The following is a 135,332-nucleotide window of genomic DNA, read 5'->3' on the forward strand; positions in this document are numbered from 1 at the left end:
TTTTTTTGGACTGTAAATTTAGGTAGCTGTGCCTCACGGTCACCCCGACTGGCACAGTTAATTGCAGCTCAAAAACGGGCCGTTTTCGATGTTTTTAACGGGTGTGAAAGTGCGTGTTTTCCCATTCACTAACATGTACCGGAAGTGACGCATGTACTCCAGTTAAAATTTTCGGTCACGTGGGTGCGGATCTAAGCTCCAGTGACCTTTAGTGAAATCACCCTGTAAACTAGACTGAACTGAACTTCTTACATGTTAAATCATGCTGCGCAAATAGTTTTGTTTTAGAAATATTCCACAATGAAGCTTTCTGCTGACGGGTTAAAGCACAACAAAAGCATTTCACTGTACCTCGGTACATGTGCCAGTAAAATTTGAACATCTTACTGACTAGCTTTAGTATCTTGTATTGGATATACAGCGTGGAAACAGGACCTTCGACCCACCGAGTCCGCACCAACCTGCGATCCCTGTATCACTATTTGTTCTTGTTTATTTTATACCACAGTGGAGTTTCATCCTGACCATTTGCTTCATGGACCATACTTCTATTAAAACTGAACAGGAAGAAGAATGACAGCAGCAGTGATGAACTCAATAATTTTACATTATTTATTATATAATTAAATAAACAATAAATCAATCACCTCGGTACAGTTTGTGGAATCTTGTGTGCAAAATGGCTGCTGTATTTCCCATAGTGACTGTGCTCCAAATCTACTTGTGACTCTGGAGCATCTGGAGATGTTCGAATTTCAAGAAAGGCTCTATATAAACGAACACTCTTAACATTGTTCCAAAACGAATGAACTCGTATTACACATCTCAGACAGTAGAACAAGTCTGAACATTTACCTATAATTGCGCACTCTCAAACATGAAATGCTTTGTTCGTAATTACCAGTCACTTGATTGCCCACATCGATCGCCTCCCAGTCAGAAATAGATATGTTTCAAGAGCCAAAACACTGTCCATTCAAGAGAACAGAATAACAATGATGATGAAAGGGCGGCACAGCCGGTACAGCCGCTGTCTCTCGGAGCCAGAGACCTGGGTTCGATCCTGATCTCGGGTGCTGTCTGTGTGTGGGGTTTGTGCCTTCTCCCTGTGACCGTGTGTGTTTCCTCCGGATCCTCCAGTTTCCTCACATTTTCCAAAAATGTGGGGGTTTGTAGGTTAATTGGCTCCTGTAAATTGCCCACAGTGTGTTGGGAGTGGATGCAAAATTGTGATAACATAGAACTAATGTACGGGTAATCGATGGTCAGCATGGACTTGGTGGGCTGAAGGGCCTGTTTCCATGCTGTATATAAACTAAACTAAAAGACCAAAGACATGTGCTGCTCCCTTGTTGATTTGTGCCTTACATACAGACACACAAGTGGCTGTCATTGCAAACAAAATATCAGAGTCATTATTATGGATAGGAAGGAATTGCAGATGCTGGTTTACACCAAAGATAGTCACAAAATGCTGGAGTAACTCAGCAGGACAGGCAGCATCTCTGGATAGAAGGAATGGGTGACGTTTCGGGTCAAGACTCTTCTTCAGGCTGAGGATCAGGGGAGAAGGAGACAAAGGAAGGGTAATGTGTAAAAAGGAGGCATCAAAAGAGATAAAGTTCAAGGAAAATCTAGAATAGATTATTGTTAGCTAGGAAAAGGTGACAACAAAGCAAAATGATATCGGGGACATTCAGACTGGTTGGAGAACTGGGAAGGGGGAGGGATGGAGCGAGAGGGAAAGCAAGGGTTACTTGAAGTCAATGTTCATACCACTGTGGTGTAAGCTGGACAAGTGAAAATGAGGTGCTGTTCCTCCAATTTGCGCCTGGGCCTCACTATTTTGCAACCGGGAAATCAGGTTGGTTGAGGGGAACTGAACGGATGTGTTCAGCAAAACAATCACCGAGCCTGCGCTTGGTCTCGCCGATATATAGGAGTTCACATCTGGAACAGCGGATACAGTAGATGAGGATGGAGGAGGCGCAAGTGAACCTCTGCCTTACCTGAGTCAAGGGAGGCGGTAGAGGATGAATGTTATTGTGGATGATAGTCCACTATTATCTCAGGAATTTATATGAAAATGTGTGAACAGACTGCCAGCAAAAGCACAAAAGACAAGGAATGCCATCTGCTCAAACATTAAATATCACAATAAAACTAAGGAAATTATTTCACAGATATTTTTGAGATACAGCACGGAAACAGAGTGCATGTCGACCAACTCCCTGTACACTAACACTGTCCTACACACTAGAGACATTTTACAATTTACTAAGCCAATTAACCTACAAACCAGTACGTCTTTGGAGTGTGGGAGGAAACCAGAGCACCCGGAGAAATCCCACGCAGGTTACGGGGAGAATGTACAAACTCCATGCAGATAGCACCCGTAGATAGAACCCGGGGTCTCTGGCGCTGTCAGGCAGCAACTCTACCGCTGCACCACCCGATGGAAAGTGGGCCCCTGATGAAGTGATAGCAAGTGATGGCAAGTGAGCCCCTGTTAAATGATAGCATTGTAGTTGTGGGTGGGCCCCCTTTGTCTCCTGGCAACCAATATTTTTAGACCCAGTCCACCACTGGTGCCACCCAATTGTGATTATAATGAGATTTCAGTCAACCAGTTTTGACCAAGTGATTTTAGATGTTTGAGTGCATAGAATGGCTTGCTAAACGCAGACGATCAAACAATGAAAAAACATTTAAGTTTGGAAACTCTATGAAGACTTCAATCAAACATTAAACAAACACAAGCCACTGATTGGCAGTGAAATCAAAAATTTCCAAGACCAAGTGCAAAATTATTACAGTACATCCCATATGTGTATTCCAATGAACTTGAATCAGTGATCACTGGTAGGTTACTTCCAAATATACCGTTGGTCTATATGTTCCCCGGTATTCTCAGACGAATGAACTTCGTACAAAACTGACAAGGTTTGCCAAATGAACACTGGTAAAATCAGTGACAGAACCATTGGCATGGCAGGCATAAAATATCTTTACACCTTAGCCTCTGATTTCAGTAATGTTTTCAGATACTCCCTTATTTTAAATAGATTAGCTACAAACTCCATTTCCAAACAACTGTTTCTGTTTATTTTACCTGCGTAACACCTAGCTCTTCTCTTATCTCACCCTTGTTGCGACTGGAACAATGATCAAACCCCTGTATTCCACAAATCTTGCATTCGATGCCCTCGCTAACCGCCTTAAACTACATGAAGTAATCTTCATCCGAAAATCCTACATGTGTACATTCTGCATTGGGTCTCGTTCCTCCAACAGGAAAATGGCATTTACCAAATATCACCTTCAAAATCATGCAATTTCTTCGCAGATTAAACATAAATTTCCACTTTTGGTTTGCCTTTAGTTCTCTTCAGTTTTAATTCAAGAGTTTTATTTTCAAATTGGTTGTTTTAACGTTGAGGCTGCTATCCACCCTAAATTAAAACCCCTGCAAATCTAGTTAAGATATTAATGGAATAGGATTAATAATATTAGAATTCTTGATTAAATTATTGATTTATTAAAACCAATTATTAAAAATTCTTTGGGCGACTACTCACGACCATACAGACGTCACGTGTTGACATGTCCCAGGGTAACGCCTGCATGGTCGTGAGTAGTCGCTCAAAGAGATGTACCTTTTTCTGGTCGCCGCTGGATTTTCAACATGTTGAACATTTTCGGCCACCTACTGCGACTATGACGGGTGCCGGCAAGTCGCCGGAAAATAATTGCATAAGTGGGACAGGCCCCTAAAGGGCCTATCCCACTGTACGAGGTAATTCAAGAGTTCTCCCGACTTTCCCCTGATTCGAACTCGGAGAATTACGGTAATAACCGGTAATTACATGTTGAAAAATCTTCACGAGCTTACCACGTTTCCCGAGTACCTGCCGTTAGCGTTACGAGCCGCTAAGAGACGTCCCGAGCTCCGACGTACCCGCTACGTACATTCTAGGTACTTACCACGTGTTTGATTATTTTTTTTAAACTCGGGAGAGCTCTTGAATTACCTCGTACAAGTGGGACAGGCCCTTTAGTGTTTGAACATACAAAATAAGTGCATTAACGCACTATACAACCAGACCATCTAAATGCTAATTCCTGATCCTTGATCTTTGGCAATCAGAGAAATTACTGCATTAAGTTGCGCAGGGAAGGACAAGTATGCATTATTCTTGTTCTGATAGTTATCTACAACTTTGGCAGGGGACCTTTCTAATTTATTATAGCAATGACACTTGGAAGAAAGCTAGACTCGATGTCGAGCACTGAGATGGATTAGAAAACCAGACTTGAATTATAGTCAGGGCATGAAAGCTTAATTCCGATCCTGAATAACATATTGTAACTCAACTATCAAATTAGCTGTTTCTACCGCTACTTGTAAAGCGTTAAGTTTCACAGTGTAGGAGTCGAGTATTAATTGACCAGGGGAGTAATCACTAGGTTTCTCAGGAGGCATTTCCAGGTTTACGATTGTTCTCTTAGTACCTAGAATAGTCCAGTCCAGGTTTTGGTGTGCAGTGTATGATCCACAAACACATCTTGAAAATACCTCAGACCAGTGGCTATTGAGAGGCATATTGGCCAGGACAGACCAACGATGACCATACTTGGCATCAATGAAGTTCTCCCCACCGTCATGCTCCAGTGAAGATGCAGTTCGGTCCAGCGAGCGACAGAAATCATCAGCAACAATTTTATATTGTGCTCGGGAGCAGCACATCTCGGCTAGTTTATCGTCAGTCACACAGTGCACCTGCGGAGAAAGTTCAGCTTACAAAATATTCTACAGTTCTTTAGTCATCGTGCTCCTGATGCTATAAAGTACAACATTCATCAATATTTGCCAAAATTACAATTCATTAAAGATTTCTCCTCTCCCTTGTCTATCTCTTTCTCTGGGTCACACTCCCTCCCTCTCTTTCTTCCCCTTCCAATCATTCTATGTATCTCTTGTTGCACATCCCTGTTGGACAACATCCTTCCTATAACACGGTGCCCAGAACTGAACACAATACTCTAAATGCGGCATCACCAACGTCTTATACAACTGCAACATGATCTCCAAACTTCTATACTCAGCCTGTGTACTCTCCTGTGCCCCTCTCTCTCTGTGCCTCCCCTCACTATTAATTCCTCCCTCTTCCTCCCTCCTAATCACTTTATAACCTTATAATCACTTTCCTTGACTGCTTCAGCCCGTCCCCCTATAGAAACATAGAAAATAGGTGCAGGACTAGGCCATTCGGCCCTTCGAGCCTGCACCGCCATTCGATATGATCATGGCTGATCATCCAACTCAGTATCCTGTACCTGCCTTCTCTACATACCCCCTGATCCCTTTAGCCACAAGGGCCACATCTAACCCTCTTAAATATAGCCAATGAACTGGCCTCAACTACCTTCTGTGGCAGAGAATTCCAGAGATTCACCACTCTCTGTGTGAAAAATGTTTTTCTCATCTCGGTCCTAAAAGACTTCCCCCTTATCCTTAAACTGTGACCCCTTGTTCTGGACTTCCCCAACATCGGGAACAATCTTCCTGCATCTAGCCTGTCCAACCCCTTAAGAATTTTGTAAGTTTCTATAAGATCCCCCCTCAATCTTCTAAATTCTAGCGAGTACAAGCCGTGTCCATCCAGTCTTTCTTCATATGAAAGTCCTGCCATCCCAGGAATCAGTCTGGTGAATCTTCTCTGTACTCCCTTGTCCTCTACCAGTGCATCACTCCATTTCTTTGCCACTCTCACTCTCACTATCCCGTTTAATCTTTGTCCCCCTCTCTCCTTCTCTCTGCCTCATCCACACTCTTTCCCTCCTGTTCTTCCTTCCCTACTCTGTCCATCACTCTCCCTTCAATTCTCGCCTCCCATTTCTTCACCCCTCGTGCACTACTGACAATCTTCCTCTTTCTGTATCTCTCAATCTCACTCTCTATAGTCCTCTGTTAATCTGCCTCCCTCTCTCCTTGTGGCAGCCCCTCCCCATTCATACTCTCCCCATCTCTCTCCCTCACACTCATAAACATGAAGTATTAACTTGGTTCATACATCTCTCTCCATAGATCTTGCCTGATCTGCTGAGCACTTCCAGGACTTTGCTCCCCCCCCTAGATTTCCAGCATCTGCAGTATTTTAGTTGTTGAACAGCGCGGATAATCCTTGGAGTATTAGGCTCTCTTGCAGGGGTTGGGAGATACAGAGGGTGAGATGTTGCTGTCTAACCATTGACAAACAGGATGAAAATCTGACAGGTTTACATTGGCAGATTTCAATCTAAATGTAAATTTGAAAACTTATAATAGAGGAAATCTTGCCACAAGAACACATAACCTTCACAAGTCTTCTGATCTATTCATTACTTTAGTTATATTACTATTCAATACTATGAAAGAGGATATTTGCCTCTCTCTCTCTCTACCATATACAGGGTGGCAGAGCAGCTGCCTTACAGTGCTAGAGACCCGGGTTCGATCCTGACTATGGGCGCTGTCTGTGCGGGTTTTCTCCGGGTGCTCCGGTTTCCTCTCACACTCCTAAAGAAGTACTGGTTTGTAGGTTAATTGGCTTGTGTAAATGTCCCTAGTGTGTAGGATAAAACTAGTGTATGGGTGGTTGATGGTCATCATGGGCTCGTGGGCCGAAGGGCCTGAGTCTACGCTGTATCACTAAACTAAACAATTAACGGAAGGTTTTCAATAATGATCGTTCTGTGGAACAGGGTTAATTGAAAATAAAAGTTGCCTTTAATAAGTTACAAAGAACAAGTACGTACCTTATAGCCAATGTATGTCGCCAGATGACATTCAGTGCAACCTCCTCCAAGTAAAGCATATGGCTCTTTGAGTGCAAGGCGCAAGACACATTCTGCTGATTGACAAACAACCTACAGCAAAGTGGATAAGCAAATGTAAATGTATTACAGGAAATCATGATAGAACTGCCCATTGTAATGACTGCTCTTTATATTAACATTAAGGGTGGCACAGTGGTAGAGTTGCTGCCTTACAGCGTTGCACCCGGGTTCGATCCCGACTACGGGTGCTGTCTGTACGTAGTTTGTGCGTTCACCCCGTGACCAAGTGGGTTTTCTCCGAGATCTTCGGTTTCCTCCCACACTCCAAAGACATACAGGCTCGTCGGTTAATTGGTGTAAAATTGTCCCTAGTGTGTGTCGGATAGCGTTAGTGTGCGGGATGGTTGGTCGGTGCAGACTCGGAGGGCCGAAGGGCCTGTTTCCGCGCTGTATCTCTAAACTTACCTAAAAATTCCATTAAGTACATTTGAACACATAAAATTCCATTAAGTATACCATCTAAATGGCGTCAAGTTGGGAAAAGGGGAAGTACAACGGGATCTGGGGGTCCTTGTTCATCAGTCTATGAAAATAAGCATGCAGGTACAGCAGGTAGTGAAGAAAACGAATGGCATGTTGGCCTTTATAACAAGAGGAATCGAATATAGAAGCATAGAGGTCCTTCTGCAGTTGTACAGAGCCCTAGTGAGACCACACCTGGAGTATTGTGTGCAGTTTTGGTCCCCTAATTTGAGGAAGGACATTCTTGCTATTGAGGGAGTGCAGCGTAGGTTTACAAGGTTAATTCCCGGGATGGCGGAACTGTCATATGCTGAAAGAATGGAGCAGCTGGGCTTGTACACTCTGGAGTTTAGAAGGATGAGAGGTGAACTCATTGAGACATAAAAGATTGTTAAAGGTTTGGACACGCTAGGCAGGAAACATGTTCCCGATGTTGGGGGAGTCCAGAACCAGGGGCCACAGTTTAAGAATAAGGAGTAAGCCATTTAGAATGGAGACGACGAAACACTTTTTCTCACAGAGAGTGGTGAGTCTGTGGAATTCTCTGCCTCGGCGGTGGAGGCAGGTTTCTGGATGCTTTTAAGAGAGAGCTAAATAGGGCTTTTAAAAATAGCGGAGTCAGGGGATATGGGGAGAAGGCAGGAACGGGGTACTAATTGGGGATGATCAGCCATGATCACATTGAATGGCGGTGCTGGCTCGAAGGGCCGAATGGCCCACTCCTGCACCTATTGTCTATTGTCTAAACATTATATAAATTTCATGTTACAAATGTTTAATTCAAATAATGAGATCCAAGTTCCTGCCGAAATGATGTACCATAAAGCACTCTTGAATAGAAAGAGTTCACTGAAACGTCATGTAATTTTAAACTGAGTTTGCAATCTGCTTTGTCTGCAAATTTTTGTGTCAGATTTTATAGCACTGAAACTCTCATTCTAATGTCGGGGCGGGTATGAAGGGTGCTTCACATAGAAAATAAGTCAATATTGAATAGCAATCCATGTTTAATTTGCACATTGTAATGTTCTGAAGAAGCAATGTACACATTTAGTTTAGTTTAGTTTAGAGATACAGAGCGGAAACGGGCCCTTTCGGCCTAGCAAGTTCGCCCCAACCAGCAATCCCCGCACATTAACACATTCCTACACACACTAGGGACCATTTACACTTATACCAAGTATACAAACCCAAGCCAATTAACCTACCCTCCTGTACATCTTTGGAGTGTGGGAGGAAAACGAATATCTCGGAGAAAACCAACGAGGTCACGGGGAGAACATACAAACTCCATAAAGACAACACCCGTAGTCGGGATCAAACCCAGTTCTCCGGCGCTGCAAGCTCTGTTAGACAGCAACTCTACCGTTGCGCCACCCTGACGCCCTTTTTTCAACATTTATCTTCATGCCGCTACTATGAATTAAGCTTCAAGATTTTCAAGTGATTCAATGCAAGGCAAAAAGAAAAATGTGCTTAAGAAGTTGGTGGATTAGAAAATCCTCTCAGATGTTCTTGCATAGGTGCTGCATCATCTGTTACAATGTTTTTCCTTTCTGCAATGCCAACTGATAAATCTGAGATCACTATAAATAGCATGAAATATATTTTTCAATAAGGCTTTTCAAATAAGTACAACTTGGGGGCGGCACAGTGGTAGAGCCGCTGCCTCACAGCGCCAAAAGACCTGGGTTCGATCCTGACCTTGGGTGCAATCTCCTTACCAATGTTGCTGGTTCTCTAACGGTTTCATAGTATGAAAGCAACACACTTATCCTGCAAATAGACACAAAAAGCTGGAGCAACTCAGCGAGTCAGGCAGCATCTCTGGGGAAAAGGAATAGGTTTACGTTTCGGGTCGAAACCCTTCTTCTCAACCCCGAGTTACTCTAGCTTTTCGTGTCCATCTTCAGTATAACCAGTATCTGCAGTTCCTTCCTACACTCTTATTCTGCAACAAATGAAACAAAATTGTTAGTTTCCACTTCATCGGTTTATTGTATGCTAAAACGAACATCTATTATTTAATTTTGTGAAGAGGATCATTTTGTTCTCTTAACGTCTCATCACAATTCAAAATCTAAAATATGCCTGTGGCTTTCTGCTTCTGGTTGAGTGGCCTTTTGGAGAACTGTTGACTGACAATTGGATATAATATTCTCAGCCAGGTCAGGTCAGCATAATACACAGAATTCAACAGGCTTCCGAAAAATGTCACCATCCTTTTTGTTTAAACATCGCAGCTTCATCTCCCATTCGCCATATCAATCAACAATTTTTAAAAATGGTTCCTTTTCTCCTATATTTAACTCTATTATAATAAAAAATGCTTATTGTTAGTCTATATGAGGAGTGGCTCTAAATCCCATCAAACATCCAACTCAGCTAAGTATTCTGCATCCTACATTTTTTTTACATCATCTGCAAATTTTAAAACTCTCCTTTAATCCTCTAATCTAGCTCGTTTGTAGTCGGTGAAAAGTACAGATCTAATCACTAGGCTATGGCATTCTCCATTGTCCCAGCTCAAATAATACACGTTCATAAGTAGTGTGAGATTTCTATTGAATGGAAAAATATAGCACAGAAGCAGACCCTTCGGCACACCAACTTCTACACCGATCACTGATCGCCCGTTTACACTAGTTCTGAATTATCCTACTATCGTATCTACTCTCTACACTCTCGGGGTAATTTAGGGGCCGATTAACCTGCAAACCAACACGTCTTTTGAGATGTGGGAGAAAACCAGAGAACCCGGAGGAAAAGCACGTGGTCACATTGAGAACGTGCAAACTCCACACAGAGAGCACCCGAGGTCAGGATTGAACCCGGTCTCGGCGCTGTGAGGCAGCAGCTCTACCAGCTGAGCCACTGTGCCGCATAATCATTCTTTCATTCACAAATTTTATAAATACTCATTTTTATTAGGCCTCTTTATCAGACTCTAAAAGGGCCAAGTAAGTTTGCTGAAGAACTGAATATGAAGGCTGGAAAGGAATTATAATTACTAATTGCTCATTGATACCCTTTTCACACCTTACCCCTCCTTATCTCTGACTCCCTCTCCCCTGACCCTCACCTCCATCTGAAGAAAAGTCTCAATCTGAAACATCACCTATTCCTTCTATCCAGTGATGCTGCCTGTCCCACTGAGGTACACCTGCATTTTGTGTCTATCTTAGCTATAATATCTCCCTTTCAAAGCATGATAAAAGACATGGAGCTCATCTGGAAGTGATGCATCCTTGCCACTTAGGGAGCTATAGAGCATGGAAACAGGCCCTTCGGTCCAAGTTGCCCACGCCGACCAACATCTTATCCAGTTAACCACTTATGCTCCCTGGTTTCACCTTGTAGGTAGTGACAGCGTGCAAGCCCTGCTGCAGCTCTCGTGCCTGTCTGTGGGCTCCAGCTTGGCTCGAAATAGTTTAGTCCCACTCTTGGTGACCTTCATGAACTCCAACCGGGACTTCTGGTACAGTACCGGATCGCTAGCCTTAAACTTCACAGATCTAGCCCTCAGCAAGTTGCTTGTCCCTTGGTTCACCCAGGGCCTCCAGTTTGGGAAGTCTGAATGCTTTTTGTAAGCACACACCACGTTTGTCCACTCATTTCTTTATGCAGTGGGTGACGACTAAAGGGCCTGTCCCACGAGCATGGGACTCCATGCGGCAAGCACGACCTAAAGCCCGCAGCCTCCTCAACACCGTACGCACGGAGGTTGAGTGAGTGACGTGAAGTTCGAGCGAAGTCCGACGGGCGTACGGCGTCGAGGCGGTACGTATGGCGTCGAGGCGGCTGCAGGCCGGCAGGCCGTTGCCGCGCGGAATTTTTGAACCCGGTCAGTTTTTCGGAACCCCGCGCGATGTCGGGACCGCACAACTCCATATGGCTCCGGCGATCGAAGTGAGACCGGCCCCGCGAGGCCGTAAGGCTCAAGCGACCACGTTAGGTCGCGCTTGCCGCATGCTGGTGGGACCAGCCCTTTAGGTCGCGCTTGCCGCATGGAGTCGCATGCTCGTGGGACAGGCCCTTAAGACTATGCATTCAGGTCCCCTGCGATTCCTGTTAGACAATAGATAATAGGTGCAAGAGTAGGTGCAATCAGTTCCCCGTTTCTACCTTCTCCCCCATATCCCCCAACTCTGCTATCTTTAAGAGCCCTATCTAGCTCTCTCTTGAAAGTGTCCAGAGAACCGCCCTCTGAGGCAGAGAATTCCACAGACTCACAACTCTGTGTGAAAAAGTCTATTGTGTTGGGTCCTCTGGTATGGAAGGAATATGTTGGTATTAAAGAAGATACTTCAAGGTTCAACCTGGTTGACGAGCCCAGCGATGAGGTGGGAAGTGCCCGTTTCACGAGTGTTGATCATTTGCCTGCATTTGGCCCATGTCCCTCTAAAGCCTTCCTGAGCATATATCTGTCCAAATGGTCTTTTAAGAGACATAATTTCTATTTTGACAATTTGCCAACACATCCTTCAATGAATGTTTCACACAATTAATAACAATGCACCTGGAAAATAAAACCGCATTTTTTAGTTTCAAACAACTTGAGATGCTGGTTCACTTTTAGATTCAAAGTTTTGTAGAGAGTTTGCTTTGTTTTTCCTCGATAGTGGAGTCACAGGTAGGTAGGATGGTCAAGACGGCTTTTGGTACATTGGCCTTCATTACTCAGGGTACTGAGTATAGAAGTTGGGATGTGATGTTACAATTGTACAAGACTTTAATGAGTATTTGGAGTATTGTGTTCAGTTTTGGTCACCCTGCTATAAGAAGGACGTTGTTCAGATGGAAAGAGTGCAGAAAAGACTTACGAAGATGTTGCCAGGGATTGAGGGCCTGAGCTATAGGAAGACGCTGGGGAGGCTAGATCTTTATTCCTTGAAGGTCAGGAGGCCAAGGGGCGATCTTATAGAAGGGTATAAGGTCATGAAGGGAATAGATAGGGTAAATGCACAGAGGCTTTTACCCAGAATAGCAGAACCAAGAACCATAGGTTTACGGTGAGAGGGGCAAAATTTAATAGGAACTTGAGGGCAACTTTTTCACACAGAACATGATGCGTATATGGAATGAGCTACCAGAGGAGGTTGTTGAGGCAGGTACTATAATCACATTTCAAAGACTTTGGACAGGTACATTGATAATAAAGATTTAGATGGATAAGGACCAAATGTGGGACGGGTAGATATGGGGCATCTTTGGTTGGCATGGGTAAGCTGGGTCGAAGGGCCTGTTTCTGTGCTGTATGACGCTAAGACTGCTCTTACTGTCAACATTATTTGGGACTGGAAAAAAGCATACAGGTATGGAGAAGATGGATCCTACCTTTAGCTCATTCAGTCCAGCTTCACTTCGATTGCATAGTAACAAGGTACATATAGGCTTGTTTCCATTTGGAAGGAGGTGCAGGAATTGCCGAGAACCACACTTCACAAGTAACAGATTCTTAATGCTGCCGTAGCAGTTGGGGGAAACGGGATGATAGTATGAAGTAATGAGGCGTGCACCTGGTAAATTCAGAGGACAGAAATTATACATTTTAACATTACAAATGGATAGGCCACAAACTAAACAGCTGAGAAATATAACAACTTTTCAGAAAATGCACAATACTTAAAAATACAAGTGTGGAGTAAAATATCAACTACCGAAACACAGACAGTTAATGCTCATGATTAATGATGAACTTTGGTGGTATCAAAGAAAGTGATATTCCAGATTCTGCAATTCTGGATTTAACTGTTTTGATATAAATCAGAAAAACTTTTCTTAAAGATTATACACTATTTCATAACCAACTCAAAATGAATTGGGCTAAGTGCAACAGAGAATAACGGATAGGTTACAAATCATGGAAATCCCAGCGAGTGGTTTTGGGGAGGAAGAGTACAGATGTTGTTATATTCCTTTTGAATCAATAAAGATTTACCGGGTACATAATGGCCCTCACATTATACTGCTCCTTCGACTCCTCCCACTTCCTCCAATTCAAAGATGTAGCCATGTTTACTCGCATGGGCCCCAGCTATGTTAAGTCATTGGTGCAGGCTCTCCTTTGCTCTGTACCTTTAGTTTCTTCCTCCCTGACTCTCGGTCTGATGAAGGACTTCGACTCGAAACATCACCTATTCCTTTTCTCCAATCACTCATCACGCTCGCTCCACTCTTTTAAACCTCGACTCCAACAGCATCGTTGATTACTTTAACTATGCGCTTCTTAATCGCCTCTGATCCATTTACCTTGTATCTGTACACTGTGGATGGCTTGATTATAACCATATAGTCTTTCCACTGACTGAATAGCATGCAATAAAAAGCTTTTCACTTTACCTCGCTACATGTGACAATAAACTAAACTCATGAGATCATAAGGAATAAGAGTAGAATTAGACCATTCGGCCCATTAACCACCATTCAATCGTGGCTGGTCTATCCCTCCTAACCGCATTCTCCTGCCTTCTCCACATAATCTCTGACACATGTACTAATCAACCATCTGTCTCCTCAGATCCTGGTGAACTTCTACCGCTGCACCATCGAGAGCATCCTTACCAACTGTATCACAGTATGGTATGGCAACTGCTCTGTCTCCGACCGGAAGGCATTGCAGAGGGTGGTGAAAATTGCCCAACGCATCACCGGTTCCTCGCTCCCCTCCATTGAGTCTGTCCAAAGCAAGCGTTGTCTGCGGAGGGCGCTCAGCATCGCCAAGGACTGCTCTCACCCCAACCATGGACTGTTTACCCTCCTACCATCCGGGAGGCGCTACAGGTCTCTCCGTTGCCGGACCAGCAGGTCCAGGAACAGCTTCTTCCCGGCGGCTGTCACTCTACTCAACAACGTACCTCGGTGACTGCCAATCACCCCCCCCCCCCGGACACTCCTCCCACAGGAAAAACACTATGTCTGTATATATGCTAATGTAAATATTTATTCAAATCATATGCTATGTCGCTCTTCCGGGAGATGCTAAATGCATTTCGTTGTCTCTGTACTGTACACGGACAATGACAATTAAAGTTGAATCTGAATCTGAATCTATCTACAGTATCTATGCCTTAAAAATATCCATTGATTTGGCCTCCACAGCCTTCTGTGGCAAAGAATTCCACAGATTCACCACCCACATCCTAAATAACTTTCTCCTTATCTCTTTTCTAAAAGAACGTCCTTTAATTCTGAGGATATGACCTCTAATCCTAAACTCTCCCACTAGTGGAAACATCCTCTCCACATCCAATCTATCCAAGCCTTTCACTATTCTGTATGTATCAATGAGGTTCCCTCCTCATTCTTCTCAATTCCAGCGAGTACAGGCCCAGTGCTGACAAATGCTCATCATAGGTTAACCCACTCATTTTTAGGATCATTCTTGTAAACCTCCTCTGGACCCTCTCCAGAGCCAGAACATCCTTCTTCAGATATGGTGCCCAAAATTGCACACAATATTCCAAATGTGGCTTTACCAGTGCCTTATAGAACCTCAGCATTGCATCACTGTTTTTTTACACAAGCCCTCTTAAAATAAATGCTAGCATTGAGTTTGCTTTCTCTACTACTGATTCAACTTGCAGATTAACTTATTGGGAATCCTGCACCAGCACTCCCAAGTCCCTTTGCACCTACGGTTTCTGGATTCTCACCCCATTTAAAAAATAATCTGCCTTTATTCTTTCTACCAAAATGCATGACTCCACACTTTGCTACAGAGTAAAGAGTACAGAGAAGATTTATGAGGATGTTGCCAGGACTAGAGGTCTGAGCTATAGGGAGAGGTTGAGTAGACTGGGTCTCTATTCCTTGGGGTGCAGGATGGTGAGGGGTGATCTTATAGAGGTGTATAAAATCATGAAAGTAATAGATCGGGTAGGTAAGCAAAGTATCTTGCCCAGAATTCAGGAACAGAGGACATAGGTTTAAGGTGAGGGGGAAAAGATTTAATAGGAATCTAAATGAGGTGTAACTTTTACACAAAGGGTGGTCCGTGTATGGAACAAGCTGCCAGAGGACGTAGGTGAGGCTGGGGCAATCCCAACGTGTAAGAAACAGTTAGACAGGTACATGGCTGTTAGCAAAAAGTCGCCGCAATCTTAGTCGAGATCTTGGATAGGACAGGTTTGGAGGGATAAACCAAATGCAGGCAGGTGGGACTAATGTAGCTAGGACATGCTGGTCTGTATGGGCAAGTTGGGCCGAAGGACCTGGTTTTATATTTTGTACGTTTTCACTCGCAAAGAATGAATATGTGCATAACATAACATATTAGCATTGGAAACACTAGGACAACTTGTTACTTGTGGGCGGAGCACCAAGGCAAATTCCTTGTATGTGAATACTTGGCCAATAAACTTACTTACAACCATGCATAGCATTCTAACCTGCCATTTGAATCAGGGGCTCCATTACAGCAAGACCAAGGCGATCTTCCACGATTACATGGTGCTCCTGGAGATACTGTTTAAGAACTGGATGAATTACTTTCTGGCAGACGACGAGATGAACTTGATCACAAACGAGCTGCTTTCCCGTCTTCAGCAGCTGTACAAGTGATTCGTCTTCTGGGCAGAAACCTGACGTCACCTCCCAGTGCCCATCGCCGCTGTCCACGACATCTCCTGACATAGAGACACTGAATACTGCAATCTTAATGCAACCATAAGTCAACTTTGTGGCATCAACTCTCACCGAATGAGATGCAAATATTTCTATGAGGATTCCAGAAAGTATGCAGGAGTCACTAACACTCTGTCCCTCAATGGGAGTAATCAGCATCTTTCCCAAAGACAGGGTATCGCCAATTATTGATGGGATGGTATGAAAGAACGCTTGTAACACTAAGGAGCTGATGTAGTCCGCCTCTTTGATGGTCAACATGCAAGTAGGTTTATTTATCGCCGTGCGAACAAGTGAAAGCAAAGTCTTTATGTTGTTAAAGTCTATTTGTATTCTGCAGCCACAGTCCTCAGATCTTAGATAGTCAGTGCAAATATCCAGAAGATCTTTCTGGATCCTGACAATGTGACTGCTTGGTACATCAAGTTGCTTTGCACTCTCTGTTAAATTGCAGCACAGAATGGTTGCAAATAATCCAGAATCGGTAAATCGAGAAAGGTGATTCAACATTGAAGCTACGAGCAGCTTTAACACAGGATGGGACACAGAGAGGTTACCCAAAAGGACAGAAGAGTGTGATGTGGTTAGAACGTTGCCTCCAACAGCATTATGAATAAGTTTTAATCTACCGAATGGACCATAGCAGGACTCCACAATCCCTCTTAGAGTGGAAAGGGCTTGACAAAGCACATTGTTATTTAAGGGTCCAGAACTGCATGTAGATGATACTTTAGGTGCAATGTAGGCCATTTTTCATTCGGGCAAAAGGTTTAAAGACAGAAGCCTGTGTTGAAGAACAGCTGTTTTATTTCTTGGTGAAAACTAAAGGTTACATACAACATTTAAAATCTGACATAAGCAGAATCCTTGTAGGTCTGCTGCAGAGGCCAGCCATTTAATAAAATAAAATGAAAATTACTAGTCATTTCTCAAAGGAGATTTCATTGTAAACTGAAGTCGAGGAGCAAAATCTGGACAAGACTGTAGAAGATTTATCCCGCACGGCATTTCTGGGGTAATATTTATTCACCATTCTTCTTCTTCAGTTCTAAGCTGGATTGGGTCGATTTTTTCACAAACTTCTGCATCAAATATGTGACTGAATGAATCCCAAATAAAGTCAGTCCTGCCACGAGAAGCCAGTTTTGTCGGAGCCACCTTCTATTCTTCATTCCTCAACCGGGAGTTTGCAATGCAGCAGCTGCAATCCGATTTAACTCTGCCTGTAAATTGGAAAAATGCAGGCCGTCATAATCTGCTTTGTTGAAAAGTTTTCAATTATACAACAGAATCATGCAAGCAATCAGCATTTGGTTCAACACTCCTACACCAGCCTTTTGAACGCATTTCCCCATTTAGTCACACTTCTTTCCTGCCTTTGAAAAAGATCCCACTTTAAGTGAAGGTTTAAGTAGAACTCTGAATATGCCAATCGAGCACTCCAGTTCTGTGTGTGGGATTTCTTTATTTCCCTTCTAGCTCAAATCTCGTTGTACCTACCAAATGTATTGTACATCAGTGGAGCTGCACACTAAATCTCGTTGCACTGACGTGCAATGACAATAAAAGATATATTATTATTATTAAATCTCGTTGTACCTCTGTGCAATGACAATAAAATATATTATTATTATTATTCTGTCAATTAGTTTAAGCTCCAATATAAAGCTATGATATTGTATATTATATGTTAAACTCCCAGCTTTCCATGGTAAGAGTATAGTCCCTTTCTATTTATCAAAAACTTCTCACAATTCTGAATGTATGACCAACATATGCATTATCTAGAAACTTCAGCATTATATTAATCCTCATCCGTCCTAATATCTAGATATAACAAAAGCAATGGTTCATAATGCTGATCCCATCAGCATGACGGGGTGGGAGATTACAATCTTCACGTGGTCTGCCCTGTATCGACTTACGCAATCAACCCGACGTGCACAAACAAATAGATCAAATAGAACAAGTTGACCTACAACTTTAGGCTGCGCACACCACATGCAAGAAGATCAGCATGATTCTCCAATTAGAAAATTACATTCTTCTCAAGATACACCCTTAGAAAGGAGATGAATTCTTCTCAACTACATTCTGCCTCGTATTCCATAATCTGTTCTATAGTCAAATTGCAAAGTACTATATTAATGTATTTTGAAAATTCACGTGCAGTTGTACTAACATCAGCAGCATAAGTAAAATAAATGCGTTAACAAATTCTAGATTTGTGCCCATGGGTTTTCAATTGGAGTAAATCGCTAAAACCTTTTTCAAGCAATTTAACAATTTGTTTAAAGTTGTGAATGTCCAATTTTTTTCATCTCAGTTTTTCTTCTACTATGATGGGCCACATGATCACAGGTACATTTCCTTTCTCTCTCTCTCTCTCTCTCTCTCTCTCGTACTTTTCCTCTCTCACTCTCTCTCGTTCTAGAAGCAGAATAAGGCCACTTGGCCCATCAAGTCTACCCCGCCATTCAATCATGGCTGATCTGCCTTTACCTCTCAACCCCATTCTCTGCCTTCCCCGCATAACACCCGACACCCGTACTAATCAAGAATCTATCAATCTTTACCGTAAAAATATCCTTTGACTTGGTCTCCACAGCCGTCTATGGCAATGAATTCCACAGATTCACCACACTCTCACTAAAGACATTTCTGTTCATCTCCTTTCTAACGGTACATCGTTTTATGCTGAGGCTATGGCCTCACGTACACTCTGTGTGTGCATGGGTATATATGTGTGTCCACACACACACCTAAAGTTTCACTTGAGGCCGTTTAAGACTGAGGTGAGAAAAAACATTTTCACCCAGAGAATTGTGAATTTGTGGAATTCCCTGCCACAGAGGGCAGTGGAGGCCAAATCACTGGATGGATTTAAGAGAGAGTTAGATAGAGCTCTAGGGGCTAGTGGAATCTAGGGATATGGGGAGAAGGCAGGCACGGGTTATTGATTGGGGACGATAAGCCATGATCACAATGAATGGCGGTACTGGCTCGATGGGCCGAATGGCCTCCTCCTGCACCTATTTTCTATGTTTCTATCTGAAAAAGCAAGCAACAACTGGAAAATTAATCTCAGTTATTTCCAAATAAATTTTTCCTACTTCTGTATTATTTTCATCTGTCATAATGTTGGCCGACTGATGTTCATTGAAATATAAATCTTGTGTAACTAATGAAGCATGTTACCTCACAAAGGCAAGTCACTGCTTCCGATCAGGCTGGCTCTCCTGCTGAACGATATGCGTCACATTTCCGGGCTCTGCAACATAGTCTTGGTTTCTGGTCTTGAAAGTTTCACTAGACTTGATGTTGTACCATCCCCAATGAATCAATGCAAGACTTGTTCCCATAACAATTACAAATCTGTAATTCTTCCAAACTGTTTTAAGACTCATGTTGAATTTAAACAATCACCTAGAAATTTAAAAAAAATGGATGAAAATATAAATAGCACCATGCTTAAATCGCAGTAATAAAAATGAACTGCAGATGTTGGTTTGTACCAAAGATTAATGCAAAGTGCTGGAGTAACACAGCGGGTCAGGCAGCATCTCTGGAGAAAATGGATAGGTGGCGCCTTCTTCAGATTCACTTAAAAAGCTGTTAATTACTCAAAAAAATCTGTACTTTAACACAATTTATTTAATATTTTAAACCTACATAAAATGTACAGTATAGAAACAAACATGCTAGCTGAATTATTCCATGCTAATATTTGTACCCGTTAGCACGGTGGCACAGTGTTAAGAGTTGCTTCTTTACAACGCCAGAGACCCAGGTTCGATCCTGACCGCGGGTTCTTGTCTGTAGTGTTTGTATGGTCTCCCCGTGACCTGCATGTGCTTTCTCTGGTAGACACAAAATGCTGGAGTAACTCAGCAGGTCAGCCAGCATCTCTGGAGAAAATGGACAAGTAACGATTTGGGTCAGGAGCCTTCTTCAGATGTCACTTGTTCATTTTCTCCAGAGATGCTGCCTGACCTGCTGAGTTATTTCAGCACTTTGTGCCTATCTCTAGTATAAAGGAACTGCACTTCCTTGTTATTACATTCTTAAAAATTGAAATTTTCTCCTCCCAAACGTAATTGCCTTTTATACCTTTGAACATCCCTCTCATAAAGGTCTATCATTCAGTACACAGCAATATTACACATAGACTATTTTGATATTTCAGTTATCTAGTATAATCTACAGTTCAGACTGGCCTGGATGTTTCTGAACGATATAATTTGTATAGGTACATAAGATGGTCACAAAGGCATATAACCATATAACAATTACAGCATGGAAACAGGCCATCTCGACCCTTCTAGTCCGTGCCGAACGGACTAGAAGTTTTTGTGTCTACCAGAGAAAGCACATGCAGGTCACGGGGAGACCATACAAACACTACAGACAATAACCCGCGGTCAGGATCGAACCTGGGTCTCTGGATGATGTTATCATTAGAGTTAGATTTAGCTCTTAGGGATAAGGGAATCAAGGGATCTGGGGGAAAAGCCAGAACAGGGTACTGATTTTGGATGATCAGCCATGATCATATTGAATGGCGGTGCTTGCTCGAAGGGCCAAATGGCCTACCCCTGCACCGATTTTCTATGTTTCTATTAGTTTAGTTTTATGTGGCGACTATTGCATACCTTGGGAATGCAAGCAAAGAATTTCACTGTGACTTGTCACATGTGACAATAAAGTATTCAATTCAATTCAGTTTATTATTGTCACTTGTGAAACAGTGAAAGGTTTTTGTTGCGTGCTCTCCAGCTGGTGAAAAGACTATACGTGGTTGCAATCATGCCGTCCACAGTGTAGATACAGGAGAAAGGGAATACGTTTAGTGCATGATAAAGTTCAGTAAAGTCTGATTAAACATAGTCCAAGGGTCTCCAATTAGGTAGATAGTAGGCCAGGACTGCTCTCTAGTTGGTGATCGTTGCCTGCTAACAGCTGGGAAGAAACTGTCCCTGAATCTGGAGGTGTGTGTTTTCACACTTCTGTACCTCTTGCCTGATGGGAGAGGGGAGAAGAGGGTTTGACTGGGGTGAGACTCATCCGTGATTATGCTGCTGGCCTTGCCGAGGCAGCGTGAAGTGTAGTTGGGAGTCAATGAAAGGGAGGTTGGTTTGCATGGTGGTCTGGGTTAAGCCGAGCTGGAGCGCAGAATATAACAGCAGGGTGGTTATGACACATCTACATAAGACATTACTTATGCTCTCCCCAAGGCTGTGGCAGAAAGTCCTCCAGGAGACCCAACAGCTCAGGGGGAAGATAACTTTAGGGGTGAATAACATTTACCGGTTCAGGTGAAGCACCTTTCAGACCATTGTAGGTTTCTGTAACCTGCTCTTGACCTCTGAGTGACTCGTGAACACAGACACCAAACTACAAGTACTCCAAACTTCCCGACAGCACTCAGTGTCCCTACACGTCAGAAATGAAAGCAAAGCTGCACCTTAACTCTTCAGCTTGTGCTGTGGGGGTGGGTGCTCACATGCAGTCTTCTTCTTCTTCTTGGGTATGATATGCAAAGCCTAAACTTGTAGGTCAAGGGTAGACATACAGGTCAGGACAGCATCAGTTACTGGGTGGATGGCTTTGATGCCCCCAGGGGAAAGCCTCAGTGGGCAGTCATTCACGATGTGTGGGATGATCTGGTCTGGATGTGCGCAGTCGCATGCAGAGCTGTCTGTCATCCCCCACTTTTGCAGGTGACGGGCTGTTCTTGCATGGAGGGTGCGGATTCTGTTCAGGGTTAGTCATTGCTTGCGATGGAGGTCAAAACCCGGCGGTTTCACTGTGGGGTGACCTCTCCATTGTTAATGTTGGCATCTTTCCAGGCTCTGCGCCACTCAGTCTTGGAGTCAAAGTCTACCAGGGATTTGACTGAAGACCAGAAGGGTTTGCGGGACTTCGGGCGCATATTGGGCAGATTGTTCAAGTCAGCATGGATGGGAAGGTCAGGGTTAGCCTCGATGGTGCACCAATCTTTCAACATCCTCTCCCTTCTGCGTATGCTGGGAGGGGGCGATATGAGAGAGGACAGGGAGCCACTGCAAAGGTGTTGACTTAAGCTTCCCTGTGATGACCCGCACTGCAGAGTTAAGGACAGTGTCAACTCGTTTGGTGTGGCAGCTATTAGCCCAAGCTGTTGAGCAAGACTTAGGGCTAAGCTTGCTCACCAGCAGTGTGAGATCTCACATCGAATAATGAAAAGTACAGCACAGGAATACGCCAGTGGCCCACAAAATCTGTGCCAAACATGATGGCAAGATAAACTAATCTCCTCTGCCTGCACATGATAGATATCTCTCCATATCCATGTGCCAATCTGAAAGGTACTTGTTTGTGAGATGTGGTGACGAGACATTTTGCCAATTGACTTTGGGAACCAGCCCACTCCCTCTACTTCATCCTTCTCCCTCAGGGCCTCACCCCTCTCACCCTCCCATAACCTTCATTCTCACCCTCCCCTACACCCCTCCCTCACCTTCTCATCCTCGCCACTCTCAGTCTCACCCTCCCATAGCCTTCACTCTCCCCTCACCTCTTACTCGCCCCTCACTTCCAAGTCAAGTCAAGTTTATTCGTCACATACGCATACGAGATGTGGGCTGGAATGAAATGAAAAAGTGGCAATGCTTGCGGATTGTGCAAAAAGACTACAAAACAGAATGGAATTACTATATTTGTGGGAGAAGCTCACTACATGATAAGACATTACTTATGCTCTCCCCAAGGCTATGGCAGAAAGGCCCAACAGCTCAGGGGGAAGATAACTTCCTCATCACTCACCTCATAGAAACATAGGAAATAGGTGCAGGAGTAGGCCATTCCACCCTTCGAGCCATCCTTACCACTCTCCCCCTTCACTCTCCCCTCCCCTTCACTCTCCCCTCACTGGCCGGGGGTGGGGATCGAACTCACCCTCACACCCCTCCCTTGTGTCCGGGGGTGGGGATCGAACTCACCCTCACACCCCTCCCTTGTGTCCGGGGGTGGGGATCGAACTCACCTTCACCTTCACCTTCACCTCAAGTGGCGGCGGAGACAGTGACCGGTGACCATTGTGGGCCGGCGGGGTCCTCGCAGCTCCAGGGCCGCCCGCCCCACTGCCGTCACCCTCCTCCTCACTCACACCCCGCGCCCGCCGCCGCTGCAGCATCAGCGATGAGGAGGAGGAGGTGTGTGTGTGTGGACGGGGGACGGTGTGTGTGTGTGTGTCGGGGACGGGATCGCAGCGGGACGGGATCAGGCGGTGAACGGGGCGCCCGCCGTCGCCAGGACCCGGCCGGGCGACCGTTGGTGCGCGCCGCGGCCGTTGGGGATTTGAAAAGTGGAAGCGGGAACGTGGATAGGAACGCGCCGGGCGCTCAGGTGGGTGCGGGGGCGCGCACAGTGTACGGGGGCGCGCACAGTGTACGGGGGGCGCGCACAGTGTACGGGGGGCGCGCACAGTGTACGGGGGCGCGCACAGTGTACGGGGGCGCTCAGGTGGGTACGGGGGCGCGCATAGTGTACGAGGGCGCGCATAGTGTACGGGGACGCGCACAGTGTACGGGGGCGCGCACAGTGTACGAGGGCGCGCACAGTGTACGGGGACGCGCACAGTGTACGGGGACGCGCACAGTGTACGGGGACGCGCATAGTGTACGGGGGCGCGCACAGTGTACGGGGGCCGCTCAGGTGGGTGCGGGGGCGCGCAGAGTGTACGGGGACGCGCATAGTGTACGGGGACGCGCATAGTGTACGGGGACGCGCATAGTGTACGGGGACGCGCATAGTGTACGGGGACGCGCATAGTGTACGGGGGCGCGCACAGTGTACGGGGGGCGCTCAGGTGGGTGTGGGGGCGCGCAGAGTGTACGGGGACGCGCATAGTGTACGGGGACGCGCAGAGTAGGAGGGGGACGCGCATAGTGTACGGGGGCGCGCAGAGTAGGAGGGGGACGCGCATAGTGTACGGGGGCGCGCAGAGTGTACGGGGACGCGCATAGTGTACGGGGACGCGCAGAGTAGGAGGGGGCGCGCATAGTGTACGGGGACGCGCAGGTGGGAGCGGGGGCGCGCATTGGGGATAATAGCAGTGCATTTGACCCCCTGTTCACTTTGTCCCCTTTATTCCCCTTTAACCCCATTCCCCCCTTTCGCCTCCCCCATACTCCGCTTTCCCCTTTCATCCTGCCCCCCTTTTCCCCCCTTTTCACTTTCATTCCCCCTTTCACTCCCTCTTTCCCCTTTTGCCCCCTCCCCCCTTTCTTCTTTTGCTCCTTTTTAAAAATTATTCTGCACTGTGTAACCTCTCCTTCACTCTGTCTTTATATATGAATTTGACTTGATAGCAGTGTGAGGTCTTGGTGCTTTTTTGTGAATTCTGGTGCTGAGACATTTTAGTTTGATTTTGAGATCCAGCATGGAAATAGGCTCTCAGCCTACTGTTTCCATGCAGACCATTGATCACCCATTCATACTAGTTCTATGTTATCCCATTTTCTCATTCATTCCCTACACACTAGGAGAAATTTTACAAAGGCAATCTGGTTCCATCTGCTCATCATCTCCTTTCCATCCTGTTCCACCTATGCGGGCTGGAGCAGTAATACAGTTGCTGCCTTACAGCGCCAGAGACTAGGGTTCGATCTTGACGATAGGTGCTGTCTGTACGGAGTTTGTATGTTGTTCCCGGGACCGCGTGGGTTTCCTCCTGGTGCTCTGGTTTCCTCTCACATTTCAAAGACGTGCAGGTTTGTAAGTTAATTGGCTTCTCTAAAGATCATAAGAGTAAAATTAGGCCATTTGGCCCTTCAAGTCTATTCCACCATTCAATCAAGGCTGATCTATCTCTCCCTTAAAAATATTCCCCTGCCTTCTCACCATAACCTCTGACACCAGTAATAATCAAGACTTTATCTATCTCTGCCTTAAATATATCCCTTAACTTTGCTTCCACAGCGGTCTGTGGCGAAGAATTACACATTCACCACCCTCTGACTAAAAAAATTCCTCCTCATCGCTTTCCTTCCTAAAGAACGTCCTTTAATTCTGAGGCTATGACCTCTAGTCCTAGACTCTCCTACTAGTGGAAACATCCTCTCCACATCCACTCTATCCAAGCCTTTCACTATTCTGTACATTTCAATGAGGCCCTCCCACATTCTTCTAAACTCCCGCGAGTACAGGCCCAGTGGCATCAAACGTTTATCATATGTTAACCTACTCACTCCTGGGATCGTTCTAGTAAACCTCTGCACCCTCTCCAGAGCTAGCACATCCTTCCTCAGATATGGTACCCAATATTCCAAATGCGCCTTATAGAGCCTCAGTGTGTAGGCTGGGCATGTGGGATAATAGAGAACTAGTGTGTGCGGGTGATCGATGATTGATGCGGTCTCAGTGGGCCGAATGGCCTGTTTCTATGCTGTATCTCTAAACTAAATGAAACTAAACAATCACCCAATAGTCTTTATCCCAACTCCCTTGTAGTTCTTTATATCATAGCCAACTTTCCCAATAGGGTCTCAAGTTGTTTACTCCACTGAGTTCTCCCAGTATATCTTATTGTCATAGTTTTGAAATTGTGTGCAGTTTTATAAACAGTGTTTATTTTAATAACCACTCAACTTATTTAATAAGTTGATTTAACTATTCTGATTGCTTAATTCTATTTTGTCGGCATTCTTTGACAACATTACACTTTTTTTCAACCACAAGTTATATTTTTGATGGATGGCAGGCTATAGTTATAAAGTATAACTCTCGACAAGTTGAGACTTGATTGGCCTGATCAACCTGTTTTCAGCACATCATCATAAAAGTCACTGGATGTTCACTGAACCTGGAAATACCATTTCAATACAAACTTAATGTACGATAAGTATTCTTAAGTTTTGCAACATTCTGAGGTTTTCGGATGTCAATATAACAAAATAGTGCATTGCAGCACTCTCCAGGAAAATCTGTAAAGATGATAAAATAAAAAACATTCTGAAATCCAATTGTAAAACCAATTGTTGGTAATATGTTACGTTTTGAGTCAAGGAAAAAGGGGATTAGTGCAGCAATGATCTTTGTTTCATTCCTAATCTACCATGAAATAAGCGAGACCCGGGTTTGAGCCCGACCTCAGGATCTGTCTGTGCGGAGTTTGTGGGATAACGGAGAACTAGTGTGCACGGTTGATCGATGGTCGGTGCGGACTCAGTGGGCCGAAGGGCCTGTTTCTATGCTGTATCTCTAAACTAAACTGCGGCTGCAGGGGCTGTTTCAATAGACAATAGGTGCAGGAGTAGGCCATTTGGCCCTTCGAGCCAGCACCGCCATTCAATGTGATCATGGCTGATCATCCCCAATCAGTACCCCGTTCCTGCCTTCTCCCCAAATCCCCTGACACTGCTATGTTTATGCTGTATCTTTAACCTGAACTAAAGTTTGAGTACTGGTGTTGTATTTGGTTTCCCTGCCTCTAGAATTGGGGAGATGGAAATGCTCCGTATCTAATGTATCTAATTGGAAGTGCAGATATCTGGAAGTTGGTAGGGAATTCATTGCCATGGGCGTTATGATCTTGTAGTTGGCAAAATCCAAAGACAGTAATACTGGAACCTGAGAGAAGTGAGGGAGATTGCTCGATGCCTCTTGTACCTGAATGAACTGTCATTGATTTCAGAAAGGGAAACTGGGCGGAAGTAAAGAAAATGACAAAAGAATAATTAGGACAGAACTTGTAGATTGATGTTGGTTAAAGTTGTATCTTGCCAATGGGCTACTTGACTTTGTCAGTCAGGGAGTTGAGTATAAAAGTCAGGCAGACACAACATGCTGGAGTAACTCAGCGGGACAGGCAGCATCTCTCGAGAGAAGGAATGGATGACTTTTCGGGTCCCGAAACGTCACCCATTCCTTCTCTCCTGAGATGCTGCCTGTCCCGCTGAGTTACTCCAGCATTTTGTGTCTACCTTTGATTTAAAACCAGCATCTGCAGTTCTTTCCGATACATAAAAATCTGGCAGTCGTATTGTAGCTGTATAGAACTTTGGTTAAGTCTCATTTAGACTATGGTGTACTATTCTATTTATGACATTACAGGAAGGATGTGGTGGCATTGGAGAAGGTGCAGAGGAGGCTTACTAGATGTTGCCTGGATAAGAGGATATTAGCGAAAAGGAAAGTGGGACAAACATTTGATTGTGTAGTTTAATTTAGAGATACAGTGCAGAAACAGGCCCTTCGGCCCACCGAGTCCGTACCGACCAGTGATTTCCCCATATACCAGCTCTATCCTACACACTAGGAACAGTTTACAATTTTTACTGAAGCCGATTAAGCTACAATCCTGCACATCTTCGGAGTGTGGGAAGAAACCGGAGCTCCCGGAGAAATCCCACAAAATTATTGGAGAGAATGTACAAACTCTGTACAGACAGTACCTGTAGTCAGGATTGAACCTGGGTCTCTGGCGCTGTAAGACAGCAACTCTACCATGCCGCCCCTATAAGGAAAGGTTGATCAAGCTTTTGATGGTATTCTTCAGAGGGCCAACCTGATAGACGTATATAAACCGAATAGAGGCAGAGTCAGGGTAGATTATAATTTTTCTCCAGGGTGAAAATATCAAATACTTTAAGGTGAGTGGGACAAAATTTAACGGGTATGCGGGACAAGTTTTTTTTAAAATATAGAGTGGTGGGTGTTACTGGAATGTACTGCCAGGGGAAGGGATGGAAGCAGATACGATAGCATCATGCAAGAGGCATTTAGACAGACACATGAACAGGCAAGGATTGGAAGGGTTTCGACCATGTGCAGGCAGATGTGCAGTTTAAATTAGCATCATGGTCAGCAGAGACATGAAAGGTTGAAGGGCCTGTTCTTGAGCTATATTGATCTATGTTCCATTTCATTTTTCATTAATAGTTTTTATTTTTCATTAATAGTTTGCAGTGAATTTTATAGTAAAACATTTAATAAATTAATTGCAGCCCAATTTAATCACCTTTAAAAGAGCTTGGCAGATAATCACAGGCTTTGTGGATCAAAATGGAATGCCTGTTGGTTTTAGTTTGGAATTGTATCAGTCATGTTTGGCGAAGAGTGGGTAATCTGAGTTTATCAGACCTTTAGTGTTTAAGGGCTTTTGATGAACGAGCTGCCTGTCTGGCCATTGATAAGCTTTGAAGCTGGGAAGGGTTAGGATTCTTCACACTTGGCTTCAGATGACTCTGTAAGCCAATGACATTATTAATAGGTTGGTCTGATTCAAGCTGGACAAATGCCCTGTGCTGATGGATATCATGCATTCCAATGTACGGAAAAATAGTTACATGATCCATTAAATATGCATGTTTATAAGGGAATCATGAATACTGCACTAATTATTTAAACTGCTGGCCAAATTCTACCCATAACCTACACACGAGCAAACTTGCAGTTCAGATAGAAAAGATAAAGGCTTTAGATTTGAGTTCAATACTATTTAAGCTAATTATTTTCTTTATTTCCTAATTAAAAATCAGAACAAAAGGACGAGAGTCTTTGATATTCTGTAATTTTTGTGTCGTTTTTGTAATTGGATGTGTGATGTCTCCATTACATATAGCAACTTTTTTTAAAGGTTGACAATGAAGCCAATAATGGCACTGGTTACAAACAAGTCTCCCATGCAGCTTTGAAATAACACTCCAGAAAAGCAAAAAGCGCAGCAGACATTTCAGTTTCTAAATTTTCAAAGACCAGAAATCATTGAATTGATTGACATTTTAAAAGTTTTCAGGGAGAAACAACTTGCACATATATCGTGTCTTTCAAAACTTCTGAGTAACAATTTTTATATGTGTGCCTGTGTTCCACGAACAGAAAACAATGACCAATTTGATTTTTTTAAATTGACACTGTGCTGGAGTAACTCAGCGGGTCAGACGGCATCCCTGGAGAACGTGGTTAGATGATGTATCGGTTCGGGACCCTTCTTCAGACGTGTTAGGTCAGGGCCCTTCCTCAGTCCCGACTCAAAACATTGTCTATCCATGTTCTCCAGAGATGCTATCTTTGTGGGGGGGGTTTTTTGTAAACAGCATTTGCAGTTCCTTGTGTCTTGATTTTATTTTTTATGGTCTTGGTTGACTAATAGTCTCGATCTAGGACTCTGAGAACTCCTTGCTCAGTGAATAGTACCAACATTTTATTTTATATTCATTCACGCATGTTATGGTTTAACATCCCATTAAACAGAAATCGACTATCGGAGCATCCACCACAACTTTGAGCTATTGGCCAGGAACTTGTGCTATTAAAGAAGAAACCCATAATCTTTTTGACAACAGTTAAGTGTTGCCAGTGAGACAAATTATCGCTATGTATTTATGGTTAATTAGTATTTGCTCCATCACATGGGTTTTTATGCCTTTGCTTGGGGTGACTGATTCTGTGAATGAGATTATAGTATTGCCTTAAATTATCATTGCAGGTTAAGCAAGATAAATTCCTACTGCAGTAATGCCCTCAAACAAATTTGTCCTTAAGGTAAGTCTTCTGATGTTTTTTTCTTTTGTGATACTTTTAAATTTATCTTTATATAGCAATTATTATAGCATATATATAGAATTACTTGTTTGATTAAAACTAATGCACAACATACCTCATCCTTCTTTTCAAACACATTGTAGTTTTTTTACAAATACAATAAATAATAGTATTTTTAAATTGCTCAATAGAAGCATGATCGCACTTGTTAAACCCTTTGACCCGTGATTCTTCCAAGTACAATAGATCGCCTCAGATTCTAGTTTACATAGTCATAGAACCATATAGCGTGGAAACAGGCCCCTCGGCCCAACTTGTGCATGCGACCCAGATGCCCCATCTAAGCAAGTCACATTAGTCTGCATTTGGCCCATGTCCCTCGAACCTTCCCTAAGTATCTTCTCTAATACGGGAGGAGGAGGAGGAAGGGAGACACAAAATGCTAGAGTAACTCAGTGGGACAGACAGCATCTCTGGAGAAAAGGAATGGGTGGTGTTTCGAGCCCCTTCTTCAGACTAATGTCAGGGGATTGGGCGGTACAGAGATAAAATGTAGTCGAGGACAGTAAGACTGGTAGGAGAACTGGGAAGGGGGAGGGGATGGAGAGAGAAGGAAAAAAAGGGCTACTTGAAGTTAGAGAAATCAATGCTCATACCGCTGGGGTGCAAGCTACCCAAGCGAAATATGAGGTGTCAAGGGATTGGGTAGCAATGGAGAGGCATCTGTGCTAAAACTGCAGGATGAGATTCCTCTATGATAATAATTACTTGTTGGACTAAGAAAATAAATTCAGGAAGTGATCAAAGCCTCATGGAAATTTCCAGAAACTACTGGGAATTTCTGCTCATAACTATTTACATTGATGAAGGAACATGGAGATGTTATTGAGAACCTTGAGGCACAGAATGGTAGATGGAGTGGACCACCACACACATTGTCAATCCATCAGCCTAGTTGGCCCATTTGTGGGAGTCTGTGGTTCTCATGTTAGATTCATTTGCCGTGGCTTCAATGGAGCATCTTGCAGGAAGGAAGAGAATCAAAGAGTGTTGGGGTATTGCAGAGGTGAGGGCTTTAGCGGGTGAAGACACTTGCAATTAAATTTAGGGATGGTCTTCAGGGATGGTCGCCAGAATTGGAAGAGTGCACATCATTAGTGATAGGAGTAGAATTAGGCCATTCAGACCATTAAGTCTACTCTGCCATTCAATCATGGCTGATCAAACTCTCCCTCCTAACCCCATTCTCCTGCCTTCTCCCCATAACCTCTGACACCTGTACTAATCAAGAATCTATCTATCTCTGTCTTAAATATATCCACTGACTTTGCCTCCACAGCCTCCTGTGGCAAAGAATTCCAAAGATTCACCACCCTCTGACTAAAGAAATTCCTCCTCATCTCTTTCCTAAAAGAATGTCCTTTAATTCTGCGATATATTAGTGATATATGGAGATCACATATTCCAAAGCATTATAGGACTGGATGATATTGCAGAGATAGAAAAGGAAAACCATGATAGGATTTGAAAATAGGGATAAGAATTTTTAAAATAGTTCCTGCATAACTAGGAAAGAGTGCAAGTCAGAAAAGATAGGTGTTGAGTGTACACGATGAAACAAATTTGAAGATGTATGATCTCACGTTTGTGCAGAATAGATGAAGTGTGTCCAGCTAAGAGCCTGTGGAAGTAATGAAACCAAGAGACCACAAAGGTTTCAACAGTACATAAGCTTGGGTGTAGGCAGAATTAGGTGATGTTACAGAGGTGTAAATAAGCAGTCTTTGTGATTGTATGACCATGAGGTCAGAATGCAACTCCAGGTTATCAAGCATTAAAGCTGTGAACAGTTTGGATTACATTGGGACAGTTCGCAGGGAGAAGAATAAAGTCAGTGGATAGGGAACAGAGTTTATGACAGGATTGTGTCGGCCCTTAATATTTATGTTGGATAACCTCCTGCTTTGATCATGGATATTGGGCAAGGAATATGCAGTTTAGAGAGAGTGGTAGATTCAAGATGCTAAGAAAAACTGGATTACATCAGCATGCATGTCAAAACTGTAACTATATTTTCAGAGGAATGCATGTTCACAACATGTTAAACATTCATTTGTTGCTTAGTCAGCATCCTATACATGGGGACTCTTTGCATATTTTGTGTATGGTATGCAAAACAAAGAATTTCAATGTGACATGTCACATGTGATAATAAAGTGTAATTCATACATTAATTTATTCAACTACCTTTTTGAGCTCATTTTGACTCTTCATGGTAGGTCAATCCACTGCACTTGGTATTTGCGCTAGGTATAGTTGCCACTTCTGTTGCTTGATGAATGTTTTCCATATGTTATCGTGAGGGAGTCCCTGGCTGTCTGCACAACTCCAGCGTTACAAATTATTGATCGGCCAGCGTATCTGGCATCAAAGTATCAGGATTACATTTTGGCTCCATAATGATAGTTCTCCTGTTATTTAATGTAACAAGCTTCATTGTATCACAAATCAAGATTGATCACTTGGCCAAGGTACTGGAAGTCAGCAGTTATTTCTGGAACAAACTTGAACTTAAACTTGAGCAAAACCAAAATAATGTTATTTGGTAATTGCAGAACAAATACACAAGCAAATATAAAGATAAATGGGGTTGAAATTGAACGAGTTCATGAAAATAAATTTATTGGGGTTATAATGGATGATAGAATCAGCTGGAAATCACACATTAAACATGTACAATCCAAACTGTCAAAAAGCATTTCTGTATTACACAAAGTTAAGCAGGTTCTGGATCACAAATCACTCTGCATTCGCTACTGTTCACTAATCTTACCCTATTTAAATTACTGTGCAGAAGTCTGGGGCAATAACTATAAAAGTTCGCTACATTCATTAACTATTCTTCAAAAAAGAGCAATACGTATTATTCACAATGTCAGGTATCTGGGTCACACTAATCCATTATTCTTACAGTCAAAATTATTAAAATTAGAAGATTTGGTTGCATTTAAAACAGCACAGATAATGTTTAGGGCCAAAAATAAAAACTTACCTGGAAATATACAAAAATTATTCAATGAGCGAGTGGGGGGCTTATAATTTAAGAAGAATATTTAATTTTAAGGTACAAAGAGTCCGCACGACCAGAAAAACCTTTTGTATTTCGGTCTGTGGAGTAGGATTGTGGAACAGTTTGAATGTGGAGTTAAAGCAATGTCCAAACATGAACCAGTTCAAAATGACATACAAAAAACTTTTTTTCACAAGGTACAGGGATGAAGGGGATGGTTGACAAACGGGTTAATGTTTATTTATTATTTTATTTATTATTTATTTATGTTTTTTGGTTACTTCATACATATTACTTGTGTGTGTATATCAGTTGTATGTATATATATGTCTGTATGCATCTCTAAAAATTGTCTGGGGTATTATTATTATTAATTAATTAATTATTAAATATGGAAGAAGGGTTAAGGGAGAAGGGGTGAGATTAAATAAGTTATTCTTCTTCTCACTCCTTTTCGAGCTTGTAAAGAAAAGTGTGTGACATTTAAATTTTGCTTTATGCTTTTCATTGCTTTGCAAATATTGCCTGGAATGTCCAATTGTTTGACTATTTCGATTTTGTTGTTGTTATTTATTCCTATTTATGTCTTTACTTGTTCGGAACAAATAAACAAATAAATAAATAAATAAACAACAAAACCATATCAGCATTCTCCCTTCAGAGAAATGAAAGGAATTTCAGGGAATTTATTTTGTTACAGCATTCAATTTTAAAATTAACACTTCCTCCAGATTAAAAAAAAAAACCTTGTTTTTCTTAATCAAACTGTTGCATCGTGAAACTTATTTTTTTAATGGGATTTAATTGATCAACTGGGAAAATGGGCAAAGGAATTGTAAGTGGAATTTAGCTTGGACAAATGCAAAATGATGCATTTAGAGAAATTAAACCAAGATAAAGTACATACTGGGGAAATACAGTGAACAACAAAGCCCTGAGGAGTGTGCAGAACAGACCTTGGGGTACAAGTACATAGCCCCTTGAAAGTGGCATCACAGGAAGGTAGGATGGTGAAGAAGGTTTTTGGCACACTCGCCTTAATCACTGAGGGGACTGAGTATAGAAATCAGGAGGTTATGTTACAGTTGGACAAGTTGTTGGTGAGACTGCACTGGGTATATTCAATTCTGGTCACCCTGCTATGGGAAAGATGCCATTAAGCTGGAAAAGTGTGCAGAGAAGATGTACAAGGATGTTGCAGGACTCGAGGGCTTGAGCTATCGGGAGATGTGTAGGCTAGGAGTTTATTCCTTAGAGTACAGGAGGCTGAGGGGTGAAATAGAGGTGTTCAAAGTCATGATGGACATAGATAGGGTGAATGTGCATAATCTTTATTTCAGGGTAGGGGTATTCAAGAACTATAGGGCATAGGTTTAAGATGATAAGTGAAACATTTAATAGGAACCAGAAAGGTGACTTTCTCACAGAGGGGGGTGGTTGAGGTAAGATACAGTAACAACATTTAAAGGATATTTGGACAAGTACATGGATAGGAAAATTTAAAGCATATGGGCCAAATGCAGACAAAATGGATTGGCTTCAATGGGGCATCTTGGCCGCCATGGAAGGGCCAATTCCGTGTCTTGGAGGTGAAGATGGACAATGGCATCCTTGTCTTCCTTAGATGGAGCAGTGAGTCCAAGAGTTGGGACTTCATGTTACAGCTGTGGGCAGTTGTGGTCGCCATACAATTGGAAGAATGTGTTTAAGGTTGAGGGGGGCCAGAAATGATTCATAAGGATGTTGTTGGGACTGCGGAGCATTTTATAAGGGGAGACTGGATAAACGAACTGTTTTCCCCAGAGCAAAAGAGGTTGAGGGGTAGCCTGAGAGGATTATAAAGTCATGGGGATTATAGATAAGGTGGTAGATCACAGTCTTTTTTCCCCAGAGTAGTGGATCCGAAAATGAGACGGCTTGGTTTTAAGACGAGAAGAGAAAAATCTAAAGGCGCAACTGAGTGGTGACAATATGGAATGAGCTGCCAGAGGAAGTGGTAGACAAGGGTACAATTACAACATTTAATAGATATCGAGGCAGGTTTATAGATAGGAAAGGTTCAGAGGCATATGGGCCCTACTCAGGAATGCATCTTCATAGAAACATAGAAAATAGGTGCAGGAGTAGGCCATTTGGCCCTTCAAGCCTGCACTGCCATTCAATATGATCATGGCTGATCATCCAACTCAGTATCCTGTACCTGCCTTCTCTCCATACCCCATGATCCCTTTAGCCACAAGGGCCACATCTAACTCCCTCTTAAATATAGCCATTGAACTGGCCTCAACTACCTTCTGTGGCAGAGAATTCCACAGATTCACCACTCTGTGTGAAAAATGTTTTTCTCATCTCGGGCCTAAAAGATTTCCCCCTTATCCTTAAACTGTGACCCCTTGTTCTGGACATCCCCAACATCGGGAACAATCTTCCTGCATCTAGCCTGTCCAACCCCTTAAGAATTTTGTAAGTTTCTATAAGATCCCCCCTCAATCTTTTAAATTCTAGCGAGTACAAGCCGAGTCTATCCAGTCTTTCTTCATATGAAAGTCCTGACATCCCAGGAATCAGTCTGGTGTTCCTTCTCTGTACTACCTCTATGGCAAGAATGTCTTTTCGAAGAGTTCTTCGTCGAAGAGTTGGACCAAAAGGCTTGTTTCTGTGGTCTATGACTCTGCCTTTATATAATGTTTAATCGCTGGAACTGTAGGTAATGTAAACCAGAAGGGGGAGCTCTGGAGCTGCATATATTTATAATATTAAGCAGGTCATATTATTTTCCTAAATATGTAATGTAACTATTTTTAGAAACATTTTACACTTGTTTAACTACTCATTTTCAATGTGTTCGCTGTTTAGAATCACAAATAAATTCTGGCCAATGTATTTGAATTCAATGATACTTTATTGTCACGTGTAGGTAGGTGCAGTGGAATTCATAGCTTTGCATACAATCCAGAAAATCATGCCATTGGTAAGCACAATCATAGATAAGTATAAAAGTGGAACGATCGTAGTGAATTGATTCAAACTAGTGCTGTATGTGAACAATCAAGAAATAATGCATTTCCATACAGTTCTGTTCAATGGTCCCCAGTTCTAATTGACCATTGCTAACTTGGATCTGTCATAATTTATAGTTTCTGGTGCAACTACAGAGTATATTATTTTAACAGTTGTGTCCAGTTTATTTTATGTTTGATATTTCAGTCATTTTTTAACTGCATTTCTTCATTTATGAAGAAAATCAGAATAATGATTTCATTTGTCCATTCAGTCGTATCAAAGATGTGTTCCACTGTAACAATATTCAGCCGTCTATTCTGAGGTTTTGTACTTTTGGTCTGTCGTTGCTGCCAATTGTTTCTCACTTCTGCCAATCAGAAGTGAGTGATGATTGGCCAAACACAAGTGAAAACACCTCCAACAGTGCATCAAATGTTGATTGATAGGTTTTATGTTCACACTGTTTTTACACGTTCAAACTATTGCGCATTTGGTTCTGGCTCTGAAGTTCACGATCTGAAGACCTCTGCTGTAGACCTTGGTCCACTTAGCAGTGAACATTAGCTTGGTTTAGTTGACAGTCAGACGTCTGAAGTACAAAGGACACAATCTAGTTTGACAATTCCGTGCAGTGCAGACACTGCTGATTTGGCAGGGGTGCTGTGCTTTACCTGTGAAGTTAAATGTCTATTTAACTGCGCAGATGGATAGTAAAGATCTCATGGTTGTACTCGAAATAAATCTTGGAATTCTCTCCCAGCCAACATGAAGAAAATACTGGGTATTCATCTCGCTAACCGACACAGCATGATTGCAAAGTTTGCTTACATTAGACATTGAACTTAATGGAGGTAATTAATGTGGGAAGCACACGAGTGGAGCTTCAGTTATGTGCGGTGTAAATACAAGTATTTAACAGCAATTGGCATTTTACGAACATGGGATTGCTGTACAGTTATTGTTTAAAGCAGCTTTCTTTATTTTGCCATAACCTTTAAATTAATTCAAAACTATTGCACACATTTTTTTTCTTTGGTAGACCCTCGGTATTAAGGAAGACTTGCTCTAGCTCTGAGGAGACTGATTACTGCAATCACCAATAGTTATTATCTTGCCATCCCGTGCAGAACTATGTTAATAAGAGTAGGTTTCGGGTCCCCAGAGATTTCCCTTCCACCCTATTTTCTGGTATTTCCTCAGCCTTTGTCAAAGGTTGTTGAATGTCTTGGAAAAAGCATGTGTTAATATAAATGTGGTACTAACACCTATCTCAAGGCCCTCTTTACCTTCAAAGTATTGATTTTGCAGCAGTGTTTTCATCGTCATCTTTTAGTTTGCCCACATCTTCAATTACTGATGATCTGTAAAGTTATTTCAATATTTTGACATTTTGGGGTTTTTTGGTATGAATGTTTCCTGAGCAAAATCAGTTAAAAAAAATCACTTTAATTCTGATTAATGAATAATGCAGACCCATAGGTCTTCATTTTAAAATAATATTCAAGGTGCAAGTAATTTGGGTGTAGAGGAGGTATTAAATATGAAGAGAGGAAAAAATGTGGATTTTGACTTTGAAACTTTAGTATCTTGGTTTGAAGTGTGTGTGTCTGGATTTGTGTAACACACACACACTTCAAACCTTGGCACTGATGTCACTAAAAGTCACTCTGCTAATCCTTCCAAAAAAAACAGAATACAGGTCCACCACTGATTTGCCGGCAACTGATGGTATGGTATCTCCTTTAATCTGGACAAAATTGCAAAAACGCACTTGAAATCCCTTTCCGGAAGTACCTCCATAAATGCGGCGCCTAGCCCAGGTGAGGCGGCCGATCTCTACCTCATTTAGGACTTCCGCGATCGATTGACAGTTTGAATTTGCTCCCTGTGGCCAGGGCTCAGGACTCTGCCCCAGCCAGAGCTGGTGGATCCACTCCCATAGCCAACCTTTGCGGCCAGACTTCCGATCGGCGGGTCAAATTTGGCCCCTTGCAGCCGGGGCTCTGGAACTCCGGCCCGGCCGGAACCGTCGGATCCATTCCCATAACCGACTTCCGAGGCCAACATGACAGGCCAGCATATCGGGTCCCCGGCGGACTAGGCAGTCCATTCTGGTAATCTTCAACTCCTCTCAAAGGCCGTGACCTCTGTTGGTCCGGCAAAAAGGATATTCCAGAAATGGTCTCGAACCGAGGGTGCCGTAAAATCGGTGTATAACATATCATGTAGGTGTCTCGAACTTACTTTTACACAGCTCGGTCACTACATTCATAATGATATCTCTGAAAGTGTTTAAGAATAAGGAGTAAGCCATTTAGAACGGAGACGAGGAAACACTTTTTCTCACAGAGAGTGGTGAGTCTGTGGAATTCGCTGCCTCAGAAGGCGGTGGAGGCAGGTTCTCTGGATGCTTTCAAGAGAGAGCTAGATAGGGCTCTTAAAAATAGCGGAGTCAGGGGATATGGGGAGAAGGCAGGAACGGGGTACTGATTGTGGATGATCAGCCATGATCACATTGAATGGCGGTGCCGGGTCGAATGACCTACTCCTGCACCTATTGTCTATTGTCTATTGTTCAAAGGCTGTTTTCAGCTATGCCAGGTTGGTATATTTTGTTTTCTGTGCAAAAATATTAGTATATAATTATTGCACACTTCACACTAAAGTTGTCAAAAAATCAGAATTCAGAAGCAAATATTTTCTCTAGCTATGTTGTAGGTTTGAAACATAACTCTAAATCTCTCTGGCACATTCTATGGTGCCTTGGCTATCAGATTAGAAAAGACTCTCCAACGAGTTGCCATAGATCTTCATAGCTGGACGTTGGACAATTGTAAAAGTAAGTGAATTGTTATAAATTAAGTGTTGTTATCTGTAAACTGGGACTGCGCCCCTAGTTCTGTTTAGTTGAATCTGGTTTTGGTTACTGGCGCTGCACACAATATGCACTTTATACGCAATGGTTGTGGTTTCTGTAAGACTTTTGACAGTGTGGCAGCCAAAATCCTGTCGGTTGATAGCAGTGTCAAAGGGCTTAGAGGTGCTGAGCAATGCATTCATTAATGTTGTGGATTACAACACTACAAAAACAGCCTGGTAGTGGGAACCCAAGCAAGAGATAAGAGGTGGTGGAAAGATCTGTGTGAGTTGTGAGTGATATAGACCAGAAAGTAAGAGCATTTTTTAAGTTAATGTTATAAATTTGTTTTGACAATTAATAGCCGAAAATATAAAGACGGGAGAACATAGAGAGTGATGATTAAATATATTAGGCAGAATAGAGTCCTATTTAAATGGGAGCAAAGACATTTTTATTTTAATTATGATGAAAAGGATTCATGATAATAAAATTGAAATGAGTAAATCCTTAGAATTATTTTTTTAGGCATATTTAGCAACAGAGATGAGGGGGAGCCAGTGAATATAGTATTTCTGAAGGATTTTAGACAATAGACAGTAGGTGCAGGAGTAGGTCATTCTGCCCTTTGAGCCAGCACCGCCATTCAATGTGATCATGACTGATCATCCCCAATCAGTACCCCGTTCCTGCCTTCTCCCCATATCCCCTGACTCCCCCATCTTTAAGAGCCCTATCTAGCTCTCTCTTGAAGGTATCCAGAGAACCGGCCTCCACCGCCCTCTGAGGCAGAGAATTCCACAGACTCACAACTCTCTGCGTGAAAAAGATTTTGATAAGATGCTATAGAAAAGGTCACATCATGTCCCATGTGCTTGAGATAATTTGTTTGATTAGGCAAGGAGATGGTAGATGAAGTATTATGTCGGAAAATACAATCCACATTTTAGTTTAGTTTAGAGATACAGCATGGAAACGGGTGCTTTGGCCAATGTGTCGGTGCCGACCATCGATTGCCGTACGCTAGTTCTGCTATCATTGTGGGCGGCACAGTGACGGAGCTGGTAGAGCTGCTGTTTATTGCCAGAGACCCGGGATCAATCATAACCTTGGGTGTAATCTGTGTGGAGTTTGCACGTTCTCCCTGTGACCAGTGTGGGTTTGCTCTGGGTGCTCCAGTTTCCACATCCCAAAGACGTGTGGTTTGCAGATTAAATTTTCTGTGTAAATTGCTCCTAGTGTGTAGGGATGGATGTGAAAGTGGAATGACATAGAACTAGGGTGGATGGGTGATCCATGGTCAGCGTGGACCTGTTGGGCCGAAGAGCCTTTTTGCATGCTGTATGTTTTCAACAGTCGAATATCGCTTCTTTCATAAAAACACTCTTTTAATCCATGCAAACTCCAACATTACCTTCCACTCGGCTCTCCTCTACAAAGTCATTGAATGTGCTGTGTTTTATTTCATTGAAATATAGCAAACAAATTCCGTTAACTATTCCATCTTGCAAAGGATTTTGGTTTCCCCATTTGCAAGACCACAACCCATTCCTTGCCCTACACTGTTTCTCACTAATCCAGAAATGGACTGGTTTTGCATTTAGTGGGTTTTAATGACCTTGTCTTGGGTTGCAGTGCATAAATATAGCATTCTGTTACTTTAACAATGCAGCATGTTGTTTACAATTTCTTTTAATATGAAACACAAAAGGCCTGGAATTTCTATTGTGCTAATTTAAAAAACATCAGGCTAGGATCAGACCTCACCCACAACACTGGCCAAGGGTGCATTCATCAGTAACTCCTTAATTTGCAGATTTTTGTAAAAGCACCAGAAATAAGCTGGTCCCTTAGCATGTAAGGGTATAAATATACAGTGAACGCAATTAGAAAGATGTTGAATTTTGTTTATATTTCCAAAGGAACATTAATATAACCCAATCAATAAGTTTAAAAAAAGCAAAATTTTCTGTCACTTCCATGGTTTTAAAGTCGGGTTGTCTGCAGTAATGAATTGTCACTGTGACCTAAAATGCTTAAAAGGACTGGAGTAACTCTGTGGGTCAGGCAGCATTTCTGGAGAAAGTGGATGGGTGACATTTCTGGTTGGGATCCTTCCTCAGACTGATTGTAGTAGGGGGAGGGAGAAAACTAGAAAAACCCCCTCTCCAGCCCGTACTATCAGTCTGAAGAAGGGTCCTGACCTGAAAAAGCACCGATCCATGTTCATCAGAAATGCTGCCTGGCCTACTGAGTTACTCCAGCACTTCGTGCCCTTTTGTGTAAACCAGCATTTGCAGTTCCTTGTCTATACTTAAAACAGTTATTCCAGTTCAGCTCTATTAATCGAACTTTGCAAAGCTAAAATAAAGTATTCAAGAAATACTTTAAAAGTACAATTTTGAAATGGCTCTTAAAATGGGAGCAATCTTAGTGAGCAGTTTGTACCATAATAGCAAATTTCAAATTGTTTCCTGCACTAAAAAACTATGATTCCAGTAATTATTTCAGCAAAGTGTAGCTATCTGTTGGTTTATTGATTTAAAGTTGTATGAACCTGACTATATCACTTGACTATGTGTTTACATTATAGGTCTCCCAATAGACTGCAGGGGATAGAGAAAGATATATGTTCCTCTAACCTCTGCCTGTCCATGGTCATCAGAAATGCTGCTTGGCTCGCTGAGTTACTCCAGCACTTTATGGGGTTTTTTTGTAAACCAGCATCTGCAGTTCTTTGTGTGTACAGATTACGGAAATATGTAAAATCAACAGGTTGTCGTAGTGGGTAACATTAATTCCCCAATATTAACCAGGACTTAGTGCAAAAGGCTTAAATGAGACAGAATTTGTATCCTGGAAGGTTTCTTGAAACAGAAAATCAAGAGTGTTTTATTGTCATATGTCCCTAAACGGAACAATGAAATTCTTACTTGCAGCAGCACAACAGATATACTCAGTAAACACCATAATAGACAACAACAAAAGTTCTGTGTGTATGTATATAAAACAATAATAGTGCAAAGACAAAAACAAAGGGCTTGAGTAACTCAGTGGGTCAGGCAGCATTGCGGGGGAGAGCATGGATAGAAGATTCTTCGGGTCAGGACCCTTTGTCAGACTGCAAGCTTCAGTGTTTATTTATTTGCTTTAGACTTTAGAGATACAGTGTGGAAACAGACCTGTCGACCCACCGAGTCCGCTCTGATCAATGGTCACCTGTACACTATCCTACACACCAGGAATAATTTACAGAAGCCAATTAACCTACAAACCTGTATGTCCTTGGAGTGTAGGAGGAAAGCGGAGCACCCAGAGAAAAACCACGCGGTCATAGGGAGAACATATAAACTCTATACAGGCAGGATTAGTAGTCAAGCCCGCCATCCAGGCATCTGCCGCTGTAAGGCAGCAATTTTACCGCTGTGCCATTGTGCCACCCTCAGTCTGAAGAAGGGTCCTGACCTGAAAAGTCACTTATCTATGTTCTCCAGGGATGCTGCCCTACCAACTGAGTTACCCCAGTTCTTTGTTTTCTTTCTTGTAACCCAGCATCTGCAGTTCCTTGTTTCTACATAGCATATTTTCATCTAATTGAATGAACATCCTGCCAGGATGTCCTCCCCTGACACGAGAGTCTGGAGCATCTATAACTATGCAGTTGAGCAAGACTGTGATCTGCAAAGTAACCCCAAAGTTCCCAAACTTTGTGAAATGAGTGCAGGAATGGTTTTGTGAACCTCTCCTGTAATTCTCCCTCGTGTGGGTAACATGATCATGATCAAAGATAGACACAAAATGCTGGAGTAACTCAGCAGGGCAGGCAGCATCTCGGGAGAGAAGGAATGGGTGACGTTTCGGGTCGAGATCGACCCGAAACGTCACCCATTCCTTCTCTCCAGAGTTGCTGCCGCCTGTCCCGCTGAGTTACTCCAGCATTTTGTGTCTTATCTTCGGTTTAAACCAGCATCTGCAGCTCCTTCCTACACATGATCAAGTTCTCTGGCCATTGATTTAGCAAGCCCAGTGGAACTTATTCATCGAGGACCTACAAGAGAACCAAGCTGCTAATTGACTATTCATTGGCTATATTTAAGAGGGAGTTAGATGTGGCCCTTGTGGCTAAAGGGATCAGGTGGTATGGAGAGAAGGCAGGTACAGGATACTGAGTTGGATGATCAGCCATGATCATATTGAATGGCGGTGCAGGCTCGAAGGGCCGAATGGCCTACACCTGCACCTATTTTCTATGTTTCTATGACAGACTTCTCTGGGAGCTTTCCCCTCTATTCCAGAAGGCATTGTGCTCTTTCAGAGTCAGTGGATCGTCAATTGTTTGAAAGTAATGAAAATACTCAGCAGACCAGGCAGCATCTGTGCAAAAACAATTTATCTGACCAACTGAGTTCTATTGTACTTTTTGTTTTGAGTTTCAATATTTGCAATATTTAAATTTTGCGTTCATTCTGGCTGGTTTGCCAATGCACCATGCATTTTAGCTGGGAATATAGATGGGTCACTGCACTTTTTGTGTAAATCTGGAACCAAACAATTAATCTGCTCAAGTTCCTTGTTCTATTTTCATTAATAATCTGTAAAAGACTGAAACCAGCGTTCGTAAAGAACTAACGTGAGTATTGGATCTATTAACTAGTAGTTTGTGATACGACCACATACCAATGTGGCATATATATATTTATAGTTTCCTAATTTTTTTTTTCTGTCAAATACCAGGAAGTTAGAAATATTATCATTCTCCATGACCATTTATTAAAATGTAACCTGAAGCAGCATCTGTTTGTAATTTGTAACATTAATGATTATTTTCAAGATGTTGGATAAAATCTCCGGGAGAGAGAGAAGCAAACTGTTTCACATAATTCCATGTTGATTGCTAAACTATCTGTACAATTTAGATTAAAATACAACTGATCTAGTAATGGAGGGGATTAGCGGTAAACTAATCAAGGATTTTATTTGAGCTGCTGGATGAATTTACTGTTGTGAAATAACTGACTGAAACCGGAACACGATCACTTCAGGTTTATTGAGTTGTGTTTTTAAGTTATCAATGCATCATATTCTTAACAATTAACTTTTTTTTCAAAACTGATCTTTTGAATTGGTTGGGCTATCCCTTGTGATTTACTCAACTCTTGGGACTGCACAGTGGTGAAATGGTGGAGCTGCTGCCTCACAGGGTCAGAGACCAGGATTCAATCCTGACCTCAGGTGTTGTGTAGTGTGCACGTTCTCCCAAAGGATGCTCTGGGTTCCTCCCCATCCCCAAAGACATGCGGGTTTGTAGGGTTATAAGTCTCTATAAATTGCCCCTAATGTGCAGAGGGGAGTGGATGAGAAAGTGAGATAACATAAAACTAGTGTGAACAGGTGATTCATCAGTCTGAAGAAGGGTTTCGGCCCGAAACGTCACCTACTTCCTTCGCTCCATAGATGTTGCTGCACCCGCTGAGTTTCTCCAGCATTTTTGTGTACCTTCGATCTTCCAGCATCTGCAGTTCCTTCTTGAACACTGTGAACAGGTGATCGATGGTCGGCATGGAATTGGTGGCCTGTTTCCATGCTGTATCTCTAAACTTGACTAAACATGTACACAGCGAGGAAAAACCCCTGGCTCATTGTGCTTTTTCAGTGGACGTATCTGAAATCTCTCCACAGAAATTGTTGTTTAAAATAACCAAATACAAAATTCAATAATTCTGAGACATTTGTAAAATAACTCTCATTTGCTCTGTGGCTGGAACTCATGCTGAATCTTAGCCTCCATTATTGTGCCTATTCTACTCTGCTGCCTAACTGTCTGGCTGTTTCGCTCATAAATCTTTTACCACATTGTACAGGCACATCTTACTTGGAGTGTCAGACACATGAACTGGAACCAATCATTAATTGAGCACAATTTTTGCTGACAACTTTATCTCGTGCACATAGGGAAGACCCTTGGTGTCAGTATTGTACTAACTCAATGCTGTCACTCCTTGCGAGGGACTGTACTGAGCATTAATAGAAGGACACATGTTTTACTTTGCCACTGTGAAATCTTCATTACCTGCCACAATATAGATTGTGCAATATATAATCAAATGACAAATGATCAAATTAAGATGATCTACCTCATAACATCAATCGAGGGAGCTCCAGTCTCCACAAGTATTTGGGTAGTTTCTTTACACACGCATTATTCAGCATTGCCAAGGCCACCCACAGACTAAATACCCAAAGACCCACTCCTCTGAGGACGAAAAATGGAGATGGCACAGACATGAGTGCCTGCTTGATGCAACAGTTCCAAGATAAGTTCATAAGTCATTGGAGCAGAATTTGGCCATCCAGTCCATCTTGCCTACTCCGTCATTCAATCATGGCTGATCTCAGTTTCCCTCTCAACCCCATTCTCTTGCCTTGTCCTGTAACATTTGACACCCTCACTGATCAAGTACAGGTTGCTTTAAAAATACCCAAAGGCTAGGTCTCCACAGCCTGCTGTGGCAATAAATTCCACAGATTTCCCACCCTCTGGCTAAAGAAATTCCTCTTCATCTTCTTTCTAAAAAATTGTTCTTTTATTCTGAGCTCTTTTCAGCAGCGACTCTGCCCTTGGTATAATCGCCCTTGGCTTCATTCTGCACCAACCTATACCAGTCACTGCTTCCTCATAGATTTTTCTATCTTTTGGATACATGGCCAGGAAAGGTTTGGAGGGATATTGGTCAAAATGTGAGCAAATGGGGCTAGCCCAGATGGGGCATCTTGATTAGCATGGACAAGTTGAGCTGAAGGGCTGGTTTCCGCACTGTATAACTCCATGAGTCTTCAAGCATTGTGAAAAGCACTCCACTTTAAAATACTTCACTGTGAATTATCATGTGAACCTTTAATGATTTGAGGGAATACCCTATAATTTGGTCCAATATATTAAAAAAACATCTTCAAGGGAGGCCATCCCTCAAATAATTTCTCAGGATATAATCCGCGTCTGGCGTTATTCCAGCTGTGTGTGGAAAATATCTTCTAGCCAAATACACTCTACATGTTAGGCAATCTTTAAATGTTGCAAAGTTCATAACATGAAAGAAAAAAAAGGACCACCTAATATTTGGCTACACATTTGCCTAAGGATTTTTTGGAAATGTGCGCATTGGGAATATGGAGTATAAATTGAGATGTGAGCTGTAATCAGTCGACTCGCTTCCTGCTGCCTAATAGTTACATTCTGCGTACGCTTAACTGGGTCCAGTTCGTGCTCTGCCCTTGAGGTAGCTCCCAAGTTCGATTTTTCTGAAGGTTTTTTTTTTGAAACCATACTGGCTTGGTGCAAGGTAAATATCAGGAAATGAGGATTAAGGAAGGAAACCTGCCAGACACCATATAATAATGTTGGGGTTATACACACTTTATGCAAAAGGGTAGTATTTTTCTGGGAAATTGCTCCAGCAAAGGCTATTGGTGAAAAATATAAAACAGCCTGAGACATTCCTGAAAAGTCAATGATTTAAGAGATTTGATAAGAAGGAATATGGATGTATACAGTGCTCTCCATAATGTTTGGGACAAAGACCCATCGTTTATTTATTTGCCTCTGTACTCCATAATTTGAGATTTGTAATAGAAAAAATCACATGTGGTTAAAGTGCACATTGTCAGATTTAAATAAAACGCCATTTTTGTACATTTTGGTTTCACCATGTAGAAATTACAGCTGTGTTTATACATAGTCCCCCCATTTCAGGGCACCATAATGTTTGTAATTGCTCAAGTGTGATTAATTGCCTCCTTAATGCAGGTATAAGAGAGCTCTCAGCACCTAGTCTTTCCTCCAGTCTTTCCATCACCTTTGGAAACTTATTGCTGTTTATCAACATGAGGACCAAAGTTGTGCCAATGAAAGTCAAAGAAGCCATTACGAGACTGAGAACCAAGAATAAAACTGTTAGAGATATCAGCCAAACCTTAGCTTTACCAGAATCAACTGTTTGGAACATCATTAAGAAGAAAGAGAGCACTGGCGAGCTTACTAATCGCAAAGGGACTGGCAGGCCAAGGAAGACCTCCACAGCTGATGACAGAAGAATTCTCTCTATAATAAAGAGAAATCCCCAAACACCTGTCCGACAGATCAGAAACACTCTTCAGGAGTCAGGTGCGGATTTGTCAATGACCACTGTCCGCAGAAGACTTCATGAACAGAAATACAGAATAGGATGGCCAGGTTACTATTTGCCAAGAAGTACTTAGAAGAGCAGCCTCAGTTCTCGAAAAAGGTCTTGTGGACAGATGAGACGAAGATTAACATATCAGAGAGATGGCAAGAGCAAAGTATGGAGGACCGAAGGAAATGACCAAGATCCAAAGCATACATCCTCATCTATGAAACACGGTGGTGGGGGTGTTATGGCCTGGGCATGTTTGGCTGCGGAAGGTACTGGCTCACTTATCTTCATTGATGATACAACAGCTGATGGTAGTAGCATAATGAATTCTGAAGTGTATAGACTCATCCTATCTGCTCAAGTTCAAACAAATGCCTCAAAGCCCATCGGCCGGCGGTTCATTCTACAGCAAGACAATGATCCCAAACATTCTGCTAAGGCAACAAAGGAGTTTTTCAAAGCTAAAAAATGGTCAATTCTTGAGTGGCCAAGTCAATCACCCGATATGAACCCAATTGAGCATGCCTTGTAATGGGGGGACAATGTATAAACACTGCTGTAATTTCTATGTGGTGAAACCAAAATGTATAAAAATGGCCTTAATTAAATCTGACAATGTGCACTTTAACCACATGTGATTTTTCTTCTATTACAAATCTCAAATTGTGGAGTACAGAGGCAAATAAATAAATGATGGGTCTTTGTCCCAAACATTATGGAGGGCACTGTGTTTGTTGGTGGCAAAATGTGCTTTTTCAAGCATTTCACTGTACCTCGGTACTCGTGACAATAATAAACCAAACCAAACTGTAATTGTTTTGCTTTAAATCTCATCATTCTGATCTGGCTTTGAGTTGATAGCAATTCTTACCTCCAACGAAATTAAAATTCTTCATAGAAAAAAGACTCGGGGCTTGACTTGATGAAACATTGCTGGGTGTTTACTTTATTCATTGTTTGGGGCTAATAATAGCAAATGTATCAAAAATATTCATTCACGTTCTTGCATTTTTTAAATTATTACATGGAATAATTAGTGTGTGGGTGCAAAAGATTGCACAAAAATGTTGTGGCTCAGGGGGAAGAACCAAATCGAACAGTACGTAATGGCACTGTGATCATTATGAACAAAAAGGTTTAAAGCAGCTTTGAAATATGAGCTACAACAATTTGGATTATATTTCAGTCAATGAAAGTAATTGAATCTAGCAGTTACGTATTATATTCTTGACTTAGAAGATGTTAAGACTTGTAGTTGCTTTGGTGCAAACCCTGATATGTAACTAATTGCATTATAAATAAATTAGAATTTAACATCTGTAGTGTTAATTGACTTTTATATTTGCACTTGTGTCTATTTTACGTAATGAAGAAAAATAAAAACTTTTGTCTTGCTGCAATTTTATGGGTGTAGCTGATGCTTCAAATCTACTCTTTGTGGAATTAAGTCTACTTTCAGTGTGTTATTGTAAACTTGCTCCACTTAAAACATACATCTTGATTTAATCCAAATGGTGACCATCCCAGACTAAATGTATATATTAAAAAATCAGCTGTGTCAGAAGTCTGATCGCAATTTCTTCCCTCTACAATGTAAGTGCCTTGCAACAATCAGTAACGTTTCCTTTTGTTTTGTAGTGTGGGAACTTTGCCGTTCTGGTGGATCCTTATATTTTGCCTCGGGGAACAAATAAAGACACCAGCTGGTTTACTGAACACCACAAGGAGGTACAACAAAAATCTACTTTTTAGATCAAAAAAGCAGATTGCTGCAAGGAAAGAACAGAACTACAATGAAGTATTTAAATCTTGAGCATTGTTCGAAAGCTAGTATTATGAGTTGCACTTGAATTCCCAACAATTCTTGTGATATTGAAACCTATGTGATATGGTTCATCACATAATACTTCTTTCTCTAATATATATTTGATATTTTGGCAAACTGTGGAATGAAATTTGGATAGCAAACATATCTAATTTGTCCACCACGGTTGTTAAATAAATTAAGGTTTATGTTTAAGTTTATTTTTATTATTGCCATGTGTACCGAGACACAGTGAAAAGCTTTCCACTGTCTGAAGAAGGGTTCCGACCCGAAATGTCACCTTTATCCAGAGATGCTAATGACTCTCTGAGTTACTCCAGCATTTTCGGTCTATCTTCGGTATAAACCAACATCTGCAGTTCCTTCCTGCAGAAAAAAGGATAATGGTTGGCAGACAAAAATGCTGGAGAAACTCAGCGGGTGCAGCAGCATCTATGGAGCGAAGGAAATAGGCAACGATTCGGGCCGAAACCCTTCTTCAGACTGATGTGAGGGTGGGGGGGGGGGGGGGGGCGGGAAGAAGACAGGAAGAGGAGGAGCCAGAGGGCTGAGGGAGAGCTGAGAAGGGGAGGAGAAAGTAAGAACTACCTCAAATTAGAGAAGTCAATGTTCATACCGCTTGGGGTACAAACTGCCCAAACTGAGGTACTGCTCCTCAAATTTCCGGTGATCCTCACTCTGGCCGTGGAGGAGGCCCAGGACAGAAAGGTCGAATTCGGAATGGGAGGAGGAATTGAAGTGCTGAGCCACCGGGAGATCAGGTTGGTTATTGCGAACTGAGCAGAGATGTTCGGCGAAGCGATCGCCATGCCTACGCTTGGTCTCACCGATGTAGTAGTGTTTGTGAATGGAAAACTGTTACCAGTGGAGCTTCTTAATGCTCCTTCCTTTTTTTCTAATATAGATTTGTGATTGAGTCCTAAATGTAGGAGGCACGGTGAAGTAGATTGTCGGAGGAAGTAGATTGTCGCAGTGGGAGGAAGAAAGCTTTAGACTGCAAGGTGGTCCAGGACAAAAGTGGCAAATGAAAATTAATCTAGAGAAATGTAATGCATTTGGGAGATGTAACCAGGCAAGGAACCAAAAGTAAATGGGAGAATATTGAATGATGTGGAGGAACAGAGGGAGCACTGTCAAAAAGCTAGATCCAAAGGATATAGGTTGCTTTCCTTTATTTGCCTTTATATCCAAGTCAGTCAAAAAAAAAAATGGTCTAACAAGCTGGGATTGGTAAAAGAGATCTTGAAATTGTCCGATTTATTTTAAATCCCTCATACGTAATATACTGGAATTATTTGTAGTGCCATCATACATTAAAATGTAATCCTCTAAAAAAAATTAGAGAAAAAAAGCCCCCTGTGGTGATGTCCCTTCATTGTTTGAAGGGTGTCTCCACCGGATTCTGCCCCACTTTGTTTCCTGCGACCATCTCCTCAAGACTGTCTGTCTGCATTTGGGCTTCTTTGCAGTATATAGGCCATAAACCAGGGTGCAAGGCTTTTCAAATCCCACAATGGCCAGTTAAACATCAGCAATTGTGGTTTATTCTTTCTTGTAAATAAAATGTCTAGTGGATGCTCCAGGCTGCAGCTCTGTAATTTTTAGCTAATCCTACTGTAAATGAGTCAAACTTCAATCACTGAAAAGTTATTTACTCACATTTTCCACATTTCACTATAGTTTAAACAATCACTGTGTATGAATTGTTCTGTTATAAAAGAGGTGGTCTTGGCATTATGTTTGGCACAGACATTGTGGGGGGCTGTTCATGCGCTGTACTAAGGCCATTAGGTCATGTGATGTTAGCAGAATTAGGCCATTTGGCCCATCAGGTCTACACAACCATTCAATCATGGCTTATCTATCTCTCCCTCCTAACCCCATTCTATCTGTAACCCTTGACACCCATGCTAATCATGAATCTATCTAGCTCTGCCTTAAAAATATCCATTGAGAATCTCCACAGCCTTCTGTGGCAAATAATTCTACAGATTCACCACCCTCTAACTAAAGAAGTAAGAAACTGGTTTATGTTCTACAAAAATATAAGTTTTATAAATCCAGATTATTTCGTTTTTCCCCTTTTTCTTAATGCCATTTCTTACTAGCTTCCTTTTACTTTGCCATAAGAACATTAAAACATTTTTAAAATGTGTAATTGCTGTAATTTACAGTGCCCTCCAGAATGTTTGGGGCAAAGACCCATCATTTATTTACTTGCCTCTGTACTCCACAATTTGAGATTTGTAATAGAAAAAAATACATGTGGTTAAAGTGCACATGAGGACCAAAGTTGTGCCAATGAAAGTCAAAGAAGCCATTATGACACTGAGAAACAAGGATAAAACTGTTAGTCTTCAGCCAAACCTTAGGCTTACCAAAATCAACTGTTTGGAACATCATTAAGAAAGAGAGCGCTGGTGAGTTTACTAATCGCAAGGGACTCGCAGGCCAAGGAAGACCTCCACAGCTGATGACAGAAAAATTCACTCTATAATAGAGAAAAACTACCAAACACCTGTCCGACAGATCAGAAACACTCTTCAGGAGTCAGGTGTGATAAGTCAATGACCACTGTCTGCAGAAGACTTCATGAACAGAAATACAGAGGCTACGCTGCAAGATGCAAACCACTGGTTAGCCGCAATAAATAGGATGTCCAGGTTACAGTTTGCCAAGAAGTACTTAAAAGAGCAACCACAGTTCTGGAAAAGGGTCTTATGTACAGATGAGACAAAGATTAACTTATATCAGAGTGATGGCAAGAACAAAGTATGGAGGAGAGAAGGAACTGCCCAAGATCCAAAGCATTCACATTAGGCAGGAAATGGTGTTGGATAGACTGATGGGACTGAAGGCTGATAAATCCCCAGGGCCTGATGGTCAGCATCTCAGGGTACTTAAGGAAGTGGCTCTAGAAATCGTGGACGCATTGGTGATCATTTTCTAATGTTCTATAGATTCAGGATTAGTTCCTGTGGATTGGAGCGTTGCTAATATTATCCAACCTTTTAAGAAAGGAGGGGGAGAGAAAATGGGGAATTATAGACCAGTTAGCCTGACATCGGTGGTGGGGAAGGTGCTGGAGCCAATTATAAAAGATGAAATAACGGCACATTTGGATAGCAGTAACAGGATCAGTCCGAGTCAGCATGGATTTACGAAGGGGAACTCATGCTTGACTAATCTTCTGGAATTTTTTGAGGATGTAACTAGGAAAATGGACAAGGGAGAGCCAGTGGATGTAGTGTACCTGGACTTTCAGAAAGCCTTTGATAAGGCCCCACATAGGAGATTAGTGGGCAAAACTAGAGCACATGGTATTGGGGGTAGGGTACTGACATGGATATAAAATTGGTTGGCAGACAGGAAACAAAGAGTAGGGATTAACGGGTCCCTTTCAGAATGGCAGGCAGTGACTTGTGGGGTACCGTAAGGCTCGGTGCTGGGACCGCAGCTATTTACAATATACATCAATGATTTGGATGAAGGGATTCAAAGTAACATTAGCAAATTTGCAGATGACACAAAGCTGGGTGGCAGTGTGAACTGTGAGGAGGATGCTATGAGAATGCAGGGCGACTTGGACAGGTTGGGGGAGTGGGCAGATGCGTGACAGATGCAGTCTTATGTGGATAAATCCTCTTTGGTGGCAAGAACCGGAAGGCAGATTATTATCTGAATGGTGTCAAGTTAGGAAAAGGGGAAGTACAACGAGATCTGGGTGTCTTTGTTCATCAGTCACTGAAAGTAAGCAGGCAGTGAAGAAAGCTAATGGCATGTTGGCCTTCATAACAAGAGGAGTTGAGTATAGGAGCAAAGAGGTTCTTCTGCAGTTTTACAGGGCCCTAGTGAGACCACACATGGAGTATTGTGTGCAGTTTTGGTCTCCAAATCTGAGGAAGGACATTCTTGCAATTGAGGGAGTGCAGCGTAGGTTCACAAGGTTAATTCCCGGGATGGCGGGACTGTCATATGTTGAACGAATGAAGCGACTGGGCTTGTATACACTGGAATTTAGAAGGATGAGAGTGGATCTTATTGAAACATATAAGATTATTAAGGGATTGGACATGCTAGAGGCAAGAAACATGTTCCCGATGTTGGGGGAGTCCAGAACCAGGGGCCACAGTTTAAAAGTAGGGGGTTGGCCATTTAGAACGGAGATGAGGATAATGTTCTCAGAGAGTTGTGAATCTGTGGAATTCTCTGCCTCAGAAGGCAGTGGAGGCCAATTCACTGGATGCTTTCAAGAGAGAGTCAGTTATAGCTCTTAAAGATAGCGGAGTCAAGGGATATGGGGAGAAGGCAGAAACGGGGTACTGATTGTGGGTGATCAGCCATGATCACGGAAATAAATTAGTAAAACAGTACTAAAATAAAATTAATCTTCAAATATTATTAACTGTATTTCTTTCTGTAATATTTTGATTGATGATACTTGCCCACGAGGACATAAGGAATTGCAGATGCTGGAACCATGCATAGAACACAGTGCTGTTGTAATTCAGTGGGTCAGGCACAATTCCCCTATACGCCACTTAGTCAAGAAAATGTTAACATGATATGTAAATAAAATATGCCAATGCAATTCTACAAAAAAAAAGACTAACTTGCAGGTACTTTTATTTGGGAAGTGTTTAAATAAACTATTTTTAGGTTTGTTTTTTCATCATTTCTACACAGTACTGGTTTAAAGTTATTTAAATTCCAGAAACACAGACAGCCCCTCCCTTGTTCCAAGATTGTTTCCAGATTGAGAAATCTATAGAAAGGACCAAGTTCCACAGTGCAAGACATTGCCAAATACTAGAAAACTAGATAAGACATAATCGAGAAAGCCATAATTGGGTTCCATTCAGCAAATGTTTGCATGTCTGTGGATTGTAAAAGGCAGAGAAGATAGAGGGAAGTGGTATCCCTGGGAAAGAATGCATTTGGAAGTGGGGAGGAGGGGGTTGGGTTATGGTTGACATTCCAGCGAGTTTCAATGCCAATGGGGGAAAGAAAGAAAGTGTTTGACGGCATGTTTGCAGTTTAGATGAGCACTGACCACACAGTATTGTCCGTACAATAAAAGTGATTATGGTAGCCGAGAGAGAAAGATTTTGTGACAGCATCTGTGGAGGGAATGGAAAGACAACGGACTCCAACTGTTTGAAGAAGGATCACAACTAAAATATCAGTTGTCCATTTTCCTTCAGAGATACTGCTTAACCTGTCTTGATTTTTGTTCAAGATTTCAGCATCTGCAGATTTGGGTAACTGATTTCCTGTGGCAGTTATTAACAGATATTTAACTATGAGTAAAATGCCCAATTTGCTGTGCTTTAAGTGTAACTGCATGAAATTCAGGTACTGCTGAGGCCTTGATGGCTTTCTCCCGTACACTCCAAAGCAGATTATCTCATTGGTTACCTCGGATTATCCTTGATTGGACTTTGCTGGCTTTACCTTGCATTAAACACTATTCCCTTATCATGTATCCATACACTGTAATGGCTCGATTGCAATCATCTTTTGCATTTCTGCTGACTGGATAGCACGCAATAAAAGCTTTTCACTGTACCTCGGTACACGTGACAATAAACTAAACTGTAGATTGCGTATGACTTGGGAAGACCAAAAATGACCCAAAATATACAGTACATAATTAATCTTATGTAATGAAAGGGTTAACAAGTGTAGGAAGGAACGGCAGATGTTGGTTTACACCTCAGATAGACACAAAATGCTGGAGAAACTCAGCGGGACAGGCAGCATTTCTGGAGAGAACGAATGAGTGACGTTTTGGGTCGACTCGAATAATCACCCATTCCCTCTCTCCAGCGATGCTGCCTGTCCCGCTGAGTTACTCCAGCATTTTGTGTCTATCTTAGGTGTAAACCAACATCTGCCGTTCCTTCCTATACTTGTGTCTATTGAAAGGGTTAGCATGTCAAGTCAAGTCAAGTTTATTCGTCACATACACATACGAGATGTGCAGTGAAATGAAAAGTGGCAATGCTCGCGGACTTTGTGCAAAAAGACAAACAAACAAACAACCACACAAACTACAAACAGAATGTAACAGAATCACATGTTCCACCATCAGTAAGTGGGGAGTAATGTGTGACTTTTGCAGAGAATGGAGGGATATGGATTATGTGCAGGCAGATGAGAGTTGGTCTTGGCATCATGTTTGGTGCTGACATTGTGGGCACAGCAGCCTGTTCTTGTGCTGCACTGTTCTAAGTTTTATGTATGTTTGAGAATTTACCACGGAGAAGTACAAACACAATTTTTGGTGCACACACCCAAATTCCTTTCTTGAATTACAAAGTAGAAAATCTATCCACCATTGTACCATTGTTATTCAACAGAGGTTTTTTAATCACGCATTTGAATTTTGCTGGAGTAAAAATGCAATTTTCAGTATTACAGTTTTTTGAGGACTTCCATCAGGGAAAGAAATTGGATATTCGTATTTGGATATTGATCGCAAGGTATAATTGTACTTTTTTTTTCTCTATAGGAGATAAGTACACTTTTAAAGGAAAATATTGACTTAAGGATCAAGCAATATCTTGAAGCAAGAAAACAACATCGGAACGCACAAACTAAATCAAACAAAGAACTTACACCTAATAACCCGCTTTGCTTAAAAGGTAAAATAAAATCTATATGTGTTCATTAATGAAAGTAAAATGAAAGTAAAATGCTTGGGTAAAGGAAGCTATTGTCAAATCATAGATCTGTGTTGAATTATGTTGTGTATTGTGTCCTTTTTTAATTGTAACGCTGTATGGTGTGAGGAGGATGCTAGGAGACTGCAAGGTGACTTGGATAGGCTGGGTGAGTGGGCAAATGTTTGGCAGATGCAGTATAATGTGGATAAATGTGAGGTTATCCATTTTGGTGGCAAAAACAGGAAAGCAGACTATTATCTAAATGGTGGCCGATTAGGAAAAGGGGAGATGCAGCGAGACCTGGGTGTCATGGTACACCAGTCATTGAAAGTAGGCATGCAGGTGCAGCAGGCAGTGAAGAAAGCGAATGGTATGTTAGCTTTCATAGCAAAAGGATTTGAGTATAGGAGCAGGGAGGTTCAATTGCAGTTGTACAGGGTCTTGGTGAGACCACACCTGGAGTATTGCGTATAGTTTTGGTCTCCAAATCTGGTGAGGGTTGGAGAGAGAGGGAAAGCAAGGGTTACTTGAAGTGAGAGAAATAATTTCATACCACTGGAGTGTAAGTTGCCCAAGCAAATAGGTGCTGTTCCTCCAATTTGCGTTGGGCCTCACTCTGACCGTGGAGGAGGCCCACAACGGAAAGGTTAATGTGGGAATGGGAGGGGGAGTTAAAGTGTTTAGCACCTGAACCTGAAGAGTGAGATGGGAGGATGTATAATCAAGGTAACTTTGGTGGGTTTTTGGGCTGTAATGTTGTTTTGACAAAAATGGAGACAGAGCTCTGAGATAGGAATACAGGGAAAGCATTGGAAGCAAACCAAATGAAGCAAGAGGGGCTATAAACTATACTTTATTATACAGTAAATGCAAAGATTTATCAAAGTGCACATCAAATATTTTTCTAAATATATTAAGGGATATGGGCCAAACGCAGGCAGGGGGAACTAGTACAGATGGAGCATTTTGGTCGGCATGGACAAGTTGGGCTGAACGGCCTGTTTCCATGCTGAATAACACAATCACATTGAGCCATGAAGATGGGGCAAGCCAATTTAATGATTGAATGATTGATTGATTCAAAATGTAGCATTTAAGAGGCTCAATAGTTCTCCAAAGGGGTTAAGGGGCTTTGAATGGTCATTTCATGTTCCTTTGTTGATGATCTTTCTGCGATGTGGCTAACCACCACATTCATATTGTGATTGAGTGTGGTTACTTTGTGTGTCTGTCTGTGGTGGTTCCACAGCCTCCTTCTGTGAATATAATTTTATGTGGACCCACCCAGTGACGGCTGAGCTTTAAAAGATGTATTTTCAGTGGAACAAAGTTCGAATAGATTCATAACAGGGCAAGGAATTTGTCCTCTCAGATAACCTCGCAGGTGATGAAGACTGTCTTATCGACAATGGACGTTTAATCAGCAGTTCCCAGTTTGCAGTGCTGGTTTTCTGGTAAAGTTTATTGCTTTGATAAATGTTCGGCAGCGGGTTTCTTCAAATTACTGCTAATCTTCCATTCACATGGAATCTGAATGTTTGTATTGTAGAGTCAATGTCTCTATCTCATCGTGAATTCAGTTTATTAGTTCTCAATCTCTCAAGAAAGATAATTTTGAAATGGTGGGGCGATCTATCTAATTAATGTGTGGGTACATCATTCACTTATCATGTTTCCGAGTGTCAGCCTTTGCTCAGTTTATAACACTCTTGTCTCTGAGTTGGAGGAATGCAGGTTCCAAACTTCGGAGACTAAGTCTAGGCTGGTATTCTCGTACTACATTGGCAGACTGTTGGATGAGATATTCAACCTGGGCCCCAATGCCCTTTCAGGTGAACGTAGATTCAGGAACAGCTTCTTCCCTCCTGTTATTACACTACAGGTCCACAATCAATAAAATTAAACAGGAGGACAGTAAAACTAGTTTGAGAACTAGGGTTGGGGAGGAATGGAGAGAGGGGGAAAGCTAGGGTTACTTGAAGTTAGAGAAATCATTTCACACCACTGGGGTGTAAGTTGCCCAAGCGATATATGAAATGCTGTTCCTCCAATTTGTGTTGGCCTCACTCACTCTGACAGTGGAGGAGTCCCACAACCGAATGGTTAATGTGGGAATGGGAGGGGGAGTTCAAGTGTTTAGCACCTGTACTTGAAGAACGGCCTGAAAAGTGTGATTGGAGGATGTTCTGGCACCATTGATTCCAGAGCCTTGCTATATTATCCATTTTGCCAGACCAACAGAGGTCACAGCTTGGGCGAGGGGGGGGGGGGGGGGGCGCTAAGATACCGGCCCACTATGTTGGCCTCTGCAGTCGGTTATGGGAATGGATCTGCTGAGGCCACAGAGGGCAAATTCGACCTGCCGATCGGCGCAAATGTCCTGATGAGGTTGAGATCACTCGCATCACTCGGCCTAGGCACCACATTTTTGTGGAGACTTCTGGGGGGGGGGGGGGGGGGGTTTGTCCGGATTAAAGAGGGGGCTAGACCACCAGTTGCTAGAAAATCGGTGGTGGACATGTACTGAATAGTCCTATCATAAGCAAAGGCTGTGGGGGCAATCTCCCACCCTATGTCATTGCAGCCCTTGCACTTTTTTCATCTGCAGTTTCTCTGTAACTGTAATGCTATCACTCTACAACACTATATTCTGCACTGGTATTCTTCTCTTTACACTGCCTGTTGGACTTGTGTACAATTTGATTGTAATCGTGTATGGAAGAAGCGCTACCCATTCCTTCTCTCCAGAGACGCTGCCTGTCCCGCTGAGTTACTCTGCCATTTTGTGTCTATCTAAAGTGTGATTTCAGTGGATAGGTTTTCCTTGTATCTCGGTACACATGATGATAATAATAAGCCAATACTAATAAAAAGTCTCTGCCACTATTTCAAAGTTGGAGTCACACCTGGTATCTCAACTAATCTATATCACTCAATCAATATCTTTAAAACAGATTGTTAGTTCACATGTTGCCGTTTCTACAGAACTTGGCAGTACCCAAATTGACTGCAATATATCCTACAGTACAACAGCGACCACATAAATAAAGTACTTTGTTTAAGAAGGAACTGCCGATGCTGGAAAAATCGAAGGTAAATAAAAATGCTGGAGAAACTCAGCGAGTGAGGCAGCATCTATGGAGCGAAGGAATAGGTGACATTTTGGGTCTGAAGAAGGCTCTCGACCCGAAACGTCACCTATTCCTTCGCTCCATAGATGCTGCCTCGCCTGCTTAGTTTCTCCAGCATTTTTATATACATAAAGTACTTTATTGACTTTGGGGTACTTTGGTATCTTACATTTGTGGAATGTGCTGCTTAAATGGAAGTATTTCATTCTCATGCCTTGTTCTTCATGCTAAAGCCAAGTCGGAAGCAGTCTTGGTCATGCCAGCTGAGAGCATCTTTAAAAAGTTTAGAATTTATTCTAAAATATTAATACATGGTGAATTTCCACACAAGTGCAACCTGTAGTCAATACCTCTAGTGTTTGGTTTGCATGCCAAACTACAGCACAGCTTGGAGAGCTGCTGGCTCATCGCGACAGAGACCCAGATTCAATCCTGACCTTGTGTGTGGAGTTTGCACCTTGTCCTGTGACCATGTGGGTTTGCTCCAGTGTCATCCCACATCCCAAGGACATGCAGGTTTGTAGGTTAATTGGCCTTCATTTTTTCACACAGAGAGTGGTGAATCTCTGGAATTCTCTGCCACAGAATGTAGTTGAGGCCACAGTTCATTGGCTATATTTAAGAGGGAGTTAGATGTGGCCCTTGTGGCTAAAGGGATCAGGGGGTATGGAGAGAAGGCAGGTACAGGATACCGAGTTGGATGATCAGCCATGATCATATTGAATGGCGGTGCAGGCTCGAAGGGCCGAATGGCCTACTCCTGCACCTATTTTCTATGTTTCAGTGCGTAGGGAGTGGATGAGAAAGTGGGTTAACATGGAACCAGTGTGATCGGGTGATCGATGGTCGGCGTGGACTCGGTGGGCCGGAGGACCTGTTTCCATGCCATATCTTTCAACTGAACTGTGGAAACTGTAAGTCTGTGGAATTCTCTGCCTCAGAGGGCTGTGGAGGCAGGTGTGCACAAAGCATGCGATTCTCAACTAAATTTCATTTTAAAACCTCTTTTCCCCCTCTTATATTGTTCGTCTGCATCTCTTGAGCTCTTCCCCTGCTAGTAACCTTTTGCCTTGTTGTGAAACTCATCTGTCGCAATGCCCTGCGTGTCTGCCTCTCGTCTGATGATGTTGTTGAACTGAGCTCATGAAGAACTCTGCCACCAGTAGTCCAATTCCCATAACATTGCACTTTCCCAGCACCCAATGCTCGCTCTGAACTGGCAATGGCTCGCTCTCAATGTTCTCAATCTTGTGTCCAAATCCCTCGGCGACTTGTCCCTTTCAGTGACCTCCTCCAGTCCAATTACCCTCAACATTCCTCCAATTCCTGCATGTCCTAGAATTACTTCGTTGCGCTGTTTGCAGCAGTGCCTTAAGCTGCTTCGGTAGTAAGATTTGGCATTCCTCTCTGGCTCTCTCCCCCTCCCTGAACCTCTCTGTCTCTCTCTCCCCCTTCCTCAATCTCACAAACTCTTTAGCTCTCTCTAAATCTATCTGGCTCTCTCCCCCTCCCTGAATCTCTCTAACTTTCTCCCCCACCCGACCTCTCTGTCCCTCTCCCTCTTAACGGACCTTTCCAGCTCTGGTTCTCCCCCCCCTCCCCCCCCTCCCTAAATCCCTCTGTTCTCTTTCCCTTCCTAAACTCCCCCTACCATAAGCCTCCCTAGCTCTGGTCTCCTCCCTGAATGTTTCATGCTCTGGCTCTCTCCCCCTCCCCGAATCTCTCTGGCACTCTTCGTCTCCCACCTCCTGCTTAGATTACCAATACCAAACCCTTTTTACCAAGCTCTCTTTTAAAACCCATTAATGCGGCTTAATCGCATTTAGTCGTAAACACCCCTGGGACAGTTTTGTTATGTAATTTAAATGTTGCGTGTTGGTGCCAACCTGAAAAGCAATTCAATCATTTTTTATTTTGCTCGATACTTGAATGCGGTTGGGTGTTTTGTGTGATATTGTTCCCTTTGAGGATTGCAAAATTGCAGAGGGAAAAAAAGCAATTAAAGTAAGCAATAATCGCCCCTTCTTTAATGGAATTTTTGTGGCGTGTTCGATCCACCCACGCAGACTTATTGCAGATCGTGAATGGACATGTGTGATCCACTTTTTTAAATTGCAGTGTCTGTTCAGACATGACTGATCTCCCAGCAGGTCCAAAATGCAACAGGAACATAACATCGCTGAGGTGAATATCGTCATGTGTGCTGCCCTGTAGGAAGCCTTGGCAGTCCGTGAGATCAGAATGCAGTGTATACTTTGTGGTTTCCTTTCCATGAGGTTGTTGATGCTGATGAATCCATAGGTGTGCCATGGTTCCCGTCTTTGACAATGACGACACTGACAATGCACCTGGTCTCAAATTAGTCTTTGATGTTTATATGTCAACAGTTCCCCGATGCAAATACCTAAAGTCTACCTTTGTGTCAGCTATTAAATTACTGCTGAGTTTCACAAAATGCTTGGTTAATTAGATTTTGTGTAATCCTACAGATGTTACAGGTCCATGATGTGCAGGTTATGTTCTTTTGTTCTTTTTTTATTTACTTACTTGACACTCTAATAACCAGAATTAACTAGTAAGGCTTCCGTCAAGTAACACTCCCTGCCCAAGAATGTTTGGCGACTTGCATGGATAGGACAGGTTTGGAGGGATATGGACCAAATGCAGGCAGGTGGTGTAGATGTGGTATGTCGGCCGGTGTGGGCAAGTTGGGCTGAAGGGCCTGTTTCCATGCTGTAAGGCTCTCTATGACTCTCTCTCCCTCTCCCTCTCCCTCTCCCTCTCCCTCTCTCTCTCTCTCTCCCCCCTCCCTCTCCCTCTCATAGAAACATGGAAACATAGAAAATAGGCGCAGGAGTAGGCCATTCGGCCCTTCAATATGATCATGGCTGATCATCCAACTCAGTATCCTGTACCTGCCTTCTCTCCATACCCCCTGATCCCTTTAGCCACAAGGGCCACATCTAACTCCCTCTTAAATATAGCTAATGAACTGGCCTCAACTACCTTCTGTGGCAGAGAATTCCACAGATTCACCATTCTCTGTGTAAAAAATTATTTTCTCATCTCGGTCCTAAAAGATTTCCCCCTTATCCTTAAACTGTGACCCCTCGTTCTGGACTTCCCCAACATCGGGAATAATCTTCCTGCATCTAGCCTGTCCCTTAAGAATTTTGTAAGTTTCTATAAGATCCCCCCTCAATCTTCTAAATTCTAGCGAGTACAAGTCGAGTCTATCCAGTCTTTCTTCATATGAAAGTCCTGCCATCCCAGGAATCAGTCTGGTGAACCTTCTCTGTACTCCCTCTATGGCAAGAATGTCTTTCCTCAGATTAGGAGACCAACACTGTACGCAATACTCCAGGTGTGGTCTCACCAAGACCCTGTACAACTCTCTTCCTCCCTCTCCTCTCTCTCCCTCTCCTCTCTCTCCCTCTCCTCTCTCCCCCCCCTCCTCTCTCCCCCCCTCCTCTCTCCCCCCCTCTCTCTCCCCCCCTCCTCTCTCCCCCCCTCCTCTCTCACCCCCCTCCTCTCTCCCCCCTTCCTCTCTCCCCCCCTCCTCTCTCCCCCTCTCCTCTCCTCTCTCCCCCTCCTCTCTCCCCCCTCCTCTCTCCCCCCTCCTCTCTCCCCCCTCCTCTCTCCCCCCTCCTCTCTCCCCCCTCCTCTCTCCCCCCTCCTCTCTCCCCTCCCCTCCTCTCTCCCCCCTCCTCTCTCCCCCCTCCTCTCTCCCCCCTCCTCTCTCCCCCCCTCTCCCCCTCCTCTCTCCCCCCTCCTCTCCCCCCCCTCCTCTCCCCCCCTCCTCTCTCCCCCCCTCCTCTCTCCCCCCTCCTCTCTCCCCCCCTCCTCTCTCTCCCCCCCTCCTCCTCTCCCCCCCCTCCTCTCTCCCCCCCTCCTCTCTCCCCCCCTCCTCTCTCTTTCTCTCCTTATTCTCTCCTTATTCTATTCACCATCCTGTCAGTTTGTATATTTCTTCATTTAACTGCATTTATAGTTCAGGTGAATGAAGCAGATGTCTGTGAAGACCCGTGTCAAATAAGGCTGTGTCTTTGCCCCGATACTTAAAGTTTCTCTTTACAATGTTGCACCACATCTTCAGCAAACCTCTCGTGGGAGTAGAGCTAATTGATTGATAGAGAGATGCAGCGAGGAAATTAGCCCTCCAGCCCACCTTTGACCATCGATCACACTAGTTCTATGTTATCTCTTTTCTCATCCACTCCCGACACATCAGGGACGGTTTGCACAGGCCAATTAACCTACAAACCAGCATGTCTTTTGGGATGAGGAAAGAAACCAGAGCAAATGGAGGAAGCCCACGAGGTCACAGGGATAACATGACAAACTCCACACAAATAGCGCATGAGGACAGGATCTAACCCGGGTCTCTGGTGCTGAGAGGCAGCAGTCCCATCCAGCTGCGCCACTGTGCTGCGAAAATGTTTAATCTGTGGCAATTAGATTTCAGCACCATTGACAACCAAATCTCAGTAGATTGCCTGGGTGACAGAGAAAAACAATTCAGGGATGTGTTCAAAGTTTTCTGGAAAAAATGCGAGTTGTGAGTTTATGATTACTTAAAATGGAGACGGGGCATTTGGTGTTAAGTATAGTAAACCGTCATTTTTACGGACCTCTTTATAACGGATCTCAGTTATAGCGGACAGACCTATCGATGGCTTCCTCAGCCTCGCCTACTGCCAGTACCGCCGGCCCACATGGCATCCTCAGCCACACCGTCCACTCTTGGCCCTCGCAGCAACCCAGTGCAGACAGCCGACGTTCAGGCACTGGCACTTCACTCTGCTTGCTCCGTTATCTAAACGTGTTCTGTCTCTGCTCCCCTCCATCCCCACTACACGTGCCTCTTTGTCCCCTGCAATCCCCATTCGTGCACCACTCCCTCATACATCAATCACTCTCACATTCCTCCACAAACCCATTAATGCACGCCTCCTCATTCCACAAACCTTCCCCCCACCATCCCCCCCCCCCTCCTCCCATCCCCCTCTTCTCCCGCCCCCCCCCCCCCCCCCCCCCCCACCACCATGTGAGGAACAGAATTATGAAACGTTTCAGGTTAAAATTATTTTAGAATGTAATATAGATCGATTCTATTGTGAAGATAGACACAAAATGCTGGAGTAACTCAGTGGGACAGGCACCACCTCTGGAGAGAAGGAATGGGTGACACCCATTTCAGGTCGACACCCTTCCTCAGACGTCAACGATTCCTTCTCTCCAGAGATGCTGCTTGTCCCACTGAGTTACCCCAGCATTTTGGTGTCTACGATGTACAGCAGAATCTGCAGTATTCTGCTCTATTCTATTCTATTCTACGTGATTGATGTTTACTTTTGGCAGATAATTGCTAATTCCGCAGGAGTCGCTGATTCATTTTCAGTGCTTGGTTATATTTATGTAAGAACGTAGAACAATGCAGCCGGCCGGGGAACAGGTCCTTCAGCCCACAATGTCGGTGCCAAACATGATGTCAAGACCAACCCTTCCCGACCTGCACGTAATCCATTCCCTCCATATCCATGTGCCCAAGAGTTGCAGTAATTTGTGGAGTACTTTAATGTGACAGACTGAGGACCAATGTAAACATACATGTGTAGGAAGGAACTGCAGATACTGAAGATAGTGGGAGTAACGCAGTGAATCAGGCAGCATCTCTGGAGAAAAAGAATAGGTGATGTTTTGGGTCGACATCCTTCTTCAAACATAAATGTCCTCCTTTTGAAATCTAGAAGTAGAAAGATAAAACTTTGCTGCAATGATTCTAACAGAAAAGCCGATTTTGAGTAGATAATTGATATTGATGATACATCGCTGTCGGATTCCCTTGTACTTTAAGCCTTTTCTCATGGTGTGCGATAGACGTGACTACTGTTAGTCAGACTGTAGTAGGATCTAACAGTGCCACGGGGCTTTTAAGCCACACTCTCAGCATTCACTGCTACTTGAGCTGCTTTTACTGCTCCTCACTTTGTAAGCATAAACAAAGAAATAGAAAGTTACCTTAGCATTAGTCATTCGTTTTCTACAGGTTTTCCTGTAATCTTGTACCACTTTGATTCTCTCTGTGGCATGACCTGAGACAACCTGTGGATGATATTACCAGTACCAATGCTTCAGAAGAGAATTGGCGAATGAGGAACTAAGGGGAACCACATAACGACTGGGGTTGTATTAGCTGGAATTTTTAGAAGATGAGGGCATCTTATAGAAACATATAAAATTCTTAGAGGATTGGACAATGCAGATGCAGGAAAAATGTTCCCGATGCTGGGGGAGTCCAGAACCAGGGGTCACACAGTTTAAGAATAAGGGGTAGGCCATTTAGGACTGAGATGAGGGAAAACTATTTCACCCAGAGAGTTGTGAATCTGTGGAATTCTCTGCCACATAAGGCAGTGGAGGCCAGTTCACTGGATTAGTTTAGTTTAGAGGCACAGGGCGTAAACAGGCCCTTCGGCCCACCGGGTCCGCGCCGACCAGCGATCCCCACACATTAACATCATCCTACACCTACTAGGGACAATTTTTACATTTACCAAGCCAATTAACCTACAAACCTGTACGTGTTTGGAGTGTGGGAGGAAACCGAGAAAACACACGCAGGTCACGGGGAGAACGTACAAACTGCGTACAGACAGAGCCTGTAGTCTGGATCGAACCCGGGTCTCCGGCGCTGCATTCGCTGTAAGGCAGCAACTCTACCGCTGCGCCACCGTGAGATTTCGCTCTCTGGGCTAAGGGAATCAAGGTATATGGGGAAAAAGCCGGAACAGGATACTGATTTTGGATGATCAGCACGATTGGACGGCACAAAACGTTGGATGGCACTCGGAGTTTAGAAGATTGAGGGGGGACCTCATTGAAACTTGCTGGATAGGGAAAAGCCTGTAAAGAGTGGATGTGGAGAGGATGTTTTCACTACTGGGCGAATCTATGACTGGAGGCCTTACCCTCAGAATAAAAGGACGTACCCTTAGAAATTAGATGAGCAGGAATTTTCTTTAGTCAGAGGCTGGTGAATCCATTGCCATAGACGGCTGTGGAGGCCAAGTCAATTGATATTTTTAAGGCGAAGATTGTCTGATTCTTGATTAGTACGGGTGTCAGGAGTTTGCCTACCGCAAGAACAGGAGTACGGAGGATGCCATCTCAACGGCACTTCACTCCGCCCTCTCCCACCTCGACAACAGAGACACTTACGTAAGAATGCTGTTCATCGATTACAGCTCAGCATTCAACACCATTATACCATCAAAACTGATCACCAAACTCGGTAACCTGGGCATCGACCCCTCCCTCTGCAACTGGATACTGGACTTTCTAACCAACAGACCCCAGTCTGTTAGGTTAGACAAGCACACCTCTTCAACCCTCACCCTGAACACCGGCGTTCCACAGGGCTGTGTGCTGAGCCCCCTCCTCTACTCCCTCTTCACCTATGACTGCACACCTGTACATGGTACTAACACCATCATCAAGTATGCAGATGATACAACGGTGATTGGCCTCATCAGCAACAACGATGAGTCGGCCTACAGGGAGGAGGTCCAGCACTTAGCAGCATGGTGCGCTGACAACAACCTGGCCCTTAACTCCAAGAAGACCAAGGAGCTCATTGTAGACTTCAGGAAGTCCAGGGGCGGCACGCACACCCCCATCCACATTAACGGGACGGAGGTGGAACGTGTTTCTAGCTTCAGGTTCCTGGGAGTCAACATCTCCGATGACCTCTCTTGGACCCACAATACCTCAACTCTGATCAAGAAGGCTCACCAGCGTCTCTTCTTCCTGAGGAGACTGAAGAAGGTCCATCTGTCTCCTCAGATCCTGGTGAACTTCTACCGCTGCACCATCGAGAGCATCCTTACCAACTGCATCACAGTATGGTATGGCAACTGCTCTGTCTCCGACCGGAAGGCATTGCAGAGGGTGGTGAAAATTGCCCAACGCATCACCGGTTCCTCGCTCCCCTCCATTGAGTCTGTCCAAAGCAAGCGTTATCTGCGGAGGGCGCTCAGCATCGCCAAGGACTGCTCTCACCCCAACCATGGACTGTTTACCCTCCTACCATCCGGGAGGCGCTACAGGTCTCTCCGTTGCCGAACCAGCAGGTCCAGGAACAGCTTCTTCCCGGCGGCTGTCACTCTACTCAACAACGTACCTCGGTGACTGCCAATCACCCCCCCACCCCCCGGACACTTATTATCACTTATTATTATTTATTTAAATCATTTGCTATGTCGCTCTTCCAGGGAGATGCTAAATGCATTTCGTTGTCTCTGTACTGTACACTGACAATGACAATTAAAATTGAATCTGAATCTGAATCTGAGAAGGCAAAGAAGAATGGGGTAAAGAGGGAAAGGTAGATCAGCCATGATTGAATGACGGAGTAGACTCCGTGGGCCGAATAGCCTAACACTGCCCTTAGAACTTATGAACTTATGAGAGTTCTGTTTGAAATCACATGCAACAGATTAGTATCCATAATATTCTGACTATATTCTTGCAGTAGGACTTTAAGTATGCTTGTGTGGAGCTGCAGTATGGCAAAGGTTAAGATAGCATGCAACTAGCATGTAGTTTTCCATTTGTGATTTTAAGAACGTATTGTTATTGGTGATATGGAATTAAAGAGTATGCAAGGTTTCAATCAGTCAAATCTGTATAGAAGTTGACACTTCCAAGCAGACGTTTAGAGCATTGCGGTAACTAGAAATGTGCTGCTCTCCTTGTGCACAAGTAGATAAAGTCTGTCTGGGAAATGAATGCAAGTTATCAGAGTCCAGTTGATCCGCGACAACACATGGACAATAGCAAAAGGCACGACACAAAGTGCTGGAGTGCCTCAGCGTGTCAGACAGCATGTTTAGTGGGAGTGGACTGACGGATTTTCAGTCAGTTGAGAAATTCCCAGTTCCCTTCCATATGTGCCCCTTCCCAATATTGAAACTACAGTGAACTTTATTCGCGTGCAGGAAGGAACCGCAGATGCTGGTTTACGCCAAAGATAGACACAAAATGCTGGAGTAACTCAAGTGGGACAGGCAGCATCTCTGGAGAGACGGAATAGGTGACGTTTCTGGTCGAGACCCTTCTTCAGACTTCTCAACCTGAAACGTCGACTATTCCTTTTCTCCAGAGATTCTGCCTGACCCGTTGAGTTACTCCAGTATTTTGTGAACTTTATTCACCTTGTCAGTGTCCCAAAGTTAATCCTCGAGCCAAAAGACACTTTTACAGGTGCTGGTTTTTGGAATGTAAGTAATGAGATAATAATTTCAAGTATGCAAATCAGATTGCCATTATTGGCATGCATTTATCACCATTACTCGCATGCTCAGGAAAGCATTACAGGTCCATCACATCACACACCACTAGATTAACAAACAGTTTCTACCCCAAGGCCATCACCACTCTGAACTCTGCACCAAATACAACCCCCCTCCCCCCTCCCATAGCCAATATTTTGTACTATAACACTATACTGTGAAATATTGCACATTCTGACTTGACTTGACATTTTTCTTGCCGTTTTTGCTGTTTTCATTGGCGTTATTATTTATCTGATACGTTGGAGCTCCGCCCGGCCATTGCGCTTGAAATTTCGTTGTATGTATTTACAATAACAAAGATTATTATTATTATTATCATGTGCACCGAGATACAGTGAAAAGTGTTTGTCTGTGTGCTATCCAGTCAGATCAGAAAATACCGTACAGGAATACAATCAAGCCAAACACTGTGCAAGTACAACAGGTAATGCAATGAGAAAAATGCAAGAGTGAAGAATATAGTTTCTCCAGAGGAAAAGTGCACCATCCGAAATGAGGGAGGTTTGAAAATCGGGACTGTACCCTAGCTCATGGTAGAGTAGAAAGTGAACTGAAATGAAATGAAGCAAATTAAATCCTGTATGATTCCCAAATTTAAAAAAAAGTATTCTTGTGTTCATACTATGAGCCCATAGAGGTGGGCTGTAGAGGCTTTGCAGGGCGCTCACTCAACCTGTTGGGCATTAAGGGGCTGGCAAAGAAGAGAGCCATTCAATCCGCAAGCGAAGCCCCAGAGAAAGCCACTAGGTGGCTTTGGATTAAGAGGGCTGATCCGTGGGCGGTTGCTGCTGGGACGCAAGTCGGGGCTTGATCAACCCCGGCTGGGTCGCCTGGGCGAGGGTGTCTGATGTTGTGAGACCCAAAACACCCGATGACCCCAGGTCACATCATTGAAGATGTGTCCCAGCGCATCTAGAAGATGTATCTTTCACACATAGATTCCGTTTTGGTTATAATAGAGGAAATTTATTTTTAAAATGTCTTCCAGTTATTTGACATCTTGGCAATAGTGTCGTAATTAATACAAACGTTATCTCCATTTGGAGCTTCTTAGTGCATTCTTAAATATGACACTCGGCATTTCTGACCAAGAATAATAAAGTTCAGATGAAAGAATGTACTTGAGGTTTAAATAATCTGATGACTTGAGTTGATGTTACAGAATGTAGGGATTGCCAAGTGCTTTTTTTATGCATAGACAATGCACAGTTTATTATTGCAATATTTATTTTATTGTAATAAGCTAAATGATTGTAATCTATATTTAAGGATTTGTGCATTAAAACACCCAAATAGAAATCTAGGCTAAACACTTAAATATCACGAATATCAACATAACGAACTTGATATGCTGTTTATGACAATATGTCAACCATGGTTCCATCGGAAAGTTAGCGTATCAGCATTAAAAAGAGGGCAGAAGTTCTCCTTGTCCTGACCAACAATTGGCCTTGTATAGCAGGGAACAGATTCATTGGTCATTTGCTGCTTTTAGAATCTTTTTGTGATTTAATTCGTTAGTTTGGTTTAGTTTCGAGGTACAGCCCTTTGGCCCACCGAGTCCACACCGACCAGCGATCCCTGCAAACACCATCCTACACACACTAGGGACAATTTACATTTATTTATACCAAGCCAATTAACCTACAAGCCTATAGGTCTTTGGAGTGTGGGAGGAAACCGAAGATCTCGGAGAAAACCCACGCAGGTCAGGGGGAGAACATACAAACTCCGTACAGACAAGCACCCGTAGTCAGGATTGAACCCGAGTCTCTGGCTCTGCCAGGCAGCAGCTCTACCGCTGCTCCACTGTGCTGTCCCAAAGATGTCATGTTTCCATAAGTGGCAACAGTGATTGTGCTTCAAAAGTAATACATTGGATGATCTAGAAACAAGGAACTGCAGATGCTGGTTACAAAAGAAGGCACAAATTGCCGGAGTAACTCAGTGGGTCTGGCAGCATCTCTGGAGAACATGGATGGGTGACATTTTGGGTCGAGTCCTTGGTCCCGTCACGAAACGCCACCTATCCAAGTTCTGATGCTGCCTGATCCACTGAGGTACTCCAGCACTTTTTGTCTTCTTTCACATTGAATGATTGAATTGTTGCTTCCTTTTCCTTTCTGTCTTTTGCTGATGTTGATTTGTTCCTTTATCTTTCCCTCATTCCTTTCTGTTTTAGAGTCATTTCAATTTTCCTTGCAAACAACCTATCTGATCTCCGGGCTGCCAAACACTTTAATTCCCTTTCCCATTCCCACGCTGACCTTTCTGTCCTAGGCCTTCTCCATTGTCAGAGTGAGGCCAAACGCAAATTGGAGGAACAGCATCTCATATTTCGCTTGGACAGCTTACAACCCAGTGGTATGAACATTGATTTCTCGAACTTCAAGTAACCCTTGCATTCCCTCTCTCTCCATCCCTCACCCACCCACGTCGTACCAGCTTCAGTCATGTTGTTTAAGAAGGAACTGCAGATGCTGGAAAATCGAAGGTAGACAAAAATGCTGGAGAAACTCAGCGGGTGAGGCAGCATCTATGGAGCAAAGGAAATAGGCAACGTATCGGGCCGAAACCCTTCTTCAGACCAAAGTCGTCTTATTGATTCTCATTACAATACAAATTATCTATACTTGTTCTCACCTAGCACACAGCTAACATTGGCCTGTTTCGTACATGATAGGACCGAAAACGTCTCCCATTCCTTTTCTCCAGAGATGCTGCCTGTTGCTGAGTTGTTCCAGCTTTTTGTGTCTATCTTCGGTTTAAACCAGCATCTGCAGTTCCTTCTTACAGACCAAGGAGATTAGTTTCAACTGCTATATTCTGAAGATAGACACAAAGTGCTGAATTAACTCAGCGGGTCAGGCAGCATCTCTGGAGAAAAACGATGGGTGTCGAAACCCTTCTTCTGACGTGAAATATCACCCATCCAACACTCTGTGTCTATCTTTGGTTTATAGCAGCATCTGCAGTTCCTTCCTACGCATCTTAAGCTGGTATATTGTTTGGCACAGACATTGTAGGCTGTAGGGCCTGTTTCAGTGCTGTGTTCTATGTTTAAAGGATTGCTCTAAAGAATTGGGGCCGCAAAGAGGTTTCTTTGAAAGGACAGCTGGGAGTGGAATTGAGGTAGAAAGCATTGAGTGATGTAACAATGTTGTCAAACTGGTGGGTGAAGACCACAAGTGGCTTTAATTTGAGGTGTGTGTTGCTGAAGTACAGATACACCCGAGCCAGGTTTTCTTTCCTCTGAGGGTTCTGAATACTTGCGTTAGTTACGTCTGGAAAACGCTTACATTCTTTTCTTGTGGTTTTGCTATTGAACTTCTTTTTCAATTCTACATTTTGTCTTGGTTTCATTTTGGTATATTGTTTCAGTTGTGTATTTTAGTCTTACAGAACTTGACAATAACTTTGGATATGATTAAGAGCAACAAAGGGAAGAGATGTCCTTCATTTTACACATTGCCATGTAATGAACAACACATTGTTCTGTGGCTACAAGGATGTGCAGATGCTGGTTTACAAACAAAGGCACAATGTATCATTGAGTCGCAGAGTGATACAGCGTGGAAACGCCCTTTGCCCCAACTTGCCCACACCGGCCAACACGTCCCAGCTACTCTAGTCCCACCTGCCTGGATTTGGTCCATATCTCTCTAACTGGTCCTATCCAAGTAAGTCAACGACCATTCTTGTGCAGGCAGTGTTACTCGATTGAATCCTTAATTGTTAAATCTGGTTATCAGAGTGCCAAGTAAGTAAATAAGTCAAGTACCTCAGTGGGTCAGGCAGTATCTCTGAAGAACATGGATAGGCAACATTTTGGGTCAGCACCCTTCTTCAGACTGACTGTGATTGGGGGGGGGGGGGATGAATGAAAGGAGGAAGAGAGGAGAGGTGGGTCAAAGCATAGCAGGTAATATGTTGAGACAGATAATGGGGGTATTGATAGGCAGATGGTGGACAAAGGCTAGAGATGAAGAGACAAGGTGTGAAACAAAAGGATTGCAGAAATGCTCATTGTGAAGCTGGAGGACAGGATGTAGTTGGAAGGGGAGAAATAGATGTGAGTCCAGGTGGGGCACGGGGAATATTGTCAATATCCTGTCACCTATATTTCAAATTGCTGCGAATTATTAAAGTTCCAAATGGCATGTTGCATTTTTATGTTCTAAATTATCTGTGTCTGTTCTTGAACACGTACTGCACAAAAACCTAAAATATTTTTTTACTTTACTGGTGATAGTCACTTGCTGCTGATGATAAAAAAAACTGAGAGAAACACACCCGTGACAGTTTATTTTCCTGAGAAAATTCTGGTGTTAGCCCCCTTATTAATCTTTGTACAAATATTAATGCCCGTTTCATGTGGCTATCTCAGTGCCTGAATATTGGCACAACCCAGTATCATGTCTGAAGGACATGAAATTGGAGGAACAGCACCTCATATTTTGCTTGGGTAGCTTACAACCCAGTGGTATGAAAGTTGACTTCTCTAATTTCAAGTATCTTCCACCTAAGTATCTTCCACCTTCAGTGCCCTCCCCTACCCCCCCCCCCCCCCCCCCCCCTCCCCCCCTCCACCACTTTAGTCGTTTCACCAGTTACATAGTTTACCACATTGTGGATAAATGTGAGGTTATGTGGATAAATGTGAGGTTAAAACAGGAAGAGATTATTATCTAAATGGTGTCAAGTTGGGAAAAGGGGAAGTACAGCGGGATCTGGGGGTCCTTGTTCATCAGTCAATGAAAGTAAGCATGCAGGTACAGCAGGCAGTGAAGAAAGCGAATGGCATGTTGGCCTTTATAACAAGAGGAGTTGAGTATAGGATCAAAGAGATCCTTCTGCAGTTGCACAGGGCCTTAGTGAGACCACACATTCTTGCTATTGAGGGAGTGGGGCGTAGGTTTACAAGGTTAATTCCCAGGATGGCGGGACTGTCATATGCTGAGAGAATGGAGCGGCTGGGCTTGTATACTATGCAATTTAGAAGGATGAGAGGGAATCTTATTAAAACATATAAGATTATTAAGGGTTTGGACACGCTAGAGGTAGGGAACATGTTCCCGATGTTGGGGGAGTCCAGAACCAGGGGCCACAGTTTAAGAATAAGGAGTAAACCATTTAGAACAGAGACGAGGAAACACTTTTTCACCCAGAGAGTTGTGAGTCTGTGGAATTCTCTGCCTCATAGGGCAGTGGAGACCGGTTCTCTGGATACTTTCAAGAGAGAGCTAGATAGGGCTCTTAAAGGTAGCGGAGTCAGGGGGTATGGGGAGAAGGCCGAAACGGGGTACTGATTGTGGATGATCAGCCGTGATCACAGTGAATGGCGGTGCTGGCTCGAAGGGACGAATGGCCTACTCCTGCACCTATTTGCTACTGTCTATTGTATCCCTCGTGAGATCACTCCTTCCCTAGCCAACAATGGGTCTACCAGGGCACTACGCTGCCTGAGGTATTTTGGGGCAGGCCCAGGTTGATCCTATTTCTTTTCTTGCCTCCAGCTCTTCACTTCCCCCCCCCCCCCCCATTCACTTTTAGTCTGAAGAAGGGCCGCCCACCCATTTTCTCCAGAGATGCTGCCTGTCCGGCAGAGTCACCCCAGCACTTGGTATCTATCTTTGGTAGCTTTCTATGTATAAGTTACATACCAAATAATGTATTGGACCATCTGTGGACATTCAGCTGCGTTGAGCCTCAACAATTGATCCATATCCTATCTAGAGGACCTAGTCAAAGTCAAAAATGTTTCATTGTCATTTGTACCGGTTACAGAGCAATGACAATTTTACTAGCTGCAGCTTTACAGATCCATTAACGCATGTAAATATACTATAATCAATAATGCAATAAATTAATAATTAGTAATACTAGTTAAACAGACCATGATAGTGTTAAACCAAAATCTGTAGTGCAACCAAACTAAAGTCCATAGTAGATCATAGGTGCTGAGGTTATGGTTGGTGTTGGGCTGTGTTCGAGAGCCTAATGGTTGCTGGAAAGATTATGTTCTTGAACCTTTAGGCTATTGTTTTCATGCTCCTTTACGTTCCCGGTGCTAGTAGCATGATGGGAGCATGGCCAGGGTGTTGTGGGTCTTTAATGATAATAGCTGCCTTTGTGAGATCCTTTTGATGTTGGGGAGCTCAGTACCCATGTTGGAATGAGGGAAGTCCATCATTTTCCGAAGCCTCCCTGATTCCAGGGCGTTCGAGTTATCCAAACCAGGTCGTGTTGCATCTAGTCGATATGCTGTCCACCGTACATCTGTAGAAGTTCAATAGAGTAATTGGTGATGTACTGAATTTACTCAATCTTCGAAGGAGTTGATGAGCTTTCAATGTGGGTTGCATTAATATGCTGGCCTAAGGATACATTTCCAGAGGTATGCAGGACCGGAAACTTGAAGCTGTTCACTCTCTCCACCGCCAACCTGTTGATGACGATAGATTTGTTAATCCCCAGCTTTGCCCGACTGAAGTCAACAATCAGCTCCTTGCTCCTTGCTAACATTAAGAGCAAGAGTGTTGTCCTAGTACCATTCAATCAGATTATCAATCTCCCTCCTGTACTCGTGACTCATCGTTACCCATTATACATCCAACAACAGAGTGGTTCCATTTTCCAATCTAAAGATGATGTTGGAATGGTATCTGGCTATATTGTCATGGATATAGATAGTAGATCAAGGGACTGAGCACACAGCCTTTGAGGTGCTCCTTTGTTGATGGTTATTGAGGAGGAAGTATTGTCAATTCAAGCTGATTGTGGTCTGCTGTTGAAGAAGTTGAGGATCCAATTCCAGGGGTGGGGGGTGATCTGAGATGCAGTTCTCTGCATTTGATTATGTTTAAGATAGAGTTAAGTGCTGAGAATTGTCCCAGAGGACCAGTGCAGCATATGGTCATATGTTATAGGAACAGAATTAGGTAATTCGGCCCATCAAATCTACTCCGCCATTTAATTGTGGCTGATCTACATCTGAATCCCATTCTCCTGGCTTCTCCCCATAACCTCTGATACCCATACTTTTCAAGAATCTATCAATCTCTGACTTAAAAAATCCATTGACTTGGCCTCCACCGCCATCTGTGGCAATGAATTCAACAGATTCACCACCCTCTGGCTAAAGAAATTCCTCCTCATCTCCTTTCTAAAACTATGTCCTTCTATTCTGAGGATATGACCTCTGGTCCTAGACTCTCCCATTAGTGGAAACATCCTTTCCACATCCACTCTATCTAGACCTTCCACTATTCGGTAAATTTCAATGTGGTCCCCGCCTCACCCTTCTAAACTCCACCGAGTACAGGCCCAATGCCGTCGTCATATGTTAACCCAAGCATTCCTAAAAAATCAACAATACAATTGTAGGTAAAATACACGTGAAAATGTCTTGTCCTGCATCATTGGGATGCAACCAGAGGGATTGCTTCCCATCACCTTTCTCTGAGCAGCAGAACCATTCTTTTTAATGATGTTCTTTTTAAGTACATACACTCCCTGACTACAGGTGCTGTCTGTACGGAGTTTTCATGTTTTCTCCATGACTGCATGGGTTTTCCCCGGGTGCTCGTGTTTCTTCCCACACTCCAAAGACGTACAGGGTTTGTAGGTTAATTAGCTTCGGTAAAAATTGTAAATTGTCCTTAATAATAATAATGGATGGGATTTATATAGCGCCTTTCTAATACTCAAGGCGCTTTACATCGCATTATTCATTCACTCCTCAGTCACACTCGGTGGTGGTAAGCTACTTCTGTAGCCACAACTGCCCTGGGGCAGACTGATGGAAGCGTGGCTGCCAATCTGCGCCTACGGCCCCTCCGACCACCACCAATCACTCACACACATTCACACACAGTGTGTCGGATAGTGCTAGTGTACTGGTCGGTGCGGACTCAGTGGGCTGAAGGGCCTATTTCCTCTCTGTATCTCCAAACTAAACTAAATAAACTAAACTAGAGTTTCTTCCTGCAGTACTGATTTCAAGGTTGGGAACAGCATCTATCATGTCTGTTGCTGAACATCAAGCTTTATTAGAAGAATTCCCAATCATGAGTTTATTGCAAATTGTAATTTTATGCAGAAAATTAGTTACATTTAATTTGTGCACATGTAGTTTTCCCAGTGCCAGTATAGGAATGGGGTCCATTTAATGGAAGTTGGTGAAACCTAGGCTAAAAGCTGCGGTCATTTAAATGTTTGAAACGCAAAGTTATTATTTACAGATGGACAGGTTTGCAACTTAAAACATTCTCATCCACACACATGCTTCTCATTCTGAAGGCTTATTAAAAACAGAAGCAAGACCTGTAGCAGAAGACATGTAGTTGTTATTATGCCGTTTTCAAATGCTTAGTTGTCAATTAAAGGATGTCTATCAACAATACCCAGGACACCCTTTATCTGTGACAAAGAGCCATAGACGTGCAGCATTGGGAGAGATTAGACTGGTAATCTCTCTCAAACTATGAGGTGGTTTTATCAAAGTACATCTGCTTTATTTCTAGAATAACAATATCTGACTTGCATGAACACCGTCTGTATAAAAGGGTTTAATTTTCAGCCATAAATTCGTGAAAGCAGGATAGATACATGTTCCTTTTAGCACTACCTCATTCCTGCTTATGTAAGAGTCGCTGAACCCTGAGGCTGAAGAATGTCTTTGTTCATGATATGATTAAGGTTAATGCTTGACACACAACTAATAGTTTCCATCTATGCCAAGTTATATGACTTCGAAAAGTTTCCAAGAAATGGCTGTTGATTTTTTTGTTGGTAGTTACAGTTCATATGTTTACAGGAAAACAACATGCCTCCTTAGCCAATGCCTAGGTTTTGAGAAATTGTCGCTGGTAGAGAGAGCTATGCAGGTGCCAGATTCTACAGTGACAGGAACACCTGCCAGGCTGCTCCAGATAACTCAGCAGCTTTAAGGCATTTTCCCAGGCTCCCAGTTGAATGGTCACTAATAGCCGTGGGAGAGGGCTTCCATTGTCACGTAGTGTACCACATTCTCCACTTGGCAGTGTTATGTAGCTGAAGTCTGCTTGGCTGTGATTGCAATTCCTTTTTTAAAAAAATTTAAAAAGTACTGTAGAAATATGTAGCCATGGTTTTTGCTTTTCATCTTGAACAATTCTTCAGTTCAATAAGGGGGAGAAAAAAACACAACAATCTAATTTTAAGATGGTAATTTTAAAATGCAAGCTACTGCAGTATCTCCTAAAATGGTGTAACTTGATTACAGACAGCATATCAGATAAGTTCGCTGCTGGAAAAAAGGATGAAGGTAGCTGCCAAAAATGACTCAAAGTAATTGCACTTCATTCTGCAGTTGGTAAAGTTATTTTGAAAGTTTACATGACTTAAATGCTGAGACTTTCTTGACCATTTCCCACATTCAAACAGAGACATGCAACTATGCTATCTCCTGGGAAATAAAGACATACACTGAAAATATTATTTTCAAATCCCAGTGTGGTCAGCATTCAAGATCTATTGGTTAGAGCTATTCTTCATAATTATGTTCAGAAGCATATCGCTTGTGTGCTTTCCTGGCCTATTAGTGTAACAAATAGTCCTAACAGTTTACAGAGTCATACTTACCATTGAAGGTTTATAGTTTATTTCCTTCAATTGGAAACAGCTTTTCATATTACATATAGTGTTGAGGTTGTTACCATGACTACCTTCAAAGGCGATCTGCAATATTAATAAATAATAAAAAGTCAAATATTTTTCCTGAAACTACCATTGCTTGTGCGTTTAGTTTAGTTTAGAGCTACAACATGGAAACAGGCCCTTCGGCCCGCACCGACCACCGATCGCCCCGTACACCAGGGACAATTTACAATTTTACCAAAGTCAATTAGCCGACAAACTTGCTTTTCTTTGGAGTGTGGGAGGAAACCCCCGCGGTCGCAGGGAGAACGTGCAAACTCCATCCAGACAGCACCTGTAGTCAGGATCGAACCTGGTCCGCTGGCGCTGTAAGGCAGCAACTGTACCGCTGCGCCCCCGTGCCGCACTGTGTCGTGTTCCTGTTTCGATTTTTTTAAAATGTTGTGATTATTACCTTGCATTTTAATTTTATAAAAATGCATTTTGTAATGGTTGAATTGGGTTTACGGAGATCCGTGTGGTAATTGATTTATAATACGTCTGGACAAAAGGTATGGATTACCTATTGAGAAAAATGTTTCATCGGTTCTACAGATTCAAACCGAAATGAGTGATTGGTGAAAGCTTTTTAAATTCTTCTCTCAGAACCCGTTTGAAGAATTTGAGGTTCGAAGAATCCCTAGGGGCACCACCTCCTTAAAGCTCCAAGTTTCTCACATGAATGAGTCTCTCAGGGGAGCAGCTAATAAAATCAGCTACAATAGCTCAACTTCTCCCTTACAGCAGACCAACTTGACAACGAGGCTAGACTTTAATTCTGTTTACTTCTCTCAGTGGGATCAGTGTTGACTGCCATTATACCCTCGAGACTGGAGAAGTTATTAAAGACTCTGGCCGAGAAACTCGGACAAGTAACCATATTTTATATTACAGCGCAATGCGTGTGAATTTTTTATTTTTTTTCCAGCGGAATCTGATTGTGATTATTTTAGTTCCAATCATGCCAATCTACGGACACTTACGGGTGAGATTCATCCTTCCACATCTTATCTGAACTGCATTAGGGATTTGTTAAATGATATTTGCCATTGCCCAATTTTTCATCCAAGATTAACTCCAGTTCAGTTTATTGTCACGTGTACCGAGGTACAGTGAAAAGCTTCTGCTGCGTGCTATCCAGTCAGCGGAATAAAACAATACATGATTACAATCGATCCATTTACATGATAAGGGAATAACGTTTAGTGCAAGCTAAATCCAGCAATGTCCGATCAAGGAGAGTCCGAAGGTCACCAAAGAGGTAGATAGTAGTTCAGCACTGCTCTCTGGTTGTGGTAGGATGGTTCAGTTTCCTGATAACAGCTGGGACAATTGCTCCTTGTTTGCTTTTTAAAATATGCCATTCCTTTTTTCTCTCTCACCTAGTTTTATCTTTTATGGCAAGTTTTTAAATATTATATTTTTCAATGGTTCAGTGGTGTTTTTGTTGTCTCATGTGCAAAGTGCAAACGCACGGTGAAACTCCTTTCTTACAGACAGTCCAGTAGAGTATTGCACTCGTGTATTTTCAAGTATTTGATTCACTTTATCTTGTGTAGGAAGGAACGGCAGATGCTGGTTTACACCGAAGATACACACAAAATGCTGGAGTAACTCAGCGGGTCAGGCAGCATCACTGGAGAAAAGGAATAGGCGACGTTTTAGGTGGAGACCCCTCTTCAGTCTGGACCCCCAATCTAAAGTAGGGTCTTGACCCGAAACGTCACCTATTTCTTTTCTCCAGAGATGCTGCCTGACCCGTTGAGTTACTCCAGCATTTTGTGTGTATCCATTTTGTCTTGATTTCCTTATGAGACGTAAATGCTTTCCATTGATTTTTGTTTGAGTTACCCATTTTAGTATGGGCAAACAATTTCATTAACCAAAATCCCAGTGTCCATCTTGGCTAAGATTTCACCTTTGGTCCTGTTTTCAAGGACTTAAGATACATTGTAAAGTATTAGATTTTCAAGTAATGGAATAATTCTGTACCCTTTCGAAAGAGTGCTTTGTATCAGTATCACATACTCAAACACGTTGGGCTAGAATTCATGGGAAAGGATGAGAGGCCACACTGGCTGCTGACATATGAATAGGGTTTGAACTTACCTGGGGCAACCCAGCCAACCACAACAAGCAGAGGGGAGCTGGCCAGATCCTGTGCAGTGCGGCTCTGGGTAACATAAGAGTCTTCCCTGTAATGGGATTATCTAGTGGGGCGAGAGGCAGGGCAAGCCCCACCTACTAGTGTGAGAGGTTTCAGCTGACTAAGATGTGTCTCCTAATTTAGCTGGAACTGCCAAAATAGTTGTGCACTATTTCTGAATGCTTCAGACATTCAAAAATTAGAAGTAATCTAAACTTTTACCATTTGAAATAAAACTTGTTTTGGCCTCTTTAGAACAAAGCTGTTCATAGCTATCCCTCCCCAGTGTTGAAACTCTCCCAATAGGATCTTCATGTCATAGAGTGATACAGCGTGGAAACAGGCCCTTCGGCCCAACTTGCCTATGCCAAACTATAATCCCCATCAACCACCAGTTGCACCTGCTCGCATTTGGCCCACATCCCTCTAAACCTTTCCTTGTACTTGTCCAGATGTGTTTTAAATGTTATTATAGTCCCTGCCTCAACTACCTCCACTGGGAACCTGTTCCATATACTTGCCACCATCTGAGTGAAAAAGTTGCCCCTCAGGTTCTATTAAACCTTTTCCCTCTGAACTTGAATCTATGTCCTCTGGTTTTTGATTCCTCTGCTCTGGGTAAAATACTCTGTGCATCAACCTTATTTATTCCCCTCATGATCTTAAACACCTCCATAAGGTTACCCCTCATCTTCCTGCGCTCCTGAAGAACCCGTCTGAAGAAGGGATCCCAACCCAAAACACCACCTATTCTTTTCCTCCAGAGATGCTGCCTGACTCTGCTGAGTTACTCCAGCACTTTGTGTCGTCGGTATAAATCAGCAGCTGCCGTTCCTTCCTACACATAATCTAGCCAACTAAGCAATGTTGTGGACAATTCTACACCAAGAGAAGCAGGTAATCCAGGAACATATGTGTGATGATTTGTTCAAATTAAAATATATTTTCTACATTCCACTCATCTGCAAATTTATTTGTAGGTCAAAATTTCCGGCTTGCTGCTTATTTCATGAAAAGACACGCCAACTTAAGATGTATAACAAAACAGCAATTTTGTGGTATGTATACATTTGGAAATGGTTAAATCTTTGTTTGAACCAGAAAATACTGATTACATTTGTTTCTTTAAGTCATTGAATAGATTGAAAACACCAGTGGAAGTCTCTGCCTCAGAGGGCGGTGGAGGCAGGTTATCTGGGTGCTTTCAAGAGAGAGCTAGATAGGGCTCTTAAAAATAGCGGAGTCAGGGGATATGGGGAGAAGGCAGGAACGGGGTACTGATTGGGGATGATCAGCCATGATCACATCGCTGGCTCGAAGGGCTGAATGGCCTACTCCTGCACCTATTGTCTATTGTCAGTTTTATATAAAAAATATAGTTTTTGTTCACCATGCTTAAACATTGTTTTGCTGAATATATTTAAAGATGTTAGACACAAAATGGTGGAGTAACTCAGCAGGTCAGGCAGCATCTCAGGAGAGAAGGAATGGATGACGTTTCGGGTCGGGACCCTTCTTCTTTCCATCAATATATCTCTGCTACATTGACGACTGCATCGGGGCTACCTCCTGCACCCATGCCGAACTCAACTCACTTTAAAAGGAAGATATTATTATGGGGAACAAAGAAATGGCAAACGTGTTGAACAGGTACTTTGGTTCTGTCTTCACCAAGGAAGGCACAAACAATCTCCCAGATGTACTAGGGGACAGAGGGCCTAGGGTGACAGAGGAACTGAAGGAAATTCACATTAGTAAGGAAATGGTGTTGGGTGGACTAATGGAACTGAAGGCTGATAAATCCCCAAGGACCTGATGGTCTGCATCCCAGGGTACTCTAGGAGGTGGCTCTAGGAATTGTGGACACATTAGGCGATAATTTTCCAAAGTTCTATAGATTCTGGATCAGTTCTGTGGATTGGAGGGTAGCTAATGTTATCCCACTTTTTTAAGAAAGGCGAGAGAGAGAAAACAGAGAATTATAGACCAGTTAGCCTGACATCGGTGGTGGGGAAGATGCTGGAGTCAATTATAAAAGATGAAATAGCAGCACATTTGGATAGCAGTAACAGGATTGGTCCGAGTCAGTATGGATTTACGAAGGGGAAATCATGCTTGACAAATCTTCTGGAATTTTTTGAGGATGTAACTAGGAAAATGGACAAGGGAGAGCCAGTGGATGTAGTGTACCTGGACTTTCAGAAAGCCTTTGATAAGGTCCCACATAGAAGATTAGTGGGCAAAACTAGAGCACATGGTATTGGGGGTAGAGTGCTGACATGGATAGAAAATTGGTTGGCAGGACAGGAAACAAAGAGTAGGGATTAACGGGTCCCTTTCAGAATGGCAGGCAGTGACTATTGGGGTACCGCAAGGCTCGGTACTAGGACCGTAGCTATTTACAATATACATTAATGATTTAGATGCAGGAATTAAAAGTAACATTAGCAAATTTGCAGATGTCACAAAGCTGAGTGGCAGTGTGAACTTGTGAAGAGGATTCTATGAGGATGCAGGGTGAGTTGGACAGGTTGGGTGGGTGGGCAGATGCATGGCAGATGCAGTATAATGTGGATAAATGTGAGGTTATCCACTTTGGAGGCAAGAATGGGAAGGCAGATTATTTTCTGAATGCTGTCAGATTAGGAAAAGGGGAAGTACTATGAGACCTGGGTGTCCTAGTACATAATTCACTGAAAGTAAGCATACAGGTACAGCAGGCAGTGAAGAAAGCTAATGGCATGTTGGACTTCATATGGAGAGGAATTGAGTATAGGAGCAAAGAGATCCTTCTGCAGTTGTACAGGGCCCTAGTGAGACCACACCTGCAGTATTGTGTGCAGTTTTGGTTTCCTAATTTGAGGAAGAACATTCTTGCTATTGAGGGAGTACAGAGTAGGTTTACAAGGTTAATTCTCGGGATGGCGGGACTGTCATATGATGAAAGAATGGAACGACTGGGCTTGTATTCACTGGAATTTAGAAGGAATGAGAGGGGAATCTTATAGAAACACATAAAATTATTAAGTGATTGGATGCGCTAGATGCAGGAAACACGTTCCCGATGTTGGGGGAGTCCAGAACCAGGGGCCACAGTTTAAGAATAAGGAGTAGGCCATTTAGAGCTGAGATGTGGAAAAACCTTTTCATGCAGAGAGTTGTGAATTTGTGGAATTCTCTGCCTCAGAAGGCAGTGGAGGCCGGTTCACTGGATGCATTCAAAATAGAGGTCTTAGGGCTAGCTGAATCAAGGGGTAAGGGGAGAAGGCAAGAACGGGGTACTGATTGTGGATGTTCAGCCATGATCACATTGAATGGTGGTGCTGGCTCGAAGGGCCGAATGGCCTACTCTTACACCTGTTGACTATGTATCTATGACCCGAGGTGTCACCGATTATTTTTCTCCAGAGATGCTGCCTGACCCAATGAGTTACTCAAGCATTTTAATTAAGTTTAGTTTACTTTAGAGATACAGTGCAGAAACAGGCCCTTCGGCCCACTGAGCAGGCGATCAACCAGCAATCCCTGCACACTAACACTATCCTACACACACAATACAATTTATTTGTCACTTGAACCTCATAGAGGCTCAAATGAAATGTTGTTTCTGCAGTCATACACACATGACACACAAGGGACAGTTTACAATTATACCAAGCCAATTAACCTACAAACCTGTACGTCTTTGGAGCGTGTGAGGAAACCAGATATCCCGGAGAAAACCCATGCAGGTCAGGGAGAAAATGTACAAACTTCATACAAACAAGCACCCGTAGTCAGAATCGAACCAGAGTTCCTGGCGCTGTAAGGCAGCAACTCTACCACAGCGCGACTGTGCCTATGTTAAGTATAAACTGGCATCTGCAGTTCCTTACAACATATTTAACAATGTATTTTGTGTACTATTTATATTTTTCACATATATATATATATACATGTGCGTGTGTGTGTTTGGCACAGTGGATGGAAAAGGAATAACTAATTCAAGAGAAGAGTGGTATCTGAGGGAATAGATGGGTTAACTGTTGAATAAAGGGCACTTGGGCCATATCACTGGCAGGCAATATCAAAACGTGGTTCCATATGGGAACACAAAATGGTATTCACACTGGGCCAAGAACTAGTTGGTAGCTATCAAACCACACACTATAATATAAATTGGAAGAATGCCTTTGAATGACTGCATAAAACGATTGCGGGAAGGTGCAGGTCAGATTTGGGTGGAAGCCCTATAAAAGGCCAAAGGTTTAAAAGACTTTGCATCCTCCTTTAGGGCAGCACTGTAGCATAGCTGGTAGAGCTGCTGCCTCACAGCGCCAGAGACCTTGGGCGCTGTCTCCGTGGATTCTGCATAAACACTCTTTGCGACCATATGGGTTTCCTCCAGGTGCTCTGGATTCCTCCCACATTCGAAAGATGTGCGAGTTTGTAGATGAGAAAGTGGGATAACCTAAAACTAGTGTGAACTGGTGCCATGGACTGGGTGGGTCGAAGGGCCTGTTTCTTTCAATCAAACAGGTCAAGACCACGATGGAACTTTCTTTGTTGCTAAAATGAATATAGTTGTTATGATATACACAGATAGGACATCTAAACACTAAACTAGATGAACAATACATTTCCTTCATAAGGCTTCAATCAAGCTGTATCCAGAACGCCCTGCCCAGTTTTGGTTCATTCTTATCATGAAAGATAACAAATATCTGGAAATAATTCAGGAGAGGATTATTCAAGCGATACGTAGTATTACAACCATGCTCGACAACGGAACTTTGGCAAAGAGTAAACTTGTGGAGAATAGTACTTTAATAATGAAACAATTAGATTCCATATATAACAAGTGTATTGAGTTTGTAAGGCAGAGAATACCCAAGGGAAATGCTTATAGATTCAGCTTTGATGCTTGTTCCTCTTTTGCAGGTTCTTTGCTATTGAATTGTTGTTCTGAACCACTATTTTTTAAGATCTCTGGTGTTTGAAATGTTCTTAAATGAAATCTGGGAAAACACATGGTGATTGCGATCAACACATATTAAAACAATTTCATAATCAAAACACATTTAGAAAATACATAATGATTCATGATCAATGATTAATTTGTAAGATTACTTTTACTTGCTTTAGCATCAAATTGTTAGTTAAAAATATACATGTATTTCTCTCTACATTTAATAGATGGGTATATAATGGTTTCCTTTGATGTATCCCTGGCCATTTCAGAGAAGCTTATTTGAGATAATTGAGTGCCAATGTTAAAATAATAGAGAAATATTGTCGTAGAATCATAAAGTCGTACTGCATGGAAACAGCTCCTACAGCTCAACTTGTCCATACCAACCAAGATAGCCCATGTAAATTAGTTTAGATTTACCTGCAGTGGGCTCATATCCCTCTAAACCTTTACAATCCTTGTATCTATCCAAGTGTCTTTTAAATGCTGTTATAGTACCCGCCTTAACTACCACCTCTGGCAGCTTGTTCCATATACCCACCGCCCTCTGAGTGTATCTTTTTAAACATTAATCTATTGATGTCAGGGAGTGTTAGCTTAACCTGAATAATTATAAAATGAAAAGGAGACAAAGTTTATTCCATTGAAACCTCAGATTCTCAAATATGGGTAGATACCAGTACACCCAGAAATCTACAGCAAAAGAGAACCAGATATCTTTTCTATTGAGTTACTTTTAACATAAGCAGTTTCTTTGTGAAAATACAAAAGATCTGCAGAAGCTGGTAATCTGAAACCAAAACTGAAGATGCTAGAAACACTCAGTAAACCGTGCAGTGGAAAGAAGAACAGAGTTGACATTTCTGCTAAAGATCTTGAGTCGCCAGAAATGCTGCCTGACCCGCTGAGTTACTACTTCACTTTGTGTCATTTTTTTACATTGTGTCCGAATTGGGTTTGGCTTGATATTTATTTTTCTGTGGTACCACTACATGCGATTATAGGCCTAAACAAACATGTCCCTGGTGTATGATATCCATTTTATCTATTAATATAAGATATATAACTATATCTGGTAGAGGCACAAAGGAACAGCGAACGTGCTGGAATAACTCGGGTGGTCATGCAGCATCTGTGGAAACAATGGATAGGTGACGTTTCAAGTTACATAGAGTCATACAGCATGGAAACAGGCCCAACTTGCCCACACCAACAAACATGTCCCATCTACACTAGTCCCACCTGCCTGCGTTTGCCCCATATCCCTCTAAACCTATCCTACCCATGTACCTGTGTAAATGTTTCTTGATTATTACAATAGCCCCTACCTCGACTACCTCATCTGGCAGCTCGTTCCACACACACACACACGACCCTTTGTGTGAAAAAGTTATCCCTCAAATTCCTATTCAATCTTTCCCCCTTCACCTTAAACCAATGTCCTTTGGTTCTCGATTCCCCTAATCGGTGCGTCTGTCTAAGCGAGGTATTCCTCTCGTGGTTTTATACACTACTATAAGATCACCCCTCACCCCTTCTTCAGATTGATTGTCGTAGGGGAAGGAGAGCTGGAAAATAGAAATGAAGGTGTGCCAGTGATAGTTGGATAGACAAGGATAGTTTGAATGACCGATGTGGTGGTCTAACTGACAAAGGCTAGAGGCGAGACGGACACAAAAGTGTGTCAGATAAGGAGAGGAGGAGTAAAGAATGAAATGTAAAGCCAGATAGACAGATATAAGTGGAGGGGGATTGGGGCTGGGGAGTGGGGGGGGGGGTGTATTTTGGGATAAGGGATGAGCACAGGAAAGTTACTGGAGTCAGCGGGGAGCTATCTAGTATCATTTATCTGGCTAATATGAAGATCTGAACTTTGATATAAAGACAAACTAGCTGGACATAACTTGTAAAATGTCACCGTACAAGTAGTAAGTAGTAATTGTAAGTCTAAATAAACTTCAAGGTATATCTACTAAACGGGGTGTGATGTCTGAATTCTATTTGTGACATGTTCACCAGTGAATGCATCATGACAATTTAGATGATATTTTATCATGTGCCGGAATGAAGGTATGTTGTCATGCTGTAATACTTAACAGATGGTTAACTGGTAATGATCTGATGCCAAGTTATCAATCAAATAACGTTGCTCTCCATGTTGAATTAATATCAAAAATAAAAGCAATCGATCGGGAAAAAAAATAAATTTATTAACATAGATGCATTTAATTTCAACATGGACAATTGTAATTTATTTAGTTCCTTACCCTCTGTTTTAAAAAAGATTCTTTAATTTTCTTCAGTCTTGTTAATTTACAAAACCAGAATGTTAATTTTGTTAACCATTTCTTTCTTGTAATTGGTGCTGAGTTGGTTGGTAGGGGGGTCAGTGCACTATTAAAAAGTTGTTTTGTTTTTTTGGTTTAGTTTAGAGTTGCAGCAGGGAAACAGGCCCTTCGGCCTACCGAGACCGCGCTGACCAGCGATCTCCGTACACTAACACAATCTTACAAACTAGGGACAATTTACAATTTTTACCGACACCAATTAACCTACAAAAACCTGTACGTCGTTGGAAAACCGGAGCACCCGGAAGAAACCCACACAGTCACAGGGAGAACGTAAAAAAACTCCGTATAGACAGCACCCATAGTCAGGATTGAACCCAGGTCTCTGGTACTGTGAGGCAGCAACTCTACCACTGTGCCGCCTGCACCCCCTCAAGGTCTTGGTGTTGTCAAGATTGCCTTTCTGCACAGCTGGTAGAGCTGTTGCCACACAATTCTGACCTCAGCTGCTGTCTGTGTGGAGTTTGCACATTATCTCAGTGACCACATCCCAAAGCCATGCAGGTTTGTAAGTTAATTGGCCTCTGTAAATTTTCCCTTCATGTGTAGGGATTAGCAAGTGGGTTAACATAAAACTAGTGTAAACGGGTGATCTATGATCAGCTTGGACTCTGTGGGTTGAGGGGCCTGCTTCCATGCTGTGTATTTCAGTGATTCAAGGATACGCTGAGAATTTAATATACCTGTAGAAAACCTTTCCATTTCCTTATTCTGTTTTGTAATTTTTAGTTTAGTTTAAAGATCCCTATTCCCTTAGGGTCAATTTACTGAGGTCAATTAAGCTACAAACCTGCACATCTTTGGGATGTGGAAGGAAGCTGGAGCACCAAGAGGAAATCTACACGATCACAGGGAGAACGTGCAAACTCCACACAGGCAGTACCTGAGGTCAGCATCGAACCATGGCATCTGGCGCTGTGTGGCAGTAGATCTAGCAGCTGCGCCACTGCTTTTACATAATTTTTTTTAGTTTATTTAGTTTGCCTTTTATAACATTCCTATGCACATACTTGTCCTGACCTTTACTGTAAGTGTTTGCTCCATAGCACTTACATTTCATATTTGATGGAATAATTCATTCATGGAATCTCAAGCTTCCATCATTTTTTCATTCATTCGTACTTAAGTTGTACTTTTCCTGATCTCATTACAAATATATCTCAAAGCTGATCCGGTCTTATTTGCCAAGGAGTACTTTCATTTAATACAAGCATGATCCCTTGTTCATTTTACTAAATTTGCTTTCTTTAAGTTAAGTGTCTTGGTTCTCCATTCACTCTTTACTGTTCTTGCACTGAACCTTTTATCCTGCCCTCGTTTCTCAAAAGTACTACCAGGCTAACTATTTTCTTCATTTAAAGACACAAGAGACTGCAAATGCTAGAATTTTGAGCAAAAATCAAAGCGTTAGAGGAACTCAGTGGGTCAGTCAGCATCTGTGGAGGGAATAGACAGACCTGACATTTCAGTTAGGGACACTTCTTCTAAAAGAAGGGTTCTGACCAGAAAAGATATCGGCACATTCCCTTCACAAATGCTGCCTGACCTGCTGAGTTCCTCCAGCACTTTGATTTTTACTTGCTTCATTTAATTAGCCCTTAGACCTCAGACTTTGGAGACACAGCGTGGAAACAGGTCCTTCGGCCCACCAAGCCCGCGCTGACCAGCTATCACCTCATGCACTAAACACCATCCTACACATAATTTTACCAACGCCAATTTACCTACAAACCTGTACGTCCTTGAGTGTGGGGGGAAACCGGAGCACCCGGAAAAAACCCATGTAGTTACGGGGAGAACGCACAAACTTCGTACAGATAGCACCCGTAGTCAGGATTGAACTTGGGCCTGTGCTGCTATGAGGCAGCAACTCTACCGCTGCGCCTCTGTGGTGCCAGATCAGCTCAAATAGTGCAGTTGTGCTTGTTGGTGTAGGAACATATTGATGGAGATTACAGGTCTAGGCACCCTGTGCAGAGATGTCTTATAACCGCAGCATTTCCCACTGCAAACCACTTTTGATTAACTGGAATCTAAATTTTCCTTTATTATTGAAATTTGCATTATCCATTTGCGTCAAAAGCATTCAAAGTATTGCCAAGAGCCATTCTTCAACCTTCTCCTACCTTCTGTGTTTATCTTGAGAGTCAAAAGTAGACTGCTCCATTTCAGCTTGCTTCTCAAATGTTTTTTATTATTTTACCAGATGCTGTCTGGGAGGCCTGAGCCAAGAATTATCTGCTTTTAGCTGGGCCTGTTCTGACTCTAAGCAAGTAGGCCATCCTCCTCCCCCTGAACTGCTTGTTCAGACTCCCACAGTATGTGAAATATGGTGAAGGAACAAGAAATTAAGATTACTTATCACTGGAGGCTTCCTCATTCTACAAACCATCCTTTGTACAACACGATACTTGTCCTCAAACTACATTTGGCAAATAATATAATGAAGTTTCATGAATCATTTAGATTATCTATGATAAATATTATGCTATGGAATTGATCTCTAGTTTAGAGATACTCCGTGGGAGCAGGCCCTTCGGCTCACCGAGTCCGCACCGACCAGCGATCCCGCACACAAGCACAATCCTTCACACACCAGGGACAATTTACATTTCTCCCAAGCCCATTACAAACTTTGGAGTGTGGGAGGAAACCAAAGATCTCGGGGGAAAGCAACGCGGTCGCGGGGAGAACGTACAAACTTTGTACAGACAGCGCCCGTAGTCAGGATCGAACCCGGCGCTGTAAGGCAGTAGCTCTACCGTTACGTCACCATGCCGCCCTGATACTTGTACTGTTATTTTTCTGGTTTAGTCGTACAGCATAGAACAGGCCATTCAGCCCAACTTGCTCATGCCGACCAGGATGCCCCATCTACACTAGTTTGGCCCATGATCCCTGTAAACCTTTCCTATTCATTTCCCTGTCCAAATGTCTTTTAAATGTTGTTATAGTACCTGCCACAACTACCACCTCTGACAGCTTGTTCCATACCCTTTGTGTAAAATGTTGCTTCTTGGATTCCTATTAATTCTTTCCCCTCTCACCTTGAACCTGTGGGTTTCTTGGGGAAATTTCTGTTTCTAAATTGCAGTGGAAATTATTTCACAAGCACATTCATAGAGCCTTAATTACTATTTAAAATATCTTCAATGAAAAAGTAGAATTTTTCCTTCCCCACTTAGTCAGAATTTTCATTGGGTGGATTCACATGGTTAAATTATGTCAACTTCCATGTTGGGAATGGGAAATTGAATGGATCGTGTGAAGGCAGATGAGATTAGTTTATCTTGGCATTATGTTCGGTGCAGACAATTTGCGCCTGATCCCATGCTGTTCATTTCTATACTCTATGGGTTGAAGTTTTTGACATATTCTTTTTTATTTATTTTTTATTTATTAGAAGTAGACATATTATAAAATGTAGTTACATATTATAGTAAAAAAACTTTTCATATACATCAGTCATACATTATTAAAATTTTCCATTATCAATTACTTCTGCTTCTAGTGTTTTTATTTTTTATAGAAAGAGGGAAAAAGAGAGGGTAGAAAGTTACAAATAAAAAAGAAAGCAAAAAAAAAACAAAACACATCAGAAAAACAAGGGAGGTGGAATGGGTTACCTGTAATACGTCAATGGAGATAGGTTCGTAGGTTATAAAGTATAGCTTTTCATCTGTTCCTGAGTTCAAGTTTCAGTTGGGTCCTCGTGCTGTGCCAATCTATCCCTTCAGATAGTTAATGAATGGAGCCCAAATTTTATGGAAAAGATCTTGTTTGTCCATTAAGACAAGTCTAATTCTTTCTAAGTATAGGGTCTCCGACATTTCCGTAATCCACATTTTAATTGTGGGGGTTGTAGGGCCTTTCCAAAATTTTAATATTAATTTTTTTCCGGTTATTATACTGTAGTTGAGGAAATTTCTTTGGTTTGTTGTGAGTGTTAAGCTTTGTTCTGATATTCCAAGTATTATTAATTTTGTGTCTGGGTCAGTTTTTGACATATTCTGACTATGAATTAATATCCGGTTATACAGGGTGAGGAGGAAAGGCTATTAGGTGGAGCACTAAAGGCGGTTGGAATAGTTGTAAAATTCCCATTAAATGGAGAGCAAATGAAGGTTAAGGGGGAACTTGATAGAGGTCTTTAAAATGATGAGAGGGATAGACAGTTGACGTGGATAAGCTTTTCCCATTGAGAGTAGGGAAGATTCAAACAAGAGGACATGACTTCAGAATTAAGGGACAGAAGTTTAGGGGTAACATGAGGGGGAACTTCTTTACTCAGAGAGTGGTCGCTGTGTGGAATGTGCTTCCAGTGGAAGTGGTGGAGGAAGGTTCGATTTTATCATTTAAAAATAAATTGGATAGGTATATGGATGGGAAAGGAATGAAGGGTTATGGTCTGAGTACAGGTAGATGGGACTAGGGGAAAATAAGTGTTCGGCACGGACTTGTAGGGCCGAGATGGCCTGTTTCCGTGCTGTAATTGTTATATGGTTAATACTGAGAGTTTTTTTTTTAAGGGTCCTTACCCGAAACATCACCTAATCCACTTTCTCCAGATGCTGTCTGATCCACTGAATTACTCCAGCATTTTGATTCTATCTGTGGTATAAACAAGCATCTGCAGTTCTTTTATATTACATAAGCTTTTTTTTTTAAATGTTGAATAACCTGTGTCATTGTTGTTTCATGGCAACAACTTTCAATTGTATAGCAATTTTAACAGAAATTGGGTCGAATAAAATTTGATGCAAGTCATAAGATCGAGTGGGGCAGGGAGATGTGATGAAATAGGATGAATTTAAGGAATGCCTGAAAGGAGCAGAGAGCTAGAGAGGTTTTATGGAGTGGGCTGCAGTGCCGAGAGGGGAAGCAAATGAAGATGACATTTTGGAGAATGAGTTTTGCAAATCGTTATAAATATATCCAATTATGATTCTTGGTGTATTCATAACTGCACTATTATGGGGGAGTGATATGGACCAAATGCAGGCAAATGGGATGAGCTTAGATGGGCATCTTGGTCAGCATGTATGAGTTGGGCCGAAGGACCTGTTTCCATGCTGTTGGACTCTATTAACATCAGAGGTGGCGCAGCAGTAGCGTTACTGCCTTACAGCGGCAGAGATCCGGGTTCAATCTTGACTACGGGTGCTATCTGTACGGAATTTGTACGTTCTCCCTATGTGGGTCTCCTCCGGGTGCTCAGGTTTCCTCCCGCACTCCAAAGATGTACAGGTTTGTAGGTTAATTGGCTTATGATAATTGTAAATGGTCTCTAGTGTGTCGGATAGTGCTATTGTACGGGGTGATCGCTGGTCGGCATGGACTCGGTGGGCCGAAGGGCCTGTTTCCACACTGTATCTCTAAACTCTAACATGAGAAATGTGGTAGATAATTGTCACAGCAAAATATTTATCATAGATAATCTAAATGATTCATGAAACTTCATTATATTATTTGCCAAATGTAGTTCAACATAGTATAGTTATTTTCTTATTCGCGTTTCCTAAAATATAATATGCCCAATTCTGATGCAGAACTTTAATTGAAGCATTAGTTGAACAAATTTGTCTATTCCATTTTAGGACTCAACGTATTCCCTGATCGTTTTGTGGTGTGTTTAACACCCTGTGAAACTGATCCAATGAAGAGAATGGCCGAGGAACAGATTATTGTATGTATTTCCATCTTTATATCAGTTGATGTGTAACAAAACCCATTATAAAATTACTTTGCAAAACCTCTCCATATTTAGCCACGTTTGACATCATCCACTTGCAGTCTGAAGAAGGGTCTCAACCAGAAACGTCGCCCATTCCTTCTCTGCAGAGATGCTGCCTGTTACTCCTGCATTTTGTGTCTACCTTGGATTTTTAACATGTTGTATTCTCGGTGATAAAGTCTGTAATATTCTACCAGAACATGTTAGATTGAGGGGGAATCTTATAGAAACTTACAAAATTCTTAAGGGGTTGGACAGGCTAGATGCAGGAAGATTGTTCCCGATGTTGGGGAAGTCCTGAACAAGGGGTCACAGTTTAAGGATAAGGGGGAAATCTTTTTGGACCGAGATGAGAAAAACATTTTTCACACAGAGAGTGGTGTATCTCTGGAGTTCTCTGCCACAGAAGGTAGTTGAGGCCAGTTCATTGGCTATATTTAAGAGGGAGTTAGATGTGGCCCTTGTGGCTAAAGGTATCAGGGGGTATGGAAAGAAGGCAGGTACAGGATATTGAGTTGGATGATCAGCCATGATCATATTGAATGGCGGTGCAGGCTCGAAGGGCTGAATGGCCTACTCCTGCACCTATTTTCTATGTTTCTATAGCAAAGCAATTGACAAAATCTCTAATCCCAGGTGACATTTGCTATCCTAATTTGAGGGTAATGGTGGTAGCTCAGTTTGAAAATAAAACCGTAACATTTCAGTTTTCTGTATTCGCACCCAGCACGCTTTCAATCTAAGGATGGAATTAGACAGAATTGATGGTGTTGCGAGCAATTTTCAGCCCCATATTTGAGTCGGGGTGTGCTGGCATTGAAGCGGGTGCAGAGGAGGTTTACAAGAATTATCCCAGGGACGATTGGGTTAACATATGATGAACATTTGACAGCACTGGGCGGCCCAGGGCCTTTAATCGCAGGTGTTTAGAAGGATGAGGGGATGATCTCATAGAAATTTAGAATAATTTGGGAGAGTCTATGATCAGAATAAACGGATGTACCTTTAGAAAGATGAAGAATTTATGTAGCCAGAGGATGGTGAGTCTGTGGAGACCGTATTTGGGTATTGTTAAAGCAGAGATTGACAGGCACTTGATTACGGGTGTCAGAGGTTGTGGAGCGAAGACAGGAGAATGGGGTTAAAAGGGAAAGGTATAGGCTGTGGGCCGAGCATCAAAAATGTGTCTAGAAACCAACTTTCGTGACCCATGTCTCGGAACTACATGAAATTTTGCACAGATTTAGATAAAATACAATTGATAGGTAAGTCATAACTTGTTAGTGCCAAAAGTTGCACATTAATTAATTAAACTAATTAGAAAATGAGATCGAAAAAGTAAGCGCCATCTAGTGTCCAATGCCCATATTACACTATGGGGAGCCTATTTCCGTGTTGCAGTCTATTTAAACCATTTATTATTATGACATGAATATGACTGCAATCATATATAATTATGTATAATTATATTATATAAAAATAATATAATGAATATAATTGTGAGTGTGTATTTTGAAAGAGACAGCCGCAGATGTCCGGCTCCTGAACTAGCCTAATTAATGGGTGAGGGCAGTTCCTGTGGGTTCCCCCGTTTACTGAACCCCACTGACTGCCAGTGTGCAGAGTGGGGGTCACGGCCATAGTGGGACTGGGGCAGTGCCAGGCTGGGGGAAGGCTAAGGCATCTTCCACTGACAGGAAAATCCCTAACTCTAACCCTAACTCGCCCCCCCTTCCAGAGCTGCCCACGGCTGGAGCTGGAGCCGCTTTGGGACTGCCTGCGGGCTCCGGGCTGCACGTCCACCTCGGCCAGCATGCCCTTCTCGATCATCGTGGTGATGATAGTGGGGAGCAGCACTGCCCTGCACGTGAGAATGGCCGGGCAGCCTTCAGCACCACCATAGCGCTGGCTCCGTCAGGCCGCCCGCTCACTCGCCGCAACACCGGCCTACCGACAGCCCGACCGACCCCTCGCAGCACCCACCGGCCGTCCGACCACTCGCAGTACCCACCGGTGGACTGACCACTTGCAGCACCCACCAGCGGCCCGGCCACTCGCACGACCCACCGGCGGCCCGGCCTGGCCGACCACTCTCACCATCCACCGGCGGCTCGAAGGCCCGACAGCTCGACCGATTCTCCACAGCATCCATCGGTCTACCGACAAGCCCGACCGACAGACTGACCTACCGACTGACCCCCTAACCCTTGCTCTACATTTGTTATTCATCATTTTTATTTAACAGTTCACATCATAACTTTATAAAGTAAATCAATTGAAAAACAAAATGATCAGCAAGGTTAGCATTACCTTTATTCCCTGGAAACCTTGTTATTGTTCTGATGTAATGAGGAGGCAGCCATGATCCCAGGGTCCTCGCTGCCTAGTGACCATAAAACAAAGCGTGAGATTGGTCAATTTGTGTCCAACATCAATGTCAAACGTGTATTGATTGGGCAATTACTACTTGGAAAATTGGAAGTTTTTCACATATTTAATAAAAATGTGCAGGTTTTGGTCTTGACGAGTTTCAGGTATGATTTATGGAATATTTCTAGACAATATGTTAAAAATTCAGGTAGTTCCGTGAGTTGAGTCGCGAACTTGAATGAAAAAGCTCCTCAGCCCACAGCCTAATTGATCAGCCATGATTGAATTGCAGAGTCGAGTCAATGGGCCGAATGGCCTACGTCTGTTCTTATGACTTCTGAACTTCTGAAATTTCTTTTTGGTATACCATACTTTTTACATTCATTAAATTGGTACTAGATAGAAACATAGAAAATAGGTGCAGGAGTAGGCCATTCGGCCCTTCGAGCCTGCATCGCCATTCAATATGATCATGGCTGATCATCCAACTCAGTATCCTGTACCTGCCTTCTCTCCATACCCCCTGATCCCTTTAGCCACACGGGCCACATCTAACTTCCTCTTAAATATAGCCAATGTACTGGCCTCAACTACCTTCTGTGGCAGAGAATTCCAGAGATTCACCACTCTTTGTGTGAAAAATGTTTTCCTCATCTCGGTCCTAAAAGATTTCCCGCTTATCCTTAAACTGTGATCCCTTGTTCTGGACTTCCCTAACATCGGGAACAATCTTCCTGCGTCTAGCTTTAAGAATTTTGTAAGTTTCTATAAGATCCCCCCTCAATCTTCTAAATTCTAGCGAGTACAAGCCGAGTCTATCCAGTCTTTCTTCATATGAAAGTCCTGACATCCCAGAAATCAGTCTGGTGAACCTTCTCTCTACTCCCTCTATGGCAAGAATGTCTTTAGATACTAGATATTGTACTTTATTTAAAATTTGAGTTTAAAAGAACACGTCTTACTTTTGTTCTTCAACACGTGCAGGCAAAGGAGATTAGTTTAACCGGGCATCATATTAGGCATGGACATTGTTGAGCTGAAGGGCCAGTAATGTTCGATGCTCTATGCTCTTTCTCAAGGTATGTTTTGTTTCTTATTGCTCTTCAGTCTTCAATTACATCTGGGTAGAAAAATATGTTTGCATGCCAGTTTATGGCAAATTATAGGACATGTGGAAATGACTTTAGCAGCTACTAACAAAAGTGGTCTAAAACTGATGTAATTAATAACTACAGGGTTGTATTTGTTTTTTTACTTGTGTTGCTTGTCCAGTTGGTTTAATTTATACTATCTGGACCATCAAAACGGGAAGTTATGACGACCTCTGTGTTTTGAAGTCAAAAGAATATTTTGTTTTGAATAGGAACAGCTGTCACAGTTTATTCATGACACATGTAATACCTAATATACAAATATTTCATCCTCCTTCCTTGACATAAGTGGAAGTGCATACTTATGAAAGGTCATCAAGTAGATATAAAAGTTACTTCCTTGAACAAGGCAGAAACTTCAAGGATTAAGTAGAAAGAATAAAGATTTTTAAATCTTTTCCATGCAATTGTAAGTAATAGAAGACTAGTTACAAATATATAAGAAATAGAAGCAGGCACGTGCCTTTCACACCCCCTTGTACCTGTGCTACTTTTATTGGAGCAGCATTAGTCCATTCGGCCCATCATGTCTACTCTGCCATTCAATCAGGACTGACCTATCTTTCCCTCTCAACCGCATTCTCCTGCCTTCTCCCCATAACCCCTGGCACCCTTACTATTTAAGAATCAACTATTCAACAAGATCGTGGCTGTTATTCTATCCTGGGCCACTTTCCTGTATTATCCCCATATTCCTTGATTCCCTTAATATCTAAAAATCTATCAATCTCCATCTTAAATAGACAATAGGTGCAGAGTAGGACATTCGCCCCTTCGAGCCAGCACCACCATTCAATATGATCATGGCTGATCATCTGGTGGCTGATCATCAGTCTGAAGAAGGGTCTCAACCCGCAACATCGTCGCCTATTCCTTCGCTCCGTAGATGCTGCCTCACCCGCTGAGTTTCTCCAGCATTTTTGTCTACCATCAATTTTTGCAGCATCTGCAGTTCTTTCTTAAACATCCACAATCAGTACCCCGTTCCTGCCTTCTCCCCATATCCCCTGACTCTGCTATCTTTAAGTGCTCTATGTAACTCTCTCTTGAAAGCATCCAGAGAATTGGCCTCCGCTGCCTTATTGGAGGCAGAGAATTCCACAGATTCACAACTCTCTGGGTGAAAACGTTTTTCCTCATCTCCGTTCTAAATGACCTGTCCCTGGTTCTGGATTCCCCCAACATCGGACACATGCTGCATGCCTCTAGCGCGTCCCATCCCTTAATAATCTTATATGTTTCAATAAGATACCCTCTCATCCTTCTAAATTCCAGAGTATACAAGCCCAGCCGCTCCATTCTCTCAGCATATGACAGTCCCGCCATCCCGGGAATTAACCTTGTAAACCTACGTTGCACTCCCTCAATAGCAAGAATGTCCTTCCTCAAATTTGGCGACCAATACTGCACACAATACTCCAGGTGTGGTCTCACTAGGGCTCTGTACAACTGCAGAAGGACCTCTTTGCTCCTGAACTCAACTCCTCTTATTATGAAGGCCAACATGCCATTCGCTTTCATCACTGCCTGCTGTACCTACATGCTTACTTTCAGTGACTGATGAACAAGGACCCTAGATCTCGTTATACCGCCCCTTTTCCCAACTTGACACCATTCTGATAATATCTGCCTTCCTGTTTTTGCCACCAAAGTGGTTAACCTCACATTTATCCACAATAAACTGCATCTGCCCACTCACCCAACCTGTCCAAGTCACCCTGCATCCTTCTCATACTTGTATTGTATTTATTTATAAAATAAATATACAAAATGTATTTATTGACTAAGCATCCACAGGGTGGCACGGTGACGCAAGGGTAAAGCTGCTGCCTTACAGTGCTTGCAGCGCCGGAGACCCGGGTGCTGTCTGTGCAAAGTTTGTACGTTCTCCCCGTGCCCTGCGTGGGTTTTCTTCGAGATCTTCGGTTTCCTCCCACACTCCAAAGACGTACAGATTTGTAGGTAAATTGGCTTGGTATAAATGTAAATTGTCCCTAGTGTGTGTAGGAGAGTGTTAGTGGACTCGGTGGGCCGAAGGGCCTATTTCTGCGCGGTATCTCTAAACTAAGCTCGGGGTAGATAATCCCAAAGATTCACTAGCCTTGATCAAGAAATTTCTTCTCATATCTAGCTAGAATGGCTGACCACATATTTTGAGGCATGGCGCCTGATTCTAGTAACCCAGCCACAGTTAAGTGTTAGTTCTGAACCCATCTATTCCAACACCTCTATCCCATTGCAGACATTGGACTTTGTCTACTGAAATGACATGCTACAAACTAAATTCTGCACTCTGTATCTTCCCCTTTGCTCTACCTGTTGCACTTAACTTTGACCAGATTGTATTTATGTATAGCTTTATCTGATCTGGTTTTCTAATGGGCAGGTGACTTTTCGGGTCACGACCATGCTTCAGCTTACAAGTTACAGCATCTTCACTTCTTTGTGTCTTTTGTCTAATAAATGTGCGGGATAAACTGTGCAGTAGATTGTCGACCTAGTGATTAGTTTGGTTACTATACAAAATCTAAGTTGTTTGAAAAATAAATACTATGGCTAATAACATAATAATAACTAAATACAAATGTCATTGAAATTACATTTTCATGTACTTTACTATTCCGTATAACAAAAGTGAAATTACGTTCAGTTTCTGTTCTTTATTTTGTTCACTTGCGTCATTTTTCTTCTTGCGTGAAAGTGGGGTCACTTTGACGGAGATCTCCATGAGTATCATTTCCCGCTTGTTGGTTGCAAAATCGTGATTCTTCACACGCGAACCCATGCTGTATGACTCCGTACTTATTTGGCTGTCGTGCCATAAGGGATAAGCCTAATTCTATTCTCGCCCCATATTTGTGGATTCCCGAGCAAGGACCAGCAGATCAGGCAGCATCTGTGGAGGACATGGATAGTTGACAAGGGAGACAAGGAACTGAAGATGCTGGAATTTGAAGAAGACTCCTGACCCGGAACACCACCTGTCCATGCCCTCCAGAGATGCTACCTGACCCGCTGAGTTACTCCAGCACTTTGTGTCTACCTTTCTGGCATCTGCAGTGCCTAGTATTTGTGTACACCCCTTGGTTCTACCTATACTAAAACTTACTTGGCCCTTTCATTGCGTCTACCAACAGTTCGATCCTGAGCTCGGGTGCTGGCTGTGTGGAGTTTGCACTTTCTCCCTGTAACTGCGAGGGTTTCCTCCGGGTGCTCTGGTTTCCTCCCACATCCCAAAACTGTGCATTTTGTTTAGGTTAATTGGCCTCTGTCAATTGCCCCAAGTGTGTATGAGAAAGTGGGATGACATAGTAGTAGTGTGAACATGTGGTCAGCGTGGGCTGAAGGGCCTATTTCCATGTTGCATCTCTAAACTAAACATTAAAAAAAATAAAGGACAATTGCCAATATTTATATCATGGTAAGTTGAAGTGGTCCATTTGGGTATCTGTAGTAACTGCTGGAGTAACTCAGCGGGTGAGGCAGCATCTCTGGAGAGAAGGAATGGGCGACGTTTCGGGTGGAGACCCTTCTTCAGACTGATGCCAGGGGAGGGGGCGGGACAAAGATAGAATGTAGTCAGAGACAGTAAGACTAGTGGGAGAACTGGGAAGGGGAAGGGGATGGAGAGAGAAAGCAAGGGCTATCTGAAGTTAGAGAAGTCAATGTTCATACCGCTGGGGTGTATACTACCCAAGCGAAATATGAGGTGCTATTTCTCCAATTTGCGCTGGGCCTCACTCTTGACAGTGGAGGAGGTCAGATTGGGAATGGGAGGGGGGGTTGAAGTACTGAGCCACCGGGAGATCAGGTAGGTTAAGACGGGCTGAGCGGAGGGAGGTGTTCAGTGGAACGATCGCTGAGGCTGCGCTTGGGTCTCGCCGATGTAGAGAAGTTGACACCTAGAACAGCGGATACAATAGATGAGGTTGGAGGAGGTGCAAGTGAACCTCTGCTTCACCTGGAAAGACTGGGTCCTTGGATGGAGTCGAGGGGGGAGGTAAAGGGACAGGTGTTGCATCTCCTGCGGTTGCAGGGGAAAGTACCCGGTGGTTTGGGTGGGAAGGGACGAGTAGACCGGGGAGTTTTGGAGAGAACGGTCTTTGCACAGTTCTTTCTTACATATGCCGATTCTAAGTTGTTCTGGGATAAGTTCACGGAATGATGGAACCAATGCTTATTAAAGGCGGGTGCCGAGGAATGACTTCTTTGATCCTATCTGCAGTTATGTTCTCCAACGTCTTGATAGAGGATAAATACAACATTTCTCCAGAGATGCTGCCTGACCCACTGAGTCACTCCAGCGCTTGTTGCGTCCAACTTCGGTATAAGCCGGCACCTGCAGTTCCTTTCTGTTATATTCTTTACTGAGGAACACTCAAGAGAGGACCTCTTTTCTCCATGACTGCTTAATCAGGAATTTAAAATCTGTCAGCTGAAACGCAATTCTGCCCTCATTGTTTTCTGAACCCTTTTTGAAAAAAAAAACAAATGAGTGTTTCTGAGAACAGACAAAACCACAATGATATGTTTGCTATTACTCTGCCCTTAGTCAGAGATTTTTTAAATCAACCCTGTTGTGGAATCGTGGTGGTGCAGAGAAACAGAAGTGACCTGAAATTACTTATAGATTGTTATGACAAGCGTTCCCCAGATGGATTATCTCTCTTAAGATCTCTTGTGTTATCTCGCTCCTTAATATGTTCTCTTTTATTCTCAAGATAGACAATCTGGCATGAAAAATCAGTTTGCTGATTAATGCCCAAGGCACCAGTAAGTTCAGGAGCATTCACCAGATGATCCTTTACATTTTTATGTTTTATAATTTTATTTATTTATATAAATATTTAATATATTTTTTATATTATTAATTATTAATTATATTAATATATAATTTATAATATATATAATTTATAATTATATTATTAATATATAATTTTATATAAATATATAAATATTTAAAATATTTTACTTTTTATATTTTAAAAATCCTCTTGGATTTCCAGTTAAGATGGCAGATCTACTTCAGATCTGTGAATAAGTGACAGATCAGTAGAGTCTGTAGAATCGACGGTTCAATGGTACTGTGAAATTCTATTTTGTATACAGTTCAGTACCAATATTACTATATATGAACACATCTTAGATGTAGTATGAGTGTATAGAAATAGTACACTAGGACAGAATACAAGAGTCAAAAGCATTTTTCAAGTCCCAGTTATTGTATGTGCAGGATTCTTAACTAGGCCATGAAGGTCCGTTATCCTGGCGATGTTGCAGGGTTGGCCTGGTGGTGTCCACCACTGCTGTTCCTAGACGTACCCTAGCCATGTTCTCCAGAGATGCTGCCTGATCTACTGAGTGACTCCAGCACTTTGTGTCCCTTTTGTATGTTAACGAGAATTTGCAATTCCTTGTTTCTACTAATCAGAAGAGAGACAATAGACAATAGGTGCAGGAGTAGGCCATTCGGCCCTTCGAGCCAGCACCGCCATTCAATGTGATCATGGCTGATCATCCCCAATCAGTACCCCGTTCCTGCCTTCTTCCCATATCCCCCGACTCCGCTATTTTTAAGAGCCCTATCTAGCTCTCTCTTGAAAGCATCCAGAGAGGTTGGACTCGTGAGCCAGTTATAATGCCCGTGCCAAATTCAGACTGGGCCTCATCTGCTTTCAGTAAGTGAGTTAGGTGGGGTTCTGATTGGATGTACTTAAACAGCTCACAATTGGCATTTACGTGAATTGTTGTGAAGAAAGTTAGTAAAGGGGAGAGGCAGGACAAAGCCTGGCAACTACTAGGTGGATATAGGTGAGGGGGGTGGGGGGGTTTGATGGGCAGATGATTGGAACAAAGGCCAGAGATAAAAGCAGAAGGTGTGAGAGGTTTGAACAGTTGCAGATTGTGAAGCCAGAATAGAGGAATCAAGATCCAGAAGACATAGGTTCAAAGCGAGAGGGGGAACCTGAGGGGCTACTTCCTCACATAGAGGGTGGTGGGTATATCAAACGAGCTGCCAGAGGAGGTAGTTGAGGCAGGTATTATAACAACATTTAAAATAAGTTTGGACAGGTACATGGAAAGGCTTAGAGGGATATTGGCCAAACACGGCAGGTGGGACTAGTGTAGATGGGACATCTTGGTCGGCATGGACAAGTGTGGCTGAAGGGCCTGTTTCCATGGTGTTTGATCCATCATGGCTGATCTATTTTTCCTTCTCAACCCCATTCTCCTGCCTTCTCCCCATAATCTTTGACACACTTACAAAACATTGAAATCAAATTGACCTACAAAACATTGAAATGCAAATATAATGGGGCAATAGGGTCTCAGCCCCATTTGGGGTTAGCAATGGTGTTAGACAAGGGGGGAATTTTGTCCCCAGTCCTTTTTAATCTATATATTGATGATCTGTCTAAACAATTGAAAGCCTGTAACACTGGGTGCGTAATTGGTAATATTTTAGTGAACCATATTATGTATGCAGATGATCTTGTGGTCTTTAGTCCATCTAGCGCTGGTCTCCAGCAGCTCCTTACTATATGTTCCGTGTATGGTGTGGAACATGACATTAAATATAATGCTAGTAAGAGTGCTGTTATGATCTGTAGAACCAAAGAGGATAAATGTCTAAAATATCCTGATTTTAAATTGTCTGACAATAATCTCAGTGTCTGTAATAAGATTAAATATCTAGGGCATATTATTACAGAACAAATGACAGATGATGAGGATATTTATAGGCAACGACGCATGCTGTATGTACAGGCGAATATTCTCTTGCGTAAATTTGGTGCGTGTGCAGATGTGGTGAAGATGTCGCTATTTAGAGCATACTGCACACCACTCTACACTGCGCACCTGTGGTCGAACTATTTAAAGACAAGTATGCAGAGACTAAAGGTGGCATATAACAATGCCATGAGAACACTGCTAAGGCAACCTAGATGGTGTAGTGCCAGTAATATGTTTGTGGCTGCAGGAGTCAGTACTTTAGAAGCTATCCTAAGACACCACATGTATAAATTCATTTGCAGGATAAATGACTAAAAATGTGCTTATTGTGGCCTTGTCAAACATAAGGGTTAGCACTACACGCTACGAATCCCAGCTGTGGAGACACTGGTATCGTTGTCTCGTTGTAGGACATTGATCATCTTTTAATCTGGATTTTTAGCTTATGTATTGTGGGTTTTTTTTGTTTAAAAAAATATATAAATTATGATGTTTTTATAAGTGATATACCAAGATTTTATATGTATTTTTGATATTTGATATGCAATGCATTTTTAATGTAATGTTGCCCCTTGTCTGGACCTTGAGTCTGTAATAAAGTTTATTTAATAGGCAATATGTATTTAATATTCTGCCTGTAATGCAATGAAACAGTTTCATTGCTTCCAGTTTGGTCCTCGTCTGTTTTCACATCTTATCTAATTGTTTGTCCCATCATAATTCAGCAGTTTCAAACTAACCAGCTCAAGTTGCTGCTTGAAGTATATTGAGTAACAATAGCTGTTCCTATTGGGGGAAAAAACGTTTCAGTCGGAGAGAGTAGGGTCATGCTCTTTGTAAATTTTCTTTGACACATTGCTCTGAAATTGAAGCCCTTGCTTGGATATGGGAATTTATTTTAGGTTATTATATACTTCCCTTACAAATAAAATATAATCTAAATTGTCTTGACCTGTTGCATATTATTAATTCTTGGATCTGTGAATCTATTTTAGGTTATTATATTAAGCAATCTTCACTTACAGATAAAATATAATTTTAATTTTCTTGACTTATTGATTACTATTAATTTCAAAATATAATTATCTTCCTGCCTTCGACAGGAATCTGTACTGGAAACAAAGCAGAATATACCTTTTCAATATTTATTTTAAAGTTGAGAAGTTGCTGCAGTTTCTAATGAGATGCGTGGTGTGTATTTGGAACTTGTTCTATCATCTTACTGTAGTCACTTCATTCACTGTTAGTATTAAATAACATTATTGTGTCTGAAATTTGTCAATTAAGGCTGTGATATGTCACGGCTTGCTTTACATGAACATTAATCTTCACTCCCAAGCCTCACCCACTTCCTTTACTGCAAAATGCCTTTCACGCTATGTTCTGTCTGTAAATGTCCTCCTCTTCTGGCTTCTTCGAGCTAGATTCTTTCCACAGCACTTGAAAATAATTGCGTAGTAAGGGACTGCAGATGCTCGTTTACACCGAAGATCGACACAGAATGCTGGAGAAACTCAGCAGGACAGGCAGCATCTCTGGATAGAAGGAATGGGTGACGTTTCGGGTCGAAACCCTTCTTCAGACGGAGAGTCAGGGGAGAGGGAGACACAGAGATAAGGAAGTGTAGGGTGTGAAAACGAGATATCAAAGGGGATGAGGTCCAAAGAAAATGTATCATTGTTAGCTGGGAGAAAGTTACAACGAAGCATACAGAGATAAATTTTAACCAGGGGGACAGTCAGACTGGTCGAAGAACTAGGAAGGGGGAAGGATGGAGACAGAGGGAAAGCAAGGGTTACTTGAAGTTAGAACTTTACTTATCCAACGAGGGATACCGCCAGGGTGTAAGCTGCCCAAGCGAAATATGAGGTGATGTTCCTTTAATTTGTGTTGGGCCTCATTCTGACAGTGGAGGAGGCCAGAATTATATATTTACCTTATTTATCTATATAATATTAAAACTCTGTGGCTGGCTGGCTGGCTGTGTGTGTGTGTGTGTGTGTGTTTCTGCCTGACTTGTGGGTGCCAGCCTTTGATTCGTTGCTACGCCAACACCAGACCCAGAAACGCCGAGATTTTTCCCATTTCGGTAGAGATTTCACTTTTCATTCAAAGTATCCACTCCTCATTAAATTTCATCGTGTCTATGTACACATTTTTAATAAAATCCTTCTCCCCCCCCCCCACTCACTCATTTTGTCGCCTCCTGCTGGCCAGCGACCATAACGACTGCTGGCGCCCGCCTCTCGCCTCAAAGACGCCATTTAAAAACAGCCGCACTGCTGAGTGCTGGAATCTTATGTTCGGGCACGGCTTGAGTTGGAGGACCACGTCTCCCGTGGGGGCTACGGGTAGGGAACGGCTGCGTTGGTCTAGTTTTTATTTAAAATCTGCTGATTTCCGCATGAAATACGTATTGAAGGCAAATACCTGAGGCTTTGCCCTTACAGCTGGGGCAAAATCTGAGTAGTGCAACATTTCCATTTGCTTTATTAAAACGTTTGGGGTAAACAGCACAAACTGCATTTTGACTGGAAGGTTACTAGTGTTTGTGGTCCAAAGTCTTACCTTCGTTTTGATTAGCTTAAAGTGGTTATCGTGTTCCTATCTGAAGACGTTTTAACATATTAGAGGTTCAAGAAAACATTCAAGAGGTTGTTTGAGAATTTAAATGAAAATGAGGTGCCAGACAAGATAGATGACACACATGAAACTAATGTTGACAGATATATTTAATTATTGTTCTTTTTATTTTATTCAGTCTTTGTATAAGAAACATGTATATTTTACCCAGAATATGGGAATCAAGAACAAGAAAACATAGGTTTAAGGTGAGAGGGGCAAGATTTAATGGGTTTGATGGGCCGAATGGCCTAATTCTTCTCCTATGACCTTATGACAGGTACAAGGATAGGAAAGGTTTGGAGCATTATGGGCCAAACATAGGCAAATGGAATTAGATCAGATGGGACATCTTGGTCTGCATGGACAAGTTGGGCCGAAGGGCCTCTTTTCACGGTGCATGATTCTGACTTATGATTGTAAGTATATAACAATGGATTTGGCTTGGTTGCAAATGATGTTGTGAAAATACACAAAATGTCACTGGAAAAATGGCTGAATAGAGAGAGGTTTGAGTGATGGAGAATTTCTATGGTCCAAAAATAGATGCTGACCACCTAATTACGAGATCTAATGTTTAGCATTTTGCCATATTTTTATCAGTGGAAGTAAAAATAGAACTTCAAGCAGAACAGTGAATTCCTTTTGATCAGCAAACATCTGTGCCTATCATTGTGTTCCTTTTTTTTCTTAAAGCAGCTTAATTGTTGCTTAGGGGAGGGATTATGGCTAGGACAACTAAAATGTTTGTAAAGCCATTTGTGGTATAGTATTTGATGCAATTGCTGAGACTCGACTTTCATTTATGCCTTCACTATTTCTAAACAGGGTCTGATTAAGGTTGCGGAAGATCACAAGATATGCATCCCTCTATTAGTTCAATGATTGCTTGGACTTGCATTCTATGTCATGTCCTTTGACTTCCCTTCCAACAGCTTCCCTCTGTGGCTCATTTCCAGCCTGAGGGAGTTTACATAATTCTTTCAGTAGAATTTTCAGCAGTTCCCACAGTGTCAAGGGCTGACTCAGACTTCAGTCTTTTAATTGAACAATTCTGCATCTATTTTGTGCGTTTGTTTCATGTTTTGTTTTGTCTTAAAAACTACTCGGGGGAATAGGGAGAAAGAAACACTTATGACCTACCCATACTGTGACGACGTTTTAAGAACTTGTGTGTGTTAACTCTTTAGGGCAGCACAGAGGTAAAGTTGCTACCTTAAGGGCCTGTCCCACTGTACGAGGTAATTCAAGAGTTCTCCCGAGTTTCCCCTGATTCAAACTCGGAGAATTACGGAGAGGAAGAGACTACAAAAAGTAGTAAACACTGCCCAGTCCATCATCGGCTCTGACCTTCCTTCCATCGAGGGGATTTATCGAAGTCGCTGCCTCAAAACGACTGGCAGTATCATCAAAGACCCACACCATCCTGGCCACACATTCATCTCCCTGCTACCTTCAGGTAGAAAGTACAGGAGCCTGAAGACTGCAACGACCAGGTTCAGGAATAGCTACTTCCCCACAGCCATCAGGCTATTAAACCTGGCTCAGACAAAACTCTGAACATTAATAACCCATTATCTGTTATTTGCACTTTATCAGTTTATTTATTCATGTGTTTTGTAGTCAATGCCTACTATGTTCTGTGTGCTGAAGCAAAGCATGACTTTCATTGTCCTATCAGGGACACATGACAATAAACTCACTTAAACTTGAATGTCCTGAAGGCCTGTTTCCATGCTACATCTCTAAACTAAACTAAAGTAAACTAAATCATAAAAGTGTCACATTTATAATTTATTCAGGAATTGCTAAGAATGAAGAAAAATGCTATGCATTACCTTAACTACTAATATTTAGAATCATGGAAACCTCATTTCCATTTCAGATAAATATGTTTTAAAAATGGAGAATTAACCGTGGAAATAATTTAGCGAATCACACTATGTACAATTGGAAACAAATTCACTTAGCCAACAGTTTCAACCAAAGTTGCTTTGAAAACCAAAAAAGACCAAGTGCTGGAAGTAGCTCAGCAGGTCAGGCAGTATCTGTACATGGATAGATGACGTTTTGGGTTGGGACCCTTCTTCAGACAGATTGACTACAAATAGTCTAAAGAAAGGTCCTGACCCGAAAGGTCGCACATCCACATTCCCCAGAGATGCTGCCTGACCTGCTGAGATCCCCCAGCACAGTGTGTTTGTTGCTCAAGGTCCCAGCATCTGCAGCCCCTCGTGTCCATAGAATTAGAATGACCATTTAATTAGAATTGGACAAGATTTGAGTTGTTAAACCAGTACGGCTTCAGTACATACTGTAGAAAAATACTGGAATAAATAGCATAGCTGTTGTTGTTGTTTGTCCTTTGTAGTCGAAGAAGACCATGACTTCAGTGTTTTTGTTTGTGGGTCCAGAGGTGACTGGTGAGACCGATCCGGGCCCGGAAGGCTCACCCGCATATGGGGACACAGTTGGGTGGGTGCTGCAGTAGGAGTTGAAGTGGCTCGAGCCTTTCCTCTGAGCTTCTGCGGTGCGCTTCGTCTCAGCTGCACGCGCTCCTGTGGTGATCTTGCTATGCCAAGTTGGGCGGTCCAGAGCAAGCGACTCCCAAGTAGCTTGTAAGGTAGTAAACTATCCTGCCCTCCTTTGTGGAATGTGTAGTGAAATGGGCATCAGGCAGACAGTTTGTTTGCTCTTCTAGATGTGGTTGTGAGCCAAAATGTTGTATGTGCACACACTTCAAATCTTACTGGATAGTAAATCAATGGACCTGTATATATCTACTATATGTCAGAAACATGCTGTGAATGTACTTTGGGATGACAGATAGTTTAATATGGCACCATGACAACCATTTTAGAGCTCAACACTCCTGCCTGCACCTTCCCTTAACTCAGATGGTGGAACATATTTCAAGAATCAATAAAGAATTCTCCCTATTTCCACCAAACGTTTCTCATCCCCATCTCCATGTCCCAGCGCACACACATAATGTGCACGTGGGCATCAAGCCATTGGCCACTGTCTATGGGGTCCATTGTGCCAGCTGCACTTGAACCACTCTGTGTCTTTAGTCTCCAAGCTTGTAGAGATGCTGCTGGAGACCCGGGTTCAATCTTGACCTTGGGTGCTGTCAGCGTGGAGTTTGCACATTCTCTCTGTGACCGCGTGGGTTTCCTCCCATATCCCAAAGACGTGCGGGTTTCTGGGTCAATTGGCCTCTGTAAAACAGCTCCTAGTGTGTAGAGAGTGCAGATTGGGTGAATTGATGGTTGGCGCTTACTCGGTGGGCCGAAGGGCATGTTTTCATGCTGTATTTCCAAACTAAAATAAACTAAGAGGAAAGGAATAGGTAACGTTTCGGGCCGAGACCTTTCTTCGGACTGAGAGTCGGAGAGAGGGAACCTAGAGGTATGAAAAGGTACAAAGAACAAACGAAAGAAAGCCCAGGACAGAAAGGGCAGTGTGGGAATGGGAGGGGGAGTTAAAGATCGCATAGGCCAAGGCGGACTGAGCGGAGGTGTTCGGCGAAACGATCACCAGTCTACCAGATTGGTCTCACTGATATATAGGAGTCCACCCCTAGAACAGCGGATGAGGTTGGAGGAGGTGTTACTGCTAATGATGTAACACATTAGAGCATTGCAGATCCTGTTCAGGTGCAGAGGATTGATTTATTGAGGGGACGCATTGTATGCAAAATGTCCTAAAGCAAACCAGCGGCGTGCTAAATGCATCCTTTCAATGTCTGGATAGCTGGGAGATGCACAATGGACACGGTGACTCATGGTATCACGACAAATTGAAAACATCGTGTCATTTAGCAGAGACAGTTCTCGACACATAATGCTGGAGTAACTCAGCGGGACAGGCTGCATCTCTGGAGAGAAGAAATGGTGACGTTTCGGGTCAAGATCCTTCTTCAGACAGAAGCTGCCTGAAAATCAGCAACGAAGCTGGTGCATAAAGAGGACCAGGAAGAATGTGTGTTGAACCATCTTTAACTGCAGTTTCCTCCCCTGGAGATGTGTGTGAAAAGTCACTTTAAGTAGCACTGTTAAACAAAATCAAACTGCTGGAGGGACCCTGTAGGTCGAGCAGCATCAGTGGAGGGAAACAGCAAGATGGCGCCCAAGCCAGGGGACTCTGCGTGTTGGTCCCAGGAGCGGGTCTGCAATCATTCATACAATCGCTCCACTCCTTTATACCTCCACTCCAACAGCTAACTCCCAGACTATCTGTAATTGGACTTTAATAGACTTTGTCTTGCACCAGACCTTATTTGCTCTGTGCTGTATCTGTACACTCTGGGTGGCTTGATTGCAATCCATGTATAGCCTTTCCGCTGACTGGGTAGCACGCAACAAGAGGGTTTTTCACTGTACCTCAGTACACGTGACAATAAACTGAACTAAACTACTCAGAAAAAGTGTGGAGTAACTCAGCGAGTCAGTCAGAACATGGACAGGCGATGTTGCGAGTCGGGACCCTTCTTCAGTCCCGACCCAAAACGTCACCCATCCATGGTCTCCAGAGATGCTTCCTGACCCGATGAGTTACTCCAGCACTTTGTGTCCATTGTTTTGGAAACCAGCATCTGCTGTTCCTTGTGTTTACTATTAAACATAAACCTGACTCCCCACTTATCCACAATGGAGAAGTAAAATTTGCCACAAAATAAACTTTCCTAACATAATTAAAAAATCCATGGCGTTTTGCATAGAAATAAACATTACATCCCATGGTGCATTCGTTGGTTTTGCTTTGCTCAGTGCTTCCAGAGAGTTCAGTCACAGTGGCAGCAGCATTACTAGTTTAGTTGAGTTTAGTTTATTGTCACGTGCAACGAGGTACAGTGAAAAGCTTTTGTTGAGCGGAAAGACGATATAAGATTACAATCGAGCCATCCACAGTTTACAGATACAGGATAAAGACAATAACAGATATGACAAAATGGCGGCGGCGCGGGCATATCGCGATGCCCCGTGTCTCCCGAGAATTTTTGAATGTATATATATTTATTGCTCATTATTTTATGTTCGCTCTTCTGGGTGAGATGCTAACTGCATTCCGTTGTCTCTGTACTGTACACTGCACAAGAACAATAAAGATTGAATCTGAATCAGAATCTGAAGGTAAAGTCAAGGAAAGCTCGATTGAACATAGTCTGAGGTTCTCCAGTAAGGTAGATTGCAGCTCAGGACCACTCTCCGGTTGCTGATAGAATGGTTCACTTGCCTGATAAGAGCAGGGGAAAAACTGTCCCTGAATCTTGAGGTGTGCGTTTCCACACTGTACCTCATGCCTGATGGGAGAAGAGTGAGTGCCCGCCCAGTGTGCGACTCGTCCTTGATTATGCTGCTGGCCTTGCCGAGGTGTAAATGGAGTCAGTGGAAGGTAGGTCGGTTTGTGTGATGGTCTGGACAGCGTCCACAATTCGCTGTAATTTCTTGCAGTCTTGAATGGAGCAGTTCCTAAACCATGCGGTGATGCATCCCGATAAAATGCTATATGTTGATATGGCGCATCTCCCGCAATCAACCTTGAGGGCGTGGAAGGTGGTCGGGAGTTTTTGACCTTTAAGAGGTGCACTTTCCCTTTAAGAGGTGCACGCTAACTTTAACTGATGCTGGCAAGTTATAGCTTTCAACTTCTTGCCAAAGCCTGCAGTCAATCAAGTGTTTATGCTGACTGCATGCAGAAATCATAATAAGAGCATGAAGCTGGCACATTGCCTCCACCGCAATCAGTAGACGTTGGTTAATAGCATCCAGCAATCTTCCTGCCTGCTCTCAAATATCTTGATGGCTTGGTTGTACATTATATAGGCAAACGGCACGTTATATTATTGACCTCACGCAGTTCCGGAGAAATGTCTTCACCTTTGCATTTCTTTAAGCTGGAAAGAGTGCAGAGAAGATTTACGAGGATGTTGCCTAGACTTGAGGTCCTGAGCTATAGGGAGCGGTTGGGCAGGTACGGGCTCTATTCCTTGGAGTGCAGGAGGGTGAAGGGTGATCTTATGAAAGTGTATAAGATCAATAGGGTAAATGCAGAGAATTATTTACCCAGAATTGGAGAATATAGAACCAAAGGACATAGGTTTAAGGCGAGGGGAGAAAGATTTATTAGGAAACTGAGAGACAACTTTTTCCACACAGAGGTTGGTGGGTATATGGCGGTAATTGAGGCAGGTACTATAACAAAATTTAAAAGGCATTTGGACAGGTACATGGCTAGGAAAGGTTTAGAGGGATATGGGCCAAACGTGAGCAGGTTGGACTGGTGCATCTTGGTGGACAAGGGCAAGTTGAGACAAAGGGTGTGTTTACGTGCTGTATGGCCCTAGGGCTCAATAAAATATTAATTTTCTTTAGAGATGGCCTTAGATGGGTGAAACAGAAAGTGCTGGAGGAACTCAGCAGGTCAGGTAGCATCTGTGTAGGGAATGGACAGGTGATGGGCCAGGAACCTTCTTCAGACTGATTGTGTTAGGGGGGGGGGGGCAGAAAGGTGGGGTGGGACAAAGCCTGGCAAGTGTTTGCAGATGGGTGATGTAAGTGACAAAAACTAGCGGTGAAAAGGAATAAAAGGTTGTCAGATAAGGAGAGGAAGTGTGAATAAAGCCAGAGAGAGGGACCGGGGGTGGCTAGGGCACAGGAAAGAGAGAGGGGGCAGCATGGACATTAGGATTAGAGAATTCAGTGTTCATACCGCTGGGTTGTAAGCCTTCCGTCGAGGTCGATAGGCACTTGAGGTCATTGTGCAGAGATATGCCTTGTAACTATGTCACAGAATTGGAGCATTTTAGTCTCTAGGCCTTAGACTTTGGAGATGCAGCATAGAAACAGACCTATCGGCCCACCGAGTCGGCACCGATCACCTCATACACTAACACGAGGGACAATTTACAATTTTACCTACAATTAGGTAATTTTACCTACTATTAATTATAGCCAATTAACCTACAAACCTGTAGGTCTTTGGAGTGTGGGTGGAAACTGGAGCACCCGGAGAAATCCCAAGTGGTCACAGGGGGGGCGTACAAACTGTTCAGACAGCGCCCGTAGTCGGGATCGAACCTGGGTCTCTGGCGATGAAAGGCAACAACTCTACCACTGCGCCACCGTGCCGCCCAGTGTTACAGCTTATTCTATTAAGCTCTTCAGGATAATTCTTATCCCTTTCAGTCTGAAGAAGCCTGACAGTATGACATAAAAGACAACTGTGGGCAAAATGTGAGAAAATACCACTGGAACCAAAAGCAATTGTTCTTGGTGAGGAGCACCATTGCATTGTTAAAAATAATTTCATTTAATGTTTCTAAAATTCTATTGCTGGCAATAAATCGAGTAAAATTCTTTGAAGATAATGGAAACGTGAGCATTAGGATTTGCCTTGCATCAGCTGGAATGGTGGTGTGGCATGCAGCCAAATGAAACTGATTTAGTTGAGTGCTGTACAACTAGTGCTCTACAACTGGTGCCAACACTCAAGGCTTTTAATTATCTTTAAGAAAAGGCACAAGGTAATAAGTACTTTGAAATGGAATATATCCCATTCAAGTCATCACAAACCTGTTCTGCCAGAGCAGTTCTACTCTTTTTGTAATTTATAAGTTATTTTTTTTACTTTGGGGCGGCATGGTGCGGCAGCAGTAGAGTTGCTGCCTCATAGCACCAGAGAACCGGGTTCGATCCTGACTACGAGCGCTGTCTGTACGGAGTTTGTACCTTCTCCCTATGACCTACGTGGGTTTTCTCCTGGTGCTCCGGTTTCCTCCCACACTCCAAAGACGTGTAGGTTTTTTAGGCCTGGTAAAAGTGTAAATTGTCCCTAGTGTGTGTAGGATAGTGCTAGTGTGTGGAATCGCTGGTCGGTATGGACTCGGTGGGCCGAAGGGCCTGTTTCTGTCTGTACGACGTTTGTCCGTACTCCCTGTGACCGCGTGAGTTTTCTCCGGGTGCTTTAGCTTTCCTCCCACATTCCAAAGACGTACAGGTTTGGAGGTTAATTGGCTTTCGATAAAATTAGATAATTGTCCCTAGTGTGTAGAATAGTGCTCGTGTACGAGGTTATTGTTGGTCGGCACGGACTTAGTGGGTCGAAGGGCCTGTTTCTGCACTGCATTTCTAAAGTATAAAGTCCAAAAAGTATAGTTTCATCTTCCCTTTTCATGATAGAAAATCACCATATGATGATTTCAATCATATACCTGTTGACTGCAATTGACTCATGGGAAGTGTTTCATTTATTACATGGTGCTATAAAAAAAAAGACTCAAAGTGCTGGAGTAACTCAGCGGGTCAGGCAGCATCGCTGCAGAACACGGATAGGTGACGTTTCAGGTCGGTTCTCTTCTTCTGACGAGATATCTCAAGGAGTCTGAAGAAGGGTCCCGACCAGAAACGTCGCCCATCCATGTTCTCAAGAGATGCTGCCTGACCCACTGAGATACTCCAGCACTGTGTCTTTTTGTGTAAATTAGCATCTGCAGTTCCTTGTTTCAACATGATAAGCAATTGTCAGGTCAGCTGATCAGCTGCTCCTGGAGGTACCGAGGTCTAAGCGGAAGCTCAGAGGGGATAGAGCCTTCTCTGTTGTTGCTCCGACATTATGGAACACTCTGCCGTTGCACATCAGACAGGCCCCCTCACTGTCCATCTTCAAAACCAGTCTTAAAAGCCTTTTCTATTCCTTGGCTTTTGACCCTGCATGAGACTTTGCTCCTGTTTTAGTGTTTTTAATGTTTTTTATTTTTTTTACTCTCTCTTTTAATGTTTTTATTGTCTTGTAATAATGTTTTGTTCATGATTAGTCATGTACAGCACTTTGTTGCAACAGTGGTTGTTTTTAAAGTGCTCTATAAATAAAGTTATTATTATTATTATTATTAATTGTCTTATAGAAATGTCACTACATTCCATCAGTTTGCCTATTTTTCTTAATGAAATGCCTCGTGTCTTTAACAGAGTGCTAAGCATGGAACTTCAGAATACTTTATTGGTGAATCAGAGTTCAGCGATGCCTCCATCTCAATCCAGAAGAAGAAGGAAACTTTGAAGCAAATGTATGTATCACCACATGAATTGGACATGTATTATACCTTGACTATAAAATAACTAGTTATAATAAGGGCGGCACGGTGGCGCAGCGGTCGAGTTGCTGCCTTACAGCGCCAGAGATCCAAGTTCGATCCTGACCACGGGTTGGTGTCTGTACAGAGTTTGTACTTTCGCCGCATGACCTACATGGGTTTTCTCCGGATGCTCCGGTTTCCTCCCACACTCCAAAGACGTACGAATTTGGTGGTTTCTGTAAAATGGTAAATTGTCCCTCGTGTATAGGATAGTGTTAGTGTGCGTGGATCGCTGGTCGGTACGGACTCGATGGGCCGAAGGGCCTGTTGCCGCACTGTATTTCTAAACGAAAACAAGCCTGAAAATCTTGCCTTTGCTAAAATAAATGCTAATTTAGCAGTGTTGAAATGGAGCATTAAATTATTATTTTTTAAATTTGTGTCGACATCCAGCATTTTCTATGTAGCGAGATTAGGTAAAATGAAAAAAGCTACCCAAATAAATTCCATGCATTTGAGAATACCTTTCCACTGATTCTCATTAGAGATATACAGTACTTCAATTTCCTTGGCAAATAGTTCAGCCTCTCATTTTATTTTGTTCCATATTATTGTCGTTTTATTTTCCTTCCTTCTTCCTGACACCAATCAGAGAGCGTTCATAACTGATAGGGGCAGAATTACGCCATTCGGCCCGTCGAGTCTTCTCCACCATTCAATCATAGCTGATCTATCTTTCCCTCTCAACTCCATTCTCCTGCCTTCTCCCATAACCTCTGACACCCGTGCTAATCAACGATTTTCTAGATACCGCTTTGCTTTCTTTACAGTGTTTGAGCTTGCAATATTTTAATATGGATAATCTCATCAGCTTTTTAATTTGAAAGTTTGATGTTTGTAAAAAAATGTTGCATTTTATGATCTGCTTAATATAGCCAAAACATTCCAAAGTGCTTCACACAGACAAAGTCAACTTTAACTTTTATTGCCGGCAGTCGAAGAGACTAAATACAATTACAGATTAATATCTCTCCTGCTCAGGCATATTAATTTACTGTTTAACAAACTGTAAAACATACAAAAGGCTGTATATTCCCCTACCTTGGCAGCTCTTAGAAATCGTATTCCATTCCTCACTGGACTTTTGTCTAAAGTTGGAATTACCAGAGACTGTTTTACCTGTTGGAGCGGCACGGTGGCACAGCGGTAGAGTTGCTGCGTTACAGCATCAGAGCCCCAGGTTCGACTTTGACTACGGGTGCTGCCTACATTCTCCCTGTGACCGCGTGGGTTTACTCCGGGTCCTCGGGTTCCCTCCCACACTCCAAAGACGTACATTCCTTCTATGCCATTAAGTGCGGCCTTTTGAATGAATCCAAATTTTGTAGGACAAATCCTTTTATTTTTATTTTATTAATATGTTTTTGTTCATCTTTTATTATTTTTATTTTAATCTTAAAATGAACGTATTTAAAATACCAAAGAGTAAAAGAAGATTCAACAAAATAATCCTCCCCGACTGACGGCCACATTTAAAACATTAGTAAGTCATGAGGGCTATTTTAACACCAGTTATGCTCATGATTTAGTTCTAATGTGACTCTAGAATGTGTGTAAATCTCCCACAAAAAAAGCAGTCACAACAAAGACATTAAAAGGTTAGTTAACTTTAGAATTAACAACATTTTTTTATTTTCTTGAAGTTAGTACCTAGTAGTTAGATTTTAACAAAATAATGTACATTTTGAAGTATATCTAATTTAAGTTTCTTGGATGCGGACTTTATTAGATTACAGCTAATTTAATGCGGCCTTCCAACATGCAAAGGTTCCCCACCCCTGCACTAGTATCTTTTTGTGTCTTTTTTGTGTAATCCAGCATCTGCAGTTCCTTGTATCTACATTTTGACTCTCTAAGTACAGAATTACCCAAACTTGTACATCTTCCATTAAGACTGTGTTTCTGTTATGGGTCACTATCCTTATGATTATTTTGGCTCCAATCCCAGATGTGAGTGAAAATGCTGTAAATCCTTAATTTCTAAACCGACTCAGACTAATGATTAACCAGTGACATATTTTGAGATGTCTAGTTGGGTTTTTTTCCTCATGAAAACTATTTGAGATTGATTAAAGTTTGGTGTTGATTTGAAGTGTTCGCAGGTTAGAAATCGTCTTCCAGTATGAATTTGCTGGGACAAAGTTAGGATTTATACATTAATTAATCAAGCCTTAAATCTGTTGCACATGATGACTGTAGGCTATTTCATAAACCTCTGCTTGATATGCTTCTTAAACTACCTTTGCAAAGGTCAGGGAAAGTGGCTGCAAAGGCATGTGAATGAAAAAAAAGCGACAGTATTTCCATTTAGGATCATTTGGAGGTTCTTTTGTCTCCTTCCTGAAATGGTGATGAGCTCATCTTCCGTTCTAAATTATAGTAAAATAAATCTGTAACACTTGAGTTTAGAGTTACACCGTGGAAACTGGCCCCTCGGCCCCACCATGTCCACGCCAACCAACGAGTTCTCCGTTCTCCCACTTTCGCATCACACACACTTTACAGAGGACAATTTAAACTACAAACTTGCACTTGCACTTGCAAAACTCAGGAAACGACAAACTTGGGATGCGGGAGGAATCCGGAGCACCTGGAGAAATCCCACGCAGACACGGGGAGAACGCGCAAACCCCGCACAGACAGCACACGCAGTCAGGATTGAACCCAGGGGTCTGGCGCTGAAAGGCAGAAGCTCTACTGCTGTTCCATCAAGTCCGCACCGACCATCAATCACCCACACAGTAGTTCTATCCTACACACTAGGGATAATTTACAGAAGCCAATTAACCTACAAACCGGCATGTCTTTGAGGTATGGGAGGAAACGGAACACCTGGGGAAAAACCCCACGGGGCCACAGGGAGAGCGTACAAACTCCTCACAGACAGCACCCGTAATCGGGATCGAACCCCTTTCTCTGGTGATGCGAGGCAGCAACTCTACCGCTGCGCCACTGTGCTGCCTCACAATGATCATAAACTGGACAATAGAAATAATTTTTATAATGCGATTATCAAATGTGCTAAACATCCATCTATCACCTCAACTAATTCTAACCTCCAAACCAAGATTTTCCATTTTCCTTTCCTTTTTCCACATTGAATCCCATAATAACCAATGTAGTTCAGAACTACAGTAACAGGTTATCTCTTTAAATTAAATTTCTTTATTTATATAGCACATTTTTAGTCAACTTGCATTGACCCCAAAGTGCTTCACATAATTACATCCACACACACAGGCAAAGGTGGGTGAAGTGTCTTGCCCAAGGACACAACGACAGTATGCACTGCCAGCCGAACACTTAGCCCATTGTGCCATCTGTCGTCTTTATTTCATTAAATTGAACCTGAGTACAGTAAACACACCAACCTTTTCCTTGTGGAAAAAAAAGGAATGCGGATGCTGGTTAATACAAAAAATGATATAAATTGCTGGAGTAACTCAGCAGATTTAGTTTAGTTTAGAGATACAACGCAGAAACAGGCGCTTCGGCCCGCCAGATCCGCGCCGACCTGCAATCCCTGCACATTAACACTATCCTACACCCACTAGAGACAATTTTTACATTTACCAAGCCAATTAACCTACAAACCTGTACGTCTTTGGAGTGTAGGAGGAAACCGAAGATTTCGGAGAAAACTCACGCAAGTCACGGCAGCATCTCTGGAGAAGATGGATAGTTGATGTTTCGGGTCAGGGCACTTTTTCAGACTCAATTTAGGATGTCTGATGAAGTGTCCCGATCCAAAATGTCACCTATCCATTTTCTCCAGAGAAGCTGCCTGACCAGCTGAGGTACTCCATCATTTTGTGTCTGTCTTTGGTATAAACCACCATCTGCAGTTCATTTTTATTACATAGAAATAGGCCCTTTTTCCCCCACTTAGTCCACGCCAACCTTTGGTCACTCATTCACATTAGTTCCATGTTATCCCACATTAGGGTCAATTTTACAGAAGGCAATTAACATGAAACTCCACGTCTTTGGGATGTGGGAGGAAACAGGAGCACCTGGAGGAAACCCACATGGTCATAGGGAGAACGTGCAAACTCCACACTGACAGCACCTGAGCTCAGGATCGAACCTTAGTCTCTGGCGCAGTGAGGCAGCAGCTCTACCAACTGCGCCAGTCTGCCACCCTGTATTATTGAAGTACTTCAATTTCCATGCGATACACCCAAGTAGGTAAAGCAACAAGTTAAATCTTGTCAATGCTCGAAAGACTCATCTGTAAATAGATGAACCACGAAATAAGCTTCTCCTATGGATGGCTGCACAGGTTCTCAAAATACAGAGTACTTGTGTCAGGGCATCTGGTTTCACCAGAATCATGTTAGGTCATGTCCTTATCGGAACATAGTTTTCCCATTAAAGAGAGATTCCGGATTCATAAATGTTGACGTTGCTAATTGGTCCACTAAAGTAAGGAATAAAATGGTGGCACGGTGGCACAGCGGTAGAGATGCTGTCTCACTGCGCCAGAAACCCGGGTTCGATCCTGACTACGGGTGCTGTCTGTGTGGAGTTTGCACGTTCTCCCTGGGACCTGCGTGGGTTTTCTCCCGGTGCTCAGGTTTCCTCCCCCATCCCTAAGACGTGCGGGTTCGTAGATTAAATGGCTGCTGTAAATTGCCTCCTAGTGCGTAGGGAGTGGATGCGAAACTGTGATAACATAGAGCTAGGTGGACTCGGTGGACCAGAGGGCCTGTTTCTACACTCTCTGTAAAACTAAAAAGCAAAAAAACTAAAAGTATTTTTTTTTAAACTAAACGTTATCAGCATAAGCAGGCAGTATCGTACAGGAAGGAATCTTTTTGGCTCATTTCAGAAATAACCTTTTCCTTATTAACCTCACAAACCGTACTTCCTGCTTTTGCTTTTGTGCTTAATATAAAATGGACATGAAATCAGGATTCGTTTTCTCAGCTGGAAATATCTGAGCTGCGTGCAATGGAAAATTAAGATTGACATTCATATACTTTGGGTGGGGAAATATGGAACATTTGAATCTATAACCTTGGGACTTGATGATAATGAATATTTTAATTCATTCACAATATTCCTTTCGCAGTGTTAAAAAAAGTTGCTGCCCAAAAATGGAAAGCCTAAGCAAAGCTGACTCGGGAGATTCCTTGACAAAAGCACTGCCCAGTGTAACAGAAGATGAGCAAAATGTAGCCCAACCTGCTGTGGATTTGAGCGGTGAGATTCAGGATGTAAATAATGGTGGAAAAGAAGATTGTATGAACTCAGTTCAAAGCGAGTTATTGCTTCCTGCCATAAAACTGGAAGAATATATCAACAGGAGCCAGCCAGCGCCACAGAGCTGCCATCAGCCTCCTCGATCTATTCAGCAGCTGAAGGCGGGTTTGAAAAGCACTGGGGATGTGGGTGAGTCAACACTGCCGAATCTCAAACAAAACGGAGTAAACAAAAAAACACAAACTACGCCAAGGAGGGTCTCTGCTCAGAGTGGAACAAATTGTGCCGTCAGGGTCATTTCTGGAGGGTCCCCTCCATCTCCCGTCCAAGCCACAGTGGAGACGAACTCTCCCGAGTCTTTAAGAAAACCATCGAGGAGAAAAACGCCAGTAAAAACGAGTTCCCATTCTAAGAGGTCAGTTAAAGGTAAAGCAGACTGCCTCGTCCTCGCCAGCAGAGACGCAGGTGGATACTTGCTTTCCACACTCAGTTCCCCCCAAGACTTCTGCCATGTGAATAAACACAAAAGGAGAAGATTAACAACACAGAACAAGCCGGCGGCAGGTTCAGAGATGCCACCTCCAAGTCATTCAGGTTCTGAGTCTCAGAGCTCTGCCTCCAGCACGGCATTGATGAAAGGCAATTCAAGGAAAGAAAATGTGCCAAGAACATCAAGACTTCGAAGGCCAAAAAAGGCTGGAGCTCCCAGGAGTGAAGATGTTGCCCTGAGATAGTTTCCACTGGTTGGCAGTTAGTGTTTGCATGTTACAGGAGACAATGAATGGTGTGCATTTGTACCTTACTTTATAAAACTAAACCAAATAATAAACTAATCCAAAAAGCACATCTCTCTTCTACAACTGCTGAGATGCCAACAGCCTTGCTCCTGTTATTTGACCTGTAAGCTAATAATAAATTCAAGACTGTCTAAACTGCTTACTTTTAATTTAGTTCAATCTTCTTTTCATAGTCTTGATTAATAATAGGGATCATATTTTGTTATCCATAAAACTGTCCAATTTGATTTTAATAGTATTAATATTGACTTATAAACGACTGCCTACAGTGTATACGTTATTGTATGTTTGGCTATCTAATGTGCCATATATATTTGCTATTCTCTAAATTGTTTCATTTCGCACTTCACAATAAAAGTTTCTATAGATTTGCAAACTGTCTATTCTCTTATTTGGTTTTCACGTGACATCAAGGCAGCTCCATAGGACTTTGGTCAGGACACATTTGGAGTATTATGTGTAGTTCTGGTTGCCCCATGACAGGAATGATATCGAGGTTTTGGAGAGGGTGCAGAGGAGGTTTACCAGAACGCTGCCTGGATTAGAGTGCTTCAGCTCCAGGGAGCAAGAGGTCTGGTAGACATGGATTGTTTTCTCTGGGACGTCCGTCGGCGGTTATGGGGGGAGTTGATAGAAGTATATCAAATTATGAGAGTCCTATAAGGTAGACAATCACAACCTTTTTTTCCCAGGGTGGAAATGTCCAGCTAGCAGGTGAGAAGGCGAAAGTTTAATGGAGATGTGCGGGGCATATTTTTTTACAGAGAGTGGTGCGAGCATTGCCAGAGGTGGTGGTGGAGGCAAATACGATTGCGGCGTTAAAGAGGCTTTTAGATAGGCACATGGAAATGCAGGGAGTAGAGGGATATTGGATCACGTGCAGGCAGATGAGATCAGCTTAACTTGGCATAATGTTCGGCACGAACATTGTGGGCTGAAGAGCTCGTTCCTGTTTTGTGCTAAAATTCACCCCTCAAGGTTTGTTCTTGCTGCAGGAGAGGTTTGATGAAATAAATATGGTGTTTTATGACATTATAATGTTCACTAATTACACTAATAATGTTCAATTAAGACATAATTGGAGTTGACTAAAGCCAGAAAGACATGAAATATTCACCACTGCGGTTTACGCTTTTCTCTCCGAGTTTGCGTTATGCATTCATCTATCACTATAAAATTATACAACTTGTATTTTGGTCTTTATTACCGGTAGACCTGAAAAACCTGATGAACCATAGTCTTTATATTCATCATAGTTTGATGATATAGCTGCAAAGAAATATTTCTATCACCAACTTACACCAGTGGCGCAGCGGTAGAGTTGCTGCCTCGCAGCGCCGGGGACCCGGGTTCGATCCTGTCTACGGGCACTCTCTACGGAGTTTGTACCTTCTCCCTGTGACCTGCGTGGGTTTTCTCTGGTGTCTCCAGATTCCTCCCACACTCCAAAGACTTACAGGTTTGTGGGTTTATTGGCTTCAGTAAGTTGTAAAATTGTCCCTCATGTGTAGGATAATTTAATGTTAGTGTGTTGGGGATTGTTGGTCGGAGTGGACTCAATTGGCCTGTTTCTGCGATGTAACTCTACAATTTAACATTTTTAATAGTTAATTACATTGGAATTTGCCCCAAATGTAGTTGGACTGCTATATCTGGTAAATTTATGTCTACTATAAGACCTTAATACATAGGAGTGAAATGAGGCCATTCAGCTCCTTGAGTCTGCTCTACCATTCTATCGTGGCTGATCTATTGTTCCCTCTCAATCCCATTTTCTTGCATTCTCCCTGTAATCTTTGACGCCTTTACTAATCAATAACTTATCAATCTCCGCTTTATAAATCCCCAATGACTTGGCCTCCACCGCCAACTGTGGCAATGAATTCCACAGATTCACCACCTACTACATCGAGGTTGTCAAAGATAGGCACAAAATGCTAGAGTAACTCAGCAGGTCAGGCAGCACCTCTGGAGAAAATGGACAGGTGATGTTTCGGGTCGGACCTCTTCTTCGGACTAAAGAGGGGTCTTGACCCAAAATGTCACCCATTCTTTTTCTCATGTTCATAGTTCATAAGTGATGGGAGCAGAATTAGGCCATTTGGCCCATCGTCTACTCCGCCATTCAATCACGGCTGATCTATACAATAGACATTAGGTACAGGGGTAGGTCATTCGGCCCTTCAAGCCAGCACCTATCTCTCCCCCCCACCCAACCCCATTCTCCTGCCTTCTCCCCATAACCCCTGACACCCGTACTTTGCAAGAATCTATCTCTACCTTAAAGATTTCTAGTGACTGACTCTGCCGCCGACTGTGACAATGAATTCCACAGATTCACCGCCTACTGGATCTTCTTCTTTTCATGTCTATCTTGTTACAAATGTTGACCTCGCTGTCATCGTCCGTCCTGAAAAGGACGCAAGCTTCTGGCGATAATCAGTGGGATTGCAATAGATGATGGTGGTAGCAGAATTAGCTCGGGATACTTCCAGTTTCCAGCCCCGCGACGTGGACGCTACTGCTATGGGGCCACCTACTAGATATTGAGGTTGTCAAAGATAGGCATGAAATACTGGATTAACTCAGCAGGTCAGGCAGCATCTCTGGAGAAAATAGACAGGTGACGTTTCAGGTCAGAACTCTTCTTCAGACTACAGAAGGGTCTCGACCCAAAATCTCACCGATACGTTTTCTCCAGAGATGCTATCTGGCCTGCTGAGCTACTCCAGTACTTTGTGCCTATCTTTAGTATAGACCAGCGTCGGTAGTTGTTTGTTTCTAGACAGTGGTTGTCCCCAGTTTGCAGCACGGTTCTGTCACTGATCTGTTCGTAACCCGGACAGTTCGCAAGTATGAAACCCGACTATGTACCAAGTTCCCAATCGGCATTAAATGCCTGGATCTCCGCAGCAGCAGGAAAATCCATCCCACCGGCTCCGCCCAACACTTGTCCGTACGTACGGACTGTACATAAGTCGGGAGTTTGTAAGCCGGGGAGGGCCTGCAACGACCCACGTCACTCGCATAACAAATGTGCCAACAGCGAAAGAAATCCTATTACAGGTCCACCACCGAATTTACCGGCAGCCTTTAATCCGGACGGACCCTCTCCCCCTCCCCCAACCCCCCCCAAAAATATGGGCCGATCTCGACTTCATCTGGACCTCCATGGCCGATCAGCGGGTGGAATTTTCCCACTTGCGGCCGGGGTTCTGGAACTCCGGCCCGTCCGGAGCCGGCAGATCCGTTCCCATGGCCGACTTCCGTGGCCGACTTTGCCGGTATTTCGGCACCCCCTTCAGCGGCCTAGGGGGAAAGTTCCGGTACCGTTGGACTCCTGTCAATAGACAATAGGTACAGGAGTAGGCCATTCGGCCCTTCGAGCCAGCACCGCCATTCAATGTGATCATGGCTGATCATCCACAATCAGTACCCCGTTCCTGCCTTCTCCCCATATTCCCTGACTCCACTATATTTAAGAGCCCTATCTAGCTCTCTCTTGAAAGCATCCAGAGAACCGGCCTCCACCGCCCTCTGAGGCAGAGAATTCCACAGACTCACCACTCTCTGTGAGATAAAGTGTTTCCTCGTCTCCGTTCTTAATGGCTTGCCCCTTATTCTTAACCTGTGGCCCCTGGTTCTGGACTCCTGTCAGAGGTCGTAGCCTCTGTTGGTCCGGGGAAGTAGACGTGTGGGGCAGGAGTTTGTGTGAGCAGAGGGTGGTGAGTGCCTCGAATGTGCTGCCAGGGGTGGTGGTTAAAGTGGCCTTTAAAATACTTGCGGATAGGCACATGGGGATATCCAGGGAATGGAGGCAGAGGGTTATGTGCAGGCAGATAAGTGATGGTCTCGGCATCACGTTAGGTGCAGATATGATCCTGACCTGGGATGCTGTCTGTATAGAGTTTGCACACTGTCTCTGTGACCGTGTGGGTTTTCTCCGGGTGCTCCGGTTTCCCTCCACATTCTAAAGATGTGCAGCTTTGCAGGTTATTTGGCCCCCTATAAATCATCCCTCGTGTGTCGGATTGAATTAGTGCATGGGAGATTTCCGGTCGGCATGGACTCGGTGGGCCGAAGGGCCTGTTTCTGCGCTGTATCTCAAAACTAAACAAACAAAACCGAGGGCCGATAGGGCCTGTTCTTGTGCTGTACATAATCGTTTATGCAGGAGGCGGATGAAAAAGAAGGCTTAATTGCAAATCTGATGATCCTGTTAAGCTTAGCATTATTGTAGAAAGCAGTTGGCATCGTTCCTTGGATAGTTTGGATTCAAGCCATCTTTATTTTGTTTCCAATGGTAACAATCTTTTCAAATGTAGCCTTGTAGTGCTCACATCGTTAAATGGTTAGAATGCAGTGAGTTTGATGGGGATGCTGGTTCAAGATTGGAAAATATATTCTGTTCTCCAACAAGGGCCTGTTCCTAATCGTTTATGTACTGTAAGTGGCAAATGAGAAAGAAGGCCTAATTATGGCGGCACAGGGGCGCAGTGGTAGAGTTGCTGCCTTACAGCGCTTGCAGCGCCGAGGACCCGGGTTCGATCCCGACTATGGGTGCTGTTTGTACGGAGTTTGTACGTTCTCCCCGTGACCCGTGTGGGCTTTCTCCGAAACCTTCGGTTTTCTCCCAGACTCTAAAGACGTACAGGTTTGTAGGTAAATTGTCTTGGAAAATATTTTTTTAAATTGTCCCTAGTGTGTGTAGGATAATAATAATAATACATTTTATTTATGGGCGCCTTTCAAGAGTCTCAAGGACACCTTACAAAAATTGAGCATGTATAGGAAAAACATGTAAGGGGAATGAAATAAATAGTAGAGACATGACTAGTACACAAAGTAAAGACAGAATTCAATACAAAACACAGCATGAGGCAATCAATGCACAGATGAAAAGGGACGGGGACGTGGGGCTAAGGATAGGCAGAGGTGAAGAGATGGGTCTTGAGGCGGGACTGGAAGATGGGGAGGGACACGGAATTGCGGATCAGTTGGGGGAGGGAGTTCCAGAGCCTGGGAGCTGCCCTGGAGAAGGCTCTGTCCCCAAAACTGCGGAGGTTGGACTTGTGGATGGAGAGGAGACCGGCTGATGTGGATCTGAGGGACCGTGAGGGTTGGTAGGGGGAGAGGAGGTCAATGAGATATGTGGGGGGCAGATGGTGGAGGGCTTTGTAGGTGAGGACCAGGATTTTGTAGGTGATCCGGTGGGAGATGGGAAGCCAGTGAAGTTTTTTGAGGACTGGAGTGATGTGATGCCAGGATTTGGTGTGGGTGATGAGTCGGGCGGCTGCGTTCTGGACCAGTTGGAGTCGGTTGATGTAGGTGGAGCTGATGCCAAGGAGAAGTGAGTTGCAATAGTCCAGTCGGGAGGAGATGAAGGCATGGATGAGTCTTTCAGCAGCAGGCGGAGTGAGAGAGGGTCTGAGTTTGGCGATGTTGCGGAGATGAAAGAAGGAGGTTTTAATGACATGGCGGATGTGAGGCTCAAGGGAGAGGGTGGAATCAAAGATCACGCCAAGGTTGCGGGCCTGGGGAGATGGGGAGACAGTGGTGCCGTCGATGGTGAGAGTGGGGTTATTGATTTTGCTGAGTGTGGCTTTGGAGCCTATGAGGAGGAATTCTGTCTTATCGCTGTTGAGTTTGAGGAAATTATGTTGCATCCAGGTTTTTATAGCTGACAAACAGGAGTTGATATGGGAGAGGGGGGGGTTGTGGGGGGATTTGGTGCCAAGGTAAATCTGGGTGTCATCAGCGTAACAGTGCGGGGATCGCTGGTCGGCGCAGATTCGGTGAGACGAGGGGCCTGTTTACGAGCTGCATCTCTAAATTAAACCAAATATTTACCAAAAACAGAACAATAAAATTCTTACTTGCAGCAACGAAACAGGTCTCTAAATATAATACTCAAAGGTATAGAGGGAGTGCAGAGAAGGTTCACCAGACTGATTCCTGGGATGTCAGGACTGTCTTATGAAGAAAGACTGGATAGACTTGGTTTATACTCTTAAGGGGTTGGACAGGCTAGATGCAGGAAGATTGCTCCCGATGTTGGGGAAGTCCAGGACAAGGGGTCGCAGCTTAAGGATAAGGGGGAAATCCTTTAAAACCGAGATGAGAAGAACTTTTTTCACACAGAGAGTGGTGAATCTCTGGAACTCCCTGCCACAGAGGGTAGTCGAGGCCAGTTTATTGGCTATATTTAAGAGGGAGTTAGATGTGGCCCTTGTGGCTAAGGGGATCAGAGGGTATGGAGAGAAGGCAGGTACGGGATACTGAGTTGGATGATCAGCCATGATCATATTGAATGGCGGTGCAGGCTCGAAGGGCCGAATGGCCTACTCCTGCACCTAATTTCTATGTTTCTATGTAACACAATAGATAAAATTCAATGCGTTAATAAACAACCCCAATATTAGTGCAAAACGAAAGCCCGAAGTCTCTTGGGCAACCAGTTGGGCAAGTAGTTTAATTGGTGTTTTTTTAGTGTTCAAGAGCCTGATCAAGGGGTAAGTTTTTACGAGTGATTTAGAAAGGAAGAGGGGAATTGCAAAGGTATTTGCAAACTTAGTTAAAGCTAAGCACTCAAAAGTCTGGCAATCGATTCAATTTGGAATGTTGAGGCAGAACGGTGGCGCAGCGGTAGACCCGGGTTCAATCCTGGCTACGGGTGCTGTCTGTACGGAGTTTGTACGTTCTCCCCGTGACCACATTTTCATGGGCAGCAATGCAAGAATTTCATTGTCCTATCTGGGACACATGACGATAAACTCTCTTGACTTGACTTGACTTGCTCCAGTTTCCTCCCACACTCCAAAGACGTACAGGTTCGGTAAAAATTGTAAATTGTCCCTAGTGTGTAGAATAGTGCTAATGTACGGGGATCACTGGTCGGCGTGGCCTCAGTGGGCTGAAGGACCTGTTTCCACGCTGTATCTCTGGACTAAACTAAATTGGAGAGGAGGTTCACAAGTTGTAGGAGTAGAATTAGGCCTTAAATTCGGAGGCTGTGGCCTCTGGTCCTAGGCTCTCCCACAAGTGGAAACATCCTCTCCACATCCACTCTCTGTAACCCTTTCACTATTCGGTAAGTTTCAATGAGGTCCCCCTCTCCATCGAGTACAGGCCCCGTGCTGCCAAACTCTCATATGTTAACCCAATCATTCCCGTGAACCTCACCTGGACTCGCTCTAATACCAGCACACCCTTCCTCCGGTATGCCTTATAAATCCCTGTTCTTATATTCTAGTCTTCTTGAAACTTTTGAACATAAAAAGAACATTTGTGGAATTTGTAAGTCCATGTATTCAAGAGAGAGTTAGATACAGCTCTTGGGGCTAACGGAATCAATGGATATGGGGAGATAGCAGGAATGGGGTACTGATTGTGGATGATCAGCCATGGTCACATTGAATGGCGGTGCTGGCTCGAAGGGCCAAATGACCTACTCCTGCACCATTTTCTGTCTGTTTGAAATAAAGGCTCGCTGACGTTTAGGTGACATTTCAGGTCGGGACCCTTTCTTCAGACTGGTAAATCCTTTTGTGCATGAAAGAGCATCTGCTTTGCCTTGTTTCTACTAAGTAACGGAACGGCGTGGGTTTAAGGAAATTGGCCTCTTTGGATCGTGTATCTCATCGTGGTGAAGAGGCTTGCATGACCCCATGATTCTGAGATCGATGCCGTCGGAAGCACCAGCTTCTGCTAGGGCCACCCATGGCGGTAAGGTCGAGGATGAAGGTCCAGACTAAGAACGATCCAACCTACAAGACCTCAATGGCGGACAAAGTCATCTTGAACTCAACGGCTGTGAAGGCGGATGAAGGCTGCAACAGGTACATCAGCTCCAAACGTCTTGGTTCTCTTGCCATCGGAATGAGTGGATTGATTTGTGAAGGACCGTGAGCTTCTTGGAGCGCAACATCAAGTACACGTTAAACACACACACGCACAGGCGTCTGCCTTTCCTTGTTTCTACTAAGTAATGGAGCAGTGCAGGTTTATGGATAGTGGAAGATGCTGCTGGAGCACTGAGGGACTTGTGGCGCAGCGGTAGAGTTGCTGCCTTACAGCGCCAGAGACCCGGGTTCGATCCTGACTACGGGTGCTGTCTGTACGGAGTTTATACGTTCTCCCCGTGACCTGCGCGGGTTTTCTCCAAGATCTTCGGTTTCCTCCCACACTCCAAAGACGTGCAGGTTTGTAGGTTAATTGACTTGGTATAAATGTCAAATTGCCCCTAGTGTGTGTAGGGTAGTGTTAGTGTGCGGGGATCGCTGGTCGGTGCGAGCTCGGTAGGCCGAAGGGCCTGTTTCCGCGCTGTATCTCTAACCTAAAGTAAACAACAAGTGCTGTCTGACTCTTTGACTTGATTTGTATTCAAGCTCTCAGTTTCCTTCAATGTAACTTCCCATTGACCAGTCGAGGTTTGTGTGTCCTGTGGTTAGTTGCAAGAGCCAGTTCTATCATGTGGCTGGAGTCTGTGTAAGCATTACGCAGCTGCCATTGTAATCAATAGCCCTCTTTGTTGACACAGATGTCTCCTGGTGATTTAAATTGCTGATTATTGCTGGCGATATCCACAGAAGACTAGTGGCATTATGAAGCCAAACCAAGATAGAGTGGAGACACAAGAAACTGCAGATGCCAGGATCTCGAGCAAAAGTGCTGGAGGAACTTTAGTCAGAGGCTGGTGAATCTGTGTGTTCCTTTGTCACAGACGGCTGTGGAGGCCAAGTCAATGGATATTTTTAAGGCTGAGATAGACAGATTCTTGATTAGTGCGGGTGTCAGAGGTTACGGGGAGAAGGCAGGAGAATGGGGCTAGGAGGGAGAGAGAGATCAGCCATGATTGAATGGCGGAGTACACCTGATGGGCCGAATGGCCTAATTCTGCTCCTATGGCTTATGACCTTATGAACACAGCGGGCCAGGCAGCATCTGTGGAGGAATGGACAGGTGACATTTCATGTTGGGACCTGTCTTCTGAAGGTTTAGCTTAAACCCCTGTCCCACGGTACGAGTTCATTCCAAGAGCTCTCCCGAGTTTGCCCTGATTCGAACTCAGAGATTTACGGTAATGGCCACTCGTCGGTACTCGGGGCTCTCGTGAGCATTTTTCAACATGTTGAAAAATCTTCACGATTCTTCCCGTGCTTACCTGCCGTTAGCGAGTCTTCCCGAGTACCTGCCGCTAAGAGACGTCCCCGAGCTCCGACGTACCCGCTACGTTCATTCTCCGTGCTTACCACGAGTTTGATTTTTTTTAAACTCGGGAGAGCTCTTGGAATGAACTCGTACCATGGGACAGGGCTTTTAGTTTAGAGATACAGTGTGGAAACAGGCCCTTCGGCCCACCAAGCCTGTGCCAACCAACGATCATCCCATACACCAGTTCTCATCCAACACACCGGGGACAATTTGCAGAGGACATTGAACCTACAAACCTGCACATCTTTGTGGGAGGAAACTGGAGCACCCAGAGAAAACCCACACAGGCCACGGGGAGAACGTACAAACTCCGTACAGTCAGCACCCGAGGTCAGAACCGAACCCGGGTCTCTGGTCTTGTGAGACAGCAAGGCTACCAGCTACATTCGAGTACACCCCATTTACACGAGGAAGCGTCCCGATCCGAAACGTCACCTATCCATGTTCTCCAGAGATGCTGCCTGACCAGCCCGAGTTACTCCAGCACTTTGTATCTTATTTTGTAAACCAGCACCTGCAATTCTTTGTTTCCACACTATTTTATTCCCATATTCACCTGGGTCCATTGTTCTTATGGAGCTGTGGATAAGAAAGTGACATCCTGATGGGGGAGGGGAGAAGAGGGATATTATTTGGATTCTGTTGAAGTGGCCGCTCCAGACATTTCCAAGCCACAGAGGAGTGTTCACCCGTAGCCGGAGTTCCAGCTTTCCGGCAAGAGGGCCTGAAAACATCGGACTGGCTGCGGAGGCCACAAATAGGCCCCGACCTCGGGTGATTCACAGAGGAAGAGGAATGAACTTTTTGATGCCTTTCCCCACAGTGGAAAATGTTGATTCTGTTGTGGGGGGACGTTCATGTTGAATTCTATACTGTGTTGTGTCATTTAAAAAAAAAAAAATTTCTATGGATGTACGGAAACTTAATTATTTATTTTATGTAAAGCACTTTGGTTTCAATGCGAGTTGATTTAAACGTGCTATATAAATAAAATTTACTTACTTACTGTCCATGCCAACACTAAAATACTAGTTTCGGTCATAGAGTCATCGCCATACAGTGTGGAAACAGGCCCTTCGGCCCAACTTGCCCACACCGGCCAACATGTTCCATCCACACACTATTTGGCCCATATCTCTCCAAACCCGGTCCTATCTATGTACCCGTCTAACTGCTTCTTAAATGTTGGGATAGTCCCAGCCTCAACGACCTCCTCTGGCAGCTTGTTCCATACACCCACCACCCTTTGCGTGGAAAAAGTCACCCCTCAGAATCCTATTAAATCTTTTCCCCTTCACCTTCGACCTATGTCCTCTGGTCAATAGACAATAGGTGCAGGAGTAGGCCATTCGGCCCTTCGAGCCAGCACCGCCATTCAATGTGATCATGGCTGATCATCCACAATCAGTACCCCGTTCCTGCCTTCTCCCCATATCCCCTGACTCGGCTATCTTTAAGTCCACGATTCCCCCACACTGGGCAAGAGAATCTGGTCCTCTTGTGAAAGTAAGGAACATATTCTCAGACAATTTTTGCTGAAGATTCCACCATCTGCAGCTCTTTGCTCCAGATTCCAGCATGGGTAATCTCACATGGCTCAGGACAATATTGTTTCTGTTCTCAGTCTCTAAGCTCGAAAATTATTTTTAATCGTTTGAGCTGTGACTCACTTCTGCAAAAAGCATGGATTATGCCAAGTAATTATTTCATATAATGCCCCTTTTCTTCATAGTTCAGCACTGTCTCAGGATTTTCCCATACGGATGGATGACTCACACTCTATCCATTGGTCTTGAAGGAGTTGCAAAGGGGAGGAATTCTGCAAATGTGAGATGATTGAAATGAGAAACTTGCACTAACATGGAAGAGTGCGTCACAGTGTCAGGCCCTTTGGCCCGCGGCGTCCTGGCAAAACATAATGCCAAGATGAACTAATCGCCGAAAACCTCCGCATTTACCAGCCTGATCTCCCGGTGGCTCAGCACTTTAACTCCCCCTTCCATTCCGAATCCGACCTTTGTGTCCTGGGCCTCCTCCATGGCCAGAGTGAGCACCACCGGAAATTGGAGGAGCAGCACCTCATATTCCGCTTGGGCAGTCTGCACCCTAGCGGCATAAACATTGACTTCTCCAAATTCTGGTAGCCCTTGCTGTCTCCTCCCCTTCTCAGCTCTCCCTCAGCCCTCGGGCTCCTCCTCTTCCTTTCTCCTTTCTTCTCCCCCCCCCACCCCCCAACAGTCTGAAGAAGGGGTTCGGCCTGAAACGTTGCCTATTTCCTTCGCTCCATAGATGCTGCTGCACCCGCTGAGTTTCTCCAGCACTTTTGTCTACCTACGATTTTCCAGCACCTGCAGTTCCTTCTTAAACTCCTCTATATGGTGTCAAGCTGGAAAAGGTGCAGAGGTTTACAAGGAAGTTGCCAGGATTCGAGGGCCTGAGCGACAGGGGAGAAGGCAGGAGAATGGGATTAGGAGGGAGAGATAGATCAGCCATGATTGAATGGCGGAGTAGACTTGATGGGCCAATTAGCCTAATTCTGCACATATCACTAATGACCCAATAATTCTATTCTTTGGAGGATGAGAGATGATCTTTTCGAGGTGTACAAAATCACGAGAGGAACCAGAAGAGAGATAGGTTCAAAGATTTAATAGGAACCCGAGGGGTAACTTTTCACGCAAAGAGTGGTGGGTGTATGGAACGAGCTGCCGGAGGAGGTAGTTGAGGCTGGGACTTTCGCAACGTTTAAGAAACATTTAGACAGGTACATGGATAGGACAGGTTTGGATGGATTGGGGCCAAATCGAGACACCGTGACCTGCATGGGTTTTCTCTGGGGGCTCCAGTTTCTTACAACACTCCAAAGACGTACAGGTTTGTAGGTCGGTGTGGTACGTTATTTATCCAGTGAATCTCGTGTGAAGTGAAGTGTATCTCTGTACATAAGCACTTAGATACACTTAGATAGGTTCATTGGCTTGGTGAAATGGTAAAATTGTAAATTGTCCCTAATGTGTGGAGAATAGTGTTAATGTGCGGGGATCGCTGGTCGGCACGGACTCGGTGGGCCGAAGGGCCTGTTACCATGCTGTATCTCTAAACTGAACATAAACTAAATCTATGCCCTCTAGTCTTTGACTTTTCCACCCAGGGGACAAAGGTTTGATTTCATTTCCTGCCAAATGGCTGCGATAGTTCCAGAGTTTGCTCTTCATGCTTCCTGGAGGAACTCCAGATAGTGGACATTTGAAGCCCGCTGCTAAAATTCTCTTCAGTTTTTGCAACCAATTTGCCAGTGGATAATGAGTATGCAATGATAAGCTGACATGACACTGAACAGGGAATTAGCGCAATTGCTCAACTTTTCTATTCAACGATTTTTATCGTATTTTCTATTTCCCAACTGTTTAGTTTAGTCTCGAGATACAGCACAGAAACAGGCCCTTCGGCCCATCGAGTCCGCACCGACCAGCGATCCACACACACTAGCACTATCCTACACGCACAATTTTACCAGGCCAATTAGCCTAAAAAAACCTACACGTCTTTGGAGTGTGGGAGGAAAGCGGAGCACCAGCAGAAACCCCACGCAGGTCACGGGCAGAACGTACAAACTCAGTACACACACAGCACCCGTAGTCAGGATCGAACCCGGGTCTCGGGCGCTGCGAGGCAGCAACTCTACCACTGCGCCACCGTTCTGCTTCGCCTTTCCCAATTGTGCTGCTTAGAAGAAATTCAATTTAAACATAGAAAATAGGTGCAGGAGTAGGCCATTCGGCCCTTCGAGCCTGCACCGTCATTCAATGTGATCATGGCTGATCATCCACTCAGTATCCTGTACCTGCCTTCTCTCCATACCCCCTGATCCCTTTAGCCACAAGGGCCACATCTAACTCCCTCTTAAATATAGCCAATGAACTGGCCTCAACTGCCTTCTATGGCAGAGAGTTCCACAGATTCACCACTCTCTGTGTGAAAAATGTTTTTCTCATCTCGGTCCTAAAGGATTTCCCCTCTATCCTTAAACTGTGACCCCTTGTTCTGGACTTCCCCAACATCGGGAACAATCTTCCTGCATCTAGCCTGTCCAACCCCTTAAGAATTTTGTAAGTTTCTATAAGATCCCCCCTCAATCTTCTAAACTCTAGCGATTTTAACACTGGCATGCTGGAAATCCCTCGTATTTTGCAAAACATACTTGGCTAATAACGTATGATTATGATTATGATATCAAAATCTTGAGCCATGGAATAGTCTGGAAGTTATCCCTGGATCGTATAACTAGAAAGACAAATAAATCCACTGACAATAGTTGGGGTTTACATGTAATATACATTGCATTAAAATCATTCCCTCATGTATCTGTACACTGTGGACAACGTGAATGTAATCATTTATAGACTTTTCGCTTACTTGGTAGCCCACAATAAAAAAGCTTTTCAATGTATTTTGGTATATGGGACAATAATAATGTATATAGGACAATAATGTATATAGGACAATAATGTATATGGGACAATAATAAACGTAACTAAACTAAATAAATATACTGATTGTCCATTGATCATATTAAAAATGGCTTTCACTGCAATGGCCTAAATTTGAGAGACAAATTGTAATCAATTATTCCCTCACGTATCTGTAAGGTTTTCATAAGATCTAGAAGCTGAATTTGACCATTCGGCCCATCAAGTCTACTCCGCCATTAAATCATGGCTGATTTACCTCTCCCTTACCCTGCCTTCTCCCCATAACCCCTGACACCCGTACCAATCAAAAATCTGTCAATCTTGGCTTTAAGAATATCCATTGACTTGGCCACCACAGCCGTCTTGTGGCAATGAACTCCACAGATTCACCACCCTCTGGCTAAAGAAATTCCTCCTCATCTCCGTTCGAAAGGTATGTCCTTTAATTCTGAGGCTACGGCCTCTGGTCCTAGACTCTCCCACTAGTGGAAACATCCTCTCCACATCCACTCTATCATGGCCTTTCACTATTTGGTAAGTTTCAATGGGGTCCCCACTCATCCTTCTATTGGGTACATGCATTTCAAGGCGTGTGGTAAGATTTGAATCACTTTCTTCCAGCACTGAAATGCTAGATGTTTTCTGTTTATAAATAATGAGGAAAATATTCCCACAATGATATTGTCAGGAGACTAAGGAAGTTCGGCATGTCTCCAAACAACTCTTACCAACATCTACAAATGAACTGTAGAGAGCCTATTTATCGGGTTGCATCTTGGTTTGGGAACAGCTCTGCCCAAGATGGCAAGGAATTGGAGTTGCGGATGTAGCCCAGTCTATCACGCGGGCCAGACTTCACACCACCGTCTCTATCTACACTTCACGCTGCCTCAGGAAAGCAGCCAACATAATCGAGGACCTTGTTCACCCCAATCATTCCCACTTATATAACCATATAACCATATAACAATTACAGCACGGAAACAGGCCATCTCGACCCTTCTAGTCCGTGCCGAACACGTATTCTCCCCTAGTCCCATATACCTGCGCTCAGACCATAACCCTCCATTCCTTTCCCATCCATATAACTATCCAATTTATTTTTAAATGATAAAAACGAACCTGCCTCCACCACCTTCACTGGAAGCTCATTCCACACAGCTACCACTCTCTGAGTAAAGAAGTTCCCCCTCATGT

At 43.2% G+C, this 135,332-nt stretch overlaps 2 protein-coding genes across 12 annotated transcripts; one reads left to right on the top strand and one right to left on the bottom strand.

The window, feature by feature from the left end:
* Positions 1-2,707: 2,707 nt before the first annotated feature.
* mkks (MKKS centrosomal shuttling protein) lies at positions 2,708-23,189 on the bottom strand. Of its 4 annotated transcripts, none has more exons than XM_033026248.1 (6): positions 22,991-23,189; positions 19,165-19,392; positions 15,732-17,189; positions 12,679-12,860; positions 6,799-6,909; positions 2,708-4,780 (listed from the first exon to the last, which is right to left on the bottom strand). In XM_033026248.1, exons 3-6 carry the CDS (start codon positions 16,714-16,716, stop codon positions 4,340-4,342), a joined length of 1,719 nt encoding a protein of 572 aa, XP_032882139.1. In that variant the 5' UTR covers positions 16,717-17,189; positions 19,165-19,392; positions 22,991-23,189; the 3' UTR covers positions 2,708-4,339. The 4 variants fall into 4 exon arrangements, with proteins under 4 accessions (XP_032882139.1, XP_032882142.1, XP_032882141.1 ...); XM_033026251.1 differs by having other exon boundaries at positions 22,997-23,182; XM_033026250.1 differs by lacking the exon at positions 19,165-19,392 and having other exon boundaries at positions 15,732-17,185; positions 22,991-23,182.
* A 21-nt stretch (positions 23,190-23,210) lies between these two features.
* On the top strand, positions 23,211-120,588 carry LOC116976398 (SLX4 interacting protein). 8 transcript variants are annotated; one of them, XM_033026253.1, is made up of 9 exons: positions 25,299-25,840; positions 29,203-29,293; positions 29,438-29,493; positions 48,233-48,322; positions 54,934-55,066; positions 80,379-80,456; positions 92,295-92,383; positions 114,279-114,379; positions 119,523-120,588. In XM_033026253.1, the coding sequence occupies exons 3-9, from the start codon at positions 29,467-29,469 to the stop codon at positions 120,385-120,387; spliced, it is 1,383 nt and encodes a 460-aa protein (XP_032882144.1). In that variant the 5' UTR covers positions 25,299-25,840; positions 29,203-29,293; positions 29,438-29,466; the 3' UTR covers positions 120,388-120,588. The 8 variants fall into 8 exon arrangements, with proteins under 8 accessions (XP_032882149.1, XP_032882143.1, XP_032882147.1 ...); XM_033026252.1 differs by lacking the exons at positions 25,299-25,840; positions 29,203-29,293 and adding an exon at positions 23,212-23,352; XM_033026256.1 differs by lacking the exons at positions 25,299-25,840; positions 29,203-29,293 and adding an exon at positions 23,212-23,352 and having other exon boundaries at positions 114,282-114,379.
* The last annotated feature ends 14,744 nt before the right edge of the window (positions 120,589-135,332 follow it).

The sequence above is a fragment of the Amblyraja radiata genome, chromosome 8 (genome assembly GCF_010909765.2).
Source record: "Amblyraja radiata isolate CabotCenter1 chromosome 8, sAmbRad1.1.pri, whole genome shotgun sequence".
Classification (NCBI taxonomy): domain Eukaryota; kingdom Metazoa; phylum Chordata; class Chondrichthyes; order Rajiformes; family Rajidae; genus Amblyraja; species Amblyraja radiata.

What these genes read in the sequence shown, in the direction of transcription:
- mkks (XM_033026248.1), bottom strand. Translation starts at nt 16,716, where the DNA reads ATGGCCTACATTGCACCTAAAGTATCATCTACATGCAGTTCTGGACCC. An exon ending in GCCCCTGATTCAAATGGCAG is followed by an intron (nt 12,861 to 15,731) that starts GTTAGAATGCTA and finishes TGAATTTACCAG; the next exon opens with GTGCACGCCTCATTACTTCA. An exon ending in CTGGACTGAATGAGCTAAAG is followed by an intron (nt 6,910 to 12,678) that starts GTAGGATCCATC and finishes ACTTTGCTGTAG; the next exon opens with GTTGTTTGTCAATCAGCAGA.
- LOC116976398 (XM_033026252.1), top strand. Translation starts at nt 29,467, where the DNA reads ATGCCCTCAAACAAATTTGTCCTTAAG. An exon ending in CAAACAAATTTGTCCTTAAG is followed by an intron (nt 29,494 to 48,232) that starts GTAAGTCTTCTG and finishes TTTGTTTTGTAG; the next exon opens with TGTGGGAACTTTGCCGTTCT. An exon ending in TTACTGAACACCACAAGGAG is followed by an intron (nt 48,323 to 54,933) that starts GTACAACAAAAA and finishes TTTTCTCTATAG; the next exon opens with GAGATAAGTACACTTTTAAA.